This window comes from Phyllostomus discolor, chromosome 4 (assembly GCF_004126475.2).
Source record: "Phyllostomus discolor isolate MPI-MPIP mPhyDis1 chromosome 4, mPhyDis1.pri.v3, whole genome shotgun sequence".
NCBI classification, from domain to species: Eukaryota; Metazoa; Chordata; class Mammalia; order Chiroptera; family Phyllostomidae; genus Phyllostomus; species Phyllostomus discolor.
This window is the reverse complement of record NC_040906.2, coordinates 103,666,206-103,773,435: the sequence shown is the minus strand read 5'-3', so window position 1 is coordinate 103,773,435 and position 107,230 is coordinate 103,666,206. Positions and strand designations below refer to the sequence as shown.

The 107,230-nt window shown below is 46.5% G+C and overlaps 7 protein-coding genes and 1 pseudogene across 21 annotated transcripts; 4 read left to right on the top strand and 4 right to left on the bottom strand.

The window, feature by feature from the left end:
* The first annotated feature begins 5,988 nt into the window (after nucleotides 1-5,988).
* On the top strand, nucleotides 5,989-17,973 carry PPP1R18 (protein phosphatase 1 regulatory subunit 18). Its single transcript, XM_028510714.2, is given in 8 exon segments — nucleotides 5,989-6,224; nucleotides 10,883-11,767; nucleotides 11,770-11,987; nucleotides 11,989-12,238; nucleotides 12,241-12,425; nucleotides 12,428-12,535; nucleotides 16,289-16,493; nucleotides 17,142-17,973. Coding segments are annotated over 8 exon segments (2,004 nt in total). The 5' UTR covers nucleotides 5,989-6,091; the 3' UTR covers nucleotides 17,162-17,973.
* A 5,180-nt stretch (nucleotides 17,974-23,153) lies between these two features.
* Nucleotides 23,154-38,929, top strand: DHX16 (DEAH-box helicase 16). 2 transcript variants are annotated; one of them, XM_028508608.2, is made up of 20 exons: nucleotides 23,157-23,562; nucleotides 24,798-25,042; nucleotides 25,140-25,302; nucleotides 26,084-26,140; nucleotides 28,995-29,249; nucleotides 29,429-29,632; nucleotides 29,711-29,902; nucleotides 30,553-30,663; nucleotides 30,836-30,951; nucleotides 32,435-32,645; nucleotides 32,829-32,927; nucleotides 33,039-33,191; nucleotides 35,014-35,154; nucleotides 35,351-35,513; nucleotides 35,611-35,729; nucleotides 35,839-35,906; nucleotides 36,556-36,718; nucleotides 36,810-36,971; nucleotides 37,428-37,601; nucleotides 38,666-38,929. In XM_028508608.2, the coding sequence occupies exons 1-20, from the start codon at nucleotides 23,356-23,358 to the stop codon at nucleotides 38,792-38,794; spliced, it is 3,132 nt and encodes a 1,043-aa protein (XP_028364409.1). In that variant the 5' UTR covers nucleotides 23,157-23,355; the 3' UTR covers nucleotides 38,795-38,929. The 2 variants fall into 2 exon arrangements, with proteins under 2 accessions (XP_035879642.1, XP_028364409.1); XM_036023749.1 differs by lacking the exons at nucleotides 37,428-37,601; nucleotides 38,666-38,929 and having other exon boundaries at nucleotides 23,154-23,562; nucleotides 36,556-36,680; nucleotides 36,810-36,952.
* On the bottom strand, nucleotides 24,382-58,564 carry ATAT1 (alpha tubulin acetyltransferase 1). Of its 12 annotated transcripts, XM_036023755.1 has the most exons (14): nucleotides 58,390-58,562; nucleotides 57,863-57,923; nucleotides 57,678-57,769; nucleotides 57,499-57,559; nucleotides 57,263-57,376; nucleotides 56,987-57,088; nucleotides 54,226-54,249; nucleotides 49,080-49,125; nucleotides 48,894-48,962; nucleotides 46,891-46,962; nucleotides 46,514-46,757; nucleotides 43,869-43,948; nucleotides 43,736-43,778; nucleotides 42,957-43,394 (listed from the first exon to the last, which is right to left on the bottom strand). In XM_036023755.1, the coding sequence occupies exons 1-14, from the start codon at nucleotides 58,494-58,496 to the stop codon at nucleotides 43,220-43,222; spliced, it is 1,290 nt and encodes a 429-aa protein (XP_035879648.1). In that variant the 5' UTR covers nucleotides 58,497-58,562; the 3' UTR covers nucleotides 42,957-43,219. The 12 variants fall into 12 exon arrangements, 11 of the variants coding, with proteins under 11 accessions (XP_035879648.1, XP_035879645.1, XP_035879650.1 ...); XR_004902687.1 differs by lacking the exon at nucleotides 42,957-43,394 and adding an exon at nucleotides 24,382-24,395 and having other exon boundaries at nucleotides 43,597-43,948; nucleotides 58,390-58,563; XM_036023752.1 differs by having other exon boundaries at nucleotides 43,736-43,948; nucleotides 58,390-58,564.
* On the bottom strand, nucleotides 38,933-42,856 carry C4H6orf136 (chromosome 4 C6orf136 homolog). Of its 2 annotated transcripts, none has more exons than XM_028508610.2 (6): nucleotides 42,600-42,856; nucleotides 40,996-41,388; nucleotides 40,614-40,702; nucleotides 40,225-40,425; nucleotides 39,289-39,358; nucleotides 38,933-39,211 (listed from the first exon to the last, which is right to left on the bottom strand). In XM_028508610.2, exons 1-6 carry the CDS (start codon nucleotides 42,669-42,671, stop codon nucleotides 39,098-39,100), a joined length of 939 nt encoding a protein of 312 aa, XP_028364411.1. In that variant the 5' UTR covers nucleotides 42,672-42,856; the 3' UTR covers nucleotides 38,933-39,097. The 2 variants fall into 2 exon arrangements, with proteins under 2 accessions (XP_028364411.1, XP_035879652.1); XM_036023759.1 differs by lacking the exon at nucleotides 42,600-42,856 and adding an exon at nucleotides 41,605-42,069.
* LOC114494486 lies at nucleotides 53,102-53,960 on the top strand (annotated as a pseudogene).
* A 393-nt stretch (nucleotides 58,565-58,957) lies between the features above and the next one.
* Nucleotides 58,958-64,810, bottom strand: MRPS18B (mitochondrial ribosomal protein S18B). Its single transcript, XM_028509593.2, has 7 exons — nucleotides 64,643-64,810; nucleotides 63,146-63,254; nucleotides 62,954-63,051; nucleotides 62,760-62,828; nucleotides 61,231-61,297; nucleotides 60,083-60,142; nucleotides 58,958-59,524 (listed from the first exon to the last, which is right to left on the bottom strand). Exons 1-7 carry the CDS (start codon nucleotides 64,718-64,720, stop codon nucleotides 59,271-59,273), a joined length of 735 nt encoding a protein of 244 aa, XP_028365394.1. The 5' UTR covers nucleotides 64,721-64,810; the 3' UTR covers nucleotides 58,958-59,270.
* A 368-nt stretch (nucleotides 64,811-65,178) lies between these two features.
* PPP1R10 (protein phosphatase 1 regulatory subunit 10) lies at nucleotides 65,179-81,820 on the top strand. The gene is made up of 20 exons (XM_028510947.2): nucleotides 65,179-65,384; nucleotides 65,596-66,105; nucleotides 72,129-72,246; nucleotides 72,938-73,024; nucleotides 73,185-73,320; nucleotides 73,737-73,788; nucleotides 76,122-76,199; nucleotides 76,327-76,500; nucleotides 76,659-76,764; nucleotides 76,864-76,976; nucleotides 77,468-77,568; nucleotides 77,800-77,947; nucleotides 78,025-78,183; nucleotides 78,285-78,531; nucleotides 78,685-78,748; nucleotides 78,858-79,052; nucleotides 79,215-79,290; nucleotides 79,517-79,630; nucleotides 79,791-80,411; nucleotides 80,658-81,820. The coding sequence occupies exons 3-20, from the start codon at nucleotides 72,140-72,142 to the stop codon at nucleotides 80,765-80,767; spliced, it is 2,688 nt and encodes an 895-aa protein (XP_028366748.1). The 5' UTR covers nucleotides 65,179-65,384; nucleotides 65,596-66,105; nucleotides 72,129-72,139; the 3' UTR covers nucleotides 80,768-81,820.
* Nucleotides 81,821-85,705: 3,885 nt separating this feature from the next.
* ABCF1 (ATP binding cassette subfamily F member 1) lies at nucleotides 85,706-100,998 on the bottom strand. 2 transcript variants are annotated; one of them, XM_036023751.1, is made up of 25 exons: nucleotides 100,777-100,998; nucleotides 96,859-96,905; nucleotides 96,581-96,664; nucleotides 96,316-96,445; nucleotides 96,135-96,172; nucleotides 95,943-96,050; nucleotides 95,022-95,075; nucleotides 94,823-94,939; nucleotides 93,932-94,027; nucleotides 93,585-93,707; nucleotides 93,076-93,176; nucleotides 92,913-92,998; nucleotides 92,490-92,629; nucleotides 92,258-92,406; nucleotides 91,852-91,935; nucleotides 91,535-91,659; nucleotides 91,214-91,326; nucleotides 90,905-91,076; nucleotides 90,697-90,771; nucleotides 90,548-90,618; nucleotides 88,797-88,829; nucleotides 88,545-88,713; nucleotides 88,296-88,360; nucleotides 88,140-88,212; nucleotides 85,706-87,996 (listed from the first exon to the last, which is right to left on the bottom strand). In XM_036023751.1, the coding sequence occupies exons 1-25, from the start codon at nucleotides 100,847-100,849 to the stop codon at nucleotides 87,830-87,832; spliced, it is 2,493 nt and encodes an 830-aa protein (XP_035879644.1). In that variant the 5' UTR covers nucleotides 100,850-100,998; the 3' UTR covers nucleotides 85,706-87,829. The 2 variants fall into 2 exon arrangements, with proteins under 2 accessions (XP_035879644.1, XP_035879643.1); XM_036023750.1 differs by having other exon boundaries at nucleotides 87,248-87,996; nucleotides 96,575-96,664; nucleotides 100,777-100,929.
* Nucleotides 100,999-107,230: the final 6,232 nt, after the last annotated feature.

The following is a 107,230-nucleotide window of genomic DNA, read 5'->3' as shown; positions in this document are numbered from 1 at the left end:
GTCTCGGTGTGGCCCTCTTTGGGTCCAACTTCTTTGGTACTCTCTAAGCTTCCTGGACTTCCTGGAAGTCTATTTCCTTTGCCAGATTTGGGAAGTTCTCCTTCGTTATTTTTTCAAAGCAGTTTTCAGTTTCTTGCTCTTTCTCTTCTTCTTCTGGCACCCCTATGATTCGGGTGTTGGAATGTTTAAAGATATCCTGGAGGTTCCTTAGCCTCTCCTCATTTTTTTGAATTCTTGTTTCTTCATTCTTTTCTGGTTGAATGTTTCTTTCTCCTTCTAGTCCACACTGTTGATTTGAGTCCCACTTTCCTTCCATCACTATTGGTTCCCTGTACATTTTCCTTTATTCATTTAGCATAGCTTCCACTTTTTCCTCTATTTTGCAACCATACTCAACCATTTCTGTGAACATCCTGACTACCAGTGTTTTGAAACTCTGCATCTGATAGGTTGGCTATTCTTCACTGCCTATTTTTGGAGCTTTGATCTGTTCTTTTATTTGGGCCATATTTCTTTGTCTCGGCATACCTGTTATGTAGTAACAGGGCAGTCCTTCGGTATTCACCAGGGCAGGACAACTCACATTGCTGCATTGTGGCACTGTATGTGGGGGAGGGGCCAGAGGGAACAGTGCCACTTGCTCAGCTCTCACCTGGCTTTCAGTTACCTCCCCTGCTACCCACAAGCAAATCGGGCCCTTCTGGTGCTGATTCATGGGTGGGTGGGTCAGTTTGTGCACATTCTAGGACCCTGTGGGTCTCTTCAACGAACTCTCCTGTGAGGCTGAAAGTTTCTCTTGCTACCAAAACCCTCACAGGCCTGTACAGTTAGAGGTTTTGAGACTATTGCCTTCACTGGAATCCTGGCCTATGGGTCTGTCTTGCTCCCCAGTTGTTTGTCCCAGTTTATCCACACACAAATGTGGGACCCGCCCAGTCTCACATTGCCATGATTCCTCTCCACCCCAGCTGCCTGTCTCCATCCCTTCTACCAGTCTGGATGAATGTTTCTTTAACTCCTTGGTTGTCAGGCTTCCATACAGTTCGATTTTCTGAAAGTTCTGGTTTTTTGTTTTTAAATGTGTTATCTTTCTGATTGTGTAAGGAGGCGAAGTATATCTCCCTACTCCTCCATCTTAGCCAGAAGTCCATCAAGGTCTGTTTATTGGTTTTAGAGAGAAAGAGGGAGAAACACTGATGTGAGAAACATTGATTTATTGCCTCCCATATTCACCCCAACTGGGGATCAATCACACAATATAGGTATGTGCCCTAACTGAGGATTGAACCCCCAACCTTTTGTGTATGGGATGACTCTCAATCAACGGACCACACTGGCAAGGGATATTCTTCTAAGATTTTATTTATTATTTTAGGAGAGGGGGGAAAGGGAGGGAGAAAGATAAGGAGAAAATCATTGATTGGTGGCCTCTCGCATGCCCCCAACCCGGGACCTGCCCATAACCCAGGCATGTGTCCTGACAAGTAATCAAATGGGCATCCTTTCAGTTCACAGGCTGGCGCTCAACCCACTGAGCCACACCAGCCAGAGCAACAAGGGCTATTTTTTGACCAGGGAGCACATTTTGTCACAGGTAAGATCCATTACAGAATTTGGCAGCTTTTGCTGTGAACATCCTCAGTAATAAGCTACAGTTTTTCCAGATGCATTCATCATTCAGCAGTTCAGTGTGAGGTGCACTCACAAACACAACTCTTCTTTTTTTTTTAAGATTTATTTATTTTTAGAGAGGGAAGTGAGGGAGAAAGAGAGAGAAACATCCAATGTGTGGTTGCTGGGGCCCTGGCCTGCAACCCAGGCATGTGCCCTGACTGGGAATTGAACCTGCAACACTGGTTCACAGCCCGCGCTCCAATCCACTGAGCTACGCCAGCCAGGGCCCAAACACAACTCTTAAGATCATCAGATGTAATTTTGGTTCTTGAATTCTTGTGACTAGTGTTTTTCCACATTTCTTATACTGAACATAGCTGGTGCTTTGACACCATCCCAATCTTCCTCAGAAAAATTGATCAATCACTTTCTTCTTGGCTCCCTTTTTGTCACCTTTCATAAGGCGAATGTTTGTGCCCATTGCCATGGTGCTGCTCAGAAAGCCAAAAGGCTGTAAGTAGGTTCTTAACTACATGAGTTTTAAATCTGATGGAGACTTCTGGTCAACATGGTGGCATAGGTAAACACGGCTCACCTCCTCACACAACCACATCAAAATTACAACTAAACTGTGGGACAACCATCACTCAGAATCATCAGAAATTGTGTTGATTGGAAGTCTGAGAATTAAAGAAACCATATCCACCTAATCTGGTAGGAGGGGCAGAAATGCAGAATGGACTGGTCCCACATCCACATGTGGATAAAAATTTGGGAGGGATATCTCAGGAGCAAGGAGTCCCAACCCTACACCAGGCCCACCAACTAGGGAGTTCTAATGCTAGGAAGATAAGTCCCCATAATTTCTGACTGCATAAACCAGCTGGAACTGAGTCGGTGGAAGAAAGTGTTACAGTCCCAAGCAATTTCTCTTAAAGAACACACGGACTTACTCAGACTCACTCCCTCTGCGTTCCAGCACTGAGGTATCAGCTTAAAAGGCACCAGTGGCATACAGGGAGAAACTGAAGTGTCTGACATCAAAGTGAGAGCTGAGGGACAGCTTCCTCCCAGACAGAAAGTTGGACAGAGGCCATTGGCTCTTTTCTGAACCCTCCTCTCACAGAGCCACAGAGCTGGCAGGGAGGTACCATAGCTGAGACTCCATCACCTGCCTAACACTGTTTGCCCTGCCCTGGAGATCCCCTGAGACTCTGTCTTACCCAACTTACTGGCCCACCCAAGCTGTTAACAGTGGCTTTTCCATATGAATAGCTGGTCTTGGATCAGGCTTCAAACTTCCTAAATCCTCTCAAACAAGCAATAGGCAGCCTCAATGAGCTTCCAGCCCTATATTCCTGCTAAGTGGCCCCAGGCTGGGCACTAGCAGCAGCCAGTTTATCACAGCTTGGCTTGACCTAGGAAATCTCCAAGCACAGCACAAGTAGTAGCCATCTCAGATTGCTTTACAGCTCAGGCAAGGTGACCCCAGGAAAAACACAGGTGGGGGATGATCTTGGCTTGCACTTCCCTGGGGAAACCCCAGGGCCTATTCACCCAGTGGACAGCTATAGACCACATCAGAGCACTACCGCCCTGCACCTGCACAGCTGATCCTCTACAGGTGGCCAAGGTTGATGATCAGTAGTCACAGACAGTCCTTGTAGCTGACTGGCCTGGGTAAATCTCTCCCATTGATATGTCAACAGCAATCAAGTCTCAACTCCAAGAGGATGACTCAGCCCACACAAAGGGTACACCTTGAGTACCCAGCTTGGATGACAGGGAGGCTGTGCCACTGGACCCTATAGGACACCTAATACATTAGGCCACACCATCAAGACAGGGAGTCAAAGCAGCTCTACCTAATAGAAACAAACACAGGGAGTCTGCCAAAATGAGGAGACAGAGAAACATGGCTCAACTGAAAGAACAGATCAAAACTTCAGAAAAAGAACCTAAACAAAAGGGAGTTAAGCAGCCCTGACTGTATAGCTAAGTGGATTTAGCATGGGTGTGTAAACCAAAGGGTGCAAGTTTGATTTCCAGTCAGGGCACATGTCTGGGTGTCAGGCTAGGTCCCCAGTAGGGGGGTGTGCAAGAGACAATCACCACATTGATATTTCTCTCCCTCTCTTTCTCCCTCCCATCCCCTCTCTCTAAAATAAGGAAATACAATTTTTTTTTTTTTAAAAAGGAGATAACCATTCTATTAGATGCAGACTTCAAACACTGGTTATAAGGATGTTCAAGGAACTGAATGAGGACCTGAGCAGCATAAAAAAAGATCCAGTCAGAAACGAAGGATACATTAATTGAGATAAAGAACAATTTATAGGGAACAATGGTAGAGTGGATGAAGCCGAGACTCAATCACTGATTTAGAATATAAGAAGCAAAAACAACCAATCAGAACAACAAAAAGAAAAAAAGAATCCAAAAAGTAGGATAGTATAAGCAGCCGCTGGGACAACTTCAAGTGTTCAAACATAGGGCTGCCAGAAGAGAAAGAGCAAGAAATTGGAAATCTGTTGAAAATAATGGAAAGGAAACTTCCCTAATTTGGGAAGGAAATACACATGCAAGTGCAGGAAGCACAGGGTCCCAAACAAAATGGGTGCAAAGAGGGCCCATTCAAAGACATATCATAATTAAAATGCCAAAGGTTTAAACATAAAGAGAGAATCCTAAAAGCAAGAAGAGAAAGCAGGTAGTTACCTACAGGGAGTTCCATAAGACTGTCAGCTGATTTCTCAAAAAAGCTTTGCAGGCTAAAAGGAATTGCCAAAAAATATTCAAGTCATGGAAAAGCAGGGACCTACAGTCAAGATTGCTCTATGCAGGAAAGATATCATTTAGGATCAAAGGGCAGATAAAGAGCTTCCAGGCATGTAAAAGCTAAGAGTTCATCATCACCAAACCATTATTATATGAATGTTAAGGGACTTATGTAAGAAAAATGAGATCAAAACTATGAACAAATGGCAAGAAATATGTATCTATCAACAATTGAATCTAAAAAACAAACTAAGCACACAAGAACAGAAACAGAATCATGGACATGGAGAATGTTTTGATAGTTGTCAGATGTGAGGGGTGTGGGGGGATGGGTGAAGAGGTGAGGGGATTAAGAAATACAAGTAGGTAGTTACAGAATAGCCATGGGGATGTAAAGTACATAGGAAATGGACGTAGCCAAAGCACTGATAGGCATGACCCATGGACACTAACAATGGTGAAGGGATTGCCTGAGGGAGTGGGGGTTGCTGGTTAGAAGGGGATAAAGGGGGAAAAAATGGGAAAACTCTAATAGCATAATCATAAAAAATATAATTTTAAAAAATCTGAGAAAATCTTACTTTTAGTTTCTTTTTAGATATGAATGTTAGTCTGTATTACAAACAGGTCTGTAAAAGAAAATATGTTAACATAAAAGACCTTAATGATTTCTGAGTAATAAGTGGAGTCCAGCTAAAGAGGTTTGCAGAGTAGTCATATAGTTAATTAGAGGCTTGGATAAAATTTTCCAACTGCAGCATTTGCAACTGTAATCAACAAAGCTTTCTACCACAAATATTTTAACATTGTTACTCTCATGGTTACAAATTAACAGCTTTTGGCTAAATCTTGCCCTAGTAGTCTTAAGAAGTTGGTTAGACCATCATCCTGATACCCCAAGGCTCGAGGTTCAATCCCTGGTCAGGGCACATAAAAGAATAAACCAATGGATACATAAATAAATGGAACAACAAATCCATGTCTTTCTCCCTCTCGCTTTTCCTCTCTCAAGTCAGTAAAATTAAATTAACAAAAAAACCCCTACAAATCTTGTATTACAGAGAGTTCTCTGCCCTTCTTAGCAAGTAGAGAAGCAACTCAATTTTTTAATAAGTTACAGAATAATGATTAAGTTATTTTGTGGTAAAATAGTCACTAACTTTTTTCAATCTAACGAGATGTTGTGCCTCACAGCTTTGGTTTCTCAGCCGTGTTCTCATCCTTCATTGTTTTAATCGAGGCTTTAGAACCTCTAATTCTGGGTATGTTTTCCACCCAGGACTGCTAAAGGGGCGTTCTATCGCTGTTTCCCCAAGAACCCTCTAAAAGAGGAGCTGTATTTTAGACGGGAGAGAAATAGCCAAGGTAGGATTCAACCCACGTGAGTGTTGCAGAACTACTGCCCTTTCACCTCTGACTGGGGATTCTAACCTTCTCTCTGCCACACGGAGAGGAAGACTCTGGAGATGCAGCAGTCAGATCGGGATTAGGCCCTCGAGATACGCCACGGAAAAGCAGCACGGCTGGCCTAGGAGGGGCGGGCGCGGAGGGAGCGGGAACCCCAGCGCCAGCCACCAGCGGTTGGCGCGCAGAAGCCCCGCCTCCTGAGCTCGATCCCTTCAGGAGGTGGGGCCGGGGGCTGGGTCTCCGGCCGCGGGAATCCTGAGCCCGCCTCTTCCCCACCCATCTGTTTCTAGCCATGGCCCCTGCACTTCTCGTAGTCCCTGCTGCCCTCGCCTCTTTCATCCTGGCCTTTGGCACGGGAGTGGAGTTCGTGCGTTTTACCTCCCTTCGGCCTCTTCTTGGAGGGATGCCGGAGTCTGGAGGTCCAGGTGAGATCGGGGATGAGCTCCGGGGTAGGGAGGTGGAGCCAGAGGAGAGGGAGCAAGGCGGGGCTTGTTAGACAGGAAAAGTCCGGGAGAGGGATCTACAACCGAGAAGGTTCTGAGAAGCTGCAGGAGAAACTGAGTTAGCAAGTCAGGGATTAGCCCTTTGGAGAGTCGGGATGGTTAGGATTGAGATCAAGGGAAAGGGCGCTAAACAGAGCATGTTAAGGAAAGTGCTTTGTAGACAGGACTATGGAGAGATTGATTAAAAAGGTAACATCTGGAGAAGTAAAATGAGAGGGGCAAGGGTGGCCTCTTCTGCTATGCCTTTGTCACTACCCAACAGGAATCGTCTTCCATAGCTCTAAAGGATGCCTAGGAAAGAGGAAAGAAACAGAATGGGAAAGCGAGTTGGGCAAAGACTACAGAGGAAGTTACTTAAAGTTCTTGAAAGCATTACGAGACATGGCCTGGGACTCCAAGAGATGAGGGTAGAGGGTCCTATTCTTTTCACTCTCCAACTCCCCTAGATGCCTACCAGGGATGGCTGGCTGCCTTTCAGGACCGCAGCATTCTTGCTCCTCTGGCCTGGGATCTGGGGCTCCTGCTACTATTTGTGGCACAGCACAGCCTCATGGCAACTGAGACAGTGAAAGTGTGGATGTCCCGGTACTTTGGGGTTCTTCAGAGGTCACTGTACGTGGCGTGCACCGCCCTGGCCTTGCAGGTATGAGGCCCTGGAAGCTAAGTCCCTAAGAGAAACAGTCTGGGAAGGATGCCCTAGATAGCAGGAGCAGGGACCTTAGACTTCTGATAAAAGTGTGAGTTTAGGAGATCTCAGGGTGTTCATGACTCTCATCTCAGATTCCATTCCCTCACAGCACACACCCTACTTTTATCAAGAAGAGTGCACTGGTTGTCATTCCCCAAGCATGCAGGCCATGTGCATTCTCACCTCTGCACTTGTGTACTGCTTGAGAGTCTCTTCGTAACTCTTCCTAAGCCCTACCCTTTCTTCAAAACCAAGAGAAGGCTTCCTAGTTAATATTCATCTGTCTTCTCAGTGGGGGCTACTGTGCACCTCTCTGGTCACCCATCCATTCTGTAACTCCTCTGGGTAGAGACGGATCATCCTTACATCCTTTGGACCCCATCCAGCACCCTCCACATGCTAAATATCTGTTGGTGATGCTCACGGTAAAGGTGGGGAGAGCTGCAAGCCAGTCATGGGTGGGGGCAGCCTCTGGGTCTAGGTCTCCCAGCCCCTCATCCTTCCCCAGCTGGTGATGCGATACTGGGAACCTGTTCCCAGAGGCCCTGTGTTGTGGGCAGCTCGAGCAGAGCCATGGGCCACCTGGGTGCCCCTCCTGTGCTTTGTGCTTCACGTCATTTCCTGGCTCCTCATCTTCAGCATCCTTCTCGTCTTTGACTACGCAGAGCTCATGGGCCTCAAACAGGTGAGGCTCCCAGATCCCTACCTTTGATCCTTTCAAGAACACCTCTTGGCTTTCCAAAGATTTTTCCCCCCTCCCCCTCCCATGCTTTTCTACCTTGCTCTTGCTTTCAGCTCCCTCACCTGCCTTTCTTGTATGAGTCTCACCTCAGCCCTTCTTCAAAAGGCCAAACATCATGGGCCTCCTAAGCCTGTGGAAGGTTCATGGCCTGAAGATGAGGGTCAGGGGCCCAAGATTTAGAAGGGGTGGTTCCTGGGCCTGAGTTATAACAGGAGGGTGCCTGGAAGGGGAAGAAAAGGTGGCTAAGTTATGAAAGGGGCTTGACTTTCTAAGCTGTTCTCCCACTCCTAGGTGTACTACCATGTGCTGGGGCTAGGGGAGCCTCTGGCCCTGAAGTCTCCCGGGCTCTGAGACTCTTCTCCCACCTGCGCCACCCAGTGTGTGTGGAGCTGCTGACAGTGCTGTGGGTGGTGCCCACCTTGGGCACTGATCGGCTCCTCCTTGCTCTCCTCCTTACCCTGTACCTGGGCCTGGCTCACGGACTTGACCAGCAAGACCTATGCTACCTCCGGGCCCAGCTACAAAGAAAACTCCACCTGCTTTCCCGGCCCCAGGAGGGTGAGGCCTATTGAGGAGCTAACCTTGGTTTCAAGCCCTGTACTTCGTGTCCCCCTCAGAATTCAAATCCGTTGACATACAGGTCTTGGCTGCTTCAGACCAGAGGGCCAAATCCATGGACTGAAGGAACTGTCTCATCCACTCCACTCCCTGGGTCCATCTCCATAACCTAAATTTTATTTTGTGGTAAAATAGTCACTCAGTTTCAGGGCTTCAAGGTCCACTTCTCACCAGCCAGGAAGAAGGGGTGGGGGACTTACAGGTCTTCTCAGTTTAGGGCTTGACAGTCCCTCCCAACCTCCTCAAAAGGAGAAGGGTCCAGCCTGAGCACTCCCCTGGCAGAGTTACTCATCTCTGCACTGCAAAGATCCCCTTCTCCAAGGCTAGGTTGCGCTTCTAGGCGCTCTACTAGGCTCTGCAAGTTTGACAGTAGTGGCTGCCCCTTCAGGTTCCACACCTCCTCATTCCCACTGGCTGGCCTCTTCAGCTCCTTAGGCCCCGCCCCAGGGTTCCGTCCTTGAACTTAGTTGAGAGGATTCTCCAGCTCTTAATTCCAGTGATTAAGGCCTCTCTGCTCTCCCGAGTAACACGCATAGCAGAAAATAAATTTCAGCCTGGTTTTTTCTACATATGGTGGCAGTCTATCAATGTATCTTAAGCTGCAGGGCGGAGTTTGGGAAGACGGGGAGCCGAGCCTGGGCGCGCCAAACTCGAGCCTGAACAGCCACCGCGCCCTCTGGCGACCGTTGGGCGGCGGCCACCGCCGCCCCCCCTCCCCACCTTCCCGGAGCAGCCCAGTTCTCCTTCCCCCCGTCCCCCTTCGTCCCCGAAGACCGTGGAACTCATGGGAGACTGGAGCTAAAAAAAAAAGTGGACAGTAGCTCCAGAAGGCGAGCGAGCTTCCACAGCTGTTGGCTTCCGAGTGCCTCTCCTGCCGTCCCGGTCCCCATGGACCCCCCTCCCGCCCCCCACTGCCTGACAGCGACCAAAGGCTGGCCCCCGAGGCCAAAACGTGGGGAGGAGCAGCAGCAGAGGACGGGAAGGGCGGGTCCAGCTCGGAGCTGCCGCTGCTTCCTCCCCACGTCCCTTGAGGGGCCTGAGTCACCGGCCGCCGCCCTGGGTCGGCGGGATGGGGGTGGCGGGTGTCTGGACACCTGGGTTTTCCAAGGCTGCGGGGCAGGAGAGAGGTGAGGGGCCCGGGGGGGGGGGGGGCTCAGAGCGGAGGGTCAGGGGTGACGGCCGGAAAAGCGGAGCCGGGAGCGAAGCCCCACACGTGGTAGGCGGGAGCGAGGCCCCGCCCCTCCTCGGGCTCCGCCCCGCGCCCCCTCCTCTCCCCATTGTCCTCAGACAAAGCGGTCGCCGCCGCCCCCCGCCCCCCCCACCAAGGTCTCTGTCTCCGTCCCTCCTTCAGAGCTCCCACTTTCACTCCTCCTCTCCCTCCTCCCCTCCCGCCTGTCTCTGGATCTCCCCGGATCCCTCTCTCGTCCTCCTCCTCCTCTCGCTTCCTCTATCCGGACGCCGGGCTCCTCCGCACCCCCTCCCCTGCGCGCCCCGCAGCGTGTGAGTTGCCTGAGGGGCTTCAGACTCGGGGAGGGCTTTCTCCTCGCTCCGTCCTCACTCCTGCCGCTGGCCGGGACTTGGGGCTAACGCCTCTTTGTGCTGAGGCTGTCTGTGCGGCCAGCGCGGGGCGGGGATGGGGAGCAGTGTCAGGGTTCCTTGAGAGCCAAGACCCCCGCACAGGACGCGAAGGCTCCGGATAGAAGAGGCGCGGAGCCGGCTCTCCGCGCCGCGGGGTCCCGGGCACAGGAGGTCGGGGAGGCAGGCCAGGCAGGCCATGGTGACGCGCCGGGGTCGGGGTGGACGTCAGGGTTCTGGGAACGCGCTGGCAGCCCCGGCGCCCGGGTTCTGAAAGTCCCCGGGGAAGGGTATTTCCCTGACCCGCCCTGGGGCGGAAGGGGGGCAGAAGGCGGGGCCCACGCACAGCTGGAAGGGGAGCCCGGACCTCCGGAGCCAGAGCAGAGACGCGCCCGGCGGCATCCGCGGAGCTTCCTTTACCCTCTGACCCCCGTTTCCCCTGCTCCCCTAGACCTTTCCACTCTCCGCCCCTCCTCACCACCCTGACATCCGTTCAGGTCCCGTTGCCCCCCTCCTCGAGGGATTCCCTGACCACCGTCCCCACTTTCACTGCTCCCGGGGTAGCAGTGAGGCCACCTCTCCTGAATCTTGTCCCCCTCACCTGCAGCCTTACTTTCCTCTCTTCCCCCTCACACCAACTTCTCTTTTCGCCCTTCTCTCTTCTCACGTCCTTGGACTGTCTCTGACTTTGATTAACCCTGAGCTGCCATATCTGAATCTCCACTCTTCCTTTACTTCTTCCCCTTCCTCCTATCAACTTGACCCATAGCCTTTTCTTCACTTTCTTGGTTTTCCCCGTTCTCTGTCCTGCCTCTTCTCCCTCTTCCCCTTTACCCTCCTCCCCTCAGCTCCTCTGCCGTTCTCTGTCCCACCTCTCCCCTCCACTTCCTGTCCTCCCATCCCCAGCCTCACCCCTGGGCCTCTCAGTAGCATCTCCTTTCTGTTCTCAGCCCCCAGTACTTCCCACCCTCAAGGCGACCATGGCCACCATCCCAGACTGGAAGCTACAGCTGCTGGCCCGGCGCCGGCAGGAGGAAGCAGCCATTCGGGGCCGGGAGAAGGCGGAGAGGGAGCGTCTATCCCAGATGCCAGCTTGGAAGCGGGGGCTCCTGGAGCGCCGCCGGGCGAAGTTTGGTCTGTCTCCTGGGGAACCCAGCTCTGAATCTGGGACTACAGAGGCTGGACCTCCAGACCAAGACAAGTCAGCCGTCCTCCTGGAGGCCATCGGCCCAGTGCACCAGAACCGATTCATTCGGCAGGAGCGCCAGCAGCAGCAGCAGCAGCAGCAGCAGCAGCAGCAGCACCGGAGTGACGAGCTGCTTGCAGAAAGAAGGCCTGGGCCTTTGGAGGCCAGGGAGTGGAGACGGAGCCCTGGAGAGATGAGGGATCCAAGCCCCAAGGAAAGAGATTCTAAGGAAGAGCAGCTCAGTCCCAAAGAAGCCAGAGAGAGGAGGCTGGGGGTAGGGGGAGCTGGAGAGTCAAGTCCCAGACCTTCAGGAGCTCGGGACTGGAGGCAGAGCCCCGGAGAGGATGGAGACAGGATCTCCAGGCTGTCAGAGGTGCGGAAATGGAGGCTGAGTCCCAGAGAAACGCCGGACTGGAGTCTGAGATTGGCAGAGCCTCAGGAACAAAGCCCTAAGAGAAAAGAGATGGTGGAAAGTAGACTGAGCCCAGCAGATTCTGACAGTCAGCAGCTGGGCCTGATGGAGGCCCATAAATGGAGGCCTGACCCCATAGAGTCTCAGGAACAAAGTTTGATACAACTGGAGGCAATCAGAAATGGAAGGCTGGGCTTCGGAGGAAGAAAGAAAAGGACAGCTTCAGAGGGATGTGGGGAGAAGAGATAGGACCAGCTCCAAGGATGGCTCCGGAAGAGATTACCGGGCTGTCTGAGACCCTGACACGGAGGGCTCCGGACAGCAGCTCTGGAGTACAGGCAGCAGAGCAGGGACCCAGCCCTGTGGAAGATGGTGGGGGGGACTTGAGGCTGACAGAAGGGTGGAGATGGACCCTGTACTCTGGGAAGGTCCGAGAATGGACACCCAGGGACACAGAGACTCAAAACTCAGAAGCCAGCCCTTCCAGAGTCTGCTGAGAAGCATCTGGGGCCTCTTGATGCAGAGGCTGGAGAAGGGGAGGCTGAAAAGGAGAAGGCAGGAGCTCAAGGCAGGTCTCTGAGCACCCTGCAGAACTGCTGTTCTGTGCCCTGCCCCCTCCCACCAGAGGACGCTGGGACTGGAGGCTCTAGACAGCAGGAAGAGGAAGCTGGGGAACTCCGGCCCCCACCCGCAGCCCCTCTGTCTCCTTCACCCCCAACCCACCTGCCCCCCAGTTCCCTGGGGATCCCTCATGAGCCGGCTGTTCTATGGGGGTGAAGGCAGGGCCAGGGGTAGGGCCCCCCCGCCGCAGTGGACACACCTTCACAGTCAACCCAAGGCGGTCTGTCCCCGCTGCAGCCCCTGCCACTCCAGGCACCACTGATGCTGCCGCTCCCTGGTGCTGGGAAGAAGCGGGTACCCAACTGCTGAGGAAATCTCGGTCCTTGGGGGCTATCTCCGCCTCAGTCGCAGCTGCCTTGTCAAGGGGTCCCCTGAAAGGCACCACAAACAGGTACGGAGCAGCCAAGCCAGACTTCTTAGAAGCCTACTCATCTGTTCCTTCTGGGCTTTGAACTCATCTTTTTTATACTCCTGTATTCTGGTCTTCCTCTATTGTTAATTCCTGCTGCCACCCCCTTCTCCTCTGAAACACCCTTCCTTCATGTAACTCTCCTGTTTCATTCATTTCCAATCCCCAAGGATCCTGCCCACAGCCTAGTGCTGTCCTGGGTGTGTCCTTCTCAGGGTGTGTGTCCAGGCTGCTTACCCTCCACTCCATCAGGCTCTGAGGTCCCGCCCCATTTCTTTCCTTCTTTTCCTCTGAGTCTGTGACCCAACTCAGCCCATTTAGTGGGAGACAGGCCAACAACCTTAAATCTGTAATAGCAAGGTCACCAGAGTAAAAGCCCTTACAGCTTTCCAGGGAGAGAATGTGGGGACAGGAAGCCTGGGGAGAAATGGAGGGCAGACATGAGTGGAGGAAGGTCTCACAGTCCAAGGAAGAGGGAAACAGCTGAGTGGGGACATCCTAGGATGGGGGGAGCAGGGAATGGAACAGGGCTGACCAAAGAGCAAGTCTGCCCCACGGGAGAGTCCCACACAGAGGCCATTTAAAATGGGTGACCTTGGGGTGCACACCACCAGCTGGGCCACTGCTTCAGACAGTGCTCCCTTCTCTCGGGACAAGAAAAGCCTTCTCCACTTCCAATATATGCCCTCCCTGTCTTTCTCCCTGGCCTTCCCCTCCCTCCTCAGGACTGGCTTACCCCCTCACTCCATTTTCCCCTCTCTCCCGGCAACCCGGGCCTCTCCCTCATCTTGGGGTAGAAAAAAAGAGAAGTAAATTTGGAGGCACTACTGAGAACAGAGTCCAATGGGAGTTGAGGACTGGGGCGAGGGCTGAGGCCAGCAGACAGTCAAAGGTTAAACTGGAATTAGGTTGTACAGAAAAGTGGGAGAAGCTGGGCTGACAGCTCCCCTGGCCTGGTCCCACTCCTACCTCTTGCCTAATCCCTTCCCTTCATACCAGTCTATTTCCAGCTTGGAAAGGAAGGAGAGCCCCCTGCACCTCACACATGTGCCCAGAGACAGGGAAGCCCTTCCTAGTCTCCAGTCCTCATCCCACATGTGACATCCTCAGATCTAGTTTCTCTGTCCTCAGTTTCAGCGGGAAACCACAGGGTCAAAACACCTAGATTAAGCATGGGGTCATTTGATACCCCCATTCATCATCACAAGAAGCTTAAGCTCCTATCCCCAAGCAGTATCCCAAGCCCTCTGACCAAGCAAGGAGGTAGATCAGGAACAGCCAGGATAAAGTGTTCAGAAAAGTCACTTCCTACTGAGTTAGTTGGCTTGTGCTTTTCCTGTTGAAAGAGCAGAGGAAAGCATAAGGTTTGGGACCCAGAGCCCGGTGGCTATTGGGTGTGGGACAGAACCTGTGATGTGAGCATACCTAGGTTAGGGAGCTGGGGAGCCGGAAGCAGATCACCCAAACAGGAAGCCTGGGGTGGGGGCCGGAAGGCTGGTGGGGCTGAGTGGGGAACACTGGGCTCTGGCCTTCCAGAACTGCTCAGGATGTGGTGAGAAGAAGGAAGCAGAGCTTGGGGTGGGGGTGGGAAAGAAGCAGCAGAGTTCTCTAGACCCATGCGCTTCCCTCTCTGCCCTCTTGCAGTATTAGCTCATGAGGGGCTGGTGTGCCCTGTCCCAGCTCTGCCCAACCCCCTGGCTCAGGGATAGGAGGACCCGATCCCCCACTCCTGCCTTCCCTAAATAACTCATTTGCAGGCTAATTCCATCAGTCTTATTCAGAGAAATCCCAGGCCTGGCACCGGAGGCCAGAGTATGGATGGGCTGTGGCTGGTGCCCTTCCCCAGAGGCCTCTCAGCTGAGACACCAGCCCTTCCCCTCTCCAGCCCCCTTGTGACCTTATATAGCTGATGAGAGGAGCCAGTGAGTCACCCACTCTGTACCCTCCCCCCACCCCTTCCAGACTGTTCATTCCTGGGAAGCCCAGTCAGAAGTTGCCGGGGTGGGGGGAGAGTCAAACATGGACTGAAAGCAAATAAAATGAGTCCTTTTTCAGAGTGGCTAATAAACTACAGAGCTTGTTATCCTGAAAGGGGATATGAAAGGACAATAGAAATGAGTCCTCAGAAGTTCGGGCACATCTATCAGTAACAGAACCAGAAGTGGCCCCTTTTGAGAAGTTGGGAGGTAAGGCATCTGGTTGCTGTCACCTGATTCTATCAGCCATTTCACAGACTGGGGTCAACTGTATACAGTCTGGGCACCCCCCCCCCCCCCCCCCCCCCCCCGCTGCCAACATTTCTTCCTCAGCTTTGGTCCTAGGTAGGGACCTCATCTAGGGTCTGGACGAGCCCTTCCTTACCTAGTAAAGCTGTTCCCATGCTCTTGTTGACAGCAGATACAAGGATAATGAGTTCTCTGATAGGTTAGGAGGTGTTAATGGGGGGGGGGGGACAGACAAGAAATAAGAGGAAGCTAGAGGGCCAGGGTGTGAGGGAATGAATGTGATAACTTTATAATCGAGTGACTGGGAGAGAAGGATCTATGGGGATATTTGGGGGAACAGTGTTCCAGGCAGAGGGGAAACAGCCAGTGCAAAGGCCCTGAGGTGGAGTGCCCCAGTGGGCTGGTGTAGCTGGAGTGGAGAGTGCCCAAGAAGTGAGAGGGTGGCACCATCCTGAGGATTTGGTCAGGCTCTGGCTTTTGCTCCCAGTGAGATGGGGAGCTGATGCAGGGTTTGGAGCCAAGGAGTTACAGTCCATCAGTTCCAGCCTTCTGTGTTGATGCATTTATTAGCAACCACCTGTCCAGCCACCCTCCAGGCTTCTCACATCCCAGTCCATTTTGAGATGAGGTAGCAGGGAACCAGCCCCAAGTTTCTCAAAACAGATGCCAGGGAAGGCCTCAGTAGATCATCTGGACCTTTCTAAGTAATTCACATGGAATTCTCCTGTTTGTCTCCGATGTGGCTTTGGCTCCAGGGTTAATCCCACCCTACCTCTTCCCCACTGAGTTTAGGAGGGCAAAGAACAGCAGTGAGAACAGTTGGGCTCGGCTCCTTGTGTTTAGGAAGGAGTTTCTATAGTTTCCAGATCCCCTGCCTGGTGTTTTGCCTCCGCCTCTGATGTCCCTTCCGGTGTACGCTCTACCCCCACTCTATGTTTTCACTGGGCTTTCCTCTCTGCCCTTGTCACCTCTCCCAGCTGCACCTTCAAGGGCTTATCTTCCTCTGTGTTGGGGAAGAGTCTCTGTTTCCTCTGGGCCTTACTGTGGGTCTGCCCTGTTTTTGCCTGGGACTTCCCTCCCCAGCCATCTCAAATTTCACCTCTGGGTAGCCTTCCTGATTGCCCCAGGGCTCCCAAAAACTCAGTTGTGATCGCAGGACTTGTTTTTGTTTCCATGTTTTTAGTTTCTACTCACCCTTCTGCCTGACACACTCTAAAGTTAGGAACCTTGGTCCTGGATTACTCGCCTCTGCCACCCAGGCCCCTGCCAAAGCTCAGGCCAAAGTCTCATCTCTTGAAATGATGTGATTGAAAAGGGAATACTTGGGACTGCAGGATCTGCATTAAAAAACAAAACAAAACAAAACAAAAAAACAACTGGGCCCGGCAGTGGGCCCAGAGGGCAAAGTCAGCGGGGTGGTCATATCCAGCCCTTCGCCCCAGGTTGCACTTGCGGGGCTGAGGGCCGTCTGACCTGCCTCCTCGCTGCTTTCCCGCCCTCCCATCTGTAGCTCAAGATATCCTTCAGCGAGACAGCCCTAGAGACCACGTACCAATACCCCTCCGAGAGCTCAGTACTGGAGGAGCTGGGTCCGGATCCCGAGGCCCTCGGTGCTCCCAGCGCTCCAGCGGCCCAGCCTGACGAAGATGAGGAGGAGGAGGAGGAGCTGCAGCCGGAGCTCCAGGGCAGGCTGCGCCACAAGGCGCTGATAGTAGGTGAGCGGAGGCGCCGCCTGGTGTTCAGAGCTGGCACTGCGGTCCCGAAGGAAAGGGGAGGACAATGTGGCGCTTGAAGGGCTTGCCAGGTCCTTGGTCCAACCTGCTTTAACAAACGAGGAAACCAAGGTTCTGGGAAGCGAAGGGTAGGTCGGGTCTCCAGATTTTAAAACTAGGGCTCTTTCTGAGCGCTCTAGTGTAGTTTAAAACACAGGGTTTGGGTCAGTCAGGCCTGAGTTTGAATTCTATCTTTTATGGTTGTGACCTTAGGGAAATAACCTAACCATTGGCCTCAGTTTATTATTTGTGAAATGAGATTAATGATAACTACCTCCTGGAGTTGTTGAGAGGGTTAAGTAATTGTTATGAAGCACCTAAAACCATGGCTGGGCATTAAATTACTTAGCCTCACCTGGAGTTTTTGTGAGATTAAACAAGTGATAAGATACCTGGCATAGAATATGAGCTAAATCAGTATGGCTGCTGTTACTGGTAGTAACAAGCACTCAAGATGTGGAAGATACTCTGTTAGGTAACTTCTCTGACTTCCATGGTGAAGGTCAACTAGCCTTCACTAAGGGGAGTCAATGGGAAGGCAGGAGGCAGAGGCCGTTATTCATTTTCTCATTATTGCCTCCTCTCTCACAGATGAGTCCTGCCGAAGGTGACCCTCTTCCAACACAGGGACATACCTCCCTTCTTCTCAGAACTAAAGGTCCTGAATTCCAGAAGATTCAGAGCAGATAACCCTGAAAATGAACCTGGCAGGGAAGGGCAACCAACTTGCTTTCCTCATCCTGTTTTTGGAGACAGAGCCCAAATTCCACCCTCACCCAAAATCCCCAGTGTGAATGCATCAGGCATGCTCGTGTACCCTAGGTGACCCAAGTCCCAAGGGAAGAGGACAGAGCTCATTTGGGGTGGAGGTGGAGAACCTTGCTCTTTCCTCAGCCTCTGTTGGGCTCTCAGGATTTAAGCACTCATCTCCCTGGGAGGCTGGCCCTCAGTCCTTTCATAGGCATGTGTTCCTCCTGTTCCTTAGGTCACTGTCCCTTTGTTTTAGCTCCTGCCTCCTTTCTTGATCACAGCCTGGTTTACAAACATCCCCAGCTCCCATCGCACTCCCAAAAGTCCCAGGTTTATAAGTCACACCTATGTTCCATGTCCATGTGAAATCCTCTTGTCTTCCAGCGCCCCCGCAAGTCATCTCATTGGGAATGACCTGTAGGTGTGGCTTCCTCCATCTTTGCTCGTGTTACTAGGCCTCAGTTTTCCCCAAGAGAAAAGTCAAGGAATCTTAACTCCATAACCCTATCTGGTGATTTAAGTGGCTCACAAATGAATTAAATTGCAAAGGTGTAGCGTGACTAATGAAGTACCTCAACTCTCCTCCCCTATTTCTCCTTTCTTATCAATTGCCTGTTTTAGGAAAAAAGATAAAAACAACTTTTCATAATAAAGTGGAGTTCTTTCCAACTTTCCTGTTGCTTCTCCTTTAGAAAAAAAAAAGTGTATGTGGGGGGATGTTCTGGATTCCTCCTTCCAAGCTTCTGCCGTCTCCTATTGGCCAGGAAAGGAATTGGCCATGGCTGTGGGAGGGGAGAACGATGGAGATGAACCAACAACTCAGCACTGATGTGTAGAAACAGTTTTGAGAGAGCCCTGCACTTGTTTCTCAAAGGGCTGGTTTGAGGAAGGGCATTTGAAGTATCTACTAAACATGGGTGGTGCCATGAGAATAGACTTGTTGGTTGTATGCCTGGCACCTAGTAGATAAAAAAGTTATTTCTAGAATGAATGTTTCAACAAATAAGTCAGTAAATGGAAAGAGCTAAGAAATTGGAAGCAGGGGATACTCTGAACTGATAGATTCCAGTGTTTGGAAGCCTACTAAACGCAAGCAGCCAGGTGTTGTTTGACACTAGTTAATCCAGGGTCATTAACTCCAAGACTCAGGACCACTCAATAATCTGAAAAATACAGTTGTATGTACAGAGGTGCAATGACTTGGAAAAGGGTCTCCTCTGACAGACAACAGGTTTTCTGAAAGGTTTAAGATCCATTGGTTTATTGCCCAAGTGTAGTTGATACTGAGAGATTTTCCCATTTCAAAGGATTTCTATCTTCTACAAATGTGGAAGACCTATCTTTTACTTACCAGGTCAATTTTTTTATTTCTCCAGGCTACTAAAGATATGGTTGAGAAGTTACAGTCTTATAACTAGAGGATGCTTCTCTCAGCCTAATCAGAGTAGGCTCTCCTTTACTAAAAACAAAATATGTTAGACATATTGATCTAAACATATGCCACAGGTCTTTAATTTACTAGCAGGGGAACAAGCTTGATGCCGAAAGAATGAGCCAGTTCACAGAGGGTGTGAGTATGGAGGGTAGCAAAATTCTTATGTTAGCAGCTAATTAGGTAAGTTCCTCATCTGTTTTGACCCAAGAAAGTAGAGGCAGGAAGCCCAGAGATGCCAGGGTTGCCCATGGTCCATCTCAGAAACAGAAAAAAAAATGCATCCAAGACATCAATGATATGGAATTACCAGTAGCTGTTAATTGAAATAATAATTTTTCATTTCTCAACAGTAGTGTCTGAAGTCCAATTAATCATAAAAGTATTAAGCAGGGTCATACAGGTCAGACAGCAGAAAGCCAATTAACAAGTTCTGCTTAGTTTTATTTCTTTATAGATTTAAAAAATATTTTTATGTATTGATCTGAGAGTGCAAGGGAAACATTGGTCCATTGTTTCATTTATCTATGCATTCATTGGTTGACCCTTGTATGTGCACTGATTAGAGATCGAACCCACAACCTTGGCATGCCAGGGCGTTCTGCTTTTTTTTTTTTAAACAGGCATAATTCACTTTATTTTCCTTGTATAAAATTATGTAGTAGCCACAGCTGAGGCCTGGGCTCTCTGCACAGACACTCTGGGGCGGGTCTTTACAAAACGGTCAGTGAGTTCCTGACAGGGAGACTTGGTGAATATGGTTCTTTCCAGAGGTCGGGGGTGAGAGAGCTGCAGTCTTAGAGATGGCATGGAAGGTGGCCCTGGTGAAGTTGCCCAGGGTGGCACCACAGTTGATGCCAGCCATCATCAGCAGCTTTTTGGGCACAGAGGCTGAGACGATGCTGGTGCCCCTGGATGCAGGCACACCAGCACGGAGCTGCAGTGCCCAGTATCCTCACAATGGATGGTGTGGGGCTTGCTGACCTTGTTCTCCCAGTAGCCTCACCGCACAGGGACAATAGAGAGCTTGGCCAGGATCATGGCCCCACAGATATCAGTGACTACTTCTTTTTGATAGGGGACTCAAGAGTTGGAAAATTTTAGTTTAAGGTAAATAGTTAATAAGCCTAGTAGGTAATGCATATGTTAAAGCTATTGTTTCAGGAACTGCAGGTATGGCTCACGCGCCCAAGAGAGACAGTCGACCTCCTGGGGCACAGCTAAAGATCACCGCCTGGGGCGCAGCTGGAGACATCAGAGCCTTTGTGTTCCAGGGAGAGATGTGACCGCCCAAGCCCCCAGGGATAGCTAACTACCCAGGGGGAGAACTCTGCAGTTTTTTTTATCTAATTTTCCCTGAATTTCAAAACCCCTGGCAGTATTCTGTTCACTGGTTAAAAAAAGGCCAGCATGAAAGGAAATCTAAGATCCTTAGGATACAAACCCACTGTCTTCTCAGAAAGTCAGACATCCGAATAAAGTGCCCATAAAGATTCAATCTCTGTCTCTGCTTATTGGGTCTGGTATGCGACAGACAGCACTAACACAGTCTTTTCCAGTTTCAATTTGAGCACTTGACACCCAGACCAACATGTCCATTGTAGTCCCCAACAATGGCGACAAATGCCTTGAACCAGGTCCTCTGGCCTGCACAGGTCTGCTTTTGTGCCCGCATAATTTTCAAAACTTTGTTCTTGAGAGATGAACCCCCCAAAAAGTCAATGATCTCAGATTCCTTGATGGGCAGAGAAAAGAGATAGATCTCTCGGGACTTCATTTTCATGTCCTTGACCAGCTGGCTAGCCAAGCTTGGTGAAGGGGATGTGCTCCTTGTCCTCATTCTTGCCTCTGGGAGCTCCACCGCCTTGACCCCGACCCTGGCCACTACCTCGGCCTGGGATGCTGCTGCCAAATCCTTCACCAGAGCCTGCTGAGGCCATCCATTCTGGGGCCCCTGAAGACTCTGGGCCCTTCCTCAGCACTGGCATCATCTGCCATTTGGTGTTTCTTGGGGGGGAAAGCTACTTATTTCTAAACAAGCTGCCACCAGTACATTTCTCTAGCTATTAGCAAAAATACAGAACACAATTCGCACATTCCTTGGTTTGGAGATCTTTTAAAATTGCTTTCTGAGATAGCATCAAGAAAAGCAAAGCACCTTTGATTTTTTCCCCAGATCCCAACTTCCTTCCTGCCGGGAGGCCCTAGTTTATGCCTAACCTGTATTCACTCCCGCTGCAGGGACGGGTCCTAGCAAAAGATGCTTCTAATTGGTATGAGCTAATCTTTAATAGATTTGGTCTGATTTGCATATACTTGGATTTGGTCTGATTTGCATATACCTTGCCTTGTGCAGGGGGGGGGGGGCTCCATAGACCTTACAGAACTTACAAGTCTTATTTATTATGCATTTTATCTGCCCCCTCAAATATAAGTCCACTAAGGGAGTTTTAAAATTTTTTTTAAAGATTGTATTTATTTACTTTCAGAGAGAGAGGCGGGTGGGGGTGGGGGGAGAGAGAGAGAGACATAATGTGCAAGAGAAACAGTGATTGGTTGCCTCTCTCATGCCCCGACCTGGGGGCCTGGCCCACAACCCAGGCAAGTGCCCTGACTGGGAATCAAACTGACAACTTTCGGTCCATACCCCTTGTTCAGTCCACTGAGCCACACTAGCCAGGGCAGGCATTGTTGTCTGATTTGTTCTTTGCTCTATCCCCAGTGACTAAAATTGTATCTAGCACACATTAGGCACTCAGCATTTTTTAAAATAATATATTTTATTGATTATGCTATTACCGTTGTCCCATTTTCTCCCCTTTACTCCCCTCCACCCTGCACACCCCCCCCCCCACTTTAGTTCATGTCCATGGGTTGTACATATAAGTTCTTTGGCTTCTACATTTCCTATACTATTCTTAACCTCCCCCTGTCTGTTTTCTACCTACCATTTATGCTACTTAATATCTGTACCCTTTTCCCCTCTCTCCCACTCCCACTCCCCTGTTGCTAACCCTCCATGTGATCTCCATTTCTGTGGTTCTGTTCCTGTTCTGGTTGTTTGCTTAGTTTCTTTTGGTTTTGCTTTAGGTGTGGTTGTTAATAATTGTGAGTTTGCTGTCATTTTACTGTTCACATTTTTTATCTTCTTTTTCTTAGATAGGTCCCTTTAACATTTCATAAAATAATGGCTTGGTGATGATGAACTCCTTTAACTTGACCTTATCTGAGAAGCATTTTATCTGCCCTTCCATTTTAAATGAAAGCTTTGCTGGATAGAGCAACCTTGGATGTAGGTCCTTGCCTTTCATGACTTGGAATACTTCTTTCCAGCCCCTTCTTGCCTTCAAGGTCTCTTTTGAGAAATCAGCTGACAGTCTGATGGGAACTCCTTTGTAGGTGACTGTCTCCTTATCTCTTGCTGCTTCTGGGATTCTCTCCTTCATTTTACTCTTAGCTAATGTAATTATGATGTGCCTTGGCGTGTTCCTCCTTGGGTCCAACTTCTTTGGGACTCTCTGAGCTTCCTGGACTTCCTGGAAGTCTATTTTCTTTGTCAGATGGGGGAAGTCCTCCTTCATTATTTGTTCAAACAACTTTTCCACTCGTTGCTCTCCCTCTTCTCCTTCTGGTACCTTTATAATTTGGATGTTGGAATGTTTAAAGACCTACACGAGGAGAGACCTAAGGCCCTCCTCATTTTGAATTCCTATTTCTTCATTCTTTTCTGGTTGGATGTTTCTTTCTTCCTTCTGGTCCACACCATTGATCTGAGTCCCAGTTTCCTTCCCATCACTGTGGGATCCCTGTACATTTTCCTTTATTTCACTCAGCATGGCCTTCATTTTTTCATTTAATTTGTGACCAAACTCAACCAATTCTGTGAGCATCCTGATCATCAGTGTTTTGAACTGTGCATCTGATAGGTTGGCTATCTCTTTGTCGCTTAATTGTATTTTTTTTCTGGAACTTTGATCTGCTCTTCCATTTGGGCCATTTTTTTTTTTTTTTTTTGTCTTGGCTCACCTGACCTAAGAAAGGTTAAGTGCCTAAGGCAGTTTCTGCTGAAAGGACTGATGCACCCGACTCACTCTAGTGACTCAGAACGCTCAGGTAAAAATGCTGGAGTAACTCGTCCCAGTGTAAAAAGTCTACCCGCATCCACACAACTATGGTTTCTTAGAAGAAAGTATGTTTGTAGAGGAAGGGATCACAGATCTTTTCTTTCCAAGTTTTCCATCTGACGCATTCCTTCCCTCTTAGGGCGTTGTCCAGCATTGTTGAATGAATGGGCGAATGAAGCGCCCACAGGCTGACCAACAGGGGGCGACAGATACTCTAGGGAGGAAACGAAAAAATTTTTCATTTCGAACCCATACTGTTTAGCAAGGTTTGAACTCGCTCGGCCACCGTAGTGCTCAGGCCGGAAAAGTGCGGCCGCTTCCGGCCTTCGCGGTCCAGGAAGACGGCTTTGGGCTGTTGGAAACGCAACTCTTAAGGACCTGAGGCGGTTCTTTTGGGGAGCTGAGGCTCCGGCCCGGGGCTCCAGGCCTCCGATCTTCCCGGCCGACAGTGAGGCTACTAGAGACCTTTTCGGGCTGGGCCCAGGGAGTGTGGGTCGCCATGATGACGCCGGCCGGGTTGGAGCGCTGGGTGCAAGACGAGCTGCACTCAGTGCTGGGACTAAGCGAGCGGCACGTGGCTCAGTTCCTGATCGGTACCGCGCAGCGTTGCGGCTCGGCGGAGGAGTTCGTGCAGCGCCTGCGAGACACAGATACCCTGGACGTTAGCGGGCCCGCCCGCGACTTCGCGCTGAGACTCTGGAACAAGGTCTGGAGGGGAGGGAAGCAACAGGGGCGGGCCGGCGTGGGAGAGGCGGGAGAGGAGGTGAAGCAGGGGAGGCGGCCCTAGGTTATTCGTCCAGGTGTGGCGGTGCTAACGGTGCTTTCGGGAATTAAGTAATAAGCTCAGTTCACAAGCACTGAGCCGTTGTCTTTCTGTTGCCTGAGCACTGTGCTAGGTGTTGGACGTCCAGCTCAATGAAGATCGAGGAGGGCCAAGTGTGTTTTCTCGAACTTTAACGTACAATATATTCATCCAGAGCCCTTGTTAAAGGGCAGATTCCGACTCGGTAGGCCTGGGATGCGTGGGGTGTCTTAGTTTCTATATTTCTAACAGATCTAACAAGTTTTCCAGGTGATGCTTGTGGTCCAAGGACCACACTTTGAGTAATGAGGCTATGGAAGTGAGGCGTGGGAAGTGCTGTGGGAGCATGGAAGGTGGGCGTGGTGATCAGGAAAAGCAAGTTCAAAGATACTCTGTAATTGTCACATAGAGAAGGGGGTAGGAGTAAAGGTGTAAAAGGTGAGATCCTGAAGGACAGGACTATGTATATCTTGTCTTTGTATTCCTACCACCTAATAGCGCACCTTACAGAATAGGTACTCAGAAGGTATAGTAAGAGTGCAAGTGTTCAGCATGTTCAGAGAATGGTAAATAGTCTAAGTGGCTGTTCCATCATGTGTTTATCGAGAGATGAGTTTAGAATGTAAGTGATACGAGGTAGGAACTTTACATTAATCCCTTCACCGGTGAATCCCTGAAGTCTGGTACAATGCCAGGCCTGTGACAGTCCTCTGCAAAACAGTTCTTGTAGCATGTCACTTCTTGTGTGGCACTGACTCAGTCATTGAGAATAACAGGCTGAGCAATTGAAAATTGGGTTTGAGAATGTAAACTCCATCACAGTAGGGATTTTTGTCTCTTTTGTTTATTCCTGTACTCTAGTACCTAATAAATCCTAGGACAGGCTTCAATGAATGTTTGTTAAATTAGTGATAGGAAGTTTAGAAGCTGAGAGTTCCTATTCAGGCTGATGAACATAGTGTGAAGGGAGGCAAGTTGAATATCAAGTCATTCCTTAAATTAGGAACAGGGATGCGTGGGGTGTCTTAGTTTCTATATTTCTAACAGATCTAACAAGTTTTCCAGGTGATGCTTGTGGTCCAAGGACCACAAGGGCAAAGTGGGTAGAGTTCAGTTGTTCACATCTCCTCTGTTGACAGGTACCACGGAAGACGGTGGTAGAAAAGCCAGCTCGGGCAGCTGAGCGAGAGGCCCGAGCCCTCCTAGAGAAGAACCAGTCTTATAAGTTGCTGGAAGACAGTGAGGAGAGCAGTGAGGAGACTGTGGGTAGGGCTGGGAACAGTCTCCAGAAGAAGCGTAAAAAACGGAAACACCTCAGGAAAAAATGCCAGGAGGAGGAAGAGGAAGATGAGGAAGAGGTTTCTGAGAAAGGGAAGAAGACAGGGTAAGTCAGAAGTAGGGTGAGAGAGGATGGGGCAGGTAGCTGATAGGATGATAAACCTTCAGGTTGCCCTCATTTAATCCTCTGGGCTGGACTGCAGGGGGAGCAAACAGCAGACGGAGAAGCCGGAGTCCGAGGATGAATGGGAGCGGACAGAACGAGAGCGCCTTCAGGACCTGGAGGAACGTGATGCCTTCGCAGAGCGGGTTCGGCAGCGGGATAAGGATCGGACTCGCAATGTCCTGGAGCGGTCAGACAAGAAGGTGCATAGGAACAGCATGTTCTATAATTCCCAGGAAGATATCTGGGTCAAATCCGGAGGTGGTGTGATTGCAGAGATGGTAATATTCTGGAAGACAAGGGAATGCCTCTAATGGAGTGTTCACTTTTGTGGTGGGAGGATCCCTGTGGGTCCTCTAGCTAAGAACCGTCCTCTGCTGAACCTATAATGGTAGAGATTCCTATCTAAGAAGGGGCATTTCTGCCCTGGCTGGCGTAGCTCAGTGGATTGAGCACAGGCTGTGAACCAAAGTGTCGCAGGTTTGATTCCCAGTCAGGGTACATGCCTGGATTGCAGGCCATGAACCCCAGCAACCACACATTGATGTTTCTCTCTCTCTCTCTTTCTCCCTCCCTTTCCTCTCTGAAAATAAATAAATAAAATCTTTTTAAAATTAAAAAAAAAAAGAAGCAGCATTTCTTTTTCTCTATTTTTCTAATCTTCACTTTAGAATATGTTTATTGATTTTAGAGAGAGAGAAACATTAATGTGAGAGAAAAACATGTATCAGTTGCCTCCCACACATTCCCTGACCAGGGATCAAACCTGCAACCTAGGTATGTGCCCTGACTGGGAATCAAACCCGCAACATTTTGGTATACAGGATGATGCTCCAACCACCTGAGCCACCTGGCCAGGGCGCGAGGGTACGTTTCTTTGTGCTAGGGAACATCTGAATGATCATTGTGATTTTGGAGGAGGAATGGCTGTGGCTGTGGGGAATTTTGGCCTCATACCCCTCCATTCTTGGTTTCTTCTCCTAGGCTTATGAAGAGGCTCAGAAGCGCCTCAAGATGGCTGAGGAAGACCGGAAAGCCATGGTGAGTGTCTGTGCCCAGGAAGCCAAGATCAGAAGGCAGAAGGAAAGACTTTCTGATGGCATGGTTAGGGGTAGGGAGAAGAGATACAAAGGAAGTGCAGTGAGATTGCTGATGGAGTGTTGTGGTCTCTGGAGGAGAGGGCTTGGTTGGCAGGAGTCTGCCTGCTAAGGATGGACTTTTAAGTTGTAGAGGGAAAGAAGCTACTCAAAAATTTTCCTTGACTCTTTTGGCTCAAATCATCCTGTGTGTTAGTGAGAGAAATATGAAACTTAACAAGATGTAAGGCAGCTGGAAGGTGGGGTAGGATAGCTGTCCCACTGCCCAGAGATACACTGACCATTCAGCCTGTGTGCATCATGTCCAAATACCTTCCTGCCACGTCACCCTCCGACACCGCATGTGGCCTTGTGACCTCCCTTTGGTTTCCTGGGTGGTTCTTCCCACTGCACAGGAACAGAGCCCTTGTAATGGATGAATTGGACTTGTTCTCATGTGTGGCTGGGTAGGGCAGGCAGTTTTTCAAAGGCCTAGTCTTTCCAAGTAAGCTCACACTTGGATTTACCAAAAGAATTTTGAGACTCTTGGTGTCCTAAGAATGGCCTAGTGGCCATCAGGTCTCCTGACTGACCAACCCATGTCATTCCTTACACCACAAAATGACTATGGTCAGGGAGGGACTTCTGACACATCGCTTAGTACTGGTGCAGTGTTTTTATTTGCCTGAATTAATTTTTTTTAGGAAAAAAATAGGAAAGTTGAATAGTATAATGAACGCTCATACAGACTATTTGGATTAAAAAATTGTATGATAGTTGCAATGTCTATGTACATGTGGGCTTCCCCCCTGCTTTTTGAACTATTTTGAAAAGTTTTAGACATCATAGCATTTTATCTCATCATCATGTACCTTTTAAAGATAAAAGCATTCTCCCCTAAAACATAGTGCCATTGTCACACCCAAGAAGATGAATAGAAATTCTCACATATAAACCAAGAACCCATCTGTAATCACATTCCCCCACATACCCCAAAATGTCTTTAATTGTTCTTTCCAAAGCAGAACCCAGTAGAAGTCATGGGTTGCATTTGGTTGTTAGGTCTCTTAAGTTTGTTTCATTTTCTCTCTTTCTGTCTCATCTTGTACCACGTCCTGTGTTCTGGGTTTATCTCATCCTTATCTTGTGGTGGTAAATTCTTCTATGCCCTGTGCTTTCTTTAAAGTGGAAATTGGGTTTAAAGTTTGTCCAGACTCAGATTAAACAGTTGTGGCAGCGACACCTCTTGAGTGGTGCTGTGCATTCCCCTTGAGTCCTGTCCAGGGGCCATGCTACCCAGTCATGCATCTCATCGTACATGTCTTTTCTCCTGCATTCTTTCATCCAGTGGGTCTAGCAACCACTGCTGACCCTTTTCTGAATCAGTTATTTCACTGGGAATTGTAAAATAGAGATTTTTGGATCCTTTTTTTATGTAAACAGCTTTTCCTCAAGAACTAAAAATGAGCTACAGTTCCTTCTTAACAGGCAGGGTAATTTGTCTGTTTCCTCTTAATTACTAATTTTCAGAGTAAGAAGTTAGGCGTAATAGTCACCTCACTGGTTGAGGGACAGAAATTTTTTTCCCATTCTTAGTGTGTGCAGGTGTCACACTCTACTCATGAATTTTTATTTTTCAGTATTTCACAGTTGCATATCATAGTTCTTTTTGGTACACAATTGCCATGGTTTTCTGCCCATATTTTGTGTTATTTTTTAAAATTTTACTTACTTATTTTTAGAGAGAGGGGAAGGAAGGGAGAAAGAGAGGGAGAGACATCTATACTCCTGTCCTGTAGGCACCTATATATGCCCTGACCGGGGACTGAACCCACAACCCCAGCATGTGCCCTGACTGGGAATTGAATTGAGGATCTTTCATTTTGTGGGATGACGCCCAGCCAACTGAATCACACCGGTCAGAGCGTATGCCCATATTTTAAAAAGACATCTGTCTGTCGCACCCATCAGGCTGAAGGAGTATTTGATAGTGGTACTCAAATTAGGTCATGAGCATAAACTCCGTTTTAAGTCTCCATAGAACAAACAAGAAAAGCCCAGCAATTAAACAGAACCAGAACCCTCAGGGGCAGCTATGGCAGGTTTTTGCCACCGCAGTAGAAAAGCTTGTCTCCATCCAGGATGAGGACTGAGAAAGGCCTTAAGGGTATGACGGTCTTCTGCCATCTACAGTGTGTCCTGAAAAGTGTGTATCAAAGGAAATGGGTAGAAGCCAAATGACACATGGCATGAAGGGAGGTTGTCCCAGACAGCTCAGCATTCCGATTGCATCTTGCTTCACAGAGCCATTCTCTGATGCTGTTCTTCCCCTTCCCCAAATTATAGTCATTCACATTACAATCAGGGAACATCTATCTGGGGTGAAGATGACTTACTGCTGGTGCCTCTGTTGGTTTCCATTTGTCTCACTTGTTTTCAGTTTGAGACCTATGCTTCTAAATACTGGTATGAGCCCTTTTGTTTTCCCTCTTTTCAATAACTCAAATAAAATAGAAGAGTAATGTATGAAATATTCAAATAGTTTCCCTAGTACATGTACATTGACAAAGGTGGTAAAGCTGCTTCAGAGGACCTTCTGGCTGGATACTGCTGCTGGAAGGCGGTGTGTGGGGTCTGCATCAGGCCTTCATAGGCCCTGCTTGGGCCATGCCATTAGTCAGGTTGCACATTGCAGAGGAAAGATGTAGGACTGGTATTCAGGTTCTCGTTCCAGTCTGTCAGAGTCTGTCAGTTCAAGTAGGTAGGGGAAGGGGTTGCTCTTCTAGCAGGATGACGATTTGACTATCCATGCTGACCAGGTCCCGGAGCTGCGGAAGAAATCTCGCCGAGAGTACCTAGCTAAGCGGGAGCGAGAGAAGCTTGAGGACCTGGAGGCTGAACTGGCGGATGAGGAGTTCCTTTTCGGGGATGTGGAGCTGAGCCAACATGAGCAGCGGGAGCTCAAATACAAGCGGCGAGTGCGGGATCTGGCCCGGGAGTACCGAGCAGCGGGAGAGCAGGAGAAGCTGGAGGCCACCAATCGCTACCACATGCCAGAGGAGACCCGAGGACAGGTGAGGCAAAGAGGCATCCGCCTTAGTCCTGGTCCCTGAGCTGAGGGAGGGCAGGTGTTGGGGTGTTGGGCTGGCCCCTTCCTTGTCTTCCCTTTCCCAGTAGGGCAGGGTCCTAATGGGGAAGGAGGGGAGTGGGTAGAGAGGGCAGCTTGTGTCTTCATGTGTCCTTCTCTGCACAGCCAGCACGAGCTGTGGATCTGGTGGAGGAGGAATCAGGCGCCCCTGGGGAGGAGCAGCGGCGCTGGGAGGAGGCCCGACTGGGGGCTGCCTCCCTGAAGTTTGGGGCCCGAGATGCTGCTTCCCAGGAGCCCAAGTATCAGTTGGTGCTAGAGGAAGAGGAGACCATCGAGTTTGTCCAGGCCACTCAGCTCCAGGGTGATGAGGTGAGGCAGAGCTCTGGGACTTTGTGAAGAAGATGAGAAACTGGTCTTGAAGCTCATGCCCCTCTTTCTCCTTCTCAGGAGCCATCAGCTCCACCTGCTTCTACCCAGGCCCAACAGAAGGAGTCCATCCAGGCCATCCGCCGAAGCCTTCCTGTGTTCCCGTTCCGCGAGGATCTCCTGGCTGCTATTGCTAATCATCAGGTCCTCATCATCGAGGGCGAAACGGGCTCGGGAAAGACCACCCAAATCCCACAGTATCTCTTTGAGGAGGTATGTCACCCTCCAGGCTGCTGGGGTCTTACCCATTGACAAGTACAGTCCTGTCAGAGCTCCTTTTCCCTGATAGTTTTAGGAGTTACTCACCTCCATTTTAGTCATTTTCCACTAACGGTAAATGGTGAGGTTCTTGAGAACATGGACTATCCTTTTCACGTTTCTATTTTCACTTCCTGTCACAGTGCCTCTGACTGGTAGGCATTCTCTGTGTTCATACTGGAAGAGAGTGTAGACACAAGATGGTGGGGGGGGTGTGAACATGGACCCCTTACTCCTATCCAGCTTGGCCTCTGCTCCTCTGCAGGGTCCAAACATAAGGAGTGAAAGGATTTGTTTTCCTTCCTTTGTGCCTTCCTTTGCTTCCCATCGCTTCTGAGTCTGCCGCACCCGTTCTGTCCTTTCCCAGCTCAAATTGGTCTGACCCCAGAACTTGATTCCCCAAAGGGCTGGGACTGCCAGGGATGGGTAAGGACCCTTTTGAGGGTCCTGGGTCTGCCATTCTATCCATTTTCCCTCCATGTCTGGATTTCAGCATCAGTCTGTTCCCTCCTTTCCACCTGCCCTGCATTTACAACTTTTTTATCTGAATTGTCCTGGGCCCCAGGGCCATATTTAGCAAGGGAGACCTTTCTCCTGTCATTCAGGGTTATACCAAGAATGGTATGAAGATTGCCTGCACTCAGCCCAGAAGAGTGGCTGCCATGAGTGTGGCTGCCCGAGTGGCCCGGGAGATGGGTGTAAAGCTTGGGAATGAGGTGAGGTCTGGGGTGACTGATGGGTGGGGGGAGCCCCATGGGTCTAGAATTCTGCCCACACTGCCCTCAGGGTCCCACACCACAGTCCAGGCAGTGGCCCCTTGTCCTCTAGCTCTGCATTCTCTTTAGGGAACACCAGCCTACTTTCCATCACTAATGGCCTCCTCAACAGGTTGGCTACAGCATCCGCTTTGAGGACTGCACATCAGAGCGAACAGTCCTCCGCTATATGACAGATGGGATGCTTCTCCGAGAGTTCCTCTCTGAGCCTGACCTTGCAAGTTACAGGTATAGACAGGGTCTAGTGTCCCACAAGAGAGCCACCCACTTTCTCCTCCCACAGGGTCTCCTCCCCCTTTGTGCCTTCCCATCTGTCCTTAGCTTTGACCTTTCTCTCCTTTCTGCTCCAACCTTCAGTCAGTTGGGCCATTGTCTTTAGATGAACCCACCAGTTCTTGCATCTTTGTGATCCTGGCAGTCCTAGAGCTGGTCTCCGGTCACCATAGAGATGGGGCTGGAGGGCAGAAGATAAAGAGAGAAAGTCCCTCCTTACCTTGCCAGTTGTTTCTAGAATGGTAGGGTAGAGCAGCAGGGACTTGAACAGCCATGTGAAGACTACCTGAAGAAACTTAAAATGTTCAGCTTACAGGGGAGAAATTCAAGGGAGACAACCTGGTTCCCTCTAGAAATGTAATGGGTTCTTACATGGAAAGGGGGTCAGACTTGTTTTATGTGACCCCACAGGGCACATCTAGGAACCAGTGTTACAGGGAGATGAATTTCAGCTCAATACCAAGAAGCTGTAGAGTGGGAGACTGCGGGTCTGTGAATGGTGAATTCTCAGTGTTGCATTGACCCAGTGGAAGTTGGATGATGAGCATGTGTTTAGGAGAGAAGTCATCGTGAGGGGATATGAGCATTGTGTTGAGGGGTTAGGCCAACTGAGTAGGAGCTGTGAATTTCTGGTCCCAAAAGATCAGAGTGCAGCCATAGGACAAATAGGATTTGACCTTTCACAGCACTTCCAAAAGTCTCTGAGAACCCATGGAAAGCTAGCCGATGCAAGAGTATTTAGGGTATAGGACTTTCCCACCAACCCCAGACTTAAACATCTGGGAGCTTCACTGTCGGGGACAGGGTTAGGCACAAAGTGTTGAGGTTGGCTGCAAGGTCCTACAGGCTTGGCTGCTACCAAAAATACAAAGACTAAAGCAAGGAGAAAGAAGGTGCATACATACAACTAATTTCGAAGACCAGCCTGCAGAAGTTTCTAAGGTTGGGCTAGGAAGGCTTATGAGTCCTCTCTCTGTAAAAGAGCAGGCCCAACAGTAATGCGCAGCAGCAGCCCCGCAGGGGCCTGGGAGCTTCTGGGCTGTTCTGATGGCACAGGTCCATCTGTCCATCCCCCACCAGACTGGGGGCCAGCCTTACTGAAAGGGGCCTTTTCCTCACTTTTTCCCCGTTAAAACAGATACTCTTACTTCTACTGACCCTAGCAGACTCTTGGCTCTGATCCTGAGGGGTGTCTGATTTGTCTTGGCTTCAATTTCCATCCTCCCGATATTGGCAGCTGTTGTTTGCCCAAGCTGAGAGTCTGCAGACCTGATCTTCTCCACCTTTCTGTTGGTCTTACTCAACTGGGGTCATTGGCTTCTTTTAGAGCCCCTTGCTCCCATATTCACCCTTGGACTCTTTGCCTCCACCTGTACCTTCCTTCGGGGAACTAAATTGTTCAGCTCTCCTTACTCACTGCTCCCTGTTCCTTCCCCAGCGTGGTGATGGTGGATGAGGCTCATGAACGGACCTTGCACACAGACATCCTCTTTGGATTGATCAAAGATGTTGCTCGTTTCCGACCAGAGCTGAAAGTTCTGGTGGCTTCAGCCACACTGGACACTGCCCGTTTTTCCACCTTCTTTGATGATGCTCCAGTCTTCAGAATCCCTGGACGGAGGTTTCCAGTTGACATCTTCTATACCAAGGTGTCCTGCTCAGGGAGGATTGGCTTAAGTGTGAGGTGTGAAGCTGGGGGAGGTTGTCCCAAGGAGGGCAGGGTGGAGTGGAGAGTCCAAAGGGGACCTGGCATAAAGTGTGTGTGGAGCTGGGAGGAAAGGAAGAGGCTTGCCTGAGCAAGTGGCTTTCCTGAGCCCTCTCCTCCACCCCAGGCTCCAGAGGCTGACTACCTGGAAGCCTGTGTAGTGTCTGTGCTACAGATTCATGTGACCCAGCCCCCTGGGGATGTCCTAGTGTTCCTGACAGGACAGGTGAGTGAGGTGGGGGAGGGGCAATGATGTTTGTGTCCCAGGGGAAGATGAGGCTGGCAGGTTGAGCTCTGTGATTCTGGGTTCCTGCTGCTCTTTCCACCCCAAATCCAGGAGGAGATTGAGGCTGCCTGTGAGATGCTTCAGGATCGCTGCCGCCGCCTGGGCTCCAAAATTAGGGAGCTGCTGGTGCTGCCCATTTATGCCAACCTGCCTTCTGACATGCAGGCTCGAATTTTCCAGCCCACGCCACAGGGGGCACGGAAGGTAAATTGCAGAAACCTTTCTTCACTCCTATAGTTCCACAAATAGCAGTGAGAAAGAGTGTATCTGCCTTGTGCAGTGTGTATCCTGGGCATTAGTGCAGCCACAGGCTCAGGAGCAGTCAGTCACTCGCCTCTGGAGAGAGAGGATGGATACAGCATGGACTGAGAGGTAGCCGAATGCATGAGGAAAAGGGGTGCCTTTGGTGAACTGGGAGGTGGAGTTTGATTTGCACCTTTAAGAAAAATGGCAAGGCCCTGGCTGGCGTGGCTCAGTGGATTGAGTGCCAGCCTGCAAACCAAAGGGTCACCGGTTCGATTCCCAATCGGGGCCCATGCCTGGGTTGCAGCCCAGGTCCCCAGTAGGGAGTGCTTGAAAGGCAATTACACATTGATATTTCTCTCCCTCTCTTTCTCCCTTCCTTTCCTCTCTTTAAAAAATAAATAAATAAAGTCTTAAAAAAAAAAGAAAAATGGCAAGGATGTCAGAGGAAACCATAAGATGTGTTTGAGGTCAGAGCACGAGGTTCAGTGGAAGGTTCATGTGGTAAAGCAGTGGGAGACAAGCTAAAACCAACTTCAGACTAGATTAAGGAGGGCCCTGGGTGGCAGGTAGAAGAATTTGGACTTTAGACAATTGAATGGCAGTCAAAGGATTTTTGAACAAAGGTGTAACTTTCATCAACCAATAGTGTCTGGGTTCCTCCCAGGCACTGTTTTGGGGGATGGGGATACAGTGATGAACAAAACAAAGTTCCTGGCCTTGCAGAGCTTCCTGTCTAGTGTAAAGTAGGAGACAGTGGGCATTTCAGTACATAATGTCCATTTGTGAGAAGTGCTATCAAGAGATACAGTGCAGCCTAGGAAGATGGAGGCTAACTCTTAGTGGGACTGAAACATGGCAGGGAGGAATTTTCCTGGGAGTGCAGGGAAGCCCTCTCCCTCTCCAATAAAGTGAAAGTGAAGCAGAAACCTTAACTTGGTGAAGGAGGGAGCCAGGCTGGTATCCTGGAGAGGAGTGCACCCAGCAGAGGGACGGGCTCTTGCAAAGGACCTGAACGTGGAGTGAGGAGTGTGCTTTGCCTGGCCAGGGAACATGGTTCTGGGGAATGCAGAAAGGCAGCCGAGGGCTAGAGGACTCAGCACCTGAACAGGTTTAGATAAAATGTCATGTAGGATGGGGAGCCACTGGAAGATAGTGGAGTAATGTGACAGGTGTACATTTTATTTCATTTTTTAAAAGAGGGGAAGGGAAGGAGAAAGAAAGGGAGAGAAACATCGATGTGCAAGAGAAACATCAGTCAGTTGCCTCCTGCACACCCCCAACTGGGGAACTGGCTCACAACCCAGGCACGTGTCGTGACAAGGAATCAATGAGCAACCTTTTGGTTTGTGGGACGATGCCCAATCCACTGAGCCATACCAGCCAGGGCATGGGTGTACATTTTAAAAGGACCATTTTGGATGCCACGTAACCCAGGCAGGAGTAGAAGCAGGAAGGCTTGTTGGGAGACTTTTGCAGGCAGTACTATGTGAAGGTGACTATAAAGTGCTGGTAGAGAAGGTGGGGGCAGGAACCCAGATAGCCTTGTATCCCATCTCTGAAAATCCCATTGACCCTCTTCTCTATTTCCTTTCCCATTGTGTTCCTTCTGAGCCTTGTTTCTCTCACCCTTCTCCTGGCTTATCCCCCTCTGACGTTGGACACTAACCCCTGTAGCTCCTGCCTTTTAATTGCTCCTGCTTGTCTACTCCACAGCTTCCAGGATTACTTTTTCTACATAACTAGGAGGTTGGGTTCTCTGAGTGACCCCATATCTTCTCAGGTGGTTGTGGCAACGAACATTGCCGAGACTTCACTCACCATTGAGGGCATCATTTACGTGCTGGATCCAGGATTCTGTAAGCAGAAGAGCTACAACCCCCGCACAGGCATGGAATCACTCACAGTCACACCCTGCAGCAAGGTCAGCCTGGGCTCCAGTAGGGGTCTCCATGGGGGAGTGGGAGGTAGAATGAGCCCACAGGAAGGTCCCACTCAGAAGCCTGTGGGGGGGGGTTGTTAGAGGATGGAATCACACCCTCCTAGATTTCTTGTATAAATACTGCCTTTTCTCTTTTCCTCACCCAGTTGTCAGCCAGCCTGCCTCTCTTTCTTTCCAGGCTTCGGCCAATCAGCGAGCTGGTCGGGCAGGCCGGGTGGCTGCTGGGAAGTGCTTCCGCCTGTATACCGCCTGGGCCTATCAGCACGAGCTGGAGGAGACCACGGTGCCAGAGATCCAAAGGACCAGCTTAGGCAATGTTGTGTTGCTGCTTAAGAGCTTAGGTGAGTAGGGTCCCCCAGTTCTGAGAGAGGGAGATGGGGCTGGAGTCACTGGTCTTTGTAAAGGGACTCTGTTTTAATCCCTTGTATCTCTCTGCAGGGATCCATGACCTCATGCACTTTGATTTCCTGGACCCCCCACCGTATGAGACACTGCTGCTGGCTTTGGAGCAGCTGTATGCTCTGGGAGCCCTCAACCACCTTGGGGAGCTCACCACGGTGAGGTGGGAGGGCAGTGGGCTGGGGTAAGATAAAGGGGTCAGGGTGACCCCTTGAGTGGTGGGAGGACACCTGAGATAGGACTGGCTTCAACCCTATCTCTTTTTAGTCTGGTCGAAAGATGGCAGAGCTGCCAGTGGACCCCATGCTGTCTAAAATGATCCTGGCCTCCGAGAAGTAAGTTCCCCACTCCAACTGGGCGCTCAGCCCACAAACTGGCCATTGCTCCTCCTGTGTTTGGGGCCGTCTTTGTTTTCTTGCTTTTTTTCTCTATACCATATTATTCTTTAACAAATGACAAGTTATTAGGGCCAGTAAGACACTGTGTTATCCTTGATCATGATATTAAATGGGAAACACATAGAAAATTCGGGGGTATGAATGGAAGTGAAAGAGTTTCCATCTGTGAAGAGTCCTGAGTGAGGGCTGGTACGGGGACTTACTTACTCATTCCTAAGGCTGCAGACTGGAACATTTAGATATGGCTGTGGAGGGACCACCTTTAAATGCCGTAGTTGAAGTCAGAAGTTACCACATGAATTTAAAGGAACTGGGCTTTCCCCAGTGCACTTAATGCACACCTGCCTACTGTGGACTGCTCAGAGGTCCCAGTCCTTTCCTTTGTAACTCGGTCATCTGCAGCCCTGCCTCCTTGACCCCTATGCTATTGCTGCTGCCACCAAATCTGGTCTCTGATTTGTAGCCATTATCCTAATCAGCAGTCCACACATGAGGACACGTCCATCACACGTCAGTCACTTTCCCCCACTGTGTCTATTCTTATGGCTTGCTTTGAATTCACATGCTTTTTCCCTTTCTGACCCAGGTACAGCTGTTCAGAGGAGATCCTGACAGTGGCTGCCATGCTGTCTGTCAACAACTCCATCTTCTACCGACCCAAGGACAAGGTCGTCCATGCTGACAATGCCCGTGTCAACTTCTTCCTCCCTGGTGGGGACCACTTGGTTTTGCTAAACGTTTATACACAGGTCACTGGGCTTGGGTAAATGGGAATGAGGGAGACATGGGGGACTCTTGTTCTACTATATACTTAACCCTGCTTTTGAAACCTCTTCACAGTGGGCTGAGAGTGGTTACTCTTCCCAATGGTGCTATGAGAACTTTGTCCAGTTCAGATCTATGCGCCGAGCACGGGATGTACGGGAACAGCTGGAGGGACTCTTGGAGCGTGTGGAAGTTGGTCTCAGTTCCTGCCAGGGGGACTACATCCGTGTACGAAAGGTTAGCATTTTTTTAATCCTCACTCGAGGATGTATTTACCGATTTTTAGAGAGGGGAAGTGGGGGGAGAGAGAAACATTGATCGATTGCTTCCCTTATGTACCCTAACCAGCATTGAACCCGCAACCTTTTGATATATGGGACAATGCTCCAACTCAGGTCAGTTATCCGGTCAACACAAAGTTAGCATTTTTAATCTACCCAGGGTCTCCCAAGGAGCAAGCTTCCCTCTGCGACCTTGGTAGCCCCTCTAGCCTGAGATTGTGCCCTCTTCTCCTTGTGGAAGGAGTCTTCTCCTATGCTTTATGCCCAGACTACTGCAGGTTTTTTCTCAGTGGGTTCTTCATGCATGCCTTACCTTTCTAGTTCTCCAGAAGCCTGAACTAAAAACAGATAGTGCTGAGGGTTCCTGAGTGTGTGGCTTTTCCATTGACATTCTTTCCTACCTGCTCCTTAGGCCATCACTGCTGGTTACTTTTACCACACAGCACGGTTGACTCGCAGTGGCTACCGCACAGTGAAGCAACAACAGACAGTGTTCATTCACCCCAACTCCTCACTCTTTGAGGAACAGCCTCGCTGGCTGCTCTACCATGAACTTGTCTTGACCACCAAGGAGTTCATGAGACAGGTGAGGGGACCATCCCCTGCCCAGGCAGGTGGAAATTGTAGGGACAGGTGGTATCCTGGCAAGCTAAAATCCCAGGTTCGAGTTGCTGGGACTGACAGAGAACCTGGAAAACATACTGGTTTAAGTTAGGATAAAACAGAAACACACCCTAACAGCTGACTCAGCATCTTCTAATATCTGATCATTGTTTATTTATTCAGTGAATATTTGAATGGCTGTTGTCAGTGTTCAGGTGTTGGGGTGATAACCTGAGTGTACTTTATAGTCTTTGTTTTTTTTTTTTTTTTTAGGCATAGCCTACTTGGAATCCTGAATAATACGTAGAAATGTGACAGCCATTGGGGTGTATAAGTGGGTACACAAAAAGACCTGGAGTTCAGTTATAAAAAATTGTGTATTTATTCTTACGTGTTTAAACTTTAGTCACCTTCAAAGTACTCTCCATTTAATGCAATATATCTATCGAGATGTGTTTTTCCATTGCTCAGAAGTTTTTGAACTCATCGATTTTGATGCCTTTTAGTGCTTCTGCGATTTTTTGTTTCACCTCTTCCACATCAGCAGAATGAGGACTTTTCATCCAGGGAAACAAAAAAAAGTTGACTTTTTCCATCTGGGGAAGCAAACAAAATAAAAGTTGCTCCGGGTGAATTGGGTGTATCAGGAAGGGAGGGGGACAGGGGTCATCACCTGCAGAACACTGAGTGTGGTGTGGGCAGTTGTCCTCGTTAAGTCACTGGGCATGAAATGGGCAAATGCGTTGACAATCTTCGAAAAAAAAATTCAGTGAAGCCAAACACAGCCTCTAACAATGCCAGCTGGCACAATGGCAGTGGTTGGGTGCCCAGAACATTCACCTAGTGGGGGAAGCCTGTACTACAAGGTGCCCACCCTGCAGAAGATAATTTGTGTGTGTGCAGGGGGTGGTTGGGTCCCCCTCATACAGTATTAGAGCCCTGCACCTTTCCCCTAGTCCTACAGTAAGAGGGGAAGAATTTCTTTTGAACATATACAAATTAGAATCTAGGTTGGAAAGACAGGAACTCTTTTTTCTTCCCTTCTAGGTATTGGAGATTGAGAGCAGTTGGCTTCTGGAGGTGGCACCCCACTATTATAAGGCTAAGGAACTAGAAGATCCCCACGCTAAGAAAATGCCCAAAAAAACAGGCAAGACACGTGAAGAACTAGGGTAAAGAAAAGGGGACATAATCAGAATCCAACACCAGCTCCTTTTCCTTCTGTACATTATTTAATATCTATTAATAAAAAGTTTTAGAATAAAGTTTATAGGAACTTTTGGAGTCCAGATAAAGTGACATGAAAATTCAGTGTCATATTTTCACTTAGACTTTATTATTTACAAATTAAATTACACAACAGCTTTACACAGCATGAGATAAGAAGGAAGGAGAGAGAAGAGGGGAAGAAGCTGGCTGCTTCCACCTCCTCATATGCATAGCAAAGTTTTCAGTGCTGCCCCCACCCCAGTTCCTGGATCAGGCTTTGGGACACAGGCGTAAGCTGGGTTCTGGCTCTGACAGCCCCAGAGTCACCAGGGCTCCCACAAGCAGCTTCTTCACAGGTGTTGAGGGTGAGTGTGAAGGCATCAGCTGCAGGGAGAAAGGTTAATACCAGTTAGAAGGATGTGCTATCCCTTCATCCTACCACATTCAGCCCTGGGACTCACTTTGTCTAGGTGATGGCGATAAATGAGGCCACTGGAATTCAGGTAGAAGGTGGAATAGGCATCATAGGTCCTGGTGAAGGAAGAGAGGCTTACTGAGGGGTAAGCTGACAGATCCCAAAATTTAATTCAAGCATTTGTTTAAACTAGTAGTTCCTTAACTGTGTTACATGTTAGCTTGTCTGGGGAACTCTGAGAAACCTTGATGCCCAGGTTGTATTCTGTTTCAATTAAACCAGAATGTCTGGCACCAATGGTTCCACTGTGCAGCAAAGTTTACAAGCCACTGGTGTACGGCAAGCCTAACAATGTCTTGGGAATTCCTACTTAGAAACTGGCCAAGTACTTTACCTAAGGTTGTGAGGCTCAACTTATAAAAGCAGGATTCTTTTATTTTGATTTTTAGAATATGTGTATTAAAGCTAGACACAGTGAAACAAGGAAGGACTTAGGATGGAAGAAGTGATAGGAGAGCCTAGATGGGCAGTCAGAAAAGGTGGCTTTGGCGACAGACAGGGTCAGGGGGTTAGCCTGGGATGAGCTACCACTGCCCATTGTTCCCCTAGTTGCAAGTCTCCTAGTGTCCTTTAGATTTTAGATGTGTGCCTTTGGGGGAGAATAGAGGGAAGGGAGAGATGTGGGCATGCTCTTGGGAAGGAGAGCTCATCAGCAGAAATTTTCATTTGTTTGATAAGTATTTGAACACCTACTATGTGCCAGTTAATATACATGTAGAAGCTGAGTTCAGAGATTTCCTAATGTACTCAAAGTCCCTATTTCTGTTATATTAAAATAGACTACAATAAGATCCCTGTGCTCAGGGAAGCTGCAGCCAAGTCAGTTAGATGAAGGATTTTCTGGGACACCACACCATCAACCTGAAAACAGTACAATTAAGAAATGGATTTTAGTGTGTGGGTCCATCTTCACTACTCTTACCGATAAAGCTCTTCTTTGTCACGCTTGTAGAAACGCAGAAAGAGCATGTGGATGGGTAGCCCCATGAGCCTCCAACGGGCTTGTAGGGTCCAGTTCTCAGGGTGGCGTGTCAACTGTAGAACTTCCAACCGAAGTTGTGCAAAATAGTTCCAGGCCAGGAAGCGGCAGAGGGTCAGTGACAGAATATACCATGTGCGACCCCTGTGCAGAAAGGATGAAAAAGAAATCTCATGATGGCAGAATCAGAAAACCAAACTGACTACTGAAGAATAGGAAACAGTTGTAGGGAAGCAGCCTAGTACCTTCTCCAGTAACTGAAAGGGTCAAGTATTATACATAGCACTGGATCCTTTTCTTCCCCACCACCATGCCCATGGCTGGATTCTCACTTGGTACGTATGTTCAGGATCTCATTGATGAATTCCACATCCGATGAGTAGAGAGTGTAGTCATGGGAGTGAAGGAAGAGGTTGGGAAGCTAGGTGGAAGAAGGAGGCATCAACCCAGTGGGAAAGAAAAGATGATCCTATTTCTCAGTTTTCTATTTTTAGTGCTTCCTTATTCCTCTCTGAGTGAAAGGTCATCTCCATGCCATGTTTAACTTTCTTTAATCCACACTTAGGGTTATTGTTTCCTTGGGAAATGTTTATAACTTATTTCTATGTGTGCCTTGTGGTTCCAGGAAAGAATCTAGTTGACTAATCCTTTATTTCCAAGTGTTACCTGCATTCCTTCCCACTGAGGATGAAGGTCACTTTTGAACTGACTTACCTCTTGTCTCAGTCTTTCATACATGACAGCCAGGTGCTCCTCCATACTCGGATCTCCAGATGGAGTGGCAGGGGAAGGGCGGGCAGTCACGGGGGCTTGGAAAGATATCAGAGCCCCAGGATAGGGGCAGGAAGGTCCCTCAAATAGGCTCCTAAGCCCATCCAGGCAGCCACTATGCAACTCAGGTCCTAGTCCCTCCTCCCCCTTTGGTGGAGGGAGAACCCATGGTGAGCTGAGGGCCTGGATCTGGAGAGGTAGTGGGGGAGCCCAGGGAAGCAGCCAAGTCGGAGAGCGTGGGGTTGGAGGTGACCAGAGAAGAGAAGATGGAGAAGTGGAAGTCATAGAGTGGGGCCACATGGGTGGGAATGGCAGAGCCCATGGAGAAAGCTGGTCCTAAGGAGGAAGAACCAAAACAAAAAAGATAAGAATCCAGCTGCCTAATGGCCCTTCATCCAAGCTGCTCATTAACACACTCCCAATCCCGCTGCTCCTCCTGACAGAAGCGATGGAATTACTAGACTAGAGGAAAAATGGGATGCATTCACCTCCATCTATCTCCAAGAGGAAAGTTTCCTATGACAAGCATCTCCCCAAAATATTAGCAAATACCTTTACATTTAAGATTCCAATACTTTTGGGAGCAGTTCTACCTCTCAGGGCAAGGATCACATGTTTGAAGAATGAACAAGTGAACGAATAGCAGATTTTATTTGCACTGTGGATGAAATGATGTGGCCTGTACCACATTCCACAATTAAGTGTGTGAGATAGATGTTGTAGAGGAAAACTCCAATGGAACAACAGGCATTTCTCTTGAGTACCAAGACTATTCGGAACCCTTAGGCACTCTCATTCCCTATGCCTCAGTTTCCAGTAAATGCCCTCTTATAAATGAGGGTGATGACGTCACCCTGAGTTATGAGTACTATACGAAAGAAATGTAAACAAAATTTTACGACTTATAAAGTAGTATACAAACATAAGCTGCTATTTCCAGCTCCCCTAATGACACAAACAAGCCCAAGAAACTGAAAGGATGGACAGTTGAAACCAGGACAAGCAGGAGGTCACCCAAAGTCAGGCCTGACCCGAGTCCCTCCGCTTCCCGAGGAACTGGAGGGGTCACTCCGGAAGACGAGTGGGCGGTATGGGCTCTGTCCCGAGGCACTGTCTCCACCGGGGGCGTGGCTATCTTTCCCACCTAGGAGCAGGGGCCCCCAGTCGGCCTTCAAGCCTGGGCGAAATCGCGGCGCAAGAGGCGGGCTGTGAATCTCTCCGCCCCCTGCCCTTCAAATCACCTCGAGGCACAAATGATCGCGAAGACGAAGAAAAGACGCGCCCTGCCACCCCACCTTCAACCCTGCCTGCCCACTCCAGACCTGGCAGAAATGATGTTCATGGTCCGTGCGCGCCAGAGCTGGTAGCACCGCCTCCTTGGTCCCCGAGACCCCGGACCCTCCAGGTACCGCCCGGCAAGAGGTAAAACCAGGCGATAGGATGTAACTGCGCCTGCGCGGAACAGGTCGCACGCTCCGCCCCTAGTGCAGGCTCTGAAGAGGGTCTCTTCCCGTCCCCTCGACTCCGCCTGCTTCCCCTTTTCTCACCTGGGGGCGAGCCTGGTAGGCGCGGAGGCAGGGGCCAAGACGCCTGGCTGCCCCCCTGCTGGGCTGGTACATGATATTCCAGAAGCAGAGAGCACGCCTACCAAATGTGGCCTGTGGCCTCTGGCCTCCTCACTAGTCGAGTGCGCCCCAGCGCCGGCTTCTTGAAGGGGAGAGGAAAGGTGGAGGGGTTCGGAAACTGGGCAGGGAAACGGAGATGTTGCGCGCTTGCGTACTGCGGCGGAATCTAGGAAGGCAGTGAGGCGCCCAGGCAGCTGTAAGTGCGCCTGCGCCAGAAGTCCAGAGGCTGCTGAGGCGCGCTTGCGCAGTAAGTTAGCGGCCACGAGCTCCGCTCACTCCCTTGGGGCGCTTGCGCAAAACACTGGGCAAAATGGGGCTGAACAGGGTGCAGTGAGAGGGATGATATTGAAATGACGACAGTTAAGTTTCTCAGTAGTTCTCGTGATAAAAGTATTTTATTGCTGTCGTTAAGATACAAAAGACAGTACTGCTAAGAAAGCCTGTTGAATGAATGAACGGATGAATGAATACATTATGAAGGCGGGCGTTGGCTGCCTCCTGTAGTGACAGAAATAATACTTTGAAGGTGTGACAGGCTGCAGTCACCAAGGCCTGGTGCTGCGACGTTCCTGCAACTTTCGAATGAACCTGGCGTTGAACAAGTCCCCAGCCATTGTCCAATACTGGGCTGGTGGGGCCTGGGCCTGTGGAGGAACTGTGTGCATGGGTTCCTTTCCATCCCCATGCTGTGACAAGACCTGCTCGTCACTGGTAGACCTGGTAGGTAGGAGGGTGATGGAGAGTGGATTACAGAGGTACTGAAATGGAATTAAGATCAGAGTCTCAGAGTCTGTCTGGTTCTTAAATAGAGGAGTACAAATGAGGGGGTATGAAGCTGGAACCATTGGTGCTATGTCCAAACTTGAAACCCCTCAGACAGTGCCGACGGGAAGTACCAGAGTTGAACTTATGTGGAAACAGGCTTGTAGAAGGATTTAGAGGGAAAGTGGGGGTAGCATCCAGTTGGGAGAACAAGATTTCAGAGGAAGGAGCTGAGAGTGATGTTAAGAAAGAAGATAGGTACTGGGAGGCTGGTAGGGAAGGGGATCAGGCCTCACCTATTCTCTGTTTCCTGTTCCCCCAGCTTCCATTCTAGGTTGCCTGTGGAAATACCACACGTGTATGGGAAAGCTGGAGAAGGTAGTGAATATAGCCTACTTGATTTGAGGATATGGAGAGATGAATACTTACCTATGTTAGGGGATGAGGAATTCAGCCCCCCATGGCGGCTGTAGCAGCAGCTTTGGGCTACCAGCCCTGGGGGAGTCCCCCTGTAGAAGAAATGGGAGATGATGGGGAAGAGGCTACAGGGTGAAAGATGAGTGGGTGTAGAGGACTCAGAGGAGAGGAATAAAAGTAATAGCACAGGAGCACAGAAAGGTAATTATCCTTCCTAGGGGATTTTAATCTAAGCTGGGCCCCAGGAAAGGGGAGGGAGTTCATTTGATACTCCAAAGATTTTCTGGAGCAATCCTGATTTGTTGCTTTACTATTTCTAGTTGGAACATGTTAAAAGCAAGGCTAAAAGTATGTGGTGCATTTATCCCCCACAAAAACACATAGACAAAACCAATTTGTTGGACAAGGAGCCCTGATGTTTGCTTTGGAAAACATGGTTACCTTAATTATAGGCAGTAGCAAAGGTGATTTAGAAGGGAGGGAGCCTTTGAGCAGAGGTGACAGAATGTGTTGGACACTCAACAGAGGTCATGGACTGTTTTGGGAGAGGTCCAAATGTTTGGTGGGGGAAAGGCAGGAAATCAGAGTGGAAAGAGGAATCCGGGGACCAATTAGGGGATGGTTATAGGAATGCAATCAGTGGATCCCAGGGATATTGGTAAATCTTGACATCACAGCAAGGGCTGGCCTGGGGTGAAGGGTAGAAATCACTGGGGAAAGCCAGAGTTTCTGAAGGGAATGGGGAAGTAGACATAGAAACCTACACAGAGGGATCCAGCAACTACATGAGAGGAGACAGAATCCACAGGAGAAGATCCAGCAATGAAGATGGGGAAGGGTGGAACACCAGATCCTGCAAGGGGAGCTCTGAGACTCCTTGCTAGAAGATCTACAGATCTCAGCAGTAAGGAAGATGAGAGGGACAGAGATCCCTTAGAACCCAGGAATAAGGTAACACAAATGAAGCTGAGACCTTAAGTTGTTTTTTTTCGGGTGTTTTCTTTTTCATTGAAAATGTCCATTTAAAAAACACAAAGGAATTCACACTTTATTCAGACAACACTGAGAGGGAGAAGAAAAAGGAAGAATGAGTAGGGAGAAAGGGAGATCCTGCTCCCAAGGATTTGGGGGAACATAGTGGGAGTACTTGATCTACCAAAGAGGGTAGGGAGGAAGGAGGGTGTTTTATACCATCGGTATGGAGCAGGGAAAGAGGTTCTTGCTGTATAACAGGTGTGGGGGAGGGGGCAGATAGGAGTTCCCCTTCATCTCAAGACAATCTCACAAGACAGGGATATTATCAGCATCTAGCTACTGGGAAGGGATGGATCTGGGAGCTAACAGAGCCTCAAGACTCAACTTATCTTTTGAAATATGGCAAAGAGTGATCCCAGGGTGCTTGCCGGGATCTGCTGCCAAGAAACAAAGTCCCTCACAGAATCTGGGTCTGGGGAAAGTAGTGGTGTCTTTAGAAGTGTGGCGAGTCTTCAGAGCCCCAAAGCAGACATCACCTGAGGGGTTCACTGACACATACACAAAACATGTTGTAATGAGGAGCTCAGCAATGTCAAGTGGATCCCTTTTTGGAGCTGCAAGTCCCTGTCCTACATAACTGGAGTTCTCTGAAGCAGATCTCACTGGCTGGCATCAGCATGCTGAAAGGTAAGTATATTAGGTAGCACAAAGCAGTATGAGGGCCACCAGTAGACACTGTAGAGTGAATATGGGATTTATTCCATGGACAAGATTCCTTAAAAGGTTTCTCTAGCAGTGGAGGCCCTTGGACCTTCCATGGTATTCTGGAGTCTGACAGCAAGCCAGAGTGTGCTTATCTGGATAATTAGTATAAGCGCACAACCAAGGAGTCTGGCAGCAATTCAGACTGGGAGTGTTCAGAGACCAAGTTAAGAGAGAAGGGATACATTTTCTGGCAAGAAACACTGCAAAGTATTTGGCCATTTGGGACCCTGACAACCCAGTTATCCAAGAAAGGGGAAGAGGGGATCCCATGGATTCTGTCAGGTTCCACTGGATCCTAGAGGAAGCATTGGAAGAGTAGGTCTGGAGTTCTTGGGGAGAGGGTCTCTGCCCACCCAAGGTCTCCCAGGGATGGCAGCTGGTTAGCTGTTTGTCAGTATCGACTCTCATCAGAGCGGGGAAGGGAGCTGTGAAAGGATTTATGGACAGGAGGTAGGGAGAGGGAAAGTGGGGGGAGAGAGAAAAACAGAAGTCAGAAATGAAGAGAAAGCTAGGGAGAAAAATACAAGAGATGCCTATTCTCTGCCTGCTTGATGGGCTGCTGCCACACAAAGCACTGATATGGGGCCAGTGGTTCCTCAGTGTCAGAGACACTGCACCTCCCCAGCAAGTATCACAAGATTTCCCCCAACTTAGAAGTTCGGTTCCATCCACTCATGGATCTGAGTTCTTCTACATTTCCTCCCAACTCTCACTAAAACTGGGGTCCCTAGACTTTATGTGGTCCTATTCTGCTTCCCCACTGTCATTTATTTCCATATCACTCCCACAAATACTTCCCAATATACTCTCCAATCCACCTGTCCTGTTTCTTTATGTCTCTTGACTCGAATCACCCTTTGCCATTTCTAATATTCTTTGACAGTCTCAAGGCTCCTTAACCATCCAATTTCTATTACCTGGTACGGCGACGCTGGGCTGAGCTGCCAGCAGGGTCAGTAGCCAGCAGAAGCCGGGCAGTAGGATGTGGGGGGCAGAGGCGCAAGGAACGCAGCAGCTCCTGCTCTGGCACAAAGGGGCGGAGGGGACCCCGTTCTGGTGAGTTTCCCAGGCTGCTGGAGCGGGGGGGTGGGTGGACCGGAGGTGTAGCTCGGCGAGGGGCCCTATTTAGGGGCCAAGGAGGCTCCACAGCTACCTTCAGAACTGTGGAAAGGGAAGAGGTTAAAGAGCAAGACAGCAAAGATTAGGGTAGAAAAGAGAAAGCAGAGCCTTTAGAGAGAATGAATTCTTCCTGAGTTAGAGTACCCCAAACCCAGACACCCTACCCCAGTCTTACATTCTCGGTCACTAGAGGAGTATGGCTTGATTTCTCCCTCTGCTCTCTTGGGTGGCAGCTTCCTGGCTGGAGCTGATGGTGAAGAAGACACAGGCAAGGTAGGCATTTGGAGATACACTTTGTAATCCTCCTGGCCACTACCCCTATGAGCCCAAACCTCCACTCCGACACCACAGTTCCTTTTGGGGAAGGATAAGAGTACAGCTCCACCACAGAAGCACCTCTGTGGCAACACCTCACACCATAAGGGAATTTAGAAAGAATACTGGGGCACTTTTGAGGAGAGCCAGAAGGAGTAAGCCAAATGCAGAGTTAGGGGGAAACAATCCAGGAGAAGGTACAGGAGAAGGGTGGCCAAGGGAAGCAAGCTCTTACTATCAGTGGGTGCTGTCAGGCCCCACTAGGATTCTAGGGCAGTGGAATGGTCCTAGTTGGGCCAATAAGGACCCTGGGTCCCTCTAGATGAGATGGACAAAGTTCTTGGTTAATCAGAAATTTCTTTAGAGAGGTTAGGAGAGGCTGGGGTGGGGCAGAACCTCTCTTCCTTGTACAAAGATGGGGAGAGATGTAAGTTTTATTAGGAAAAAAGAAGGATGAGGAGAAAACATATCTGGAAAGGAGTTATGAGAGTAAATGGGGTGCTAACATTGTCCAAGGCTCTGCTTCTCATTCCCTCACTACTCTACCTGTTCCCTCCCTTTCCCCCTCAAGAGGTTTTCCATCAAGTATAGCAAATGAGACCTCAGTGAATCTATTTAAGCTTTATCCATAGCCCCCAACTGTGGTCCTGAGTCCTCACAATCCTTACTGGATCTCAGTCCCTCTCATAGCCTGTGCATCACAGCAGGAGCTGGGTGGGGGAAGCCTTGGAAACCAAAGCAACTCATGGAAATGAACTGCCTCTCAGTGCCTGGCACTGGCTGAAGCTGACTGAGTGATTGTTCCTCCCTTTCCTGGCCATGGAGGAGGTGTGAGCTAGTCACAGAGCCAGCTCAGAAGAGTGGCCCTTCCGTGCAGTATGTGCTGCATAGCTAACAGACAGCTGTGCTTCCCCACCTTTGGGAAGCAGGGAGGAAGGAGTAGGGCTCAGACTGGCAGGGAGCGTGTGTGTATGAAGATGAAATGGAGAACTGAGTCAGCATTTCTGTACTTCCTAGGTCTAGTTTCTTGAGATCAATTTCATTAATATTTGGTTGGAAATGTTATAAATTCTGAGCATTATCTTCTAAAACTAATATTTAAACTTTGGGCCCTGGCTGGTGTGGCTCAGTGGTTGAGTGCCAGCATGTGAACCATAGGGTTGCAGGTTCAATTCCCAGTAAGGGCATATGCCTGAGTTGCAGGCCAGGTTCCCCACAGGGGTCTTGTGAGAGGCATCCACATATTGATGTTTCTCTCCTTCTCTTTCTCCCTTTGGGCCATTCATGTCAATATTCTTTGGCCGAAAATGGAAGGGCTGACTGCACTTGACTGTCCCTCGCTGAATGACAGAAACCTGAGGGGTTTACAAAGGAATGTGACTCTGGCCTACTTTTATGGACCTGAAGCAACAAGAGGCTCCATCAACATTAATTGTCAAACAGGCTCCCAGTAAGCTTGCTTAGTTAAAAGTCTTGACAAGTTCAGCCCTGGCTGGTGTGCCTCAGTGGATTGAGCACCAGACTGCAAACCAAAGGGTCACCAGTTTGATTCCCAGTCAGGGCACATGTCTGGGTTGTGAGCCAGATGCCCAGTTGGGGGCACTCAAGAGGCAACCACACATTGATGTTTCTCTCCCTCCCTTCCCCTCTCTAAAATTAAATAAATAAAATCTTTAAAAAAAGTATTGACAAGTTCAAATGCACCACTCCCATGATGGTAAAGGCAAACGTAATGACTGCTGGGAAACTTGGGTTGCTTTAGAATTTTTCCACATTGCCTATAGATCACACTGTGTGCTCTGTGGCCTCCAGAGTAATTTGCCACCATAGCACTATAGTCCCGCCAATTCAGTGCAGCTTTACCAGCAGGTGTAGGATCAACCACAGCAGCGCCGGAGTGTCGAGTTGCCCTCAGAGAGGGAGCAGGGGGCCCTGTGCGGAAGGAAGGGGTGGTGCCCCTCAGTGAGGAGACCAGTGGAATGAAGAGCCCACCTCTTTTCTTTCCCTCACCCCAACTAACTGGCCAATACACAAGGTGAGAAGACTTACGATGCTGATGGGCAAAGAAGCCCTCGAAGATCACAAAGTTGTTTACCTATAAGACAAAAAACAAGCAAAATACAGTTGTCCATTCAGCCACTCAGCATACTTGGGTACAGAATGCTGCTAGAAAAACCACAATGGGAGGAAGAAAAGCCAGCCTTCCCAGTCCTCTTGACAGTCTCAAACACTCAGACCCTGACAAGCTGAACCCAAAGTCGATTTAGAACTGCAAAGGAACTCAAATAGCCAAACAACCTTGAAAAAGAAGAATGAAGTTAGAGTATTCACACTTCCTGATTTCAACACTACAAAGCCAATCATAATGGTATGGTAAAGGCCACAGAGACCAACAGAAAAAAACAGAGCCAGAAATACACCCATGATGCCAAGACCATTCAAAGGGGAAAAAATAGTCTCTTCAACAAATCGTTACTGTGGTAGAGGCCATAATGGAAAGAAGAGCCCAGAAATACACCCCTGATGCCAATGGGGAAATAGTCTCTTCAACAAATGGTGCTTAGACAACTGAAAACCCACGTGCGAGATAATGAATTTGGACCTCTATTTCATACCACAGACAAAAAAAAAGAAAACTAAAAATGGACCTAAGAACTAAAACTATGAAATCCTTACTTACAGGGAAACAGTGAGGAAAATTATGACTTTGGATTAGACAGTGTCTTACATATGACATCAAAAGCACAAACAATAAAAGGTAAAATAAATAAACTAGACTTCATCAAAAGACACTATCAAGAAAATGAAAAGACAACCCATAAACAAAATAGGACAAAATATTTGCAAGTCATACATTTGATAAGGATGTTATATCTAGAATATATAAAATACTACTACATCTAAAAAAGAAAGATCGCAATTTAAAAATTGTCATGGAATGGAGTGAACCAGAAGGAAGAAAAAAACATTCAACCAGAAAAGAATGAAGAAACAGGAATTCAAAAAAACGAGGAGAGGCTTAGGAACCTCCAGGACATCTTTAAACATTCCAACATCTGAATTATAGGGGTATCACAAGGAGAAGAGGAAGAGCAACAAGTGGAAAAGTTATTTGAACAAATAATAAAGGGGAACTTCCCCCTTTAGAATGGCAAAGGAAATAGACTTCCAGGAAGTCCAGGAAGCTCAGAGTCCCAACGAAGGTGAACCCAAGCAGGAACACACCAAGGCACATCATAATTACATTAGCTAAGAGTAAAATGAAGGAGAGAATCCCAGAAGCAGCAAGAGATAAGGAGACAGTCACCTACAAAGGAGTTCCCATCAGACTGTCAGCTGATTTCTCAAAAGAGACCTTGCAGGCAAGAAGGGGCTGGAAAGAAGTATTCCAAGTCATGAAAGGCAAGGACCTACATCCAAGATTGCTCTATCCAGCAAAGCTTTCATTTAGAATGGAAGGGCAGATAAAGTGCTTTTCAGATAAGGTCAAGTTAAAGGAATTCATCATTACCAAGCCCTTATATGAAATGTTAATGGGACCTATCTAAGAAAAAGAACATAAAAAACCACGTATGGTAAAATGACAGCAAACTCACAATTATTAACAACCACACCTAAAACAAAAGCAAAAGCAAACTAAGCAAACAACTAGAACAGGAACAGAACCACAGAAATGGAAATCACATGGAAGGTTAGCAACAGAGGAGTAGGAGGAGGAGAGAGGGGGAAAAGGTACAGAGAATAAGGAGAGAATTAGATGGTAGGTAGAAAATAGGGAAATGTAGAAGCTAAAGAACTTGTGACACATGGGCATGAACTAAAGAGGGGGAATATGGGTGGGAGAGGGTGTGCAGGGTGGAGGGGAATGAAGGGGGGTTAATGGGACAACTGTAATAGTATAGTCAATAAAATATATTTTTAAAAAATTGGCGTGGGACTTGAATAAACATTTATCTAAAGAAGGTACTTAAGTGGCCAGTAAGCACCTGAAAAGATGCTCAATATCATTAGTCATTAGGGACATGCAAATCAAAAACCACAAAAAGATACTACATACCCACTAGGATGATTATTTTTTAAAAAAGGAAAATAACATGTTCCTGAAGCTGTTGAGAAATTGAAACACTCATCCATTGCTGGTGGAAATGTAAAATGTAGTTATTGGAAAAACAGCTCGTTCTTCAAAAAGTGAAACCAAGAATTGTATGGTCCTGGCCGGTGTGGCTCAGTTGGTTGGAGCATCATCCCATAGACCAAACGGTCGCAGGTTTGACTCCTGGTCAGGGTACATACCCAACTTTTGGGTTTGATTGCTGCTTGGAGCACGTATGATCCTCCATGTGTGTGCATATGGGAGACAACCAATTGATGCTTCTCTCTTGCATTGATGTTTCTCTCCCTTTCTCTCCCCCTCTCTAAAAGTAATGAAAAATTGAGTGAGGATAAAAAAAGACGAAAAAAAGAATTATGATATGGTCAGCAATTACACTCTTAGGTGTATACCCAAAAGAACTGAAAATACATGTGCAAACAAAATCTTATACACAATAGCCCTGGCTGGTATGGCTCAGTGGATTGAGCACTGGCCTGTGAACCAGGTACCCAGTAGGGGGAGCACAAGAGGCAATTACACATTGATGTTTCTCTCCCTCCCTTTCTCCCTCTCTTCCCCTCTGTCTAAAAATCAAATTAAAAATCTTTTAAAAAAAGACAACCTAAAATCTTATACACAAATGGACAAAAGTGGAAACAATCAGCTGATAAATGGATAAACAAACTGTGGTATAATCCATATAATGGAATATTATTTAGACATAAAAAGAAGTGAAGTACAGCTATGATCAGTGTGGCTCAGTTGGGTGTCATCCTGCAAAGCAAAAGGTTGCTGGTTTGATTCCTGGTCTGCAGGGCACATGCCTGGGTTGCAGGTTTGGTCTCTGGTCTGGATGCATGAGAGAGGTAACCAGTCGATGTTTCTCACCCTTTCTCCCTCACTTCCCCTCTCTCTAAAAATAAATAATTTTATTTTAAAAAAGGGAATAAAGTATTGATACAGGTTACAACATAGAAGAACCTACTAAAAACATTATGCTAAATGAAAGCCAAACATAGAAGCTACATGTTGTATAATTTCATTTACATAAAATGTCCAAAATAAGCAATTCCAGAGTAGATTAGTGGTTAAGAGGGGCTGGGGAAGAGGAATGGGGAGTGACTGCTTAGTGAAATGTTCTGGAATTGGATAGTGGTGGTAATTGCACAACAAGGTAAATATACTAAAGACCATTGAATTATTTGTGGTTTTTTAAAAATATTTTATTTATTTATTTTTTGAGAGGGGGACAGAGGGGGGAAAGAAGGAGAGAAACATCAATGTGTGGTTGCTGCTTATATGCCCCCTACTGGGGTCCTGGCCAGCAACCCAGGCATGTGCCCTGACTGGGAATCAAACCAACAACACTTTGGTTCTCAGTCTGGTGCTCAATCCCCTGAGCTACACCAGCCAGGGCGAATTGTATATTTTAGTTAAAAAAGAGAATTTTATCAAAAGCCTGTACTGTTTTAGGCTCTCCCAGAACCCCTTCTAATGAAAACAGCACAAAATGTCAAGGAAGGCATACAGAGCTGTCCAAATAAGACTCACAGATAAGGCCACATGAGTTAAGGATACAAATACTGAGAACTAAGATTTTAAGTAGGGTTCAGACAGGTGGGATTATTGAGAGAAGGAAGAGATGTTAGAAGACAGGGTACCACTCTGATATCTAATAACTGATCATTTTAGAGTGATTTCATTATGTTATCACATTCTATTTGGCCTTCACAATTCTAGTTTAAAAAACAAAACAAAACAGTAAAAAAGACCCTGGCTGGCATGGCTCAGTGGACTGAGCGCCAGCCTGTGAACCAAAATGTTGCTAGTTTGATTCCAAGTCAGGGCACATGCCTGGGTTGTGAGCCAGGTCCCCAGTTGAGGGTGTGCAAGAAGCAACCAATTGATGTATCTCTCTTACATCAATGTTTTCCTCCTCTCCCTCCCCAACTCTCTCTCTCTAAAACAACAGAAATAAAAAGAAAGGTACTGAAAATAATAAAAATAAAAAACAGTAAAAAAGACTTGGACTCTTTTTCATGGTGCTTTGGAGGCGGTTGGCTGCTTCAGGATGAAGCTAAAAATCTCTTTCTTATCCACCGAGTGCCAGAAACTCATTGAAGTGGGCAATGAACGCAAACATAGTATCTTTTATGAGAAGCGTGTAGCCACAAAAGTTGCTGCTGATGCTCTGGGTGAAGAATGGAAGTGTTATGTGGTTTGAATCAGAGGTGGGAATGACAAACAAGGTTTCCCTATGAAGCAGGATGTCTTGACCCATGGATGTGTCTGTCTGCTGCTGAGCAAGGGACATTCCTAATATAGACCAAGGAGTGGAGAGCGAAAGCGCCAGTCTGTTCAGGGTTGCATTGTGAATGCCAATCTCTGTATTCTCAATTTGGTTATTGTAAAAAAAAGGGGGAAGAAAGATATTCCTGGTCTCACTGATACTACTGTGCCTTGTCACCTGGGGCCCAGAAGAGCCAGCAGAATCCACAAAGTCTTCAACCTTTCTAAAGAAGATGATGTCTGCCAATTTGTTGGGTGAAAGCCCCTAAACAAAGAAGGTAGGAAACCTAGAACCAAAGCACCTAAGATTCAGCATTTCATTACTCCAGGTGTACTGCAACACAGATATTAGCGTATTGGTCTGAAGAAGCAATGTATTAAGAAAAGTAAGGAAGAGGCTGCAGAATATGCTAAACTTTTGGTTAAAAGGATGAAGGAGGCCAAAGAAAAATGCCAGGAATAGACTGCCAAGAGAGGTAGGCTATCCTCTCTGAGAGCTTCTACCTCTAAGTCTGAGTCCATTCAAAAATGAGGTTTTCTAAGAGTAATAAATAAATAAGAACAAACATCAAAAAATAAAAAAGACTTGGAGACATGCCTTGCCCAAAGCCAAGTAGCTACAAGTGGCAGAACTGGGTCTCAAGTCCCAGATTCTTGATGCCAGCTACAGCATTTCAGCCAGGATTACAGTCTGGTCATGAGGAGTGAGTGGGTTATAGGTTCAGATTTGAGCTCTACCACGGATTAGCTATGTGAACTTGATCAAGTTGCTTGTCTGTATAAAGCTAAAATAGAGTCAACAGTAGCACTTACCTCAAAGAGATGTGCAAGGATCAACTGAGGTGGTGCGTGTAAATACAATACCACACAGCTCATGAGATATTAGCCATTATTACTTATACTCTATCTTGCTCTGGTATTACAGGTCACCTGGATAATGTGTTTGATGCCTAATACTGTATTCCTTCACTGTTCTCACTGCTCTCTGGAAAAATATACGTGTGAGGACACCCTGAACAGGCCCTGTCTATCTCCTGCCTTATCCTGCTGTAATGTCTACCAACCTACCCTTATTTTCCCTCCAAGCACATGCCCAGTACTCTGGCCACACCAAACTGTTAACAGTGCCCTGACGGGTAGTTTAATACCTCTCTGACTTTGTTCATGCTAGTTCTTACAGATAAAATGCACTTTAACCCACCCACTTGTGTCCCCTGACACTCACCTTTCAAGATTAAACATGTATCAAACCTTTCTTTACCAATCCTCAACTCACCACTGTGTCCTGTTGCCCCCTCTGTAAGCATATCAGTCAAATCATGTTACTGTGGATTAACTGTCCATGATCCTATCTAAGGAGCCCAATCGCAGCCCCTCCTACCTATTCAACAACATTGCTTCAACAGTTCTCCCCACATGCTCTAATATCATCAGATTTTCTTTCCATACAGAGAGTCATTCTTAGGCTGTTCTTCCAAGTGAACAGAACCCGTTCTTGATCCACTTCCCTCTCCAGCTCTTGCCCTACTTCTCTGTTCACCTTAAAGCAGCATTTAAAAGAGTGGCCTCAGCCCTAGCCAAGTAGCTCAGTTGGTGAGAACATGCTCCCAATATGCCAAGGTTGGGGGTTCAATACCTGGTCAGGTCAAGGCATACATAAGAATCAACCAGTAAGTAAAACTTCAATAAGTAGAACAAGTGGATGTTTTTCTCTCTCTAAAATCGATAAATAAAAGTTAAAAAATAATAAAATAAGAGTGGCCTATTCTTGCTGTCTCCAGTTCCTAGCTTCTCAATTTCCTATACCCACTCTCCATCCAGACTTCCATCTACTGCTGCACCAAAACAGCTGGTCAGGATCACAAATGGCCTCAGGCAGCTAAATCAAATGGTCACGTCCCAGACCTCTTCTTAACTCGCTGATCAGCACCATGTGAATCAGTAAGCCATTCCTTACTCCTTGGAAATACCTTCCTTATGAGCCTACCAAGTCAACTTCCAAGTTTTCATCTACTTCACTAGTTACTCTTTGGTCACACTTGCTGGTTCTTTCTCTGCCCTGACTTCTTAAGAGTGCCCATGGGCTCAAGTCCTTGGACCACATCTCTAGTACTCCCTTATGACATCATCCTGTCTCACTGCTTTCAACACCCTATGTACGCTGAAAACACTCTATCCCAAACCTCTTCTCTGAACTTCAGGAAAATACCAAGCTGTCAACTCAACCTGGACTTATCACAGACATCTCTAATTTAACATATTCAAAATGGGTCCTACTATTTCCCCCAAAGCTGCTCCACCTACCATCTCAGTGTAACTCCTTCCAGCATCTCAGACCAACAACTTAGGGATCACCCTTAACTCTCCCCCACGCCCTGTACTCAATCTATTAGGAGACCTGACTTGCTTTAACTTCACAATATTTAACATTTGACCAATACCACCTCTACTGCCACTATCTTGGTCTGAGCCACCACCATTTTCCATCAGGATTGTTGCTTGCTAACTGATCTGCTTACTTCCACCTTTGTTCCCCTTTTGCTTATTTTTAAGTCAAAGTGGCCTGGTTAAAAGTCATAGCATACCATCCTTCTGTTCAAATTCCTATGATGGTTTTCCATTTTTCACAGAGAGTGAAAGCCAAAGCCTTTGAAATAGCTTTTAAGGCCCAAAATGTCCTTCCCGCCTTATAGCTCTGATCTCATCAACCACCTCTCTCCACTCACCACCATCATCCACAGTACTCTAATCACACCAGTCAGTTCACTCTTCCAGGCACACTCCTTCAGGGCCTTTGCACTAGCCATTCCTCTGCCTGGGATGCCTTCCTTCCAGATATTACTTGGCTCTTATTCTCACCTCCTTTCATTACTGCTCAAATGACATTTCCTCAGTGAGGCCTTCCCTGCCTATGCCACTTAAACTTGAAGTACCACACACTCCCATGCCCACCGTGGCACTCCCAAGCCTTCTTCCTGGCTCTCATTTTTTCAGAACATTTATAATCAACCATAGGATATACTTGCTTATTGTTTTTGTCTCTTCAACTGAAATATAAGCTCCATAAGAGCAGAAACTTTTACCTGTTTTGTTCAGTAAAGTATTTCTAGTGCCCAGAGCAGTGCCAGGTACTCAATAGGTATTTGTTGAATAAATGGATAGGACTAGTAATAATTATCTTGCATTTACTTAAAAACCAAACACCTTCCCCATTTTAGACCAAAGCTCCCAAGGATAGGAAATGTTTATTATTCTGAACCCTTAAGAAATGTTGATTGAATAAGGAGTGGCCTGTGTGAAAAGGAGGTGAAAACAAGCTGGCTATGTTTGGGGCATGAACATATTATTAGGTGTAAAAGACAGCCATGATGATGAATCATAATAGATGAGAGTAAAATAGCTGCAGAATGAGACATGGTAAAAACAAAAAACAATAAAACAAAACAAACAGTTGTATAAAATGAATCCTATATAATAGGAAGTAAGAAATGCTTGAAAGGTGCCAATTCTCTGCCCTGAAATAATAAATTCAATGTGAATGCTTAGTGGGGATCTACCCTTTGAAACTTCTAACCTGTGGGACTGTGGTCTCCAGGTTGTAGTATTTATTTAGGAACTTGAGCAGCTTCTGTGAGGGTCGGTCAATGGCCAGTTGGTGTGGTTCAACTCGCTCCTTCTGCAGGGAACAGGAGACTCAGGGTAGGAGAACATGCCAACAGAACTCTAGAGCCTGGGAAGGGAATGGGGACATGGGGACACTGGGGAGGGGAAGACTGAAGCTTTAGTAGGGCTCATGGCAAAGGAGCCTTTGATTTCCCTTTGGACAGACTGGTGAAAAGATAAGTGATACCTGCAACATATACTGGAAGAGTTCTTGCCCATGGCCATGGCGTTGAAGTGACTCATGAATGTAAAAATCCAGGATGCAAAGTGGTTCCACCTCATTGTGAGCCTCACGATCATCCTAAGAGGTAAAGAACAACAACTATCTTTTAGGATCAAGACATTGTTGCCACCTCCCAAACTTCAGCACTTTTGTGTTCAGTAATCAAGGCATATGAACTCTTAGCTTCCAGTAGCACTCACCAGTACAAAGAGTTTTTTGTATCCAACTTTGAGGAAACCAATAACAGCTCCTTTTCCTGCCCTACAGGATGGGGAAAATAATGAAGAAACTAGAAGCAGCTAGGTGAGAGAGGTAGAGTCAAAAAGGGAAAAGGGCTAGGAAGAAAGGGATACAGGATGGAAAAGTGTTTAGTACTCACGGTCGAGCAGAAGTGTCTTTGAGCACATACATAACGTGGCGATTACTCTGCATCCTCGATGCACTGGTGATGGGTGCAGGAAGGTGCTGGGCCTGACAGACAGATGAAGACAGACTTTCTGCAGGTCCCTTCCAAAGGATCCAGCCCTCCTTTATCTACTGTTCCTAGAGAGGTGTCCCCAGTACCTTGGCAGAAGCCTTGCCCAATTCATCTACAATGGTCATAATTTGCTGTTGCACATCAACACTATAAGAGAGGAGATAAATAGTCAGATAATCAATGAATGAGGATTCTGGACTCCCAGGAAACTGGACCACAGCTCCAATTTAGGTTCAGCACTTAAAGACTCCCCAACTTTACCTTGGAGTATTCCAATCTGAGTTTTCCACCCGACTCTCTAGAACCCAAACTTTTACCACACCTCCTTTCCAATGTGCCACACTCCCTCCTCCCTTGCGGTTATTGTGAGGAAGCAGGACGGACAGGTCAAGCACATCCTTTGGCCAGGACCTTATGTTTGGCCAAAGGGTGAAATGTTATAGACCCAAACGCAGATCAATCCCACTAAGTGTAGGGTCAAAGGTCACCAACAGGTCGAGCCAGGACCTCAAAAGGTGTGAGGGTCATTACTCAATGAAAAGGGGGGCGTGGTGCCTGGACCAGATTTCTAGAACTGGGAGAGAAGGGCATCAAGGTGGGTTTGAGATGTCACCGGGCTGGCGTTGTGGTTCCGGGTCTGCGGGCCGGTGGCCGCAGGTGCTGGTCCAGGACCGTGATGCGCTCCGGGAGCAGCGCGTCCACATCGAACGGGAACTCCATGGCCCATTGTACTTGACTGGCCCCGCCCGGGCAACGTCACTTCCGTCCTTCCCGGACACCCCGCCCCTCGGGGTCCATTTCTCTCCCTGCAGGGTGGGGCGCGGCACACACCCCGCCCTTCGTCCTCTTCAAGCTGCTCCGGAGACCCTGCCCTTCTGGTCGATCCTGTAGTCCCGTAGTGAAGCCACTCCCCACCAATTCCCAAGGCACGGGGTGCCTAGCAATGAATACATTTTCCTTCGGCCTAGTTGCTTCTTCTCCAACCCATTAGCCCCAGTGAACAGCTGGGCCCCGTGGACCATGGAACACTGCTTGAGGCACTAGGGGCCCCCAGGGTGATCAAGACAGAACGGCACAACTGTTTATTCCAGGTGACTCCTGGTCCCAAGAGTCCCAGGTTGGGCTGGCTCCAGTCTGACCACTTCTCTCTCCATAGCAGCACCCATTCCTTTGAGACTCAGTCCAGAGACAGGAGACAAAGCTTTATTTTGGAAAAGCAGAGTTGGCATTAAGTCTGCAACAGCAAAAGGTGGCTGAACCCGTCTACTTACACTACATGGGGATCAGGGTTTCCCACATACATCTATACTGCCCCCCTTCAGCCTCAGATGTATTCACCCCCTTCAACAACAATCATGTTTCTTCACTGACTCTGGACCTGCCATTGGCCACAAAACAGATGAAGTCTTCAGGGTGAATCCTATCATGTTATTCTTAGGCATTATCTTCCAATCTCTCCACACCCTTCCCAGTCTACAGCTCCTACAGAGAACTCTAGGAATGTGCTGAGAGTGGCATCTCAGGCATTGACTCAGGTGGGGGGCCACTCTCTTCTCCAAGATGGCCTTGATACAGCCGACGAAGGCGGGACAGCTCTCTCTCTGGTGGCTGTTTCCAGCTGTACCATGGGTACCAGGGATCACCTGAAACCAGAGTGGGGGCTGGCGGAGTAGCACTCACAGCTCCATGGGAGTTACTGAAGTCAAGGTCCCGAGGTTCCACCTGGGGAATATGGTAACTGAGAAGACCTAGGGGATTAAAAAAAAGAGTGAAGGAAGCAAGGTGGGGCAGTTCAGATTAAGAGAGACAGAAGGAAAATAACCTGTAAAGGGAAGAGGGAACCACAGCCACTGGGTATATTTATGCATGCTACACACTGCACAAAGGCCAACTGGCCAGTGGGCAAGTGTGGGCTGACATACTGCCTAGGCTCTTGCCTACTAAGCTGTGCAGCCCTGCACCAGGACTATGAAGCTGCATCTGCCCTAATGGAGGAATACCTTTTTCTAATTTGTACAAAGGAGCCCAGGGCCAGAAATTTATACAAAATTCATCCTATGATGTAGCTATAGCATTGGGACTGATAGTTATTAAGTAAGAGGGAAGAAAAAGGAAAGAGAGGGGACAATGACAAGGTACACTGAGGAGAGAGAATAAAGGAGAATGAAATGATGAAAGAAGAGATTCTTGGGAACATGTTATGTGCTAACTTCTCAGATAGGCAGGAGCATTTATATCTATCCTCCGGCCCTTAGTCACCTCCTTAACATCTAACAAAACTTCTTTTGGCCCCTTCTCAAACTTACCATGATCCCTGGCTTTCTGAATGGCCTGGGTCAACTTCTTGTGTTGCTTCATACAGACTCCTGCAGGAAGAAAAATAGGTAACTCTTCTCCTTCTATCAAGCATGGTAAGCAAAGAAAACAAACTGCTTCTACATGGTGAGAGACGGTTGGAGTTGGAAGACCTGGCTCCCCATTCTCCTGACCCCCTCCTCAGGCCTGTTTCCCCATCTGTCCAATGGAAAGAATCCCTCCTGAGAGCTGCAATAAAAACTTAGGAGGGTCTAGGTACTATAGAGAAGCCATTTACTGGAAAAGGCTCTAAAATAGAGAACAGAAAACAATTCAAGAGGCAAGTGTGCTTCATTGGGCAGGACAATTCACGGAGAAAAATTCAGTAAGGGAAGAAAAGGATTTCAGGTCTTGGGAAGGCAATATGAAAGTGTAGCAAAATAGTCTCTTAAGTTTTTTACAGAGTGACGGGAGTTTAAAACTACTCTAAAACTCCCTGACAAACTGAACTCCACTAATCATGCTGCCATCCCCAGAATGGTTAAATTCAAATTATTCTTGGCAAATTTATCTTGCTTAACACGCAATGGCAACATTTTTCTGTATGGGGCCGTATATTTTACATGATGCAGGTCCTAGAGTCTTTGTCTCAGCTATTCAACTCTGCCACTGTAGTCTGGAAGCAGTTGTAGACACTATAAAGACACATGGACACAGCAGTGAGCCGGATTTAGCCTGTGGCTATAGTTAGGGAATAGATGTAATCTTGAATTGTTAAACACACAATTTCAAATTTGGGAAATCTAACTTAATTGTCAACAGTATAAAAGAATTCATAGGACAGCAAGTTTATGAGAAAGCCTTTTTATAAAAGTGGAAAGCCCTAAGGAAATAATCACTACCATTTATTTTTAAGAGCTTATCTTTTAAGAGCTACAATAAGATGGTTTGCTTACAATGACACTTGCCTGTATCTTTTGTGCCCCTGTAACTGTTTTAGCATGTGAATAGCCCCATTACACCAAAATTTCCAGAAGGTTCAATCACACTTTTTATGCTGTAGTAGAAGCCACCAAAAAAAATACCTGTTGTCTGACTGAATAAAGAGAAGTGCTCCCAGGAAAAGTCATTCTGGTGGGGACATGGATGATGGGCTAACCTGTGTATGGCGCATGGAAGATGATACCCGTGTGGGCACAGACAAACTGTTCCAAGAGCTTCACATTCTGTGGGGAAAATGGTGGAGAAAGGAGTGGGGGACAGCAGGAAAACCTTAAGTGACTGAAAGTGCACAATCCCTATACATTCACACAAGTGACCTTAATCCTCCTATGTCTCTCCAGATGCTGCCCTCCTTCATGCCCCAGTTTTAGCTCCATCCCTTTAGTGAACTCATTCATGAAAACTCCAGCAAACGTTTCCCCTTTCCTAGTCTTTCAACCATTTCACGTGTACATCCTATACTCTGTCACTGAGACTCATACAGAATTCTCTTCTCCAGGCGTTAGGTTCTAAAATCAGGCCTCATGCAGCCCTCACTAGTGTGGCTCAGTGGACTGAGTGCCAGCCTGCAAAGCACAAGGTTGCTAATTTGATTCCCAGTCAGGGCACATGTCTGGGTTGTGGGCCAGGTCCCCAGTGGGGGTGTGCAAGAGGTGACCACACACTGAGGTTTCTCTCCCTTTCTCCCTGCCTTCCCCTGTCTAAAAATAAATAAATATGTGTATGGCCGTACCACCCTGAACTGTGTCCACTCTCATCTAAAAATAAATAAATATTTAAAAAATAAAATCAGACCTCATGCAAAAAATCAGGAGTCAGTTGGCAATCCCTAAAATCACCCAGAAAATATAGTACATCTTGTGACGTGCATGTATGAATGAGTATAACATATAAATAGCATGCTGTATATAATGTATACATTGACTCAGATCAATTTAAAGTTAGTTATGTAGAAGGACTACCAGGTAGCAAGTTAAGCAGAGGAAGTGAGACCCAAGGAATAAGCAGGTATACTTGTGCAGCTAGAATGGCAGGCAGAATCACCCACGCTACTGAATTTGTAATTTTTCTCTCTCCCTTATTATGTGATTATAAACTGTAAAAAACTGTTTATAGTACCTTTTTATTAACCAGTCATATACAGTTGAAATTGAGAAGCTACCTGTTAAACTCCTCTACAGTTTGTGTCAGAAGGGGCCTAAGAACAGTCACACACTCTCATCTGCTTGACGGATACACGAATGCCCTCCAACTTCTCTGAGGACCAGCTATTCAGCTTCCCACCTACTACTTCACTGCAAGCTCAGAAGAACACTTTCCCATCACCACTGTTAGCATGCCACCAAACATCAACATGACAAGGAAATAAAACCTCAGAAAAAAATTGGTCCAATCTACTTGCTAATAATTGTGATGGATATAAACAAATTTGGGGGCACCCCCCTCCCATTAGAAATGAGCATTTTTCTTGCCTGCCAATCTAGACTGTCAGTTTCACAAGGGATGAAACTTTTTACTATAACCCATAGTAGAGAGCAAAAGACTAGAAGAAAAAACGCTTTTATAGTGCCAGGAAGCCAGTGTAAATGGAGTGTAGGGGCACCCAATCTGAAGAAGAGTGGGACAATCTCCTTAGCACTGCAAAAAGGCTCCAAATATTCACCCTGGAGAAAAGATTTTCCTTACCCTAAAGTCAATGTGCAGCTTATGATCTCGGCAGATAGGGCATGGGTTCCCAGCAACTTTACTTTTACGCTGTAGAGAGAAGAAATTGGCAGGTGACAATAACCCAAGCCCTGTCAGAAAAAGTAGTTGCCACCTTCACTATGGTCTTCACCCCCACTTCACATCCCATCCATGTGCTACTCTCAGAGACTCACAATACATGTCTTTCGAGTACGCTGTGGGGGTATTCCACCTTTGTGGTTGCGACGATAGTCAGCCCATATGGGACGAGAACCATAGCGGGACTTGTATTCTGAAATCAAAGGCCACACAAGTTAGGGTGGAGGATGTGTCTCTCTGTCCATTTACTGCAGATCCCACATGACCCTCCCTTCCTGTACAGGTACCTTCTGAGTCCAGATACTTCCAGGGTTCATTAATATAAGGGGAAATGGGCACTGGGGGCAAAGAATCTTCCTCAAGGGAGGCTTCAGTGCAAAGAGTCCGGATGGGAACCTATAAAAAAGGGTGAAAATTAAAAAATGAATTCAAAGACGGAACCAGATTTTTAAAAAATATTTTATTTATTTTTGGAGAGAGGGAGAGAAATATCAATGTGGTTGCCACTCGCATGTCCCCTACTATGGACCTGGACTGCAACTTAGGCATGTGCCCTGACTGGGACTTGAACTGGCAACTCTTTGCTTCGGAGGCCAGTACTCAATCCACTGAGCCACACCAGCCAGGGCAAGAACCAGATTGTTTTGCTGCTGACTTCAGGAAGAAGGGAATACATGCCCACTGTGTTAATGGAATATAGCAGAAACATATATGGAAGGTAGCATATTTGGTGGGGTTAAACTGACATCATCAACAACCACTCACCCTTATCTCCAACTGGATTCTGAAAGAAACTAAGGTTGGAGGCTAGCTAGGACAAGTGACTGAGAGACAATCTTATTTGTGAGGACAACTTAAAAACCTGGCACATATGAGGTATTGATGCTTTTGGGGATGAAGTGAGTCTAGTGGAGGAAAAAAGGTGAACAAAGGAAAAGTGAAGGTGTGTAGTTCCTTGGAAGTAAGATGTGTGGCAGGAAGGGGGTGCAGAGGACTTGTTAAGTCTCCAATCCAATCCAGAATCGCTGAGTTCCTCAGCTTTATAAAAAGTTGAAGGTCAACATTCCATCGGGAAGAACAAACGAGTCCTAATTATGCTAGCTTTAAAACTACCAGGTCTGTCATTAATCCCACAGTGGCCCCTGTCACCACTCTTCAGTCCCACTTTAGGGAGTGGAAGCTGGGAAAGCCTTCCTATCTCACCCGTCCCCACCAAGAATCTGCCCTGCCCTACTAAGAGCCTCCAGGATGGTAAGTACATGAGACTAGAGGGAAACCTCAATCCAAAGAACTGAGTTAAACTTTCATGTATGCTCTTTGACAATAAACTGATTTAGTAGGATGGAAGGCTAAGAAACAGGTCACCATGTCAAGAATGTATCCTGGCTTTACTGGGAGACACTCTTCCAGTATAAGTTAGTGCCCCCGAACCCAAGGACACTCCAGAGCATCATGGATTTAGACAGCATCTGTACAGTTAATGAGTTTGTTGTGCATGACGGGGTGGGGTGGAGAGCATCACTCACCTAGTTATTTACCCAACATATTAACATGGGAAGATGATGAAATCTAAGCCTGGCTCTTTACCCTCGGCTCGGGATTTTAAAATGCACGGAGATTTAAGGAGGAGGAGGGGAAGGAGGAAGTGGTCGGGGCAAAATGTCTAAACAGCGGAGGCATAAGGACGTGGAAAATTTTCTGCTCCCGGATTCCCAGAAGTGGAGCGAGACGTAGACAAAGTAAAACTAAGTAGCGATTCTACAAAACGTGCTCCAAGGAGTTACCTGAACTCCGCAGGCACCCCTGAAGGACGAAAGGCTAGGAAGGAGCCTCAGCAGCGTATTCAACACGGAAGCCGCCATCTTGACGGACACCCAAAACAGGAACGACCAGGGAGGTGACTGCGCATGCTCCCCCGGAAAACGACTTGGGCAGGGCCAAGGACAAGCCTGCAATGCGGCAGGCAACTACGCACTTGCGTCAGGACGGAAGCGAGAAAGGGGGAGGGTCTTGAGGAAAAAATCCAATTTCAACTGCGTCACAGTGGAATTCGGCCTCAAAATTAAATTTTTGATGAAGCAATCATGACGATTCCTAGATCTTATACTTTGAGTTTGCCTTTCAAGCAATTCTGAAGGCGATTTTGGCCCAGATTACCGCAGTACGCATGCGTCGGCCCCGTTCCGCCAATCCAGGGTAAGAAATGTTTTCAGGGGCGGAAGTGGTGGAGGCAGAGGAAAGGAAGGTGCTAGGCTCTGCGGTCACGCGCACGCGCCTCCTTCCTCCCCAGAAAGGAGGTGGAAAAAAAGTCCCGAATGTGGCGGGGAGTGTGGGCTGAGCGAAGGCGAAGGGAGGGTAGCCAATCAATTAGCTAGTTGTGTTTCGTGTTGGCCAATGAGTTTACGCCTCGAGCACCATGTCTCGCGACAAGGGAAACGTACTAGCACGTTTGGGCGCGTTGGGTGGTGTCCTGGTATAAAAGACTCCGCCCGAGCCGACAGCCGCCATTGTCGGGTTCGTGTAGAGGTAAGTTCCGGTAGATTGTCGGTTGGGGGTTAAGCTTTTACTGAGAGCGTTGGCTTAGACATTGGGTTTGGCATGGGTTTGTTTGAGAGCTACAACTTGTATTTTCGGGGTTGGACGTTGGGATGCGTGGAACAACCAAGATGGCAATTTGGGGTGTTACAAAAGCAGCCCGTGCTGATTATATTTTTCCCCTTGTGTTTTTCTATCCCAGGTTTGAATTTTCTCGGAGGAAGGCAGCCACGAGGAAAAAAAGAAACAAGATTCAGCAACATCTAAGCCCTTGAAAGGATCCTGAGCGGGGGGAAAGGGAAAACAGCAGCCACCAGCCCAACCACTTGTGTCTTCTGCCCCTTCCCACCTATCTTGCCCACCCCACCAGCCCACGCTGCTTGGGACTTGAGATCTGTGGCCGAAGGACCGTCACCACATAACTTCAAAAATAATCAAACCCACCCAAATCCACCCAAATTCACTTAACCAGCGTTTACTTTTTTGAATCCACTCAGAAATTTTTTTCTACGACCCCCCCTCCCTAAATGGAGTTGGGTGGGGGGGGAATGAATACTGAGTTGGCCTTTGTTTTTTTTAAGAGACTTTTTGATCCAATGAGGCCCCCCAAATAGAGTTTTGGGTCCTGGTTGGTGGTTTAATTTTTTTTCTCCAAAATTTTAACCCCCTCCCCCCTGAGCCCGAGGTGCTGACGTCGCAAAAAAATTGGATAGTAAGTGTCGAATTTTCAAAAACGAGCCTTGCAACAAGAAATCAACCTTTCCCTTTGTGAAATCAAAAATGAGAGGAAGAAATGAGACCATAGAACAAAACGGAGAACTGGAGAAAGGACCAAACCGGTCACTTACTCTCCATTAAAAAGGGCATTTGGGTCTATAAACAGTATAGTTCTCTTCCCCCCTACCACCTACTTCTAACCGGCCCTGCTGCAGGCAAGGAGAGGTTGGGGGGGGGGGGGCAGCAAGTGAGGATTTTGATGGTTAACCCTTCGTAATCCAGCCAATTTCTAGACTGCCAAAGCGCTAAATTTGCTTTTAATAAGGAGGAATGGTTACCTTCCTCCCTAAGCAGCAGTCTTCAAAAGGGTTAATGAGCTCACATACAAAAGACGGTGGATCTTGTGGCCCAGAAGTCCCACTTCTTTGTGTGTGAGACAAGCAGGGCGCCTACCAATTTGCCAGATTAATAAGCAATCTGTACATAAAGATTGCAGGGTAAGGAGATGTGCAGAGAAATATTAGCTGGCTATGACTTAAAATGGTTAAATCCTCTCAATTTTAATGTAATATGCTTGGGGTGTATTTGTGTGGTTAAAATAAGTGGCAATCTAGGAATAAAGATTGCAAGACAATTAGGACAAAATATAATTTTAGTGCCAGTACATACAAGGTGATAGTTGGGGACGTAAATGTTTTGTAATTGTTGCAGGTTGCATAAGTTAAAAGCAAGTTTAACATTTTAACTTGGTACTTTTTGATGAGACTATAGTTAGAGGGTGGAAAGGTTGGGAAATGTGAAATTCAGGAGTATCATTTTAAAAGCCATTTAGTGCAATTGAATGCTAGCTTTTTAAAAGATTGTGTCGTTAAAAGGATTTTTTTCTTCCCTGCTTCAATATGGCGACTTTCCTAGTCCTTTTGTCTTTCAAGCGGTGTTGCAGGTTGTGTCTACCATATTTCTCTTGTCCTACCTCAACCCTATTTGTTGAGAGGGGTCCAAATCCCCCCCCCTTTCCCTTTGTATGGAAGATGGGGGTGGTCTATCGTAGGTTTAACCTCAACTCGAAATACAATTCTTCCCCGCAGAAAACTGTTACATTTAATATTTTAATTGTATTTTCACAATGCTCTTACTCAAAATAGGTCAAAGACTTAAGGATGGGGGACTGTTTTTGTTTCGTTTTTTGTTTTTTTTTTTTTACAAAAGTGTTTTTGTTTCTTGTTTTTTCTTAATGTAACCAGCTACCGGCAGAGCTGGAATAGGTTTTTAAAATTTTTTTCCTCCATTACAAAATGGCGTCCCTACTTCTTTGTTGTTTTTCTTCCCCTTTTACCATCCAGAGCCTAGGGCCGCCCTAGAAACTTGGTCAAGGGGGAGGAGCTTCATTGGAAGGTGATGTAATCCGCTTCTTTCTCCACCCTCTTACAACTCCACCCCTGAGCGTCTCCCTTCTGGACTCCCTATGCACGCATCTAGGAAGACATCTAACTTAATTTCTTTAGATTATCATCTTTAATAGCCTGTATCTTAAAAGGAAAAAAGCTGGCAGAAATTAGGTCTTCAAGCTGCTCATCCCTTTGGACAACTAGTTTTTTGTTTTTACAGTGAGAGCTTGATGCTTTTTATTTTCACCTTTCACTCATCGCGGCTACCTGGAAGTTTTCCCCACTTCATTTGTCAGGGGTAGAAAACCAGTTAAACTAAGACTGGGAGCCTTTTGCGGGAGGGTGTGTGTGAGCTTGTGTGTATGTATATGTGTGTCGGGGCATACTAGAGAAAGACACAAGGGCTTGTGAAAGTAACTTGAGACAAATGGGGCCTAATAACACTGAAGTGTGCCGATTTTGCTCAGTAACCAGTCCTTGGGCCTCCTGCATTTGGTTGCTTTGTATAATGAGAATCTGGGGAGAGTGGGTACTTTAGGAATTTATTCTCAATCACCCTTATTCCCACTTGGGTTTTGGGATAAACTGTATTCCGTGCTGTGTCACGTTCTCCAATTGCTTAGCTCCTGTACTTTGGTACTGGGATGAGAAGTGAATCTTAGGAAAGGAGGCGGCAGTTGTAAACTCAAGGCAGGGGGGATCAAGCTACGGTTTCTGGTAAGCAAAACCTTTCTGGTATTACATTTCACAATTTTCATTTTTTCCCAAGAGCCACCATTTTTAAATTTATTTTTCCTTCTAAGAAATTCCTTAAAGCAATGGGAGAGTAATGTCTTCATTTTTCCACTTGTGCAGTGCTATAGCAATTGGTGCATGTTGTAAAGCCATGCCCTATCCGATGGTGGTATTTCGTGCCCTATCCATTTCTTCCTCCAGCTTTTTCAAAATCAAATCTTTATCAGACTCTCCATATACTAATTTTGAAGTCCTGCATTGAAGCATGAAGACTCTAAGCAGAATTGGAAAGCCATTTTGTACAAATGCCATGTGGTGACTTGGGTGAGACTTAAAGGGCCAATTTTCTATTTGGTATGAATTCTCAAATTATTAAGCTTCTGGATTGAATGGGAGGGACTCTTCCACATGTCTATTGACCACAAGTTTGTTTGTTTTTTTTTTGGTGGGGGGGTGGTTAATTGTTTAAGCAGTTTGCCATGGGCCTCTGCAGCATACCTTCCTTGGTAGCTGAACATTCTGCCCACTGGAGTTCCTGATTTTTAGTGGGCAGGGGATTAATAAAGGAAATCTTCAGTAACATGGGAGATGGGAAACAAAGTCTTCTAGGGAAACCAAATCCATCTGGAGAACCTGATCTTTGTAATTTGTGGCCATTTATATTCTGGGATCCTTTCATGTTGGGATGGGTGGATGTGGTGATTTCACTAAGCTTTTCGGGAGCTCATGTACCAGGCTTTAAATGGCTGAGTAATGGGGGCTGATACTCAGAAGAAAAGAATAACCTTGGGAATCACCGTAAAGACATAATTCAGTCCACTGTTGAGCCATGCTAGGAAATACTTCAAACACTGAAGAAAGGAAGGGATCTAAGGGGGATCTTAGGTACAAAATATTTTCATTTCCAGAAGTGCTAAATCCTCTAAGTAGGGTGAACTTGGGCTCCTTTTTTGTCAGGAGAGTGTTGGGATTGTTTTAAAAAGGGCTCTGACTTCCATAGGATTTTTGTACTGAACCAATCCAGTTCTGTTTCATTGGTGATGGGTATGGAATAATTTTAGCCAAACTAAATATTTTTCACCCTATTAAATGAATAACCCTCAAGTAAAATTCATTTTGGAGGCAGAAGTTGGTGTCACTTCAGGACTTTTAAATTTTATCTCTGGTAAGAACAGGAGAAAACTCCCCAGTGTCTTGTGTTAGTAGTGCTGGTCTTTGCCTGCAACATCTTCTGTAAGGAAAACACAGCATGGAAGGTGGAGATAGGCCAGGGCTTATTCCCCACCCTCCCTTCTGTACTGCCTTCAAGAAAATTAAAATGTATCATGCCCTGGATTATTGGTTTCAGAAATCTTCCTTAAGCTTTCATTGCAGGCTCCATATTATGACTAGGCAATGTTATGACACTTGGTCACTGCTCCTCCTCCCTAGTCAGCTCATTTGCCTTTTCCACTGTAGGCCTGTGCCAGGAATTTCAGCTCTTTGTTTCTTTCCACTTGAGTGCCTTGGAAGTTCTTTCAAAATGTACTGACTTTAAAAGAAGGAAATTAGGTTGTCATACATTTGGGGTCCTTAAATTTTAAATGAGTGAAAGCTAATCCTGTAGGAAAGTGATAATAAGAAAACACCTTTTAATCACAGGACTGGTGCTTGTGAGACAAAATTAAGTTTTGTCAATTGTATTTCCAAAATGTAATAGGAAAAAAAAAGAATGGAAATTGAGAAGAAAACATTTCCTCTGCTTTGTCTCCTAGCTTTTCTTGACTGGCTATTCTTGCATGGTATGAATGAGAATGAAAAAGTTCCTAGGTCTTGTTTCCAGCAGAAGGCACTAGACAATTTAGTTTTTTACTAATTGATCTTTTGTCTCCCACCCTCTTAAGTGAAGGAACATTTAAGCTCAGGTGATAATTTGAGTTTCTGAAGGAAGTAGGGGTAACAGTCCTGTTAGCATAGCTAATAGATAAGTGAAAGGGAGTTCTCCAGGGTGATATATATTAAACTCTGGTTTTGAATCAGTGGGATCGGCTGTGTTTAGTGGGCACCGGTGTGAAGTGATGTTAGTTTAATTGAAGGCTTTTGGTCAAATTGTATATATCTTGGTTGCTGATAATATATTATTTGGATTTGTTCATTGCTTTTATAGTCTCCAATAGATGGGAAACCTGTTTTCTCTCCCTTTATTATATCTATATATCTCTTTACAGTGTCTATATATTACGTAGTATGTTACTACATGGGGAAAATTTCTTTATCCCTGTGTCTATCTCTGTAAGAATCACCACAGTTCAGTGGATTTGGCCTGTACACTTCTAACCTTATCTGGTATTCTACTTCAATGTTTTTTTCCTCTGACTTCAGGTTCTACCTATATTTGTAGAGGTTCCAGGGTAGCAGTCACAGCATAATTAATACTTATCTGCTCACCTCTCAACATTTCTTTAGTCATCTCCTCTCCTTATATTTAGCCCACAGGGTATGATCTTAAGGACCAACCACCTCCCTGCTTTTTTCCCTTTTCTTCTTTAGATTGTTAGGACCTCTGCATTTAGAAATTTACTGACCTTTTTTTGTTGGAAGGACTTAAAAGGTTGACATTTTTTTTTCTCTGAGAACTAATTTATTCTATAAGAAAACTTCTTGTTTCTGCACAAAGTACAGTCCTCTTTGTAAAATCCTGATTTTCCCACACTTCTGGGAATCATGTCTGTTAACTGTATTAGAAGCAGGGTGCATGAGGTGGTTTTCTCCTTGCCTCCCTAACCAATGTTAACCTGATTTCCCAAATGTAGATATTACTCAGGTGTCTTTTTTGTTTGTTTTCAGAGGTGTTTCTAGGCATTGTGGATAAAAGTAACCAATCTGAACCATCCTGGATCTTAACTACCTCTCTGGAACTTGGTTTCTGACCTAGAAAGTGCTTCACACTTCGCTGTCCCATAAAAGCAGTTTAACTTTTAATTAACTCCTTTTCTAACCTAGTCTAAAGTAGCTACTTAAAATTTAAAGGCATTTTTCCAGTGTCTACCTTCATTCCATTCTTTTTGGCTCCATGGTTTCTAATTTCAGGTGTCTCTTGGGGATCTTGGGGATGTGATTTTGGGTGTCAGGGATAATGGGTCAGATTTGCATGTTTGCTTTTGAAATTACAAGCCAATCAAGCTCTTGATTTTGAAATAAAATCTTGTGCAGTGTTCGGTTAATGAATTAGGTGAACCTGCTTAATTTCATTTGCATTCATTTGTTTCCATTTCTGGGAGCTACCCATAACTCCCCTGGGGAAAGGTTCTGTTTTCAAGTTTTATTTTTTTTATTACCTATCACTTGAACTGATTGTCTCCTGGTACAAGCAGTACATATCCTGCCACTTGTGATTATGACTCTTAATGGGCTGTAGTAAAAAGGAATTGATTAATCTGAGAAGATATTTAGCACAACACCCAAGATTGGCCCAGTTCTTATCAAGTCAGTTGTTTTTGAAACCAGATTTACTAGCAACCAAGGAGAGACAAGAACCTATCAAGCAAAAATGCTTTGGAGAATTGAGCATTTTGTTACAGGAATGTGAATCTTAGCTCTAATACTAACTAATGAAGTTTAGCTGTCATGGAAGGATATAATTGGGAGGGGGAGAGAGGTGGCTTGCCCCAGTCTACCAACTGAATTGTTTTCTAATTTTGTCATCTAGTAGCACCATGCTTACCTTGCCAGGGCTATTTTCTCAGTGCTGACAATGGTCTGTGTTGATTTTTATCTTAAAAATAGTAAGTGTAGTTGAACATAAATGGAATAAGGAGTCACTATATTTTGTCAAATGTAGAAATTGAATTAAAGAGCATACTGTCACTGTCCTTGCCACCCATTTATTCTGTGGGTTTGTTTTGTCCTCTCTTAGAAGCCTTGATCATGGGTTCGGGTCCCATAGATCCCAAAGAGCTTCTCAAGGGTCTGGATAGCTTCCTTAACCGAGATGGGGAAGTCAAGAATGTGGACGGAATTTCCAAGATCTTCAGGTGAGTCTACCCTTTTTTGGATTCATTGTGAGTAGAGGATATTGTATGTTATAATTAAGGTAGAGAGGACTGAATTTTCCTAGAGAGGAAAGGAAAAGTCAGTGGGATAAGATTGAAGTCCAATAATTTTAGAATAAGTGATAGGAAAAGGTGATCCCTTGGTTCCTGGCTATAATGAAATTAGGTATTTATATATCCGTAGTCTCAAGGGAGTCACCCTTTGGAAGGAAGGAAGCAGGGAGCCAGGTGACAGAATTCTTGGTTCTGTTTTGGGTCACATTTCAGATCTCCAAACTGTCATTTTCCTTCAGGTATCCTCAAGTTTCCCAACTTGAGGCTACCTGAGCAAATGGCTAAGCCAGTCCTGAACAGACTACTGAAGGCTGATTTTTGAGGGATAGGATTCTTCACCTGCAAACAGAATCAGATGTGTCCTGTGCATTAGGGAAGCAGTGATGCTCACCCCCAGATCAGAGACTCAGTGTCTCCTCAGTTGTCTTCCAACCTCCCCTGGGTTTTTATTTCACTCTGGATCCATCCCATCCTCCTAGAGGCCCATGTGACTCCACCACTTTGTTACAGTCTAAAGTTATCAGGGATCTCCAGACAGTCTCACAGATTAGAGGTATTGCTGCTGGAAGAAGAGGCTACTCTCTGACTGCTCCATTCCTAATCTAATCCTCTCCTACAGTCTGATGAAGGAAGCACGAAAGATGGTGAGTCGATGCACTTACTTGAACATTCTCCTGCAGACCCGATCACCAGAAATATTGGTCAAGTAAGTGGGGATCTGAGTGGCTGGAATGGGAAGATGTAGTTAGAAGGTGAGGGAGGTGAGGCATGGGGTTCCTGGGTTGGTGATGGGGAACTAGGAGTACAGGATGTGGTCCTCCCAAAATTCAAGAAGAACATTAGATTCTGCTCCTACCTGCCTACAGGTTTATTGATGTCGGTGGTTACAAGCTTCTTAATAATTGGTTGACATATTCAAAGACAACCAACAACATACCCCTGTTGCAGCAAATTCTACTGACCTTGCAGCACCTACCACTCACCGTAGACCATCTCAAGCAGGTACCATCGGTCTATAGTTTTTGGTTTAGCCTCAGATGAAAAATTTACACTGACTCTGATAATGGCTGTGATCTTGGGCCTGTGAGGTAGAATGGTAGGAAAAATAGGAATTGGGAATCAGAAGACTTGGTTCAAATGTATCTCCTTTAATAGGAGTATGGCTTGGGGCACTCCCTATATCTGACCCCCAGTTTTTTTCATCTATATAATGGAAATAATTATACCTACCTTATTGGATTATTCTAAAGATTAAGTAAGACTATGCCCACAAAGATTTTGTAGAAGGTAAATATAATGTCAGTGTTAGTCACTGTTAAGGGACTATGAAGAGATTGTGAGTTTAGGGGGCTATTAGCTCTGAGTGGGCTTACTGTCCTCCTGGCATTTACCTTTCTGCTGCTCCCCATCTCTCATAGAACAACACAGCCAAATTGGTGAAGCAACTGAGCAAGTCAAGTGAGGATGAAGGTAGGGGCCAGTCCTTCCTCTCTCTGGGCCTTCCTCCATTACTTCCACTTAATTCCTTTCATGTCTGTCCCCATCCTTGGACTGTACCTTTCTTCCTTTCTCTTTTTATCTCACCTTGCTTTTCTCTTTCTTTTAAAAATTCAGTTCCTCTAATCTGTTTCCTCTCTCCTAGTCTCAGTTTTGAACAGGATTTGTTCATTTCTCTAAGATTAAGTTTGCGATAAGGTACCATATTTTGACTAGAAGCTGATTCTTAAGATTTCTTGGTATAAAAGTCATACACTTACAATTCTTTGGGGGAGAAAAGTATCATCATAGCGTGTCTTATCATCCTTGACTTTGTTTTTCTGTGTAGCACATTCTGGGACTTTCAATGTCTATTTTCCTAACAATAAATATAATAGTTTTGCCAATAAACACTGTCCTGTAGGGCATGGGCAGAATCCCAATATCATAGCTTCATAGCAACAGATTTTTTCCTTTTCTAAGACAAAGGGTTTTGGAGCTCCTGGCAAAGGCCATACAGTTCTGACTTGAGGATAGAGCCTGGCTCCAGAAAGTCAGCCTTTTCTTTAGAGAAGAAAGGGGTGTGTATCCAAGGGTTAAATACCCGAGGACTTTACACCCACTGCATAAATCAGGAGCATAAGACTCTAGTGCCCTGCATGTGAGAGGTATTCTAGCAGAGCTTGATCCCCTTGGTCAGAATTCAGATTTGCTCTTTGTCTTAAGAGAATTGTACTGTAAGCCCTTTTGGAAAGAAGCCTTGGTCATTTAGTGTGGAGGGAACATCTAGGCCTGGGTCAGCCTATCTAAAGTTCCTTTAGCTATAGGAGAAAACACTGGGAACCCTTTTTTAGGAAAAGGGTTTAACTCATAGTATTGTTCAGGTAAAAAACATTCCATACTTTTTCATTATTTTAGTTGTATTAATTCCCAATTTTAAGGCCCTTTTAGATACAGAGCACTTCACTATTTTTCTGATATCTCAGAGTATCTTCAGTAATAATTTGTAGTACAACATATTGTTCTAGAAAAGCCCAGTAGGTCATTGCCCACCTTTTGTTTCTTCACCCAGGTATACTGTCCCCCGTTTTCCAGATGGCTCAATTGTGCTGCCTTCTTTGAATGTAGATGTAATTATTATTCTGTACTTCCTTTGGATAATGAAATTTGTACATTCTTTATCAACTGTAGTGAAGTCTAATTGGACCATAATACCAGTTGCTCCAAAAAGGTTTTAGGGTATTCCTTCATTGGGTATGCATTGAGATTCATCTTGCCTTAGGTACAGAAATTACCAGTTATGTGACTGTTTTGAAAAGTTAGGTTTTAATGTTATGTGGCAGTCTCATTCATAAATGAGTCTGTAAGTGGAAACATTGGCAAGAAGAGAGATGCCATAGATAAGAGATGTTACTTGCCAAGTACAAATGGAAAGAGTACAAAGGTATATTTTTCATACATTTACAAACAAATTCTCTATTTTAAAATTCTCTGACCTAAATTAGTCTGTTTTTAAGCTCTTTTTTTCACCCTTGCTATACCTAATTAAAAAGCCATTATCACTAGCAGCATTCTAGAAAAAAAATTTTGCCTGGAGGTCTTTTGTAAGATGGACTTAAATTGCTTCTTTGAAACTTTTCATTTAGGATAACACTGAAAAATGGTGCTTATTTTAAAATCTGGTAGCCCTTTGGATACTTGAACTCTGTCCACCTTTGTCCTTAGTTTCTGTTCTCTAAACAGAAGGGGAAGAGCATAGGTGTTGGGTTCGTTGTGCCACTTTGTAGTTTTATGACTCTAATCTCTGCTTTTATGCCTGTGAAGGGAGATTAAACATTTTCAAGATGTTGTAACAACTACATGAGATACAGAGGGATGGGCAAAAGTAGTTTACAAATAATACAAATAAATAATACAGTAATAATATAAGAATAAACTGTATATCATGTACTCATGACTATAAACCTACTTTTGCCCACTGCTGTATATATGAAACATTAGTGTAGTTTTTTTCTTTTTAAGGATTTTGTTTGTTTATTTGTTTATTTATTTATTTGTCTTTAGACAGGGGGGAGGGAGAAAGAGGGAAACATCAATGTGTGGTTGCCTCTTGTGCGCCCCCTACTGGGAACCTGGCCCCACAACTCAGGCATGTGCCCTGACTAGGAATCAAATCAGCAACCTTTTGGTTTGCAGGCTAGCCCCTAATCCACTAAGCCACACCAGCCAGGGCATTAATATATTTTTATAACATACTCTGTAATATCTGTTACTGGAGGAATAATATTTTAAGTTATTTAGGCATTTCCCCTTTCTGTTACCTACAGAGCTCCGGAAATTGGCCTCAGTCCTTGTAAGTGACTGGATGGCTGTCATCCGCTCCCAGAGTAGTACCCAGCCTGCTGGTAAGCTCTGAACTCCTTTACCCCTCTGGCATGTGGCCTTTAGTGTTTTCAGCCTGTTTCACTTCTGCCTGGCAGTTTTCTACTTTAGCTAAATAAAATCTTTTTCTACTTTGTTTTCCCACAACAGAGAAAGATAAGAAAAAACGTAAAGAAGAGGGAAAGAGTCGAAGTACCCCTCCTGAGCGACCTTTCACTGAGGTGAAGGCTGAGCCTCGGCCTGAGGAGGCCCCAGAGAAGAAGAAGGAAAAGCCCAAGTCTCTTCGAACCACAGCACCCAGCCATGCCAAGTTCCGCTCCACTGGTGAGGATGTTGGCTGCCTGGGGTTGCTGCATTATGACACGTGAAAGAGGGAAGACTAGTGGGTGAAGCTTTGGGGGTTGTACGTGGCCAGATGAACTGAGAGGAAAAGTTAAGAGGGTGGGCTGTGAGTTCAACCACACACCGTGGCTCTTCCCCAGGATTAGAGCTGGAGACCCCATCTTTGGTGCCTGTGAAGAAGAACGCCAGTGCAGTGGTGGTTTCTGACAAATACAACCTTAAGCCTATCCCCCTCAAGCGTCAGAGGTATGGACCATGTGCTGGGCTTTTCTGAATGGGATGGGTCTGAGAACAGAGAAAGAAGGGCTAAATGGGCATTGTTCTTGATAGTTCCTCTTCTTACAGTTCTGCAGCCTCCCCAGGAGATGCTGCACCCCATGCAGAGAAGAAGTACAAGCCTCTCAACACAACACCCAATGCTACCAAAGAGATCAAAGTGAAGATCATCCCACCACAGCGTGAGTCCAAAGTGGGAGAATGTATTGAATTGGGAGCAAACTTATCATGGGAATGAAGTGGGGAGTACTCCTTCTCTTTAATGTCTTTCTCCATTTTCCTTTGATTTTTTGGTGTCCTTTAATTTTCACACTTCTGAAACTTTCCTTTCATGAGAAGTTTTAGGAGTAACTTTAGAGATGAAGTGGGAGGTGTGCTCTTCAGTGACTGGTCAGGGGTGCTCTGTGAGCTGGTAGGAATCTGTCATGTCTACAGATCTGGCTTTGTCTGCTACCTGAGCTCTAATTTATGCCCAAAGCCATGGCTTCCCTGCCTTTAATAAAAAGAGAATGATGTCAAGAATTTCTTATGTGTACGCTTTCTGGTCATCTTGAGCTTATTGTGTCCCAAGTTGCAGCAGGTTCTCTAATGACCCATTTTTCTGCCCAGATGTTACAGGAATAGGATTGTGAAGGAGGTATGATGATTCCATTTATACTTTTTTCTTTTTTAGCTATGGAAGGCCTGGGCTTCCTGGATGCACTCAATTCAGCACCTGTTCCAGGCATTAAAATTAAGAAGAAAAAGAAGGTGCTGTCACCTACAGCTGCCAAGGTATGGGCCCTGGGTAGCAGGTGTCAGTGACAGGTAAAGGTAGAGTTGAAGGAAGCGCCCAGCAGCTCGGAGTCAGAAGGACAAGAGGAGTTGACTGGTAGCAGTGGGCAGCATTTGACATAGATCTTCATTTGTATGAACTGTGGGGCATCCTGCCTAGAACCATGGGTTAATTGCCTTGCCTTGACCTTGGCTTTCCTGTCAGCTCATCAACTTTTTCTTTTACAATAGCCAAGCCCATTTGAAGGGAAAACAAGCACAGAGCCAAGCACAGCCAAATCTTCTTCCCCAGAACCAGCACCTTCTTCTGAGGCTATGGACACAGACCGTCCAGGGACCCCAGTTCCACCTGTGGAAGTCCCAGAGCTCCTGGATACGGGTAAGTCTAGAAAGTGGTCCAGATTTAGGGGTTTCCTAAGAGGAAGGACCTGGGTCTGAAACCTCTTCTGCTTATAGCCTCTTTGGAGCCAGGAGCTTTGGATGCAAAGCCAGTGGAAAGTCCTGGTGATGCCAGCCAGCTGACCCGAAAAGGCAGGAAGAGGAAAACTGTGACATGGCCTGAGGAAGGAAAACTGAGAGAATATTTCTATTTTGAACTAGATGAAACTGAACGAGGTTAGAAGTCAAGTTTTCTGTATAATAGGTTGGAATAAGGGGTTTAAAAAGGACATGGTGTACTTACTTTCTCTCTTGCTTGTTTTCTTCGTTGCCCATAGTAAATGTGAATAAGATCAAGGACTTTGGTGAGGCAGCTAAGCGAGAGATACTGTCAGACCGACATGCATTTGAGACTGCCCGGCGTCTGAGCCATGACAACATGGAGGAAAAGGTGCCATGGGTGTGCCCCCGGCCCCTGGTTCTGCCCTCACCTCTTGTGACCCCTGGAAGCAACAGCCAGGAGCGATACATTCAGGCTGAGCGGGAGAAAGGAATCCTTCAGGAGCTTTTCCTGAACAAGGAAAGGTGAGCAGAATGGGGTTCATGCCCTGGGGGGGGTGTTGAGGGGAGCATGCCCTGGGATGATTAATAAGAGGGTGGAATTTAGGAAGAAATTCCTGGGCCTGAATAAATAATTTGACTATCATTCTTTTGCTTCACCTGCGGCGTTACTACTAGCCCTCACGAGCCTGATCCTGAGTCCTATGAACCTATACCTCCAAAGCTCATCCCCCTAGATGAGGTGAGTGAGTGTGATGTGATGATAGGGGTTGTGATTGAGGTTAATGCAGCTTTCACAGAACCTTTCTCTTTTTCTACAGTTAGTCCTCATTGTTCTGTTATGCTTTCAGGAGTGTTCCATGGATGAGACCCCATATGCTGAGACTCTGGAGCCTGGGGAGGCCGGGGGCTCACCTGATGGGGCAGGTGGCTCCAAGTTGCCTCCTGTTCTGGCCAATCTTATGGGAAGCATGGGTGCTGGGAAGAGCCCCCAGGGTCCTGGAGGAGGAGGCATCAATGTCCAAGAGATCCTCACCTCTATCATGGTATGAGCCCTTCTTCCTCTTTTCTACTTTGTCTGGAATGCTCCTTCCTTTACCCCTGTCCTCCTTATCTTCCCACTTACCTCCTCTCTTGGCTCTCCCTCTCTGCTGGGTGAGGACTTTTGCTCTCTATTGACCTTGATTTTTATTGATCTTGCCTCACAGGGTAGCCCAAATAGTCATCCCTCTGAGGAACTGCTGAAGCAACCAGATTACTCAGACAAGATCAAGCAGATGCTGGGTAATTATCAGGGCCAGCCTGGGGCTGGGGGAGGAAGCCTACAGTGAGGTTGGGGAAACAGGAGTATTGGCACTCGATGCCAGACATTGAAAGGGAAGACTAGACTCAGAGAGCATTGCTCTGCCAGGTTAGTCTTTGTGCATCAGTTGGGAACACCTAAGTGAGAAGTCATGTCCCTCTTCTAGAATCCTCTTGCTGACTCTTTGACTCCTTTTTTCATTAACAGTGCCTCATGGACTCTTAGGCCCTGGTCCAATAGCCAATGGTTTTCCACAAGGGGGCCCTGGGGGCCCCAAGGGAATACAGCATTTCCCCTCAGGCCCTGGGGGACCTATGCCAGGTAGGTGGTGACATGTTGGAATGGGCTTATCTGCTTAGCTTTGGTCTGGTGATAGGATAGCATTGATGAAAAGCAGAAGGCGGTGTGGGCTAGGAGGGAGCACTTCCTGAATAAAATAATAAGGTAGCTGACATTGTGTCTCTCCCTTTTTTTCTAACAGGTCCTCATGGAGGCCCTGGGGGCCCTGGTGGGCCTGTGGGTCCACGCCTCCTGGGTCCCCCACCCCCTCCCCGGGGGGGTGATCCCTTCTGGGATGGCCCTGGTGACCCCATGCGGGGTGGCCCTATGCGGGGAGGTCCAGGACCTGGTCCTGGACCATACCATAGAGGTCGTGGAGGCCGAGGAGGAAATGAACCTCCTCCTCCTCCTCTTCCATTTCGAGGGGCCAGAGGAGGTCGCTCTGGGGGAGGACCCCCAAATGGACGAGGGGGCCCTGGTGGGGGCGTGGTTGGAGGTGGTGGGCACCGTCCCCACGAAGTCCCTAGCAGTAGCATGGGTGGAGGACATCGACCCCATGAAGGCCCTGGTGGTGGCATGGGCAGTGGCAGTGGCCATCGTCCTCATGAAGGTCCTGGCGGGAGTATGGGTGGAAATGGTGGACATCGCCCCCATGAAGGTCCTGGACATGGGGGACCCCATGGCCACCGGCTTCATGATGTCCCTAGTCACCGAGGCCATGACCATCGAGGGCCACCACCTCATGAGCACCGTGGCCATGATGGCCCTGGCCACGGAGGAGGGGGCCACCGAGGGCACGATGGAGGCCACAGCCATGGAGGAGGTGAGGATGGTCCCTGTCCCCTATATGGCTTTTATTTCATTCTAGAATCTGGGAGCGCCATTACCCCAGGTATGCCCCACAGAACGAGAGGTTGCCTGTGCCTAGCATGCATAGCTATTCCTACCCTGTGTACTTCCCCAAAATCCTCAAGGCTCTCTGTCTCTAAAAGAGTTCTCAGGATGCCATAGACTTGGAAGTGGGTGAGAATGGCATTGACCTATCTAACCATCTCGCCTTCTTTTCCAGACATGTCAAACCGCCCTGTTTGCCGACACTTCATGATGAAGGGCAACTGCCGCTATGAGAACAGCTGTGCCTTCTACCACCCAGGGGTCAATGGCCCCCCCCTGCCCTAGGAGCCCTTCCTGCCTTCCCCACACCCCCATGGGCTGTAGCCTTGCTTCTCCACCCTGTTATGGCTTCTGTGAGGCCCGTTTGTCCTTTCCCCAGCTGAGGAGGAGCAGGCCTTCTCAGTCCCGCTTGTGTTCATGGGGGTTTTCTGATCACTGGTGCGCATTGATTGGTGTACACACTCTCCTCCAGTCTGGGGAGGAGAGACTGGACACATTCTGTACCCTGACTGCTCAAGAGGAGACCCAGTTGGCTTCACTTTGTGAGGATATTTGCCCCATCACCCCAAGCCCCTTCCCAGTATTACCTTTAATGTCTGAGAACCTAAGCTGGTTATCCTGGAGAACACCTGTACCCTCCTATTTTGAGTCCTCCCCATGCACAGAGCTCTGACATGGGATCAGTTGCACTTACGAAATCATCCAAGCCAAGTTCATTATTCCTCACGGGGTGGGGAGATGGTAAAAAGGGGTATTGGATATCCCACTGCACTGAAAGAGCTCCCCACTCCCTCCCTCCCATCACAAGCTGGACACATTTTGAGTCCTTTCTCAAGTAAGACTTCGCAACCTGTGAACATTGTGGGTCTGCTGGATTCAATGATGGAAAATTCACATTTGCATCCAGAGAAGGTTTTGGCTGGTGGCGTTGGTCCATCTTGCATATATTAACTCATTCTGGAAACTAAAATCCTTCAGTGAGACCAGCTTTTCATGAACTGAACCCTGGCACGCTGGGCCCAACAGTCACACTACATGCACCGCTTTGGGAGTTAGCACGCTTCCTATCCTCACCTGGGACCTTGTTGGAGTGAGGCCACTTCTGAATCCCCGCCAAGCACCTTCCTGGGTGCATTGAACAACACAACTGGTCCTTACCCAGTCCTCTCCTTCACCTGTCTCGGCATCAGTTGTTTTCTATGAAAACAGTGGATTGGTTGGGTTTTGTGCAGGGTCTTGTGTTAGAGCCACTATGTATTTGAGGATGAGTATTTTTTTTTGGTTTTGTATATTTTGTACATTAATAATAAACAGTGGAAAGAGAAGCAGCTTATTTAACCCCTGGTGTGTTTGGACTCGTTAAAAAACAAAACCCAACCATTATCAGCTCTTTAGGTACATTAATACAAACCTTGGTGGAATCTGTTGCAGTCTTTTGAGTGGAACTAAAACGTTATACCTTCAAGCCACAGAATTGATACTAAGTGAAAGATTGCTGAAGTGGAATATTCTGAATAGAAAGCTTGGAGGACCCGCATTCTCTAAGCAAGAAATGGGGCCTCTGGAATGCAGAACTCAGTGCTGGAGCTGCAGGCAGTATGGGCACAGCAGTTGCAGTTGGACCTGACAGCCCTGTGGAATTGTGCAGGGAAGGAATTGAGGATGGAGGAAGGGGAGTAGGGAGAGTGTTGGAAGGAGAAATCCAAGAGCAGTGTCTTGAAAGCAGTTCCAGTGGAGAAAGGAGCAAGGAAAGTGTAAACTGCTCTTCCCAAAAACTGGCTGCAGAGCTAGAGGAAAATTCACCTGCTTCAAAGAAATGTAGTATTGAGGTTATTCCTAATTATTACAGATAAGTATTAAACTGAGAGCTTAGTTGATGGAATAAGGTTTCTGGGAAGACAGAAGGTTTTGGAGACCAGAACATGCAGAGGATTAAGTAGGAAGTTACTTAAATCTGCTATTCTTAAAGCTAAAAATTAGAACTATATTACATTTTGGAGGGAGAGAATAATGGTTTTCAACCTTTCAGTGTCTATCAGAACATCTGAAGGGCCTGTTAAAAGACAGTTGGGGGTGAGGGACAGCAAATTTTCTGGGTCAGTAGGTCTGGGATGGATCCCAAGATTTTGCATTTCAGCCTTGGTGTTGCTGATGCATATCCAGAAAGCAAGTCACGCCCCTACAAGTTTCTTGGCTGTATTTTCCAAGACAGGCCACAAGAGGGCAACTTCCTAAATTTAACAGGCCTCATTTACATCTAGTAAGGCTAGTGGGGCAGATTTTTGCTTTTGCAGTCTCAGGAGTGAGAATCAGGCAGTCAGCCCACTGTTACTCTGTGCACTTAAGAGAGGACCTGACAGGTGGATGTAATCTAAAGGCCAAAGTGAGAAGTGAAATACCAAGGAAGTGAAAAAACAACAAACATGTCAACCCAGTTCAGGGGTGTCAAACTTATTTTCACCAGAGGCCACATCAGCCTCAAGTTTGCCTTCAAAGGGCCTAACGTAATTTTAGGACCCAATCAATGCACATATATTTTAGGACCATATAAATTTAACTGCTACTTAACTAAGTGCAAGGAGTTCGGCACTGCTCCCTGGTAGAAACAAGGTGCTGGGCTGGATAAAAGAAGGTGGAGGGGCCTTGTGTTTGCCACCTGTGCAGTATTAGGTCATTCTTTAACTTGCCTCCCTCCTGGTCTTTTGCCTGCTTCTCACCACCTTCTATCTCCTGCAATAGGCCACAAAAGAACCTTTAAATTAATTTTTTTATTAGAGGGGGGAAGAGAGGAGGGGGAGAACATCAACTGGTTGCCTCTCGTACATACCCTGACCATGGACCTAGACATGTGCCCTGACTGGGAATTGAACCCTCAACCTTTTACTTTGCAGGATGACGCCCAACTGAGCCACACAGTTCAGGGCAAGAAACTTGAAATAGAACTTAAAGTTTTTTCTAATTTAAAAATTAGTTTAGTCATTTTTCTTTCAAATTCTCCATGGAAATCCAAAGTAACCTGTTACTTAAAAGTTTTTCCTTTGAAGCAGGTATTTAGGGAGGGAGGCTGAGCATCTCATCCATTTCACCAAACCCATCGGCCCATTCATTTGTTCATCAGGCCCTGTAGGTACTTCTCTCCCATTTAGGTTGGTCTGTTCTTCCTTTCTGCTTCCATGCTCCCATTCCCCAAATACTCATTCAACTTCAAATGTCTGTCAACCCTTCCCTGGGTGCATCAATTTCATCTCCAGTTCTGAGTCATCATCATTATATTTCTTATTTCTGTTCCTGGGGAGTCTAATAATGAAAACAAAATCCACCCTGCCCAGATAAACGTCATTCCCATATGCCAAGGTTGTAGGTTCAATTTCCAGTCAGGGCACATACAAGAAGCAACCAATGAATGCATAAGTTGCCACAGCAAAGTGATGTTTCTCTCTCCATTTCTAAAACCAGTTTTTTAAAATGACAAAATGCTACCATCTTGGCTCAGTACAAATTATTAGTACTGTACTAACTCAACATTCACTGCTGTTTGTCAAACTTCCTAACTCTTCCCGATTCTCTGGCACCAAAACCTCTGAGGTGAGCCCCATTCTCACCTGAAAACACCCAAGTCTACATTATTTTCCATCCTTTTGTAGAAGGGCATATCCTTTCTAAGGCATTATCTAACTTCTAGCATGGCCTCTCCTATCTGCTCCATCCACTGTTCTCCACCCAGCAGCCAGGGCAATTTTGTACAAATGAAAACCAGATCAATTTGCACTCCTGTGTAAATGCCACCAATGGCCTTCCATTGCTCCTAGGACCATATCCCAATTTCCTTTTGTAAGATCCCATGTGTCCTGGCCCCAGCTCAAGCCATGTTCTTTGTTTATATCAAGGTCTTTCCAGTTTTGTTTTTTAACTTTTTAATAGTTTATTGGGTTGACATTAATAACATTAAATAGGTTTCAAGTGTCTTTGCAGCTTCCAGACCTTCACACATTCTTGTGCCTTCCTTGAAGGTTCTTCTTTCCCACTCATCTGATTGGTTCATCTCCTTTGGGCCTTGGCTTTAATAATTACTTCCTTTAAGAAGTCTCTCCTAATCACACCATGTAAAGGTGACATCCCTTCTCTCCTTGCCTCCAGGAGATGCTCCAGGGCACCACTCAGTTCCCATTTTTGCTTGTCTAAAACTCTCAGGGGCAACTTCTTCCATTCCAAGGACTCCTTGGAGTTCTGTGTGGCCACAGGGCTGTCCCTGGCTTTCAGGTTTCAATCATAACATTGACAAATCTTTCCTAAAATGCCTTCCTGAGTGTTCCTGAAACAGTCCCACCTTGGCCTTCACACCCCTCGTACACTTTGGTCCTCTTGTCCACATTGTATACATTAGGGAGAATGCCCAGGATCCTGGAATGAGATAACCAGGCCATCATTCCAGGTACAGTGCACCACATGGCCTGGGAGGGCTGGGCCGATAAATGTCCTCCGAGTCTGTTTCCTCATTAGGAAGATGTACAGAACTATTTTATGGAAACATCCATGCTGCTCATTATGTACATTAGTGCAAGATTTGTGGGTGCTAAAAGTTGTTTATGAAACAATTATGAAATTCAGTTGATGGGATTGCATTTCCAGGCTTTAAATTACTCATACACTGTACCATGTAAATTATTTTTCCCATGTTCCATTTCCGTGTTGCTGTTATTTGGGGGGAGGGGCAGCATCCCTTTGCCCATGTTTAGATAGGTACATTATTAATTTCATTACATTATCTACTATGTTTACTAATGAAACATATAAAATGTGTGCCCTTGGAGAGAAGTTACTTTGGAGCATCTGAAGTACCTGTAGTGAAATTAGTGATCAAAAACTTGAAATGCAAAAGTCTGGTATTCATTTTGTAAATACCATTCCTATTATTTTATGTATCTCTAGATCAGTAAGCTGAAAATTTTAAATGTACAGGGTAACAAGAAATACACGTAACAAAAGGAAAAAACAAACAAACTGAAAAGCACTTTACAAATAATTACATGTTGAATTCCTTAATAAACTTGTGAGGTAGGCACTTTTTATCATCTTCGGTTTTTAGAAAACAGGTACCAAGAGGCTTGTCCAAGGTCACACCATTAATAAGTGAACTTGAAGTTTGACTCCCACTGTTCTATGATACTTCAGGGAATTGTGGAAATTACACATAATACCTTACTCAAGATCCTGATTTTTCTCACCAATTATGTTAAGAGGGGGTTGCTTTCTCTCTAAATTAGACATGTGACCTTATAGCACCTCTACAACTGTCTCCACACCAAAACTGCACTTGTAGTAAAATACTTTTACTAGAAATCCAGTTTCATTTATTCAATTGGCCAGAAAATAATTTCCCAGAATTAGAGTTCCGACCTCAGTCTTAACCAAACAGCTCTTTATATCTCCCTAGAAAAGGTTAGCTACACTGATCACCCTCGTGTCTTCAGTTCCCATATCTGGTCCTTCCATCTGCCCTGTCCTTTCCAACCCTGTCTAGTTCAGGATTGCCTCTTCCCCACGGAAGTATGGGGTCTACCCCTGTAAGTTTCTACAGTTTGCCTTAAAAAAAAAAGATTTTATTTTTAGAGGGAAAGGGAGGGAGAGAGAGAAATATCAATTGGTTGCCTCTCATGTGCCCAAAGGTGACCTGGTCCAGAACCCAGGTATGTATTCCAACTGGGAATTGAACCGGGGACCTTTCTGTCTGCAGGACGATGCCAAGCCCACTGAGCTATACCAATCATGGCTCTACAGTTTGTCTTGCCTATCACTACCTAAAATCACCACCCACCACTTGTATTTTACTTTCCAAACCCACTCTTCAAAAACTAAGAAAAGTGGCCATTCGAGCCATATTCTCTCATTAACTCCTATACAGTTTTGGTTTTCTTCCTTCCAAGCCTTAGATCTTCTCTTTCATGGTTCCAGATATGGCTCTCTGTTCCCTCATTATTCAAATCCTTATTTTTTTTTCAAGTGATCCTCCCAAAAATCACATTCCAGATAATCTTTCCCTTCTAGGGGCATGTAGCAACTTAAGAGTCTAGAGAACCATGCACTGGCAATTAATCCTATCACAATGTACATTCATGTCCTATTTGCTAAGCCTTCTCTAACTATCCATGAAGGCAGATTCTGTCTTTCCCCTTCTGGTATAACTCCCAGTACTCTACATATCAGGTGATTTAGTAGCTGGTCCCTGACCACAGGGGCAGACCTTGTACAGTGAGATACCTGAGTGTCCTGGACTCTCCCTTCTCCCTGTCTGAAAGGTGAGGGGAAGAGAGGGAGGCTCCTCAGAGCAAGCACCATTGTAAGTGTAGTAAGAGTGCAGGTTAGATCCATCTGTATTAGTGGGGAAGTGAGGATACTAAATGCCACCAGAAAACTGAATAAAGAAAATTAAGCCACCTGGCTAGTGTGGCTCAGTGGACTGAGCACCAGCCTGTGAACCAACGGGGCACTGGCTTGATTCCCAGTCATATACCTGGATTATGGGCCAGGTTCCCAGTAGGGGGGTGCATGAGAGGCAACCATATATTGATGTTTTTCTCCCTCTCTTTCTCCCACCAGTCACCTGCCTAAAAATAAATAAATAAATAAAATCTTTATTTGAAAGAAAGAAAAAGGAAGGAAGGAAGGAAGGAGGGAAAGAAGGGAGGGAGGGAGGAAGAAAAAAAAAAGAAAGAAAATCAAGATCAAAAACAGTTCCAGCTCCCATGAATCTCCAAACAGACAGGGCACCAGTAATTCCTTTCCTTTATTCCTTCCCCTTGTACAGGGAAATTCAAGTTCAGTAGTGTTCCTTTCCTGCCCCCAAGTCTCCAACTAGACAAGAGACTGCACACACCAAATGCCAGATAATAGCTCAGGCCTGACTTCTCCCTCAGTTGAACTGCCACAGCCATTTGTATCACAAAGTCAGCATGAAATCCATCAAAAACCAAAAAAGAACAGCACCACTCAAGAGACCAGGGGGCCACTGGGCTGGAAGCTTTAAAGTGGACCAGAGGCAGGGTGCAGAGTGATGAGAGAGACTCAAGACAACTTCTGGTCACCTAAGTTTGGCTGGATGGAACCCACAATAATGAAGATGCTCATCTCTTTCGGCACAGAGAAGTGTCAAAAGTAAGGCCAGACTAGTTTATAAGGAAAGTGAACAAATCTTTCAGAGGAAAGGAAGCAATCAAAGTGGCATCCTAATCATATCAAGACCACCTCTGCCTCCCTGTCAGCTGCAGAACAGAGGCAGGCTTCTGAGTGGAGACAGAGAAACAACAGGGGGCATCCAGGTCACACAAGCTGGTCTTCTGGGAAGGGAGATCACTCTCGGGGGCGGTTGACCATGACTTCACCCAGGGCCTCCAACACCTCCCGCTTGTAGTCCTCAAAGTCACCATCGATTTGGCTAACACTCTGCTCCTCCACCACCCACAGCTGGCAGTTGGTTTCTGTGATGAGCCGGGCATCATGGCTGACGACAATCACAGCTTTGAAGAAAGATGGTAAGAATGAGGGTGGGGAGAAAGCAGGAGAAAATCAGAGCACAAAAGAAGGGAGCAAACCCTAGCCAAAGGCCACTGAAGGCCCTGGTCCCCAGGGGAAGGAAGAGGTGAATTTTAAGCTAACTCACCACCCTTGTACTCGTTGATGGCCTCCCCCAGAGCATCAATCGACTCTATGTCCAAGTTATTGGTGGGCTCATCCTGCAGAGGAGGAGGTATACAATGACTGAGCATTAGAATTCTTAGCTGTAACTTACCCCTCTCCTGCAGTCCAGCTCACTCACCAAGATGAGGACATCTGGCTCCCGACAGGCCAGCTCTGCAAACACAACTCGGGCTTTTTGCCCACCTGAAGCAGAGAAAAAGGAAGTCCATCACACTGACAGCCTTGCATTTCTGCAGGTCAACCCTGAATGTGTGTCTGTGTGTGTACTGAGGCCCCCAAGCCTTGGTTCCTCTTCCCTTCTGCCTCTGGATACAGCTGTGGATATGAATACCGAGGAGGACTTTCCCCAGTCCCCCTAGAGTAGTACCAGAGAGTTTGCAGATCTGGATGGTGTGGGCATGACTCTCAAGGCCAAAGCGACCCAGGCACTTCCGGGCATCCTGGTAGGGCAGGTTGAAGACTTGCTGCAGGTAATCGGTGGGTGTCTCGTCCATGCGCAGCTGCTCCGCATACTGCTGGTTGAAGAAGCCAATTTTCTGCCCCAGAGGAGAGGAGGTGGTTAGTCAAAAGTCCCACTTCCTCTCTGGGACTCATTCCCTAATTCCTAAAGCCAACTTACCAGCCGGTGGTTCTTTCTCATTTCTCCACGAGTCTGCAAAAGAAGAATAAGGGGTGAGATAAGGGAAAGGAAAAAGGTGCTATAGGGCCACATCCCAACTTTTGTAAAGGGAAGACAAACACAAGAATGGGTCTGGGAATAGGTCAGTATGAGAAAGGGAACATGGAAGTTCTTCCTAATGTGACAAAGGCACACCAGGAAATCAAAATTTGGGGCAAAAGGGAGTAAGAGACGGAGAATGAAGAAGGGGTGACAAAGCAAGATTCAGAACCAGGAGAGGACTGACCACAACTAAGAACAACCCTTGCCACCCAGAGGGACTCACAAACGGCCCATTCTCAGAGCACCACTTCAGAGAGGGGTTAAGGACAGGCTGCAGGAGGATCTAAGAGCACCTTCCTAAAGGTTACTGTGTGTTGGCCCTCTAAACAGGAGGGTGACAGATGGAGGGAGGACAGGTGGCTACAACCTACCTAAAGCATTTTAGGGCAATATACTGCCAAAGTCCTAAAAGCAATGAATTTAAGAAAAACTGAATTTGCCCTGGCTGGTGTAGCTCAGTGGGTTGAGCATGGGCCTGCGAACCGAAAGGTCGCTGGTTCGACTCCCAGTCAGGGCACATGCCTGGGTTGCAGGCCAGGTCCCCAACTGGGGGAGTTCAAGGGGCAGCCACACGTTGATGTTTCTCTTCCTCTCTTTCTCCTTCCTTTCCCCTCTCTCTAAAAAAATAAATAAATAAAATCTTAAAGGAAAAAAAAAAAAAGAAAAACTGAATTCATAAAGATCTACAATAAGAATACTTGCTATAGCATTGTCATTTAGTGGAAAAAAAAATGTAATACTGATGGCAGCCCTGGTTGGTGTGGTTCAGTAGATTGACCATGGGCCTGTGAACCAAAGGGTTGTTGGTTTGATTCCCAGTCATGGCACATGCCTGGGTTGCAGGCCAAGTCCCCAGTAGTGGGCACACAAGAGGCAACCACACACGATGTTTCTCTCCTTTTCTTTCTCCCTCCCTTCCCCACTCTAAAAATAAATAAATAAAGTTAAATTAAAAAGACTGATGGTTTAAATCTGGTTTATCCATATAATTATTGGCATGGAAAAATGCTTGATATATATTATCTGGAAAAAGCTAGCTACAGAACAATTCATGTGATAGCCTGTTTTTTGGTAAAAAAAAAAAAAAGCAGCAGCACATTTGCAAAGGAAAAAAGGAGAAAGCTATCCATGAAAATTAATCTCTAGATTATCTCTAGATTCTTCTTTGGCTTATGTAATTTGAATCAGTCTATAAGTAACATGTTTCTTGTATAACTAAAACCCACACGGGGGTACCCCTGCTCTGAATCCCCATCTCCTGGCTTTCCTCCCTGAATTGATCTAAACCGTTCTTTATAGTAACCCTTAGGGGAACGAGTCATTTGTGATAAGTTCTGTGTTTTACTCTCCCCTGCAGAGGGGCTCCCTGATTCTAGCCTAGGGTGAAGAGCACGTTTTTTGTTTTTTTTTTAAGATTTTATTTTTTAGAGAGGGAATGGAGGGAGAAAGAGAGAAACATAAATGTGCAGTTGCTGGGGGTCATGGCCTGCAACCCAGGCATGTGCCCTGGCTGGGAATCGAACCTGCGACACTTTGGATTGCAGCCCATGCTCAATCCACTGAGCTACGCCAGCCAGGGCTGAAGAGCACATTTTCACACTTCCCATGCACCCCCACCACCGGCCTCCCTGCCTGGCTCCAGGACTCACCGGAGTCAGCTTGCCTGTCAGGAGCAGGAGCAAGGTGCTCTTCCCCACACCATTAGGGCCCACAATGCAGACTGCAAAAAGCAAGAGAGATGGTCAAAGAAGTCCCAGACACTCTCCCTGTGGCTCCTGTCCCACCCAAACCAACTCACTTCTTGAGTCCATGTCAATGCCAAAATCCAGATTCTTAAAGAGTGGTTTCTGCCCCTCATAGCCAAATGTCACACCTGAAAGCCAGGAAAGGAAGCAGTTTCTCTTCTATTCCATTACCCCGAAGGTCCCTCCCCCATGTCCTGGCTCTGGAGAAGAGAGTTGGGGTACCCACGTTCCACCCTGTGCTGCTGAGCTAGAGTGGCTCACCATGCAGGCCCAGCACAGGAGGGCTAAGTGGCGGGGGGTTGGGGAATGTAAAGCGAACAATGTACTCCTTGGGGCGCTTCAGGAGCTCAGGGGTCTCCTGTGACTCCTCATCCTGGTTTTTCCGTCGGCATTTCTGCTGCTTCCTAGTTAGGGCTTCCTTTGTTTGCTTTTCCTAGAGAGAAGAGGGAAAGAGAGAAAACTGTACCTTCACAGAGGTCCCTGAAATGCAGGTTGGTTCCCCAGGGTCTGTTCTTTCTTTATTCTCCTGAAAAGAACCCTCATCCCCAGAAAACCACAGAAAGACCTTACCGCCTGCTTGGTGGACTTGCCACCTGCCTTTAGCTCCTTCAGCTTTTTCTCCTGCTTCTCATATTGCTTCAGCAGTTCTTTCTGCTTTTGTTGGTACATCTTCTTGAAGGTCACTGGGGCAGAAGGGGAAGAGGGGCATCACTGGGTGTCCTCTCCCCAGCAGACAAAGGGATAATCAGGACTGAGGAGGATGGGATGGACAGGCATCAGTGTCTAGATTCTGAGAAGACCCAACTCATCACCATGTCCCTATGGCCCTCCCTCCCAGGCCTCTTTTCGGGGCCCCACCTCTCTCTTCTACCCATGAGTGACCCTACTTACTGTAATTGCCCCTATAGTAATGAAGGCGCTGGGCATCAAGATGGATGATATCAGTGCAGACATCATCCAGGAAGCCCTGGTCATGGGAGACGATGAGCAATGTCTTCCGCCAGCCCTGGAGGTAGCTGAGTTTTAGAGAAGAGTGTGGAAGGGTCACAATAGTTAAATATGAGTCAAGTCATAGGAAGCAGACAGACATGGGGACAGGGAGGGAAAGGGCCAGCTGGATTGAGTGCATCAAGGGCAGAGTGGAGAAAAGCTGGAGGAAACAAGGCAGCACGAGAACCACTGATGCCAAGGCTTGAAGGGCGACTTACTTATTGAGCCAGATGACAGCATTGAGGTCCAGGTGGTTGGTGGGCTCATCCAGCATCAGCAGTGTGGGCTCCATGAACAGTGCCCTAGAGGGTTGGGCAGCAAAGTGTAGGGTCAGAGGGGGAAGATCCTTTCTCAGAGAACCCCAGAACAGCTACTGGTAGGCAAAGCCTGAGACCATGAACACGCCTTCCAATCTCTCCTTAAAGAAGTTCCTATGCAGGAGACATCAATGAGAATATCAACCAGGTAGGGAGAGAAATGGAGAAGAGGCCTGAAGTCTGACAACAGATGGTAAGGAAGAGAGAATTCAGCCTTGAATCTCCCTGCTTGCCTTTGACGAATGGGAACATGGGAAAGGGCCTGGTGGTTTGAGGATGAAGAGAGGGTGATAGGGGTGCTGCCCACCTGGCCAAGGACACACGCATGCGCCAGCCCCCTGAAAACTTCTCTGTGGGCCGATTCTGCATTTCAGGGTCAAAGCCCAGACCAGCCAGGATCCGCCGGGCTTTGGCTTCCGCAGCTGCTGCACCGGAAGCCCGCAGTTCCTCATACACCTAGGAGGAGGAAGATGTTACATGTCTGAAGTCTTAAGAACCCCCAAGTCTCAGCCCATGACCCTGTGCCATGAGTCCTCTACCTTCTCCAGCCTCTCGGCAGCTGTGTCATCACCCTGCTCCAGCTGCCCCTGAAGCTGTCGCTCTTCTTCCAGCAGCTTCAGTCGCTTGGTGTCTGCTCGAAGAACAGCCTGCACTGCAGGTGTCTCATCCGCTACCACCTCTGGGGGAGGGGAAGACAGTCAAGCCACCCCAAGGGTGACGGATCCTGTTCCCTCTGCCCTTCAGGTCCATTTCTGGTTTGCCTGACCCTGCCCAGCTCTTTGTACCTGCCCCAAATGAAATGTCCTGCATCCTCACTTCCTCCCTCTTTTTATAGCATCATTTTCCAGTCCCGGTCCCCAGGTTCCCCACATAACCTTTCCAACCCCACTACAACTGCTTCCCTTCTTGGTTGGCCACCCCAACACCCACCCCTGGAACTACCTTCCCACCAGGGGTCTCACCCTGCTCACACAGCAACACATCGATGTTGGGGGGGATGCTCAAGGCTCGGTTGGCAATGTGCTTTAGGAGAGTGGTCTTGCCCTTGCTGTGGAATGAGAATTATTAGGACTAGGCCATCACTGAAAACTCTCTACTCTTCCTTCCAGCCCCTCCTCTACTCACCCATTGGGTCCCACTAGCCCATAGCGGCGCCCAGCCACAATGTACAGGTCTGCATTGACGAATAACTCCTTGCCATGGGCTGAGATGCTGAACTTCTCCAGCTGCAGCCATCAGGGAAGCAGTGCAGATAGTAGGAATGGGAACAGTGAGAATTTTCCCTCTCAGACAGTAGCTACTGTCCCTTGCAGAGACTTCTCCCTGCAAGGAAGCCTTTGGCAAATTGAGACCTCTGGCATAATCCCCTCCATAATCCCCTCAGGCCAGTCCTCTTCCCTGCCCACTGCCTCCAACAGGCCTGTTCCACTTACTTCCCTACAAGGGTGGACACTCTACACCTCTATTGATTTTTCTATCTTCCTGCTCAAGGTGGCAGAACTCAAGGTATGGAAGATGCCTCCAAGCTTTCCTGCAATGGACTAAGCCACTCACACCCCACTTTCCTGGCTGCCAGGGCAACACAGGTGAGAGAACCAGCACTTTCCTGGTGAGCTGGAGAAACCTATCCTTACCTTGATGTCAGATGCGTTTTCCAGCATGGCTTGGCGGGAGGACACCTCTGCTTGTGACACAGAGAAGTCATTCTCAGCAGCACTGGCTGCTTTTAATGAAGCCACTTGGCGCTCATACTCCATCTAAGGAGGGAAAAGCCACTGTCTGCCAGTTTCCCGTCACCACAATACAGCCCCATGTCATCAGACACCAAGACAAGGCTCACAGAACATTGTTCTTTCCCTACTCTGATGCTTTTACTTGAAGTAGTACTCAAAGCCCCCCTTCTTGTCCCTCAATTCACATGTCCCCTAGCTGAAGCTTAAAAATAATTTCCTTGCCTTTGACCACTAAGAACCTGTCTTACCTGTTTCTTCAGCTTTTTCTTCTCTTTCTTGCTAAGATGTGCATAGGGGTCATCAGCCTTAGACTCTCCTTCTTCTTCCTCTGAACCTGGTGAGAACTAAGGGATGGTAAAAAATGAAGGTCCCCTTCTAGAACTCAGATTTCATGTCATCCACCCCCGTTCAACAGCCAGTTCCTTCCTTCTGTACCTAGAGTCCTAAGATATTGGGGTGGACCATCTCTCATTCTCATACCTACCCCATGTCTCCTGTGAATTTCTGCCAGCACCAATGGTACAAGGTAGATGACAGGAGTATAGATGAAACAATGTACATGCACTTGTGCACAGAACTATCAATGCAATGTAACTGACAGCATCATGGGTTCTGTGCGTCATATCAAGCATTACTATAGCTTACACACTAACATTCAAAGAAAAGGTCTGGAAGCCCTAAATACAGCCACTGAGGGATGCAGCAGAATCCAGAATGAGAAAGCATTAAGTACACAGGGGACTGTAGAGATCACTCAACTCCCTCCTACCATGTAGATGAGATAATTGAGAACCAAGGAAGTGGGAAGATATATTCAAGGCACAAGGCCAGACCGTTTCAGGCTAATGCCAGGTCTTTTCCTCTCTGGATCAGGGGTTGTAAACTGTGGCCCATAGGCCAAATCTGACCTGTGGCCTATTTTTATATGGCCCTGAACTAAGAATGGGTTTTACATTTTCAAAGACTCATTAAAAAAAAAGAGAGAGAGAAAGAAAAATACGTGCCAGAGATTGTATATGGCCTGCAAAGCTAAATATTAACTATGTGGCAACTCCTTTACAGACATTTGCCAACTCCTGCTGTGCATAGTAACAGTACCACCAGTTCTTGGCTTCCTCCCCCAGCACCAAAATGCATACCTGCTCCGCCTTATTGGCCTTCTCCTTCCCTTGCTGGGGTGGCTCCTCTTCCTTTGTTGTTTCTTCTTTTTTATCCTCTTCATCTTCATTGTCCAGAGTGGAAAATTTATTTTGAGGCTAACAGGGAAAAGGTAACAGGTCTAATGAAATGCTCAAATCTTGAGACCCAGTATATCCTCCTGCCAATTTACTCCCTCACCTTGGCCTTCCCCTTTTTGTTCTTGAGTCCTGGTTGTCGTTCCTCAAATACCGCCTGGAGAAGACATGAAGACACACACAAATTAATTTGCTACCTTGTTGCTTAAAAAGCATTTCTAGGGAGCCTAGGACTAAAAGTTGACTGTACTGAGTGGTACTAGGGAGGAAATGACACCCACAAAAACCCTAGCTTCCAATTTGAGACTAGACAGTGAAAATTAGAAACCATCTGCCTGTGGGTCACACAGTGAGTTGCATGAGTGGGGGATCACAGTGTGAGAGGGCTTCCTTCAGAGGGTGAATCTTGAGAGGAGGAGGTAATGGACACAAGCTTGGAGATGGCATTCTAGGGAAGATGGAGGGCACAGCATAAAGAACAAAAGCTTCAACACAGAGAATAGTCAGCTGGATGCCAAGATGCAGTCAGAACAATCTGCAAGATACACATGGAAGATCCCCGGGTGGAAGAACAAAGACTTGAAGGCTTCCGTTTTAGATTTTGAGTATGAAAGCAACAGAATCACTGTAGATGTCCAAGTAATGAAAAGAGTATTTTAAAAAGTTGATTTTTTTCACCCTGGCTGGTGTGGCTCAGTGGGTTGGGTGTCATCCCACAAAGCAAAAGGTTCCACTCCCAGTCAGGACACATGCATGCTTGGGTTGTGGCTTTGACCCCCAGTAGGTAGTGTGTACAAGAGGCAATTGATCGATGTTTCTCTCCCTCTTGTTCTCCTTCCTTTTCCCTGTCTCTAAAAATAAATAAAATCTTAAAAAAAAAAGCAAAAAGCTGATTTTGACAGTTTAAGCAAGACAGACCTAGAAGAGCTGGCTCAAGAGCAGGAAATCAAGCTAGGAAATTAGCACACCACTGCCGGAAGGTGCTACTTGGAGTGGGAATGCCCAGCAGGGCCACTGCTTTCACCTTATTGATCCGATTCTTTTCTGGCTTGGCAGGCTTAGCAGAGTGTTTTTCCTCCTCTTCCTCTTCCTCACTCTGATCCTGAATCAGGGCTGCAAAAGCATTACCTCCCTGGAGAATGAAAGGGCCAGAGAAGTCAGTGGGATGGTCAAAGTTGTACCCCTGAGGTGTCTGTTTATCATGTAGATGGCTTACCTTGGTTTTCTTCCCTCCTCGGGGTATCAGGGCAGGTACTGAAATGACAAGAAAAGAAGATGAGGCAGGAAATGATGATGTCCGGCTCCTAAATCTAAACCAACTCATAGATCAAGGAATGAGACACTTCACTCTTCACAGCTCAGGGATTCCAGGCACCCATTCCCCTCAGGTCATTTACCCTCTTCTTCTTCATCACTGGCTGGCACTGAGAGCTTCTTAAGACGCTCCATGAGCTCCTTCTCCTCTCCATCATCATCCACATCCTTCTTCCGCCGGCCTTTTCGGGTGTCTCGTTTCTTTTTTTGCTGCTAAAAGCAAAGAGAATGTGAGAATGAGTCTGAGGCCCTGGTCCCTACAGTATCTCTGTCTCACAGAGAGTTCCCCATCACCTGGCTGAACCAGTGTAGACTGGAGAGGGGTTAGTGGGCCCCTGAAACTTGTACCTGCTGCTGCTGCTCCTCCTTCTCCTTGAGTACTTTCTCTTCTTCCCCAGCCTGTTTATCTTCTACTGCCAGCTCTTCAAAGAACTAGAGTTCAGATATAGGTAAATATGGCTCAGAGACCCACCAAGCCCCTCTGCCACACATAGGCCCACTGACCGTCCCTTCCACCCGTGCCTTGCTTCCTCTCTTGACAAGATCTTTTCTCCCCCCAGACCTCCCACTATCTTCACATGGAAACAGTCACAATAAACTGTCAGGTTCAACCCTCATTTCCTCACCGTCTTTTTATTCTTCTTGTCTTTCTTCCCTTTCTTCACCACTTTGTCTAGAAGGTTAAGCAGACATTGTGAATGATTATCTGCAAATTTCAAAGCATCCTGATCTGTAAAGCACTCAATGGCCTCTACCCTATTTTACCTTTTTTTTTTTTAGTAAAACTATCATTCCCTACATACTTGCACTATCCCACGAGCTAAACAATGGTAGCTTGGTCTAGGGTGGCAGTAGGGAGGGAGAAAGTAGAAATCAGGTGATGGTAGAGGTGGGAAGACAGAAAGAGCAGCCAGAGATGATTCCTATGTATGCAGCTTTCAAAATTAATTGTGCTATGGTACCATTCATTAACTCGAAATAATGGAAGAGAAGGTTCCCTCTCCCCACCCTTGCCACCCAAGGTAGGACAAAGATAACTATGAATTCAGTTTGGGATATGTTGTTTGTGAAACTTACAGGCCATGTAAATGAGTGTCTGGTAAGTATTGAACATCTGAGTCTATGCCCCATCTGCTCTGCTTGTACAGCATTCTAGCTCAGATCACACTATGTGACCCACAGATAACAGAGTGTTTCCTCTTAGACACCTGCAGCACTATTTACCAGTAGCTTGTGTTCCCAGGGAGCAAACAAGGAAGTACATAAAAGTTTACTGACTGGCCTTGGCCAGGTAACTCTGTTGGTTAGAGCGTCATCTCAATATGCCAAGGTTGCAGGTTTGATCCTCAGTCAAGGCACATGCAAGAATTGACCAATGAATGCACAAATAAGTGGAACAACAAATCAATGTTTCTCTCTCTCTAAAATTAATAAATTAAAAGTTTACTGACAATAAATTTCAGCTTCTCCCTTCTGTCCATCTTCGTTTCCTTGAGGGCAGCGGATTATGTCTAATTCCCCATCTCCCTTCCACCACCAACCAGTCTGGAAGACAACCAGCAGCTTCATGATTTCCCTACACGTCCAGGCCTATCCACCATCATATTCCCTCCAAACTATCCCATCTTATTCAAAAGCACTCCTATAATCATTTAGCTTAAACAAACAAACAAACAAACAAACAAAAAACCCCAATAGCTTTCTGCTATTTACTACATTAAAGTACTTCTCAGACCAGAATTCCATGTAATCCATAGTAATCATTTATCTAGGAAAGTTTTACTGCATATCCACTATGCTTAAAACTGGTGATTAATGAGGACAATCCCTACAATTTAGAACTTCAATTTGAAAGGGCCTTATCCTACCTTTTCTGCTATATCTCTGTCTCTCTACCAACACCTATGTTCTGGACAATGGCTTCTCCTGGCTCCTTGATTTAGTCCCAGGCATGCTGAAGTCCTCCATCCAGAACACACTTCACAATATGATCTCAGTATTGGGTGACAAGTGTGATAGAGTTGAAAAGACGTGCAGGAGAAATAATGAAAGGCTTTATATGCTATTCCAAGGAGTCTAATCCTAAAGACATTAAGAAGGAGGATCCACTGAAGTGCATTAGGAAGCAACAACATAAAAAAGAAAAAAAGTAATGACATGATCAGCTCACCTTGACAACATCTAGCAGTGACAAATCCCAGACACTATTATCTACCCCAAGGACTAACACAAGCAGCCCATCTCTTCTTCCTTTAAATCTCTTCTGTACTTTAATCATCACTCTGACCCTCCTGACCTTAGAGAGAGGAAAAGCCTTGTACAGGTTCAATTGTGAGGAAGTGTAATTAATCTCCAAGAAATAGAATAAGGTAAATGTGGTGGCTAAGCTATGCCGTATTGTTCATCTCTCCTGTAAAAGCTCCTCCCCTTACACATCACTTATGCTGGTCCTAACTTCAAAGGCAAATAAAACACTTTCCTTCATCTTACAGTCTCCTCCCTCAATCACTTGTTTTCTATCCTGTCTTCACTGGGTCTCAAAAACATTGTCCACAGTAGCTCTACTTCCTCACCCCTACTCCTTTTCAAATATACTGCAATCTGCTTTGGGTGTCACCTCCTCATGAATACTACTTTTGACAAAGTTACTACTGTCCCCTTAGTTGCTCAACCCCAAAAGTATTTTTCTAGTCCTTATTTGCAACATTCAGTCCTTAAGTTGCAACATTTAGTCCTTCAAGCAACATTCGATGCTGCCTACCTTTTACTTCTCTCCTACCATTATTTAACTTCAGGAATCCTGCTTGCTCCACGTTTGCCTCAGTGTCTCTGGCTGCTTGCCTCTAAGTCTCATCTCCTCAGCCTCCTTCTCTACCTTGCACTACTTTCCCTAATTGTCGAAATTCTTTTGGGTTCCCATCTTGTGTCCTATTTTGCTTCAATCTGCATCCACATCCAAAGCTTCAACTACCCTTGCCTGTGTCTTCCCTTTTAGTGTAGATCTCTCTCCATGGCCACAAATTCTCTCCCTTCCATCTCCTCTTAAAAGTTGCACAGAAAGCTCAAACTCAGCATTCAAAACTTCTCTCTTACCACTCCTCAGCCTATAGCCCATTCTACTTTCAATTATACCCCACTACCCACTGGGTTACTTAAGTGAATATCATCCCTAATTCTTCTCCCTTCCATTAGTCAGTTCCCAGTTCTGGTCAATGCCACTTCCTTAACAACTCTGTACTCTTCAGGCCCTTGGGCACTCTTTTACCATTTCTCACCTGGATCATTCTGACAACCTCCTAAGCAGTCTCCCTGCCTCCAATCTCCACCAAATCAAGCCATTCTGCACTGCTCAGTGTTGCTGGGGTGAACTGATTGTATCTTTCTTTATGCATTTTAGTAGGCCTTCCTTCTTAATGTCTTGAGGATTAAACTCCTCAGAATAGTGTATAAAGCCTTTCATTATCTGTCTCCTGCACATCTTCCCAGCTCCATCACACTAGTCATCAAACAATAGTGGAATCCAGCTTTGCACACACTTCTTCCTCTGCTTGGAATATTTTCCCTGCTAACCAATTCATACCGATCCTCCAAGAATGAATTTACTATCATATATTCCTGGGAGGCTTTGCTAAGACTACATGTCTGAGTAAGAAGTCTGTTCTCTTCTCTCAGTCCTGTAGCATTCTCAAGCATTCATAAAATACTATGTCAACCACTGACTAATTAATGTTCTGTCCCTTCCACTGGAGTGGGTGCTCCTTCAAAGCAAGGTATATCTTTTATATTACATTCCTGGTAACTTTGCACAGGACCAGCTATTCAGGAGGCATCCAATAAATGCTTGTAAAATTGGTCACTGTGTACCTACTGCAATTATTTGTATCCATTTTATCTTCCCCTTAAAGTGTCTTCAAGGCTGGCAGTATGTCTTCATAATTTTTCCCTCCCCCAACCAAAGCACAATATATACAGTGTTTAATTAAAAACGAGTGTTCAACAAACATTCGCTTTTTCCAAGTAAACCTTAAGTCCCATTCCAACACTCAGCATCTTCACTTGTGCTCCAGGTGAGTCAGATATGCTTTATGAAAGAGCCCATGTAGGAGCCATCCTCTCTCGAGAAGCAGGTGGGATCATGGGCCCCTCAGGGGAGTGTCTGTATATGTGCTCGGCAGCGCTCTCGCGCGGCGAGGTCCGGGTACTGCTTAAGGACTTCTGTGGGATGTAGAATACAGTATGGTGCGGAACATATCCGAAAGAGAAGAAAACAGGACTTTCTCATTTCCCCTCCGGTTCCACATGTTCTTCCTTGTCTCTTAACCAGTCCAACTTAAGTTCCTGGGCTACACGCGTCACTTTTCCTTTCGCCCCACACCCTAAACCCACTACTGACTGGGAAAATGCTTCTTCACCCCAACGCACGCATGCGCAGTAGCCCCGCACGGCCCCGTCAGTTTCGCGTTCCATGACCCTCTCCTAAAATAGGGGTACTCTTCTTTCTCTCCTCTTCCCTCTTTTATTCCCTCCCTGCCCACGAGCCTCACCTGCGGGGCTCGTGCCCTCTCCGTCTCCGATCCACTCGGGCTCCGGCAGCTGCTGCTTGGGACCCTTCGGCATCACGACGGCAGTTATGGATACTCTGGCGGCGCCAGCCGCTATTTCCGCTTCCGGTAGCGTGGGGCTGCAAATCGGCCGGCATCCCCACGCCTGCACGACCAGTCCCGCCCCTGGCGGCGCTCTGGCAGGCCTCACCGTCAACTCCGGGGCGTGCCTGCAACCGGTGGGGGCGTGGTTTGCAACGACTGGGGCGGGCCGGCGTTAGCCAGCTCCCGGCGTAGGGGGTGCTTTTATGACAACCTGGGAAGCCCCAGATGCCGCATCACTAATTTCCAACTAGTACGAAATAATGGAGGCATCCTATTTTTTCTTGAGTGGATGCTTACCTTCGACCAGCCCCTTACGTCTGGTTAGGAGCAGAAAAGCACAGTCCATCTTTTCAGGACTTGTGGGTCTAGTGTTGAGATGTATCACAAAACCTCCAAGTTTAGAATTGTAAACGAGGAATTACTCTAGCCTAACAGAAATCACGGTGGGATGGAGCTTAAGTCCTCCTACTCCACGCCCCCCCCCCTTTGGCAAAAGCTTTACTGTAGTATACAATAAAATGCACATATAATAAATTGACAAGGAAACTGCAAAAGTGCACATTTTGGTGAGTTCTGACATATATACACCCATTAAACCACCACCGCCATCAAGATTTGGCTTCAGTTCTAACACTACGGCTTTGATAAGTGTGAGAGCAAGTGCCTGGCAGCCCACTCAGCCCCCATTCTACCCTTAAACAACTACAGTCATGGTTTTGTCCCCACCATGGCCTGAATTCATCTTGCCAAGGGTCAACAGATTAGAGTCAGTTCTCAGTCCTTATCCTTTCTCAGCGTCATGTAATACAGATGGTCACTCCCCCTTTCCTTGGCTTTCTTCAGGGACACTGCTTTCTCCAGGTTTCCTTTCCATCTCAGTGGCTCCTCCCTTTCCCCCTCTCTTCCTGGCATCTTCTTCTGAAGTCTAGATGTTGAAGTATTTTGGGACTATTATTTGACTCCCTTCTTTCTAGACCTGTTACCAATGTCTCATGACTTTAAATGTCATCCACGCCCGGGCTGTGAACCAAAAGTTTGTGGGTTTGATCCCCAGTCAGGGCACATGCCTGGGTTTCGGGTCAGATCCTGGTGGGGGCCATGTGAGAGGCAACCACACATTGATGTTTCTCTCCCTCTCTTCCCCTCTCTCTAAAAATAAATAAATAAAACCTTAAAAAATAAAAGCCATCCATAACTGATGAACACGTGCACATGTCTTTTACTGCCTTCAACCTCTGCTGTAAGCTTCAGGCTCAGGAATCCAATTGCTTATATGTGACAAACCTACAGATAATATCATACTCAATGGTGAAACACTGAAAGCTTTTTCTCTCAGATCAGGAACAAGACAAGGATGCCCACTCTTGTCATCAACTAAGACTTTAAAACACATCCTAAATCCCCCCAATTTTCTCCACCTATATCCCAGACCAAGCCACCATCTTTCCCATGGATGACAGGAGTGACCTCCTAACTGGTGTTCCTGCTGTTATTCTCATTCTCAAGTCTATCCTTCAGTTAGTAGTAGTTTAAAAATGTAAATCATTTGCTCAAATCACTCCAAATAAAATCCAAATGCTTTGCTTTGGTTTACAGGGCTTTGTATGACTTGGCCTGTCAAACTTTCTATTCTAATGTCCTGCAGTCTAGCTAGCTACACAGACCTTCTATTTTTATTTCAAATACTAAGACTCATTTCTGCCCCAGGGCCGTTGCCCTCGCTGTTCTCTATGCCTGGAATGCATTTCCTCCAGATATTCATGTGGTTGCCTTCTTATTTAGTTTTGGGCTCTATTTGCATGTTACCTCCTCAAAGCCCTATGTTTTGTAGTATTGACTCTCCAGCCTCTTTCTTCACTTTGTTTTTCTTCAGAGCACTTATTTCTTAAGATTATATTATACATGTCCTTATTGTTGATCATCCTTGATACACTATAAGCACCATATAAATGAGAATTTTGTCTTTTTAATTGGTACACCCCTAGCCCCTAGTGCCTGGCTCAGAGAAGGCACTAAAGCATTCATTGAATGAATGCGAGGCTTAAATAAGACAATACATATGAAGAACACAAAGCAACCACAAGACACTGCACTCTGAGATCTCTCCTGCCTCTCTGGCCATAACTCATGTTTACTTGTCTGGCTCATCCTTGTCCATCTTGACTTGCCCATTAATGTCAGTTTCCTCAAGGCTGAGTTCTGGACCCTCTCTTCTTTCTACCTGATATTCTCCTCCCAGGTGACTTTAGCTACAGATTCTTCAGTCAGGTCTTTCCTAACCACCATGTCTTGAGTAGCCCCCAAGTGTTATTCTTTATGCCACAGGTGTCTGGCCCTTCACCTTCTTTCATTTGGCCCAGCACCTTGTTTCTACCCAGCAGCAGCACTGAGCTCTTGCTTAACTGTTAGGGAGTAGTTACATTCATACAGTCCTAAAATTACATTTGGTTCTTTGAAGGCAACCTCGAGGCTGATGTGGCCCCCAGTGAAAATGAGTTTGACACCTCTACTCTATGCAACATACCATTTATTTCCTTTATATAATTAATCAAAATCTGTAATTATTTATTTTTGAGAAAAAATAGGCCCTAATGACTGGGAAATGGCCTGGCACTCACAGCTAGGACACATGTGCTCATGTTCATCATGAGCCTCACAGGACACCTGTGGCAGGTAAGGCCATTCAGTGACAGCAATGAAGACAAATTTCATAATCTTGTCTAAGCATGGACAAAAACAGGGTCACCATGTAAACCATAAATACTAAACCATAGTAAACAGCATCCTCTTGGCTGCAATGAGTGATGGCTGCTTTTTTAATTTTTTACCAAGTTACAGCTTTAGCCATGTTTCATTTCTCCTTATTTTTAAAAAGATTTAATTAATTTTTTTAGACAGAGGGGAAGCAAGGGAGAAAGTGAGGAAACATCAATGTGTGGTTGCCTCTAGTGTGCCCCCTACTGGTTTTCAGGCCAATGCTCAATCCACTGAGCACACCAGCCAAGGTATTTTTCCTCCCTTCTAGATGAGATAAGATGTGCAATGTAGACTTGCCTCTACTTCCCAAGAGTTCCCAATCTAGAACAAATCCCCTCTTTCTTGAACCTCCCCCCAATCACCTAACACAGACCCTAATCCTGTCATTCCTAACCCTTGTAATGAGATAACATCTTTAGAGTCAATAAACCAAACTTTGTTTGACTATAGGTGTGTTGTTCCTGGTGGCCTCTGGCTGGAAGGGCATTGTCACTTTTCCTGTCTTATTTTCTACTACATCCTGAAATTCTAGCGGATAGTGGCTGGTAGAGAATATTCATCTTACCCTGTTTTCACCTGCTGAAAGTCCAACATTTTGCTCAGTCTATGGCTAACTGAATAGAGTACTTTTCCAAGACTTACTGGCAGCTAAGTATTCACCACAGGATTAAATTATGGCCAGTAGCACATAAATTGAAGAGTTGTATGTTAGCTTTGAGGAAATTTCCTCCAAGACAGTTCGTGTGTTCTACCCTTCCTCAGTTCTGAGGCTTGGAGCATGGATGAGCAAACTGGAATTTTGCTGTGAATAGGAGGGTCTGACCCCAGGAATTGTGAAGCTGAAATATGGGGGGAGGTAATACCTAAGGACCTTGTGGTGGCATGACTGTCATACATGCCTTGGACTGTCTACCTCTTGACTTGTGAGAGAAGTAAACTTCTATATTATTTGGTTTCTGTTGCAATTGAACTTAAAGTTGACAAACTGGGCCATAATAGGTACATAACATTTACAGTGAATAAATGTATCCATGCTCATTACTTCAACCACCACCTAGATGCAGATAACTCAGATGTATGCTTCCTTTTAATCTGAATACCAAACCTACAACTACACCTTCCTTGGATGTCTTTAAAAATGCAGCTGAGACACAACCATTTCAAAAGGAAATTAGTGGCATTCTGCCTGGTTTTCCCCAATATCTTTCCTTTTTATTTTTTAAAAGATTTTACTTAGTTAGTTTTAGAAAGGGGAAGGGAAAAAGAGAGGGAGGAAAATATCAATGTGCATTTGTTTGTCACTCACCTGCTCCTGGAGACCTGGCCCACAACCCAGGAATATACCTTACTAGTAATCAAACTGCTGATCTTTTGGTTCACAGACCAGCACTCAGTCTACTGAGCTACCCCAGCCAGGTCCTCAATACCTTTCTTTTTAAATGGCCCCTAGTTATGCAAGCCAGAACTACCTCCTAAAACCTAACATACTTGCATTTTATCCTCTTATTCCCAAAATTCCACTTTCCCCCAACTCCAAACCAGAATTGATGCCATTGCTGAAGCTCACCTGGATTACTGAAGTAATGTATAACCCCACCTCCAAGCCTGGCCAGCTCCCTACATTGAGTTGATATTCTTGAAAAACCAATCTAGCCCTGGCTGGTGTGGCTTAGTGGATTGAGCACTGGCCTGTGAACAAAAGGGTCACTGGTTCAATTCCCATTCAGGACATATGTCTGGGTTACAGGCCCAGAGGTAACCCATTGATGTTTCTCTACCTCTCTTTTCTTTCTCAACTCTCTCTAAAATAAATAAATAAAGTCTTTTTTAAAATGAATTTTTTAGCCCTGAATGGTGTAGCTCAGTGGATTGAGCGCAAGTCTGTGAACCAAAAGGTCACCAGTTTGATTCCCAGTCAGGGCACATGCCTGGGTTGCAGGCCAGGCTTCCAGTGTGGAGTGTGCAAGGGGCAAGCAAGCACACACTGGTGTTTGTCTCCCTCTCTTTCTCCTTCCCTTCCCCTCTCTCTAAAAATCAATAAATAAAATCTTTTAAAAAGAGAATTTTAAAAAATTCATTTTTAGAGAGAGGGGAAGAGAAGGAGAGAGAGGAAGAGAGACATCAATGTGTGGTTGCCTCCTACGAGCCCCGCACTGGGGACCTGGCCCGCAACCCAGGCATGCACACTGATTGGGAATCAAATTGGCGACCCTTTGGTTGTAGCCTGCACTCAATCCACTGAACTACAACCAGCCAGGGCAAGAAAGAAAGGAAAGAAAGGAAAGAAAGAAAGAAAGAAAGAAAGGAAGAAAGAAAGAATCTAACCTGTGATACTGGCCTGCTTGAAACTCTTCAAAGGCTTCATTCTTAAAAGCCCCTAACTGTTGTTTTGTAAGGCCCCAAGTAGTGTAGCTCCTTTCATCTGCTTAACCTCACACTCCTCCCACCTGTTTTTTTTTAAATTAAATTTACTGGGGTACACTGGTTAATAAGATCATATAGATTTCAAGTGTACATTACTATGATACTAGATTTGTATATTGCATTGTGTGCCCATCACCTAAAGTCAATCTATCTTTTGTCACCATATATTAGGTCCCCTCCACCTCCTACCCTCCACTACCTTCCTTCTGGCTACCACCACATTGCTGTCTGTGTCCATGAGTTTCAGTTTTATATCCCACATATGAGTGAAATCATATGGTTCTTAGCTTTTTTTGACTTATTTCACTTAGCATAATATTCTCAAGATCCATCCATGTTGTTGCAAATGGCAGTATTTCGTCTTTTCTTTATGGCTGAGTGATATTCCATTGCATAAATGTACCACATCTTCTTTATCCAATCTTCTATTGAAGGACATTTTGGTTGTTTCCATGTCTTGGCCACTGCAAATAATGCTTCAACGATAGAGATATATATATCTTTGTGAATATTTTTGAGTTTTTTTGGTAGATACCTAGGAGGGGGATTACTGTGTCATATGGTGACTCTATTCTTGATTTTCTGAGCTCCCAGACCATTTTCCACAGTGCCTGTACCAATATATATTCCCACCAGCAGTGAATGAGAGTTCCCTTTTCTCCACAACCTCTCCAACACATTACCTGTCTTGATGATAATAGCCATTTTAACAGGTATGAGGTGGTATCTCATTGTAGTTTTGATTTGCATCTTCCTAATAGCTAGTGAGGTTGAACATCTTTTCATAAATCTGTTCACTGCTTGTGTCTTTTGAGGGGAGGTGTCTGTTTAGGTCCTCTGCCCATTTTTTAATTATTTGTTTGTTTGGTGTTGAATTGTATGGGTTCTTTATATATTTTGGGTATTAACCCCTTGTAGGAGCTGTTATTTGCAAATATCTCTCACTCAGTTGGTCAATATTTTGTTGTCAGTTCTTTTGCTGTGCAGAAGCTGTTTAATTTCACATAGTCCCATTCACTTATTTTTGCCTTTACTTTCCTTGTCTTTGAGGTCAAACACATAAAATGTTCTCCACAACCAAGGCCCTTAAAGTTAGTACCTATATTTTCTCTTATGTAATTTATTGTTTTAGATCTCACATTTAAGTCTTTAATCCAGTTTTTTAAAACTA

What these genes read in the sequence shown, in the direction of transcription:
- DHX16 (XM_028508608.2), top strand. Translation starts at nt 23,356, where the DNA reads ATGATGACGCCGGCCGGGTTGGAGCGCTGGGTGCAAGACGAGCTGCAC. An exon ending in GTTGCTGCTTAAGAGCTTAG is followed by an intron (nt 35,514 to 35,610) that starts GTGAGTAGGGTC and finishes ATCTCTCTGCAG; the next exon opens with GGATCCATGACCTCATGCAC. An exon ending in ACCTTGGGGAGCTCACCACG is followed by an intron (nt 35,730 to 35,838) that starts GTGAGGTGGGAG and finishes ATCTCTTTTTAG; the next exon opens with TCTGGTCGAAAGATGGCAGA.
- C4H6orf136 (XM_036023759.1), bottom strand. Translation starts at nt 41,742, where the DNA reads ATGTGGTACAGGCCACATCATTTCATCCACAGTGCAAATAAAATCTGC. An exon ending in ATCCTGAACATACGTACCAA is followed by an intron (nt 40,426 to 40,613) that starts GTGAGAATCCAG and finishes CTTTCTGCACAG; the next exon opens with GGGTCGCACATGGTATATTC. An exon ending in GACAAAGAAGAGCTTTATCG is followed by an intron (nt 39,359 to 40,224) that starts GTAAGAGTAGTG and finishes TTCCTTCACCAG; the next exon opens with GACCTATGATGCCTATTCCA.
- ATAT1 (XM_036023752.1), bottom strand. Translation starts at nt 58,496, where the DNA reads ATGGAGTTCCCGTTCGATGTGGACGCGCTGCTCCCGGAGCGCATCACG. An exon ending in TGGGCAAGGCTTCTGCCAAG is followed by an intron (nt 57,770 to 57,862) that starts GTACTGGGGACA and finishes TCTGTCTGTCAG; the next exon opens with GCCCAGCACCTTCCTGCACC. An exon ending in TCTTCCAGTATATGTTGCAG is followed by an intron (nt 57,089 to 57,262) that starts GTATCACTTATC and finishes TGTTCCCTGCAG; the next exon opens with AAGGAGCGAGTTGAACCACA.
- MRPS18B (XM_028509593.2), bottom strand. Translation starts at nt 64,720, where the DNA reads ATGGCGGCTTCCGTGTTGAATACGCTGCTGAGGCTCCTTCCTAGCCTT. An exon ending in GGGGTGCCTGCGGAGTTCAG is followed by an intron (nt 63,255 to 64,642) that starts GTAACTCCTTGG and finishes CCTTTTTTATAG; the next exon opens with GTTCCCATCCGGACTCTTTG. An exon ending in CTTCCATGCGCCATACACAG is followed by an intron (nt 60,143 to 61,230) that starts GTTAGCCCATCA and finishes TTCTTCCTGCAG; the next exon opens with GAGTCTGTATGAAGCAACAC.
- PPP1R10 (XM_028510947.2), top strand. Translation starts at nt 72,140, where the DNA reads ATGGGTTCGGGTCCCATAGATCCCAAAGAGCTTCTCAAGGGTCTGGAT. An exon ending in AGCTCATCCCCCTAGATGAG is followed by an intron (nt 78,749 to 78,857) that starts GTGAGTGAGTGT and finishes TTATGCTTTCAG; the next exon opens with GAGTGTTCCATGGATGAGAC. An exon ending in CAAGATCAAGCAGATGCTGG is followed by an intron (nt 79,291 to 79,516) that starts GTAATTATCAGG and finishes TTTCATTAACAG; the next exon opens with TGCCTCATGGACTCTTAGGC.
- ABCF1 (XM_036023750.1), bottom strand. Translation starts at nt 100,849, where the DNA reads ATGCCGAAGGGTCCCAAGCAGCAGCTGCCGGAGCCCGAGTGGATCGGA. An exon ending in AGGCCAATAAGGCGGAGCAG is followed by an intron (nt 94,028 to 94,822) that starts GTATGCATTTTG and finishes ACCATCCCTTAG; the next exon opens with TTCTCACCAGGTTCAGAGGA. An exon ending in AGCCAGATGTCCTCATCTTG is followed by an intron (nt 88,213 to 88,295) that starts GTGAGTGAGCTG and finishes CCTCCTCTGCAG; the next exon opens with GATGAGCCCACCAATAACTT.